This window comes from Anolis sagrei, chromosome X, assembly GCF_037176765.1.
Source record: "Anolis sagrei isolate rAnoSag1 chromosome X, rAnoSag1.mat, whole genome shotgun sequence".
Taxonomy (NCBI): Eukaryota; Metazoa; Chordata; class Lepidosauria; order Squamata; family Dactyloidae; genus Anolis; species Anolis sagrei.
The window spans coordinates 78,797,370-78,931,246 of record NC_090034.1 but is presented as its reverse complement, the minus strand read 5'-3'; the positions used below and the strand labels follow the sequence as shown (position 1 = coordinate 78,931,246).

At 43.3% G+C, this 133,877-nt stretch overlaps 2 protein-coding genes across 4 annotated transcripts; both read right to left on the bottom strand.

Annotated features, from left to right (window-relative positions):
- Nucleotides 1-3,095: 3,095 nt before the first annotated feature.
- Nucleotides 3,096-8,968, bottom strand: MED18 (mediator complex subunit 18). Of its 2 annotated transcripts, none has more exons than XM_060784291.2 (3): nt 8,907-8,968; nt 5,710-5,795; nt 3,096-4,005 (listed from the first exon to the last, which is right to left on the bottom strand). In XM_060784291.2, exons 1-3 carry the CDS (start codon nt 8,945-8,947, stop codon nt 3,452-3,454), a joined length of 681 nt encoding a protein of 226 aa, XP_060640274.2. In that variant the 5' UTR covers nt 8,948-8,968; the 3' UTR covers nt 3,096-3,451. The 2 variants fall into 2 exon arrangements, with proteins under 2 accessions (XP_060640274.2, XP_060640275.1); XM_060784292.2 differs by lacking the exon at nt 8,907-8,968 and adding an exon at nt 8,709-8,900.
- A 26,732-nt stretch (nt 8,969-35,700) lies between these two features.
- On the bottom strand, nt 35,701-110,931 carry SESN2 (sestrin 2). 2 transcript variants are annotated; one of them, XM_060784315.2, is made up of 10 exons: nt 110,810-110,931; nt 74,760-74,825; nt 62,528-62,725; nt 60,133-60,315; nt 57,531-57,743; nt 54,499-54,658; nt 50,928-51,043; nt 48,400-48,590; nt 43,219-43,363; nt 35,701-41,375 (listed from the first exon to the last, which is right to left on the bottom strand). In XM_060784315.2, the coding sequence occupies exons 1-10, from the start codon at nt 110,882-110,884 to the stop codon at nt 41,289-41,291; spliced, it is 1,434 nt and encodes a 477-aa protein (XP_060640298.2). In that variant the 5' UTR covers nt 110,885-110,931; the 3' UTR covers nt 35,701-41,288. The 2 variants fall into 2 exon arrangements, with proteins under 2 accessions (XP_060640298.2, XP_060640300.2); XM_060784317.2 differs by lacking the exon at nt 110,810-110,931 and adding an exon at nt 85,822-85,970.
- Nucleotides 110,932-133,877: the final 22,946 nt, after the last annotated feature.

Below are 133,877 nucleotides of genomic sequence, written 5' to 3'. Positions count from 1 at the left end.
TTTTTAGAACTGGCCATAACGTTCCACTAAATCCTTTTCATTGTGTTGTGCTTAGCGCTTCTGTTATTGCAAATACATGGACGGTGAGCAGTTAATGAAGTCATAATGGATTTTTTTTTAAAAAAATCTCCTTCTGTTATCAGGTATTCCGGCATATAAGACGACCCCCCCCCCCCTCCAACTTTTCCAGTTAAATTATAGAGTTTGGGATATACTCGCCATATAAGACTACCCCTCTTCCAACACATACCAAATTAAAAAAATTAAAAGCATATTTTATTTCAATATGGTAATTTTCCTATTACTGTACCTCTTTCTCTGCCTCTCAGATCTCGCACATGCGCACCTGCACCACTTCACTGCAGTCTTCAGGAGCGAGATCTGAGAGGCAGAGGAGGAGGTACGGTAATAGGATACAAGGGCGGGCCAAACAGGTAAAAGAGGTGTGTTTTTCTGGGCCCAGAGCCACTCTATCTCTTTTTTCCATACCCCGGGTGCCCTGGACACCGGCAGCTTGCTCCGCCCTTCGCTTACACCTTCCCGGTTAGGCGCCCCTTCACCTCACCATTGAGACCTCATTCAGTCCACAAATCCTGATGAATGGATTTTCTTCTACCATACTTGTACAGCGTTGCCCTTAATGCTTTCATACAGTTGCTGCATATGGCAGGGATGCGGCCACTGCCATTTTTGAGCTCCCCCACCATATGCAACAAGCACAGATTCTCCAATCCAGATTGGAAGTTTCAGCACCTGCTCTATAAGACGACTCCAGGCATATAAGACTACTCCCGCATATAAGACAATTCCCATGCATAAGGCTACTCCAGCGTATAAGACGACACCCATGCGTAAGACTACTCCTGCGTATAAGACGACTCCAGCGTATAAGACGACCCCTGACTTTTGAGAAGATTTTCTTGGGTTAAAAAGTAGTCTTATACGCCAGAATATACTGTATTTCAAAGTTGGATGAAGACCTGATTGTAATGGGGAGATATAAGGGGAGTATTTTCAAAGTGCGACTCCCCTGCATGCACGCACAAGCACATCCTTGATGTTTGTGGATATTATCTTCTGTTAGGTTATATCCTTAATAACAACAATAATAATATCCTTCTGAAGTATAGTTTACAGATAGGCTGTGTAAATGTATCCTCTATGCCCTTCTAAGTCAGCCAGAGCCTTATAGCTGTCAAGATTATTTATTTATTTTACTAATTTATTTATGTCCTTTATCTCTCCATACGGACACTCAATGTGGCTCACAATTAAAAATATTACAATACAATTTAAACTTTACTAATATGCACTAATAAAATGGTATTATCATTATAGATTATTATATTATCAGCAGTATTATATTTATTTAATATATTAGTATTATTATGGGGTTGTGGTGGCGCAGCGGATTAAACCGCTAAACTGCAGAACTTGCTGACCAGAAGGTCAGCAGTTTGAATCCATAGGACTGAGCTCCTGTTGTTAGCTACAGCTTCTGCCAACCGAGCAGTTCAAAAACGGGAGAGAACATAATGGTATTCCATGCAACCATATCAGTGACCAGATTACCTTGGAGGCGTCTACAGACAACGTCGGCTCTTCAGCTTAGAAATGGAGATGAGCACCCCCCCCCCAGAGTCGGACACGACTACACTTAATGTCTACCTTAGTATTATTATATTACAATATTATTATATATTATTAGTATTATACTGTATTACATTATTATATTATACTAGCCGTCCCCTGCCACGTGTTGCTGTGGCCCACTCTGGTGGTCATGGGGGTTCTGTGTGGGAGGTTGGCCTAATTCTATTGTTGGTGGGGTTCAGAATGCTCTGTGATTGTAGGTGAACTATAAATCCCAGGAACTACAACTACCAAATGTCAAGATTCTATTTTCCCCAAACTCCACCAGTGTTCACATTTAGGCATATTGAATATTTGTGTAGAGTTTGGTCCAGATCCATCATGTAGGTGAACTACAATTCCAAAACCAAAGGATACTGCCCACCAAACCCTTCCAGTATTTTCTGTTGGTCATGGGAGAACTGGGAGAACTGTGTGCCAAGTTTGGTTCAATTCCATCATTGGTGGAGTTCAGAATGCTCTTTGATTGTAGGTGAACTATAAATCTCAGCAACTACAACTCACAAATGACAAAATCATAATTTTTTGAGTGATGGTCACTCCTTGTGTTGTGAGACATTTTGTTGCCAAATTTGGTGTGTTTTCGTTCATTGGTTCTTTTGTTATTAAGGTACTCATTATGCACAGAGCATTTATATATATATAGATTATTATTATACCATAATACATAGAACACACTATTAGTATATTATGCTATTAGTATTATATAATACATTGTACCATATCAAAAGTTGCAGTATATATAATATATAATGTATTATATCACATTATTAATTTTATATATTAGTATTATTATATTACAATGTTATTATTTATATTATTATATAGAAATATATAATAAATACATAATAAACACTCATCACTTACATTACTCATTTATATGATTCATCTATATATTATTATATAAAATATATACTAGATAAATATATAATAGGTATACACTCATCACTTATAATTCAGTGATTTTGCAGATCTTGCTATATCTGCATTTGAATGTTGATTCTCTGGTTTGGACATTTGATATGTGTATCTCATAGTGTGGACTGTATGCTAATCAATGCTGATGTGGTCCTCATTAATATCAAAGCAACTGGCTTTGTTTACTTTCATGTTTCTTTTCCTTTTTTTTCTAACTCTAAGGACTTTATCACACACAGAGAAGAAAATGCCTGTTAAGTAGGGATCCATAAAGAAGGCTAGATGAGGAATGAATGCATACCCACCCCATCTCACCTGGTTCTCTCCTTTCCATATCTAATACAATTATTGTGCCTTTGACTTTATCCACAAGGCCAAGGGATGACTCCTCCCAATCCATCCAGGTGCCCCCCCCCCCCCCCGTCACTGAGAGTGCTTTTGTTTTATTAGATCTTGTGTAACTCCATTCTTTTTTCCCAACAGAAACGTTCAACCATTTTTTTTGTTACAACAAAATGATGCAGTTTTGAAATTTTAATTATTATTTTATGTTTAAAAAACGAAACAATTGAGGGATAGCAGGAAACATGTATGGCTTTCTTTCTTTGGCTGCCACCGAAAGTGTACTACCAGAGATTTCAGCAAAGGAGAACCAAACAGGATGACAAAACCGCCTCTAAAAAACACCCTGAAAGATAGATCACTAGTTAAAAGGATCTAGACCAGGCATAGGCCAACTTTGGACCTCCCTCCAGTTGTTTTGGACTTCATCTCCCAATTTGGACTTCAACTCCCAATTGTGGGAGTTGAAGTCCAAAACAACTGGAAGGAAGGACAAAGTAGGCCTACACCTGATCTAGATCTAGGTACAGCCAAACACTCACATCAGCCTTTTAGGATCGATTTTTTCTAAGTGAACTAAAGGCTTGAGCTGCTCAGCAAAACTCCTCATGTCATCTGAAACCATGTCTTGTCCTGCTGGTGCCACAATGCTGAGCTCCACAAGGTAGGAAAGAGACAAGGGCTCAATGTTGTCAGTATTTCCTGGGATCAAAATGCGGAAGATCTTATACACCACAATCTTCATTATGCCCTTGCGAAACATGTGTCCCTTGGCAACGAATTCGTGGTCCATGCGGAACCCCATTTCCACCAGGAAGTCTGTCAAATTCTCAGAAGTGGCAATGTCAACACAGTTGCGTACCAAGGCGTGGCGGTTCTTGTCTCCCATTTCTGGCTGGCCAAGGTACCGCAGGTGCCAAGGAGCACCGGGCTTGTCCATGGAGCGCCGTGTGCGGAGGACAAAGGGGCTGGCCTGTTGGCCCTTCAGGAGGAAGACCATTTCGTGATCCAAAAAAGTCTCGGGCTCCATGTTGTCGCAAAGGCCACGGAGCCGATGGAGGAGGCTCTCCAAGCTCTGGTCCAAAACACTCCCTTGAAAAGGCAGGAGGGACAAGTCACACAAACTGAATAAATAATCATCCCACCAGCAAAAACAGATCATTAGGATTCCTGTCCTAACAGACTCGCTAGGTTACTGAAGCATTCTCTCCTAACATTTTGCCTGCATCTGTGGAAGGCACCATCAGAAGTTGTGAGGTCAGCTGGTAACTAGGCAAGTGGGGTTTATATATCTGTGTAATGTCCAGGATGGGAGAAAGAACTCTGGTCTGCTTCAAACAAACAAACAAACAAACAAACAAACAAACAAACATTCCAGAGATACATAAACCCCACTTGCCTAGTTTCCAACAGCTCTCACAACCTCTGAGGATGCCTACCATAGATGCGGGTAAATCGTCAGGAGAGAATTCTTCTGGAACATGGCCATACAGCCTCAAAAACTCACAGCAACCAAGTGATTCTGACCATGAAAGCCTTCGACAATACATAGACCCACTAGGGTTTTAAAGATGCAAAGCTAAAAATACCGTATTTACTCAAATGTAATGCCTATCTTTTTTTGGCTTAATTGCTTAGCCAAATGTTGAGGAGGATGAATAATATCACAATATTATGGAGAAAAGGATGAATAATATTACTGACTCATCTTGGTGGACAAAGTTGACAATGATCATTTAATTTATCGAAGAGTTATATTTTTAAACAGTTTTAAACTATTTAATTGTACTATATATGATGCCTGAGTGTTCAATTGTCATTTAATTTGTTTTAACTGTATGTGGAAGGCGCTGAACAGACTGCGCTCGGGCACCACGAGATGCAGAGCCAACCTTCAGAAATGGGGCTACAAAGTGGAATCCTCGACATGTGAGTGTGGAGAAGAGTAAACCACTGACCACTTGCTGCAATGCAACCTGAGCCCTGCCACATGCACAATGGAGGACCTTCTTGCGGCAACACCAGAAGCACTCCAAGTGGCCAGATACTGGTCAAAGGACATTTAATCAACTACCAAACTCACAAATTTTGTATTTTGCCTGTTTGTTTGTTTTTGTTAAAATGTAATACAAATGTCTAGTTGCTGATGACACAATAAATAAATAAAATTAATAAAAATTAATAAAATAACTGTATGTGTAAATGTTTAATTTTATGATTGTACCCAGTATTGAGTGTTTACCTTTTTGTTTTTGGAAGCTGCCCTGAGTCCCTTTGGAGAGAGAGGGCAGGTTAAAAATAAAGATTATTATTATTATTATTATTATTATTATTATTATTATTATTATTATTATTATTACAAGGCTAACATTTAAGGCAGCAAAATGTATGTTGGTCAGCAATAATTAAAGTAGGATCAGCTGGCCAATGTTTAAGAAAAAATGGATTAAAAAGATTCTTCTCATTTATAAAGAAGGGGCCAAATGAATTTCCGATTCCAGGAGTATGAGGCCACTAACAAAATGAGATTCTCTGTTTTGCTTGCCAACTTGACAGTTCTTGGTGGTGGGCAGGAGAAAGGCCTCTGTGGGTAAGCTCACATACTCAGTAACAGACCTAGATTTTCCATTTTGCAATGTGTGAAACAGCTTGCAATAAAGGTATCTCTCTTTTTCACAATCCTGCTGCTATAAAAAGAATACAGCTGCCCAACTAAAGGCAACTGCATTCTTGTAAACAAGTGTGACACAGCATGAATGAGACAGAGCATCATAACAATCCTTACTGGTGACTTACCTTGAAGTAAATATTCCATCATGTTTATGGTCCCGCCAGTGACTGGCATCATGGTGACCGGAGGAGCCTCCATGGTGCAATCTTCCCTACAAGGAAAACAGGACCAATTAGAATGAGCTACGGATTTACACGCTGGGGAATAAAGGTCTCCCACGAAGCTATCTAGATAAAGATGGTCCAGGTTCCTGGACCATCTTAACAGCATCCACCCAAACATTCAGTTCACCATGGAAAAAGAAAACGAAGGAAGAATGCCTTTTCTAGATGTCCTAGTCATCCGCAAACCAGATCAACAATTGGGTCACACCGTTTACAGAAAACCCTCACACACAGATAGATATCTACATAAAAACTCCAACCATCACCCAAGTAAAAAAAGAAGCACCATTAAAGCCTTGGCAGACCGTGCAAAAAGAATCTGCGAACCCCTCCTCCTCCAAGATGAACTGAACCACCTCAACTGGGCTCTCCAGGCCAATGGAGACTCCACCTCAGACATCAGAAGAGCTGCAAGACCAAGAACAAGCCACGAGAGTAAAGATGAAGATCCACCCAGAGGAAAAGTGTTCGTGCCATACATCAAGGGAACCACTGACCGCATAGGGAAGCTGATGAGGAAACACAACATACAAACCACCTACAGACCCACCAAGAAAATCCAACAAATGCTACGTTCAGCAAAGGACAAGAGGGGTCCTCTCCTTCTGCAGGAGTCTATGGTATACCATGCAGCTGTGGACAAGTCTACATAGGGACCACCAAACGCAGCAGAATTGCCCAAACACAAATCAAGGAACATGAAAGGCACTGCAGACGACTTCAACCAGAGAAATCAGCCATAGCAGAGCACCTGAGGAACCAACCTGGACACAACATATTATTTGAGAACACAGAAATGCTGGACCACTCTCACAACCACCATGTCAGACTACACAGAGAAGCCATTGAAATCCACAAACATGTGGACAATTTCAACAGAAAGGAAGAAACCATGAAAATGAACAAAATCTGGCTACCAGTATTAAAAAACTCTAAAATTACAACAGCACAAAAACAGAGAGGAAACAAACGAGGACATCTAATCACCTCTCAACAAAAGTTTGCTCTAGGCACTGTCAAGACATTTTATGCTAATCAAGGTGGCCAGTTGAAACATTCACACCTAGCTCCAGCAGACAAGAGTCCTTTGTCCCACCTTGGCCATTCCACAGATATATAAACCCTTCTTCCTAGTTCCAACAGACCTCACTACCTCTGAGGATGCTTGCCATAGATGCAGGCGAAACGTCAGGAGAGAATGCCTCTAGACCATGGCCATATAGCCCGAAAATAACCTACAACAACCCAGTAATTCTGGCCATGAAAGCCTTCGACAATATATCGAGATAAAAATGTATATAATACGGAAAAGTACATAAAACAGTTTTGTTTGAATGGGTTTTAAAAATCATATCAGACAAATCATTTTGTAAGGATGCAGTTTTATATTGGCATAACAAAAAAGTTTTCTGATTTGGTACAGATGCATTTAAACTGAGCGCAAAGCCAATAAGAACGCTCTCAACGTCGTTATCACAGAATGGTTGATTTCTGTCTGGAATTCCTCTGTTTTCTGAATGTTGTTCTTTATTCACTGTTCTAATTTTAGAGTTTTTTTTAATACTGGCAGGCATATTTTGTTCATTTTCATGATTTCTTCTTTTCTGTTGAAATTGTCCACATGCTTCTTGTTTTATTATTTATTTACTTCGCTTATATACCGCAATTCTCAGCCCAGGGGCGACTCACTGCGGTGTACAACATAGAAAAACAGGTGCAAAATACAAGACATGGTGTAAAATAATCCACAATTCTTCATTATCAAAAAACATCCTCATCAAACATCATCATTACTACAAAAACCATTCCGTGTCATCTCATCGTCAAATGATCAAGGGTCTGGAGAACAAGCCCTATGAGGAGCGGCTTGGGGAACTGGGCATGTTTAGCCTGAAGAAGAGAAGGCTGAGAGGAGATATGATAGCCATGTATAAATATGTGAGAGGAAGCCACAGGGAGGAGGGAGCAAGCTTGTTTTCTGCTTCCTTGGAGACTAGGACGCGGAACAATGGCTTCAAACTACAAGAGAGGAGATTCCATCTGAACATGAGGAAGAACTTCCTGACTGTGAGAGCCGTTCAGCAGTGGAACTCTCTGCCCCGGAGTGTGGTGGAGGCTCCCTCTTTGGAAGCTTTTAAGCAGAGGCTGGATGGCCATCTGTCAGGGGTGATTTGAATGCAATATTCCTGCTTCTTGGCAGGGGGTTGGACTGGATGGCCCATGAGGTCTCTTCCAACTCTTTGATTCTATGATTCTATGAAACCCACAATCCAGTATCATTTTCCGATGTTCCATTCCTATGGTCAAATTACCAATCATTGCACTTCTTGTTCAAATGCCTTGTTAAACAGCCAGGTTTCTTGTGGATTTCAGAAAACAGAGGAATTCCAGTCTTGAATCAATCACGGCCAGCTCACAGCTCCCAACAAAGGATTGGAAGTAAACAGCCAGATCTTGAAACTGAAAGGCTAATCAATGCTAATCACACAGTCAATAGTTCTTTCTTTGGGTTGTTGTAGGTTGTAGTTCTTTCTTTCTCCCACCCTGGGAAATATTCCATGGGAATATATATAAACCTCACTTGCCTAGTTTGCAACAGACCTCACAACCTCTGAGGATGCCGGCCATTGATGTGGGTGAAGTGTCAGGAGTGTTTCTGGAACATGGCCAGACAGCCCGTAAAACCCAAAGCCACCATCACCATCACCATCATCATTATGCTATTGAGATTTTTTGGGATTTCTATCCCCAGGCATTTTACCTTCTTTTCTCCCAATTTCACTCTCATAATATTTTGAGCCTTCTTGAGTTTTTCCCAGGTGAGATTTTTATGTACTCAATTCACCAACGATAAATAAACATCAAGACCAAACACAATTCAGGTGAAAAGAAAGGAAAACCTTCTCTGTGGGTTTTGAAGCAGAGGTTGGGTGGCCATCTGTCCGGAGGGCTTGAATGGTGTTTTTCCTGCCTGAATAGGGCTGGGCTGGATGGCCTCTGGGGTCCCTCCCAACTGTAGGAATCTACAAAGCTGTATGCTTTTAAATAGATTCCAATTTTGGAGATAAGCAAACAAGAGACAAGAGAGGGCTGCTTACCTTGGAGTAAAGGGGAATAAAGGGGAAAGGCGACAAGGCATGAGAGACGCATGCGCACTTCTCTCCCCTTCTGTGCGCATGCGTCTCTTTCCCACTGTCCTATCGCAGAGCGGGCCTTGTAAGCAGTTTCGGACTTCAACTCCCAGAATTCCTGTCTGCGCCAGGAAAAGGCCGGGGCACTTGGGAGTTGAAGTCCAAAACTGTTAAAGGCGCTTTCTGTTGTTACCTTGGTTATATATCAGGCATGAGCAAACTTAGGCCCTCCAGATGTTTTGGACTTCAACTCCCACAATTCCTAACAGTGGGAGTTGAAGTCCAAAACACCTGGAGGGCCTAAGTTTGCTCATGCCTCATATGGTGTTGTTGTTGTACTACACTGCCATATAAAATCCAGATGATCTGCTTTAAACTGGATTATATGGCAGTGTAGACTCATATAATCCAGTTCAAAGCAAATAATGTGGATTATTCTGCAGTTTAATGTGGATTGTGGGTTTATATAGCTGTGGAATAATGTCCAGGGTGGGAGAAAGAACTCTTGTCTGTTGGAGGCAAGTGTGAATGTTGCCATTGGCCACCTTGATCAGGGCCAGCTAACACCTCCCAACAAAGAATTCCCCCAGGCAGGAAGCAGCCAGGCTTTGAAGCGGCAAGGCCATTGAATGCTAATCAAGGTAGCCAATTGCAACATTCGCATTTATTACAATAGGAAAGGTAAAAGTTTTCCCCTTGACATTAAGTCTAGTCGTGTCCAACTCTGCAGGGTGGTGCTCATCTCAATTTCTAAGCCGAAGAGCTGGCGTTGTCCGTAGACACCTCCACGGTCATGTGGTGTGACGATGTGTAAGTTTTATTTCTTTGGTTATGTGTAGTTTGGACAGTGGTTTAGGGATGGTAAGTATGGGAGATTATATTTTGTTAGAGATGGTGGCTAGTGGCTTGGTGTTAGCTGAGTTGCCATAGCAACGGGGGCGGAGCCAACTATCACTTCACGGCGCAGCTTTTTGAAAGTGGCAGTCTGTGGCCGGTGAGCTACAGGAAGGGACTGATTTCTCTAGTGGGAGAAACAGGGAATTAGTCAGTACGCCAGCGAGATACTGAGTGAACTGAATCTTTTGGTGGAGATTCAGGGAATGTGTCTATAGCCAGTGTGCTATAGGGAAAGACTGAATCTCTTAGTGGAGATTCAGGGGATCAATTGGTGACCAAGTGGTTGCAGAGAAGGACCTGGTACAGGAGGTTGTTGATTCTGAATTAAGAATCAAGGTTTGGCTGGGTTTAAGCCTGTTGTGCCAGCTGTGAAACCTTATGAAGTGTTTGCCTGAGTTTACTCATGAAACCTTTCCAATGTATCCATCAAGATTTGTGCCTCTTTTGAAGAAACAGTTAAACTTATTATACTGCTGTTAAAATAAACTTGTTACTTTTTCTTCATGCCTTGCCTGATACAGTTTCTCCTAAGTTGAACAGCCTGCAATAATAAAGTCAAGCCAAGAAAGTAAACGCTACGCTATCAAGTGAACAAAGCCTTCTGTAATTAACAGTTCCTTTATAAAATAATTCCTAGGCTGATATTGATCGTTGCCCGGCTTCCCTCATAGATTAGGTGGCAGTGGGTGTTTTACCACTCGCACCTTCACATTTGGTGGCATTTGGTGGCATTAATACGGTCATCGTTACAATTGGTGGCAGCAGTTTAATGACCTCTTTACATGTGGCCATAGGCATGACTGCATGGTGCGGTGTTCCTTCCCTATTGGTCTACTCACATTTGCCTGTTTTCAAACTGCTAGGTTGGCAGAAGCTGGGTCTAACAGCGGGTGCTCACACAGCTCCCTGGATTCGAACCGCCAACCTTTCAGTCAGCAAGTTCAGCAGCTCAGCGGTTTAACCCACTGCGCCACAGGGGGCCTGTTTAATATATTATATTACAACAGGTAAGTTGGGTTCTGGCCCAACTTACCTGTCCGAACGCATCTCCCCTTATGAACCATTTAGGACTTTCAGATCGTCTGGGGAGGCCCTGATCTCGGTCCCGCCTTTGTCACAAGTACGTCTGGCGGGGACGAGAGACAGGGCCTTCTTGGTGGTGGCCCCTTGGCTATGGAACACCCTCCCTAGGGATATTAGATCGGCTTCTTCCCTGTTAGCATTTTGGAAAAAGCTCAAGACATGGTTTTTTGAGCAAGCTTTTGCAAATACAGAGTAGCGGATATAGGACAACGGAACAACCATATGATGAGACTGGACAATATTTTAATATGGATTTCTTAATGACTTATGTTTGATTGCTGTTGTTATGATTTTATGTATGTTAATGTTTTTAAATTGTACTTGTGCTTTGTGGCATTGAATTTTGCCTTGTAAACCACCTCCAGTCACCTGAGGGCTGAGAGGGGCGGTATACAAATACAGTAAATAAATAAATAATATAATATAATATAATATTAAATTACAATGTTAATATTTCTATAATAAAAAACTTTGCCACTCTCTAAATGATCGATGAATCCCTATCCTCTAAAGCAGTGTTTCTCAGCCTGGGGGTTGGGACCCGTGGGGGGTGTCAGAGGGATCACCAAAGACCACAGAAATCACAGAATTTTCATGGAGAAGTTTGGCCCAATTTTCTCATTGTTGGCATTCAAAATGCTATTTGATTGTAGAGGAACTATAAATCCCAGCAACTACAACTCCCAAATGTCAAAGTCTATTTTCCCCAAACTCCATCAGTGTTCGCATTTGGGCATATCAGGTATTCGGTTCAAATTTGGTCTAGATTCATCAGTGTGTCCAAGTGCTCTCTGGTTGTAGGTGAACTACAACACCCAAACTCAAGGTCAATGCCCACCAAACCCTTCCAGTTTTTTCTGTTGGTCATGGGAGTCCTTTGTGCCAGGTTTGGTTTGATTCCATCATTGATGGAGTGCAGAATGCTCTTTGAGTGTAGGTGAACTATAAATCCCAGCAACTACAGCTCCCAAATGACAAAATCAATCCCCCGTCAACCCCACCAGTATTTGAATTTGAGCATATCAGGTATTTGTTCCAAATTTGGTCCAGTGAATGGGAATACATCCTAGGTAATGGTTTTCCCCTGACATTTGCATGTTTTCGAACTGCTAGGTTGGCAGAAGCTGGGGCTGACAGCGGAAGCTCACACTACTCTCCGGATTCGAACTTGCGACTTTCAGTAAACAGTGCTTTAACCCAGCGCGACACCGGGGGCTTCACATCCTGCATATCAGATATTTACATTATGATTCATAACAGTAGCAAAATTACAGTTATGAAGCAGCAACCAAAATAATTTTATGGTTGGGGGTCACCACAACCTGAGGAACTGTATTAAGGGGTCGCGACATTAGGAAGGTTGGGAAACACTTGTGCCGTCACACCCAGACACTATAAAGTTAAAACTAAGATGTGCTTCTCTCTTTATTCAGGTGAACCGCGGATGCCTTACTTAGAAGCTCAAGATTCCCAGCAACTGAGGCCAGTCCAGATTTGAACATCAAACAGAACATTTATTTCTCAAAGTCCTTGACAAACTTGGCACAGCTTGAAGTTACAAACACAAACAGTCAACTTGTGAAACCATATAGATCAGTGATTCTCAACCTCCCTAATGCTGTGACCCCTTAATACAGTTCCTCATGTTGTGGCGACCCCCAGCCATAAAATTATTTTCGTTGTTACTTCATAACTGTAATTTTGCTACTGTTATTAATCGTAATGTAAATATCAGATACCCAGGATGTATTTTCATTCACTGGACCAAATTTGGCACAAATACCTGATATGCCCAAATTGGAATACTGGTGGGGTTGCGGGGGGGGGGGGGGGGTGGGTGATTTTGTCATTTGGGAGTTGTAGTTGCTGGGATTTATAGTTCACCTACAATCAAAGAACTTTCTGAACACCAATGATGGAATTGAACTATACTTTGCACACAGAACTCCCATGACCAACAGAAAATACTGGAAGGGTTTGGTGGGCATTGACCTTACATTTGGGAGTTGTAGTTCACCTACATCCAGAGAGCACTGTGGACTCACACAATTACGGATCAGGACAAAACTTAGCACAAATACTCAATATGCCCAAATGCGAACACTGGTAGAGTTTGGGGAAAATAGACTTTGACATTTGGGAGTTGTAGCTGCTGGGATTTATAGTTCACCTACAATCAAAGAACTTTCTGAACTCCATTAACGATGGAATTGAACTATACTTGGCACACAGAACTCCCACGACCAACAGAAAATACTGGAAGGGTTTGGTGGGCATTGACCTTACGTTTGGGAGTTGTAGTTCACCTACATCCAGAGAGCACTGTGGACTCACACAATGACAGATCAGGACCAAACTTGGCACAAATACTCAATATGCCCAAATGTGAACACTGGTGGAGTTTGGGGAAAATAGACTTTGACATTTGGGAGTTGTAGCTGTTGGGATTTATAGTCCACGTACAATCAAAGAGCATTCTGAATCCTACCAATGATAGAATTGAGCCAAACTTCCCACACAGATCCCCCATGATCAACAGAAAATACTATATTTTCTGATGGTCTTTGGAGACCCCTCTGACACCCCCTTGTGACCCCTACAGGGGTCCCGACCCCCAGGTTGAGAAACACATATAGATGTTCTTTCCTTCCCTTTTCCTTCAGCTGCTGAGTTAACTTTCCCCCAACGGTAGAAAAATCCTGGGATCTTTTACCCTAACCCTGAGCTGCTATCTTTTAGAAAGAGCAGGTCTTCCCCTATCCAAGCTCAAGGTTAGTTTGGGGATGAAGTAATGGAGCCTCTCTCAATGGCAGAGAAATCCGGAGATATTCCCTGCCCCAGTGCTGAGCTGCTATCCTTTAGAAAGAGCAGGTCTTTCTCTATCTGAGCTCAGCACCAGTTTCAAAGGCAAGAGCGTAACCGTACTCACGATGGCCTGTCCGAGCTGCCTAGCTTGGCCACCAGCACATCTGAGGCTTTTTCTATACTGAAGAAGGAAGGAGAGCTTCTCCAAAATGGAGATCTCATCCTCAGGAAAAAGGGCGGTCTATGGACCAAAGAGATATGACATTGTGAAAGGACATCATGCCTGGCAGTTTCCACTCTCTCCATACTCCATACTGCTTGGACAAACGTGCTCATGGTAGGAGATACCTGTCAGTTTCTGTACTGATTCAAGGAGATGACGAGGTGTGGGCTTTTGAATCATCACATTCCCAAAAGACTGCAAAAGCAATTGCAAATAGCTGACTCAGAACAGCTGCTTATTTCCTTGTGATGTAACTTGCGCGATTTCACCGAAAAGCTCATTTTGCACATACCCATATTGACTCGCCATCAAATCTAATGTGCACCTCAATGTTCAAAACCCTAAAACCAAAAACAGTATTTGCTGGTGAATGGAGTGGGCAGCAGCACAAGGTGTGCTCTTTGTAATATTTGTTGTTTGTTGTGTTGCTGAAGGTTTTCATGGCTACGTCTCAAAAGGTTGTATACCTTGCATGATAAGAAAACCCGCAACCCCCAAAGGATAGGAGAGTTGCTATAAGTTTTCCGGGCGGTATGGCCATGTGCCAGAAGCATTCTCTCCTGACGTTTCGCCCACATCTATGGCAGGCATCCTCAGAGGTTGGGGGATCTGTTGGAAACTAGGCAAGTGAGGTTTATATATCTGTGGAATGATGTCCAGGGTGGGAGCAGGGGTGGCTCAACCCATTACGCAAAGTAAGCATTTGCAGTATAGTTGATTTTGCCCATATGCGAGTTGTAGTTACTGGGATGTATAGTTCACCTACAATCAAAGAGCATTCTGAACTCCACCAATGATGGAATTGAACCAAATATGGCACACAGAACTCCCACGACGAACAGAAAGTATATATCAGTGATTGGGGGGGGGGGGGGGGCAAAATACTGTTTGCTTACCATTGAAAATTACCTAGGGCCGCCTCTGGGTGGGAGAAAGAACTCTTCTCTGTTTGACGCAAGTGTGAATGTTGCAATTGGCCACCTTGATCAGGGCCAACTAACACCTCCCAACAAAGGATTCTCCCAGGCAGGAAGCAGCCAAGCTTAGCAGCAAGGCCATTCAATGCTAAACAAGATATCCAATTGCAACATTCACACTTGCTGCAAACAGACAAGAATTCTGTTTATTCCACAGATATATGAACCCAACTTGCCCAGAAACAATGAGGAAATGACATTTCTCTATCATGCCATTTTGGAACTGTTTATTTTATTTTGTTATATTATGCATTTATTTTGATTGTATTTTTGCTTTTTGTATTTTATTTTGCTGTACTTGTATTGTATTTTGTTGTAATTTTGGGCTTGGCCTCATGTTAGCTGCCCCGAGTCCCCTTCGGGGAGATAGTGGTAGGGTATAAATAAAAATTATTATTGTTGTTATTATTATTATTTATAACCCAGGAACAACACTAGTGTTACATAGTGTTACATAGTGTTACAGGTCTTTCCTGTATCATGCACTGGGTGGCAACATCTCCTATCCTTTGGGGGTTGCGGGTTTCCTTATCATGCTGAGCATACAATCTTTTGAGACTGACCTTGTTGGAGAGCAATATAGATGCCATCAATACACAAATAGCAGAAGTAGAGGTTGGTGATATTCCAATTAACACTGGGCCACAGCAACGCGTGGCAGGGGACGGCTAGTAGTAAATAAATAAATAAATAAATAAGAGCAAGGTATCAATATTACTCTATAAACACCAACATTTTTTTTTCCATGTCAGGAGCAACTTGAGAAACTGCAAGTCGCTTCTCGTGTGAGAGAATTAGCCATCTACAAGGACGTTGCCCAGGGAGCACCCAGATGTTTTGATGCTTTACCATCCTTGTGGGAGGCTTCTCTCATGTCCCCAAATGGGAAGCTGGAGCTGACAGAGGGAGTCAACTGCTCCCCTCCCCCCATTCGAACCTCTGACCTGTCAGTATTCAATGTTTAACCCACTGTGTCACTGGGGCTCCAACACCAATGTATGTACTGTATATACTCAAGTATAAGCCTCGTTTTTCAGCCCTTTTTTAGGCTTAAAAAGTCCCCCTCGGCTTATACTCGAGTCAAGGTTATTTATTATTTTACTCTGTTATTATTATTATTTTAATTTCATGTATTATTTTTATTATTGTTGTTATTACATTTATTATGTTTCTCTCTTTATTATTATTGGAAGGCTACGTAAGCACATTTATATTGAAGAAGGTAAATAATCATTTAATCAGAGTTGGACAGTGTTATCTTAAATTACCATTTTTGTAAATGTTCAAAAATATATAACCTACTGATTCCTCAATTAATGTAATTTAATTGGTATCTATTTTTATTTTGCAATTTACCTGTAGCGGCTGCATTTCCCACCCTCGGCTTATACTCGAGTTAATATATACTCGAGTTCGCAGTCTGAGTGTGATCCTGGACTCATCGCTGAGCCTGGAACCCCAGGTCTCGGCGGTGAGCAGGGGAGCATTCGCACAATTAAAGCTTGTGTGCCAGCTGCGCCCATACCTTGGGAAGTCTGACTTGGCCACGGTAGTCCACGCTCTCGTTACATCCCGTATAGACTACTGCAACGCTCTCTACGTGGGGTTGCCTCTGAAGACTGTCCGGAAGCTTCAACTGGTCCAACAGACAGCAGCCAGATTGCTAACTGGAGCGGCTCTCAGGGAGCATACAACCCCCCTGTTGTGCCAACTCCACTGGTTGCCAGTTTGCTACCGGGCACAATTCAAAGTGCTGGTTTTAACCTATAAAGCCCTAAACGGTTCTGGCCCAACTTACCTGTCTGAACGTATCTCCCCTTATGAACCATCTAGAACCCTGAGATCGTCCGGAGAGGCTCTGCCATCACAGGTACGCATGGTGGGGACGAGAGATAGGGCCTTCTCAGCGGTGGCCCCCCAGCTGTGGAATGCCCTCCCTGGAGAGATTAGATCTGCTCCCTCCCTCTTAACGTTTCGGAAGCAAGTCAAAACGTGGCTGTTTGAGCAAGCGTTCACAAACACAGAGTAACAGATATGGATAAATGACATAGGAAATTGACGATGGACGATGGAATTGGACAATGCTTGACAATAAGGAGACGCCAATGACGTTTTTATTGTTGTTGTGGTTTATGTAATTGTAATGTTTTAAATTATGTTATGATACTATGTATACTGTTTTGTTGGAAACCGCTTTGAGTTGCCGATAGGCTGAGAAAGGTGGTATACAAATACAGTAAATAAATAAATAAATCCGTTTTCTCAGTTATTTGTGGTAAAATTAGGTGCCTCGGCTTATATTCGGGTTGGCTTATACTCGAGTATATACGGTATGTTTGTTTTGTTGACTAAACCTTTGTTGACCAAGCCTACACACAAATAAACTTACAAACACCAAAGTATGTATGTCAACAAAGGGTCTTACATGGTTTGCTGAATCTGGAGCAAATTTGGTAAACAAACCCTTCATGATCCAACTTGAATTACCGACAGGGTTTGCGAAAGAATGATAGAGGATGATGGGGTCTGGAGTCCAGCCACACCCAGACAGCTGTATTAATTATTTCTGTTATTCCGATATAGGACACTAGCAGCACTGTTTCATGTGATGTTCCTTGCTTTCATGATCATGATCATGCAGAATCTATATATATATAAGTGCTCAGTGCATAATGAGTACCTTAAAAACAAAAGTACCAATGAACGAAATCACACCAAACTTGGCAACAAAATGTCTCACAACACAAGGAGTGACCATCACTCACAAAATTATGATTTTGTCATTTGGGAGTTGTAGTTGCTGGGATTTACAGTTCACCTATAATCAATGAGCATTCTGAACTCCACCAACAATGGAATTGAACCAAACATGGCACACAGGACTCCCATGACCAACAGAAAAACTAGAAGGGCTTGGTGGACATTGACCTTGAGTTTTGGAGTTGTAGTTCACCTACATCTAGAGTGCACTATGGACTCAAACAGTGATGGATCTGGACCAAATTTGGCACGAATACTCAATATGCCCAAATATGAACACAGATGGAGTAGGGGGGGGGGGGACAGACCTTGACATTTGGGAGTTGTAGTTACTGGGATTTATAGTTCTCCTACAATCAGAGCATTCTGAAATACACCAACGACAGAATCGGGGAAAACTTCCCACACAGAACCCCATGACCCTCAGAAAATACTTAAGGCCATCCAGTCCAACTCCCTTTACCAGGACAAGAAACCATAATCAAAGCCCTCCTGACAAAAAGCAATCCAGTCATAGATATAGATAGATAGATAGATAGATAGATAGATAGGAAGGAAGGATTCACACACACACAGATATAGTATCATAGATTTGAAAGGGAACCCTAAAGAAGGACAATTATGTGTTGCGTGTTCCAGAGTAGGAAAGTCAGACAATCTCCACATCAACACTGACAAAGAAACAACAAGAAATACATTTCCCAAAACGGGCTGGACTGGATGGCCCTTGGAGGTCTCTTTCTACCCTCTTTCTATTATTCTTATCAACCAGAGGCTGCTTGGCCATCTGTCAGAAGTGCTTTGATTGTGCTTTTCCACCATGACGGTAGAAGGGGGTTGCCACAGAGTATGCCACAGCAACGCATGGCCGGGTAAGGCTAGTAATGTATTAAAATGTTTTGTAAATTAGTTCAATATAAGGCAGCTTCTTATATACATCATGCGTGGGCCATCTGTTACCTGCGATGCTCTTTATCGCATTTATGGTAAGATAGGAGTATGCTGTAAATTGTTTTACTGCTGGTGATCTTTACCCGTCTGGAAAACAAGGCAGACTTTTAGAATGTGGAATCACTTCACACTTGAACTTCAGGTAGCTCACCTCATCACCTCAGGTAACCTGGGTAACTATTTTTGATAAGTGCAAAAAATGACTCCAGTTTATCTAAGGCAAAGGGAAAAAAACACCCTTTTTCTTGCAATGTCCAACACAGAAAGGGCAACCAAACATATCATGGGATTGCAGAAATTCCTCAACAAAGAAAGGTGAAACTATGAGTTTTCCTTCGTTTGTGAAACCTCGTTGACCTAGCAAAGACATTCGACACAGTAAATTGTAGTGCTCTCTGGACCATCCTCCAAAAAAATCAGGTGCCTTAACAGATTTGTGAACATTTTGCAGCTCCTCTGTGATGACATGATGGCAACAGTCTTGGACAGCAATGCCTCCCAAAGTGACCAATTTAAGGTGGAATCAGGTGTCCAACAGGGTTGATATGTTATTGCCCCAACCTTATTCTTTATCTTCATCGTTATGATACTTCATCTTGTTGATGGGAAGTTTCCCACCAGATTGGAAATCATCTATCGGACCGATGAAAAGCTATTTAACCTCAGCAACTGAAAGCCAAAACCAAGATCACGACAACAGCTGTTATAGAATTCCAGTATGCTGATGTTGACAACATAGTATGTGCGCATTTAGAAGAAGACCTACAAGCCACCCTAAATGCCTTTGCAGAAGCATACGAGAAGCTTGGCCTCTCATTGAACATCGAGAAAACCAAAGTGCTCTTCCAGCAGTCACCAGTCAATCCCTCTGCAATGCCAGAAATACAGCTTAATGGTGTAACATTAGAAAATGTTGACGATTTCCATTCCCTTGGCAGCCACCTCTTCACAAAAGTAAACACTGACACTGAAATACGACACTGAGCCCTGCAAGTGCAGCATTCTTCCAAATGAAGCAGAGAGTGTCTGAGGACTGGAGCATCAATAGGGATGCCAAAGTCCTTGTTGATAATAATAATAATAATAATAATAATAATAATAATAATGCACTGGCAGATTATGTGAAAAGCAGTCAAGAACCAACATTGAGGGAAGTCAATAGTAGTAAACTGCTTCAAGTGCAAAAGTCAAAGAATGAATACCATTAAAACACAATCCAGAGCAGAAGAGAAAACTGGGGAAAGAAGGCTCTCCGTGGACAGTTCCTGGTAAAAATAGAGCCAAATTGACAAAGAAAAAACATGGCTGTGGCTCACAAATGGAACTCTGAAAAAGGAGACGGAGGGCCTGATTCTGGCAGCCCAAGAACAAGCCATTCGAACCAATGCCATCAAAGCCAGAACTGAAAATTTGTCAGCAGATCCCAAATGTACACTCTGCAAGGAAGCAGATGAAACAATAGATCACATCCTCAGCTGCTGCAAGAAGATCGCGCAGACAGACTACAAGCAGAGGTATAACACTGTTGCTCAGATCAATCATTGGAACTTGTGCCACAAATACCATCTCCCTCCGGCAAAGAACTGGTGGGATCACAAGCTGGAAAAAGTTATAGAGAATGAACACGTCAAGCTACTCTAGGACTTACGAATTCAGACAGACAGAGTTTTGGAGTACAATACTCCTGACCTCACAATCGTGTTAAAAAACAAAGTATGGATCATCGATGTCGCAATCCCAGGTGACAGCAGGATTGAAGAGAAACAACTGGAAAAGCTGACACGATATGAGGATTTAAAGGTAGAACTGCAAAGACTCCGGCACAAGCCAGTCAAGGTGGTTCCAGTGGTGACTGGTACACTGGGTGCAGTGCCTAAAGACCTTGGCCTGCACTTAAATACAATCAGCGCTGACAAAATTACCATCTGCCAGCTGCAGAAGGCCACCTTACTGGGATCTGCACGCATTATTTGCCGATACATCACACAGTCCTAAACACTTGGGAAGTGTCTGACATGTGATCCAATACAACAGACGGCAGAGTTTCTGCTGTTGAATAATCTTGTTGTGTTTCAAATAATAATAATAATAATAATAATAATAATAATAATAATAATCTTTATTTGTATCCTGCCACCATCTCCCCAAAGGGGACTCAGGAAGGCTAACATGAGGCCAAGCCCAGAATTACAGTGAAACCAAATAAAATAAAATACAAACAGCAAATAATAACATCAAAATAAAATACATAAAATAACACAAAATGAAATAAACAGATGCAAAATAACATGATGAAGAAATAAATTAAAAGCACGGTGGGCAGGCCAAATGCACAGAATAAGATTGATAAAACCCTGGGTGAGATACGTAAATGGAGAGGTATGTGTCTGTGGGGGAGCTCAGAAGGGGCGAACAATGAGATTGAGCCTTCATTAAAGACAAGGGAAAGTGCGTCATGAGGACAGAACTATAGTTGGGACGGACATGATATGGGGATATGTGTTCAATCGTCAAAGGCACACTGGAAGAGCCAAGTTTTTAGGTTTTCTTAAAGGCTGCCAGGGTGGGGACTTGCCTAATCTCACTAGGTAGTGAGTTCCAAAGCTGAGGGGCCACAACGGAGAAGGCTCTCTCCCATGTCCCCACAAGTAGCACTTATGACGGAGGTGGGAGCAAGAGGAGGGCAACCCCGAGAATTGAAGAGATTGTGCAGGATTGTAAAAGGAAATGCGGTCACGAAGGTAAGTAGGTCCCAAACCATTCAGGGCTTTGTGGGTGATAACATGCAACTGGGACTGGAAAATGATTGGCAACCAATGGAGCTCCTTAAACAGGAGATAGACCACTCCCTGCAAAGTCATTGTCCTCCCAACCCTGTTATAAGCCTGCAGAACGTGGACAGTCTACAGACGTCACACTAAACTCTTGGAACGATTCCATCAGCGTTGCCTCCAAAAATCCCTGCAAATCTCTTGGGAAGACAGGCGGACAAAGGTCAGCGTGCTGGAAGAAGCAAAAACCACCAGCATTGAAGCAATGCTCCTATGCCATCAACTCCACTGGATGCCCAAATATCACTGTCTCTCAAAACAGTTACTGTATACACTCGAGTATAAGCCTAGTTTTTCTGTCCTTTTTATAGGCTGAAAAAGTGCCCCTCGGCTTATACTCAAGTCAAGGTTATTTATTATTTTACTCTATTATTATTATTATTATTATTATTATTTTCATTTCATTTATTATTTTTTTCAATTTATTATTATTACATTTATCATTTTACTCTATTATTATACATTTATTATTTTACAGGATAATTGTTGTTATTGCTACATTCATTATTTTACTCTTTTTATTATTATTGTTGTTATTACATTTGTTATGTTGCTCTCTTTATTATTATTGGAAGGATACGTAAGCACATTTACATTGAAGAAAGTAAATAATCATTTAATCAGAGTTGGACAGTCTTATCTTAAATTACCATTTTTGTAAATATTCAAAAATATATAACCTACTGATTCCTCAATTAATGTAATTTAACTGGTATCTATTTTTATTTTGCAATTTACCAATAGCTGCTGCATTTCCCACCCTCGGCTTAGACTCGAGTCAATCCGTTTTCTCAGTTTTTTGTGGTAAAATTAGGTGCCTCGGCTTATATTCGGGTCGGCTTATACTCAAGTATATACGGTACTCTACTCCCAACTCAAGAAAGGAAAACGGAGCGTTGGTGGACAGGAAAAGAGATGGAAAAATGTACTTAAAGCCAACCTTAAAAACTATAGTATAGATACTATAGTTCAACAGTGACAAATGCAAGATACTCCACTTTGGCAGGAAAAACGAAATGCAAAGATACAGAATGGGGGACGCCTGGCTTGAGAGCAGTACGTGTGAAAAAGATCTTGGAGTCCTCGTGGACAACAAGTTAAACATGAGCCAACAATGTGATGTGGCGGCAAAAAAAGCCAATGGGATTTTGGCCTGCATCAATAGGAGCATAGTGTCTAGATCTAAGGAAGTAATGCTACCCCTCTATTCTGCTTTGGTTAGACCACATCTGGAATATTGTGTCCAATTCTGGGCACCACAATTCAAAAGAGATATTGACAAGCTGGAATATGTCCAGAGGAGGGCGACTAAAATGATCAAGGGTCTGGGAACAAGCCCTATGAGGAGCGGCTTAGGGAACTGGGCATGTTTAGCCCGAAGAAGAGAAGGCTGAGAGGAGATATGATAGCCATGTATAAATATGTGAGAGGAAGCCACAGGGAGGAGGGAGCAAGCTTGTTTTCTGCTTCCTTGGAGACTAGGACGCGGAACAATGGCTTCAAACTACAAGAGAGGAGATTCCATGTGAACATGAGGAAGAACTTCCTGACTGTGAGAGCCGTTCAGCAGTGGAACTCTCTGCCCCGGAGTGTGGTGGAGGCTCCTTCTTTGGAAGCTTTTAAGCAGAGGCTGGATGGCCATCTGTTAGGGGTGATTTGAATGCAATATTCCTGCTTCTTGGCAGGGGGTTGGACTGGATGGCCCATGAGGTCTCTTCCAACTCTTTGATTCTATGATTCTATGATTCTATACCAAGAACTGGAAAGCCCTGGCCCTCGAGCACTCTAACTGGAGGTCAGCTGTGACTAGCAGTGCTGCGGAATTCAAAGAGGCACAAATGAAGGACAAAAGGGAGAAACATGCCAAGATGAAGAAGGCATGTCAAGCCAACCCTAACCGGGACCGCCTTCCACCTGGAAACCGGTGTCCTCACTTGGAAGAACATGTGGGTCAAGAATAGGGCTCTACAGTCACCTACACATCCACCGCTAAGACACTACACTTGGAGGGCCATCAGACTCAGACAACGAGGGATCGCCTAAAGAAGAAAAGAAAGCAAGAATAGAAAAAGTGACCAAAAGCCACAATGATAGAGATGTGCAAAATTAGGTTAAGAGATGTTGAAAATGGATAAGAGAGGTGCCTCGCCATTTCATAGGCCACAAGAATCACCTGCTGAAGCCGAAGGGCAGGCGAGAGAAGTAAACACACAGTCTGATCTAGCAAGGTTCTTTGCCAGGTCTTATGGATACAGGGCTGATTCCACTCCACACCAATCCACATGAAAGGCTTCCTTGATAAAGAGGAGGAGGAAAAGAATAGCAAAAGAAGGATGAAATCATGATGTTCCAGACTTTGTCCTTGGGAAGAGCAGTCTGCCCTTCTTTGACCCAGAAGGAGAAAAACACTCCCCAGCAGCACTTTGGAGGCTGCAATCTATTAATGGAGGAGTGTGCATTATTCTTATCAGCTTTGCAGACTGCCAAAGGCCTCCTGTCTGCAGAAATGTTTCCCAAGAGCTTGGGGGGTGGCGGGGGGGGGGGGGGGGAGGAAAAAAAGAATGGTGAATTGTGCAATTTTGGTCTGATCTCATCAAATACCTTTTTAATATGTCTTTTCCTGTTACATTTACCTTTTGCGCCCTGTGTGCAGCTTCTGGAACATGGGCCAGCTTGGGTCCTTCATAGAATCATAGAATCAAAGAGTTGGAAGAGACCTCATGGGCCATCCAGTCCAACCCCATTCTGCCAAGAAGCAGGAATATTGCATTCAAAGCACCCCTGACAGATGGCCATCCAGTCTCTGTTTAAAAGCTTCCAAAGAATGAGCCTCCACCACACTCCGGGGCAGAGAGTTCCACTGCTGAACAGCTCTCACCGTCAGGAAGTTCTTCCTCATGTTCAGATGGAATCTCCTTTCTTGTAGTTTGAAGCCATTGTTCTGCGTCCTAATCTCCATGGAAGCAGTAAACAAGCTTGCTCCCTCCTCCCTGTGGCTACCTCTCACATATTTATACGTGGCTATCATATCTCCTCTCATCCTTCTCTTCTTCAGGCTAAACATGCCCAGCTCCTTAAGCCGCTCCTCATAGGGCTTGTTCTCCAGACCCTTGATCATTTTAGTCACCCTCCTCTGGACACATTCCAGCTTGCCAATATCTCTCTTGAATTATGGTGCCCAGAATTGGACACAATATTCCAGGTGTGGTCTAACCAAAGCAGAATAGAGGGGTAGCATTACTTCCTTAGATCTAGAGCAGGGGTCCTCAAACTAAGGCCTGGGGGCCGAATACGGCCCTCCAAGGTCATTTACCCGGCCCTCGCTCAGGGTCAACCTAAGTCTGAAATGCCCTCCTCTGGACACATTCCAGCTTGTCAATATCTCTCTTGAATTGTGGTGCCCAGAATTGGACACAATATTGTTGACCTTCACGTGTTTTGGACTACAACTCCAATAATTCCTAACAGCTGGTAGGCCCAAGTTAGTCCATACCCGAACTAGAACTAGTTGACCCATGCCTGCACTAGAACTAATACAATCCAGAAGTACTCCCAAACTGTGAACCTGTGTTTTCAGGGGGAGTGTGACCCCATCTAACACAGGCTAAATCCCTGTTCCCAGATCAGTCTTACAACTGACCAAGAGCACCTCTGTCTTGTCTGGATTCAGCTTCAATGTGGTTACCCTCATCTAGTCCATTACAGCTGCCAGGCACCAGTTTAGCACAGGAACTGCTGCCTTGGAATTAGGTGGCATTAGGTATATACATGTCACCGCACTCCAAAACTTGGATGACTTCTCCCAGAGGTTTCATGTAGATGTTGAACAGCATGGGGGACAGCACAGAGACCCGAGGCACCCCACTGTTCTTCAGTGACTCCAGTCCTTCCTGGAGGGCTGTTCCCAGGTGGTGGTGCTGGGACACTCCTGTTCAACCCCTTGAAGGACAGTGGGCAAGGGGTCAAACAGGAGTGTCCCAGCACCACCACCTGGGAACAGCCCTCCAGGAAAGACTGGAGCCACTGAAGAACAGTCCCTCCAAGCCCCATCCCGAAGGAGACCATAATCGATGGTATCGAAAGTCACTGAGACAAATTCCCCCTGTCCAGGTCTCTGCATAGGTCATCCATCAAGACAACCAAAGCTATCTCTGTCCTATAAATAGGCCTGAAACCAGACTGAAATGGGTCTAGATCAGTGTTTCACCACCTTCCTAATGCCGTGACCCCTTAATGCAGTTCCTCCTATTGTGGTGACTCCCAACCATAAAATTATTTTCGTTGCTACTTCATAACTGTAAGTTTGCAACTGTTATGAATTGTAATGTAAATATATGATATGCAGGATGTATTTTCATTCACTGGACTAAATTTAGCACAAATACCTGATAATGCCCACACTTGAATACTGGTGGGGATGAGGAAGGGATTGATTTTGTCATTTGGGAGTTGTAGTTGCTGGGAATTATAGTTAACCTACAATCAAAGAGCATTCCAAACTGCACCAGTGATGGAATTGAAGCAAACTTGGCACTCCCATGACCAACAGAAAAAACTGGAAGGGTTTAGTGGGCATTGACCGTGAGTTGAAGTTCTAGTTCACCTACATCCAGAGAGCACTGTGGACTCAAGCAATGATGGATCTGGACCAAACTTGACACGAATACTCAATATGCCCAAATGTGGAGTTTGGGGAAAACAGACCTTGACATTTGGGAGCTAAAGTTGCTTGGATTTATAGTTTACTTACAATCAAAGAGCATTCTGAACCCCACTAATGATAGAATTGGGCCAAACGTCCCACACAGAACCCCCATCACCAACAGAAAATACTGTGTTTTCTGATGGTCTTTGGCAACCCCTCTGACACCCCCTTGCAATTTCCCCAGGGGTCCCAACCCCCAGGTTGAGAAATATTGATCTAGATATTTTGCTTCACCCGGGAACCCTTGGAGTTGTGAAGCCACCAATAAACCCCACACTTTAGCCAGTCCCTGAGAGACTGTTTCCTAACACTACCTTTAGAATTGCCAGAATTGAAAAGTCGACAACAGGATCCAAGTATAGACTCTGCTAGGAAGCAGATGAAATGATGGATCACATCCTCAGCTTCTGCAAGAAGATTGAGCAGATGGACTACAAGCAGAAGCATAATAACGTTGCTCAGATGATCCATTGGAATTTGTGCCACAGATACCATCTGCCTGTAACAAAGAACTGGTGGGATCACAAGCTGGAAAAGGTTACAGGAAATGAAAATATCAGATTACTCTGGGACTTCCGAATCCAGACTGACAGAGTTTTGGAGCACAAGACTCCCTGACCCCACGATCATGGGGAAAAATCCAAGTATGGATTGTCAATGTTACAATCCCAGGCGACATAAAACTTCATGAGAAGCAACTGGCAAAACTGACACAATATGAGGATTTAAAGATCGAACTGCAAAGACTCTGGCACAAGGGGGTCCTAGTGGTGTTTGGCACACTGAGTACAGTGCCTAAAGGCCTTGGCCTGCACTTAAAAACAATCAGTGCTGACAAAATTACCAGCTGACAGCTGCAAAAGGCCACCCTACTCAGATCTGCATGCATGATTTGCCGATACATCACACAGGCCTAGACACTTGGGAAGTGTCCAATGTGTGATCAAATACAAAAGCCAGCATAGTGATCTTGTTGCTGTGTACTGATCTTGGTTTTTTGTTTTTGTCGTGTCAGGAGTGACTTGAGAAACTGCAAGTCGCTTCTGGTGTGAGAGAATTGGCCATCTGCAAGGACGTTGCCCAGGGGACGCCCGGATGATTTGATGTTTTTATCATCCTTGTGGGAGGCTTCTCTCGTTTCCCCGTATTAGGAGCTGGAGCTGATAGAGGGAGCTCATCCGCCTCTCTCCGGATTCGAACCTGCGACCTGTAGGTCTTCAGTCCTGCCGGCACAGGGGTTTAACCCACTGCGCCACTGGGGGTGCAACTGATTTATTTAATACACAACTGATCTTGTTATGTATCTAATAATAATAATAATAATAATAATAATAATAATAATAATAATGTATTTATAACCCACCCTATCTACTTGAGGGGACTCAGGGTAGTTTCCAGCAAAAATAACACAGTGGCAAACATCCAATGCCAAAAATAACAAATAACAAATCAATACACTGGATAAAACGTATGTATGGTACTTTTCCATTCCCTATCCTTTACATAGAGCCCCCGGTGGCGCAGTGGGTTAAAGCACTGAGCTGCTGAGTTTGTTGATCGAAAGGTCGCAGGTTCGATTCCGGGGAGCGGCGTGAGCTTCCGCTGTCAGCCCTAGCTTCTGCCAACCTAGCAGTTCAAAAACATGCAAATGTGAGTAGATCAATAGGTACCGCTCCAGCGGGAAGGTAACGGCGCTCCATGCAGTCGTGCCGGCCACATAACCTTGGAGGTGTCTACGGACAACGCTGGCTCTTCGGCTTAGAAATGGAGATGAGCACCACACCCCAGAGTCAGACATGACTGGACTTAATGTCAGGGGACTACCTTTACCTTTACCTTTATCCTTTACATTGTCCACAAAATTCAATTGGTGATCACGTATGCATATATTTAAGCAAATCTGGGAAGCTTCCTTCTCCAAGTTAAATATCATCAGGGCTAGCTCTATCATTGAGCAGGCCAATGGCGTCTCTTTCAGGCCACAGATGCTTGGAGGATAGCAATAGCAGACCCTTGGCCCGATCATCCTGAGCCCTTTGTCTCTTCTGTTTGGAGGATAAGCCTGCATTTTCTGCATAGTCTGTCCTATTTCTGTAGACAGAGCAAAGTCCAAGTGGGAAGGAAAGGCCCCCTTAGACTCCATATTTGCTCAGACCATAAGCCGCCACTGCTTAATCCACCAAACTGGCCTCTTGTCCTCAGAAGTGGTGGAGGATGTGATTCCATTGCTGGGATCCAACTGACATTCCGGATGCAGAACAGGAAAAAGCATTATCTTGTCCTTCATCTCCGGCCGAAAAATGCTTTTTGCTGGTCGGAGGATTACCTTTGTTGTGAAATATCGGCACTTAGATGTATGTGAAGGTATCTGCCTGCAAAGCATATGCTCTGCTATATGGTTTCTATATGCCTGCGTTGGGAAATCATCCGTTCAATTTCCTAATGGGGTGTTTTGCAAATCTTGAGGGAAAAACAACCATCCCCAATGATTTATTTATTGTGTGGGATAAAGTCCTAGACTCAGAGCAATGGGCTCAAATGACAGGAAATGACACCTGAACATTAGGAAGAACTAATCAAGGGAACCACTGACCACATAGGGAAGCTGATGAAACACAACATGCAAACTATCTACAGACCCACCAAGAAAATCCAGCAAATGCTACGTTCAGCAAAGGACAAGAGGGATCCTCTCACCTCTGCAGGAGTCTACCGTGTACCATGCAGCTGTGGACAAGTCTACATAGGGACCACCAAACGCAGCATCGCCCAAACACAAATCAAGGAACATGAAAGGCACTGCAGACTACTTCAACCAGAGAAGTCAGCCATAGCAGAGCACCTGATGAACCAACCTGGACACAGCATATTATTTGACAACACAGAAATGCTGGACCACTCTCACAACCACCATGGCTACACAAAGAAGCCATTGAAATCCACAAGCATGTGGACAATTTCAACAGAAAGGAGGAAACCATGAAAATGAACAAAATCTGGCTACCAGTATTAAAAAAACTCAAAAATTACAACAGCAAAACAGCAGAGGGAAAACAGTCAGGGACATCTAATCACCTCTTAAAAAAGGATTGCTCCAGGCACTGCCAGGCTATCAAATGATAATCGAGGTGGTCAGTTGAAACATTCACACCTAGCTCCAGCAGATAAGAGTTCCTTGTCCCACCCTGGTCATTCCACAGATATATAAACCCATTTTCCTCGTTCCAACAGACCTCACTACCTCTGAGGATGCTTGCCATAGATGCAGGCGAAACGTCAGGAGAGAATGACTCTAGAACATGGCCGTATAGCCCGAAAAAACCTACAACAACCCATTAGGAAGAACTTCCTGACAGTAAGAGCAATTCAACAATGAGACTCTCTGCCTCAAAGTGCGGTGGAAGCTTCTTAATATTATATTTATTTATACCCTGCTTCATTTCTCCAAAGGGGACTCAAACCTCCTTCCTTGGAGACCTATAAGCAGAGGCTGGATGGTCATCTGTTGAACGTGCTTTGATAGTGCTTTTCCTGCATGACAGAAGGGGGTTGGACTGAATGGCCCATGCCATCTCTTCCAACTCTTATGATTATATGATTCTACTACACACTTATTGTTGTAGTTCACCTACATCCAGAGAGGACTGTGGACTCAAACAATTATGGATCTGGAGCAAACTTGACATGAATACTGGTCTATGTGCTGGTCCATGACCGAAATAAATGATTTGGTTGGTTGACACAAATACTCATTATGCCCAAATGCGAATACTGGTGGAGTTTGGGGAAAATAGGCCTTGATATTTGGGAGTTGTAGTTGCTGGGGTTTGTAGTTCACCTACAATCAAAGAGCATTATGAACCCCACCAATGATAGAATTGGGCCAAACTTCCCACAAAGAACCCCCATGTCTTCAAGGCGCAAGCCTCCCTTCAGCTTCACACGCTCTCCCTCGCCCATACATGTGCAACACGCTGATTTGTTCATTTTCATGGTTTCTTCTTTTCAGTTGAAATTGTCCACATGCTTGTGGATTTCAATGGCTTCTCTGTGTAGTCTGACATGGTGGTTGTGAGAGTGGTCCAGCATTTCTGTGTTCTCAAATAATATGCTGTGTCCAGGCTGGTTCATCAGGTGCTCTGCTATGGCTGACTTCTCTGGTTGAAGTAGTCTGCAGTGCCTTTCATGTTCCTTGATTCATGTTTGGGCAATGCTGCGTTTGGTGGTCCCTATGTAGACTTGTCCACAGCTGCATGGTACACGGTAGACTCCTGCAGAGGTGAGAGGATCCCTCTTGTCCTTTACTGAATGTAGCATTTGTTGGATTTTCTTGGTGGGTCTGTAGAAAATCTGGCTACCAGTATTAAAAAAACTCAAAAATTACAACAGCACAACAACAGAGAGGAAACAAACAAGGACATCTAATCACCTCTCAACAAAAGTTTGCTCTAGGCACTGTCAGGCCATTATATGCTAATCAAGGTGGTCAGTTGAAACATTCACACGTAGCTCCAGCAGACAACCCTTTGTCTCACCCTGGTCATTCCACAGATATATAAACCCATTTTCCTAGTTCCAACAGACCTCATTACCTCTGAGGATGCTTGCCATAGGTGCAGGCGAAATGTCAGGAGAAAATGCCTCTAGAACATGGACATATAGCCCGAAAAAAAACCTACAACAACCCAGTGATTCCGGCCATGAAATCCTTCGACAATACATTGAACTTAATTGTGTTTGAGACTTGCAGCACGTACTGGTTTTGTCAGCAGTAGACTTTTAATACATGCAAACAGGAGTTGTTGGCAGAAGACAAGCCTGTCCTTGTTGAACTAATCAGTGATCACTGCTGGAACGGAGATCTGGTGACTCTTATCTCACACATTCAGAACTGGATAGAGGCAGTTGTTTTATCTAAGACCATCTACATACACTTCAGGACTGATTGCAGCTACTCCTCCGCCCCACTTTCAAATGCCGGATACTACATCCATTGCAGATCTTGAAAAGGTATTTTTACAAAGCCACTCACGGCTCATAAAGGCTGTAAATAATTGCAATGACCAATTGATTGTAGCGTTTCCAAAGCTCGGTCACGTACTGCTTTCCCCCCACAGCTTTCTGTTCCTTAAAAAAGATCTTAGAATTGATCAGAGAAATGTGTAAAACCTGGAAAATCTCCATTAAAATCCTTTTAAAAGCAACAGGAGCCATCATGCAAAAAGCACTCTGCCTTGGGCTGGCTATCTCATAAATGATTGTTTTAAACTTTGAATATGTTTTAACATTTGTTTTTGTTCACTGGGAATTTTTTAATACTATTGTCGAAGGCTTTCATGGCCGGAATCACTGGGTTGTTGTAGGTTTTTTCGGGCTATATGGCCATGTTCTAGAGGCATTCTAGAACATGGCCATATAGCCCGAAAAAACCTACAACAACCCATTTTTAATACTGTTGATATTTAATCCTGCTTTTATTTATTTATCACTAGCTGTCCCCTGCCACGCGTTGCTGTGGCCCAGTCTGGTGATCTGGAAAATAAAGTAATGACAAAGTGTTGGTTTCTAATATATGTAATGTCTTTATGCTTGTGGGTAAACAGTATTTCTTGCTGTTTCTTTGTCAGCGTTGATGTGGAGATTGTCTGGTTTGCCTACTCTGGAATATGCAACATATCATAGTCCTTCTTTAAGGGTCTCTTTCAAATCTATGATATTATATCTCTGTGTGTGAGAGAGAATCATATCTATTTATATTTATGACTGGATGGCTCTTTGTCAGGAGGGCTCTGATTACATTTTCTTGCCTTGGTGAAGAGAGTTGGACTGGATGGCCGTAAGTATTTTCTGTTGGTCATGGGGGTTCTGTGTGGGAAGTTTGCCCCATTTCTGTCGTTTGTGGGTTTCAGAATGCTCTTTAATTGTAGTGAACTATAAATCCCAGTAACTACAAATCCCAAATGTCAAGGTCTATTTCCTCCAAACTCCATCTGTGTTCATATTTAGGCATATGGCATTTTTGTGTCAAGTTTGGTCCAGATCCATCATTGTTTGAGTCCACAGTGCTCTCTGGATGTAGGTGAACTACAACTCCCACACTCAAGGTCAATGCCCACCAAACCCTTCCAGTGTGTTCTGTTGGTCATGGAAGTCCTGTATGCCATGTTTGGTTGAATTCCATCATTGGTGGAGTTCAGAAGGCTCTTTGATTGTAGGTGAACTATAAATCCCAGCAACTACAACTCCCAAATGTCAAGGTATATTTCCCTTAAACTCCATCTGTGTTCATATTTGGGCATATGGAATATTCGTGCCAAGTTTGGTCCAGATCCATCATTGTTTAAGTCCACAGTGCTCTCTGGATGTGGGTGAACTACAATGCCCAAACTCAAGCTCAATGTCCACCAAACCCTTCCAGTTTTTTCTGTTGGTCATGGGAGCCCTGTGTGCTAAGTTTGGCCCAATTCCATCATTGGTGGAGTTCAGAATGCTCTTTGATTGTAGGTAAACTATAAATCCCAGCAACAACAATTCCCAAATGACAAAATCAATTTTTTTTAGTGGAGGACATAAATTGGACTGTTAGGTGTCTTGTGTCCAAATTTGGTGTCAATTCCCCCAGTGGTTTTCGAGTTCTGATGGTAGCACAAACGAACATTACATTATTTATTTAGATAGATAGATGTCAGAAGCGAGTGGATGGTACAGTTAAAATGCATTTAAAAACACAACCAAAGTTTTTTTGTTTTTGTTTTTAAAAGAACTTGGCATTCTGCTAAATGTCCTTTGACCAGAAGCTGGCCACTTGGGGTGCCTCTGGTGTTGCTGTGAGAAGGTCCTCCACTGTGCTCAGGCTGCATAGTAGTCAGTGGTGGGTGGTTTGCTCTTCTCCGCACTCACATCTCGTGGAATCCACTTTGTGGCCCCATTTCTTAAGATTGGCTCTGCATCTCATGGTGCCCGAACGCAGCCTGTTCACAGATTAGAGAGATGATGGGCCAAAACCAACTAAACAGTTCTGGCCCAGACTACCTGTCCGAACGTATCTCCTGTTACGAACCATCACGAAATTTAAGATCATCTGGAGAGGCCCTGCTCTTTATCCCACCGCATGCATGTGTACAGAATTTTAAACTATTAATAAATTTAACAGTCAGGAAGTTCTTCCTCATGTTCAGATGGAATCTCCTTTCTTGTAGTTTGAAGCCATTGTTCCGCGTCCTAGTCTCCAGGGAAGCAGAAAACAAGCTTGCTCCCTCCTCCCTGTAAACTGAATGTGTAGCAAATGTGAAGTTCCCTTTTCTATGGTTTGTATTGTATTTTATACCTCTTTGCTATGTATATGCCAATAAAAGCTTGTTGGATTGGATCCCACCGCCATCGCAAACGCGACTGGTGGGGACAAGGGACAGGGCCTTCTCTGCAGTGGCCCCCCATCTGTGGAACTCCCTCCCCAGGGACATCAGATTGGCCACCTCCATCCTGTCTTTCAGAAGGAAACTTAAGACCTGGCTATGGGACCAAGCGTTTGACCAGTAATAACAGCAAGTAAAAGAAGTTTTTAAAACAATGAATTGACCGGGATTGGACCTTGGATTGGATTTTGGATTCTGATTTTAATAGGTGTGTTGTTTATGTTTAATTACTGTTTTTTAATATTTCAATGCATTGCTGATTGTTGTTTTTATGATGTTAGGCATCCTATGATGCTTTTGTGAGGCTGTCCTGAGTCCCCCTCGGGGGTGAGAAGGGTGGGGTAGAAATATAGGAAATAAATAATAAAATAGTAAATGAAGTTCAATAGGAACAAATGCAAGACTCCACTTAGGCAGAAAAAAGGAAATGCAAAGAGACAGAATGGGAGACGATGCCTGGCTGGACAGCAGGACATGTGGAAAAGATCTTGGAGCCCTTGTGGGGAGGAAGGGGAACAGGAGCATGGAATGTCATGCGGCGGCAAAAAAAGCCAATGGGCCTTTGGCCTGCATCAAGAGGAGCCTAGTGCCTAGATCCAGGGAGGTCACGCTCTTAGGTATTCTATTCTGCCTTGGTCAGACCACTTTACCTGGAATCACACTATGTCCAATTCTAGGCACTGCAACTGAAGGGAGATGTTGACTCTAAGCTGGAATGTGTCCAGAGGAGGGTGACTAACATGATTAAGGGTCTGGAGAACAAGCCATATGAGGAGCAGCTTAAAGAGCTGGGCATGTTTGGCCTGAAGAAGAGAAGGCTGAGAGGAGACATGATGAGGGCCAAGGATCAAGAGGTGAGGGGAGGTCATACAGAGGATGGAGTAGGCTTGTTTTCCACTGCCCTGGATACTAGGACGCAATGGAGCAATGGCTTCAAACTACAAGAAAGAAGATTCTACCTGAACATGAGAAAGAACTTCCGAACTGTTAGAGAGCTGTTCAGCAGTGGAACTCTCTGCCCCAGAGTGTGGTGGAGGCTTCTAAGAAGAGGCTGGAGGCAATCTCTCGGGGGTGCTTTGAAGGCATTTTCCTGTTTCTTGGCAGAATGGGGTTGGACTGGATGCAGGCCTGTAGCGAGGGGGTGGTTTTAGGGGTTCAACCCCCCCCGAAATGTTTCAGATTTTTTTAAAAAACCTGGTTTACTCATGAATTTTAACTGGTTAACCAAATCCCCCTGCTAAGTCTATGAAATGCAAAAAGGTAAGCGTCCCTCCAGAACTGTAAGCACTATCTCAAGCAAATATTGACAATTTATTCACACTGTCATTACTTGCAGCAATAGCCGATGTAGCGAAGCAACCAAGTTGGGGGCCAGACTTGGTGGAGGTGGTTGACAGGGGTGGAGCTGCAGGCTATTGAAGGTTGCTCTGCCCCCTGCAGGTGTGCTCTTGGCTTCAGTGTGAGCTAGGAGGCAGGTTTCAACCCCACCCACCCCCAAAATTTTCAACCCCCCCCCCCAATTTTAACCTCCCCCCAATTTTCAACCCTCCCCGAAATTTTCACACACCCCCCCCAAAATTGTCAACCCTCCCCGAAATGTTTTTCTGGCTTCGGCCCTGACTGGATGGCCCTCAAAGTGTCTTCCAACTCTAGGATTTTTGATTCAAAGTTTCTTCCAAGGAGGGGATTAGAGAGATGATTGGCCAAAACTAACAACATGAAGTTCATGAAGGACAAATGCAAGATACTCCACTTAGGTAGAAAAAAATGAAATGCAAAGAGACAGAATGAGGGACGATGCCTGGCTTGACATCAGGCCGTGTGGAAAATATCTTGGAAGTCCTCGTGGTAAGGATGGGGAACATGAGCCAGGATTTTGGCCTGCATCACGAGGAGCCTAGTGTTCAGATCCCTTTGAATTCTGCTCCTCTCTTCTGGGGTATTAGCTGTCCCTCCCAATTTGGTCCTGTCTGCATACTTGATGATCATGGCTTCTAACCCTTCATCTAAGTCATTAATAAAGATGTTGGGCCCAGTCCTATCCCTCCCAATTTGGTGTCGTCTTTGGTTCTTTTTTAAGTTGACACAGCCCAGAATGAAGTTCAAAACAACTCTTTGGAAAACAAAAAAGACAACTTTATTTCTCAAAAAAACAAAACAAAACAAACCACCAACCAAACAAGAACTGGTAGCAAAGTCACATTGGAACAGTTGGGAGTAAATACATTTTTTTTTTTTAAAAAAAACAACAACACACATTTGAACCTATTTGACACATTTTAACCTGTTTGAAGATATGGAGACCACAGTCAAGATTGCAGAGGTTGCCTGGTTTAACATTTGACACTGAAGAGAAGCTTGTGGCAGCAAAAAGGCCACCAATGGCAGAGATCTGGGTTACCCTTCTACATCATTCAAAGAAAAGAATGACCATATTTTTCTCACTTGCAAAATCAAACCGATGAGGAAATAAAGGATATTTCTAAAAAAAACAGCTTGTAAGAAAGAGTTGAGGCCAGCTCAGCTCACTTCAATGAGACAAGCTAGCATTTATTTGTATTGCACGGTATATTTCCCATCTGAATGCGTGATATGGCCACGGGCAACGATGCAGCAGAGGTTTGTCAAGTTCCCTTTTGGATCCCCCAGTGTCCTAAATCCACGCACACTGCAAATTCTGGCACTGGTGGTGCAAAACATAACATTTAATGCTCGAGGAAAATTAGCAGAAGATAAGCAACCTTGTAGAATGGGCACAAAAATTAACTAGACGGGTACTGCGTGTTGTTTTTCGGCAGAGTAAAGCAAGAAAGCAAACAGTGTGCGTACCTTGCATGTGATAATATATGCACATGTATGTTCCAAGTAGCAAATAAGACATTTCACAGTTCTACAAAAAAACACATCTTTTGCATTTTCTCAAGAAACAATTAGAGAAAGAACTGAGCAGGTTCCAGGGAACGTGTCAGTTTACAACAGGCACGGGCCAACTTGGGCTCTCCCTCCAGGTGTTTTGGACTTCAACTCCCACCATTCTTAACAGCCTCAGGCCCTTTCGTTTTCCCCCTCTGTTGCTTAAACCTGAGGCTGTTAGGAATGGTGGGAGCTGAAGTCCAAAACAACTGAAGGGAGAGCCCAAGATGGTCCATGCCTGGTTTACAAGTAAACAAAAAATTCAAGCAAATAAGGAAATAATTCAAAATCTCTATACTTTGCAAGGATTTTTGAAAAGGAAAACAAAAGTTCAATAACAAAAGTTACCAAAGCACCTTTTCTTCTAACAAACTAGTGGATGAAAGCTTCAAAGAAACCAACTGAATTAATCCCAAGTGAAAGATGGTGGACTATCCTTCATCGACGTTGGATGGACAGTCATCTCTCAGGAGTGTTTTAGTTGCATATGTGTGCATGGCAGGCACGCTGGACTAGATGGCCTCTGTAGTCCCTTCCGACTTGATGGCGCCACGTTGCACTTCTCTGGATACAGCTTCGGTTTCGGTGGGTACAGCTGATCCAAGGTTAGCTTTACTTTTCCATCTCCGCTGACATTAAGCAAATCCTGGCCGTTGTTGTCAAAGGGAACTCATTGAACACTCTGAGTGTCTGGTTTAGGATGTAATGCCAGCCTTTTCTGACCTGACCACACTTCGCAAAGGGAGGCAGTGCTGGCTTGAAGTTAATAAGACACAAGCGCCCCTGAACGGCTCAACTTCAACAAACTGCTATTTGTGGTTAAATTTAGCCCTTGTAATCAGAGTTGATTACTTCAAAAATGAGTCTTTTCATAGAATTCAGAAATGTCTGGAAGGATTTGCATTTTCACAGGGGGCCACAGGTCCCATCCTAAGATAGTCACGACCGACTAGCAGTTACAAAAGGATTGGGTTGTTGTGTGTTTTCCAGGCTGTATGGCCATGTTCCAGAAGCATTCTCTCCTGATGTGTTGCCTGCATGTATGGCAGGCATTCTCAGAGGTTGTGAAGTCTGTTGGAAACTAGGAAAATTGCATTTATATATCTGTGGTATGTCCAGAGTGGGAGAAAGAACTCTTGTCTGTTTCATGGTTTCTTCCACTAAACACAGCGCCCAAACACACACACACACACACACACACACACACACACACAAAACAGGAAAGGCACTGCACTACTTCAACCAGAGAAGTCATCCACAGCAAGGCACCTGATGAACCAACCTGGACACAGCATATTATTTGAGAACACAGAAATGCTGGACCACTCTCACAACCACCATGTCAGACTACACAGAGAAGCCATTGAAATCCACAAGCATGTGGACAATTTCAACAGAAAGGAGGAAACCGTGAAAATGAACAAAATCTGGCTACCAGTATTTAAAAATCAGGACAGCAAATAACGAACAACACTCAGAAAACAGAGAAATTCCAGACAAGATACAATCAGGGCCAGTTAACACCTCCCAACAAAGGATTCCCCCAGGCAGGAAGTAGTCAGACTTTGAAGCTGCAAGGCCATTCAATGATATGCAAGGCGGCCAATTTAAACATTCACGCCTACCTCAAAAAACAGATAAGAGCTCTTTCTCCCATCCTGGACATTATTCCACAAATATATAAACCTAGTTTTCCTAGTTTCCAACAGACCTCACAACTACTGAGGATGCCTGTCATAGATGCAGATGAAACATCAAGAGAGAATGCTTCTGGAACATGGCCATACAGCCTGGAAAACACACAACCACCTAGTGATTCTGGTCATGAAAGCCTTCGACAACACATACAAACTAATTGCTTGCTTGGTTTTCTCTAGAACTCTAAGAATGAGGTTTAAATTCTTGAAGACATATGCAAAAAGGAGCCAAGACACAGAGATGCAGACATACTCCAAGTATTTAGAACTTTCACACATATTTTTTTCCAATTTAAAGGGGAAATGCTGAGATTCCTTAATGTAAAAGGAGGGATGGCCACAAAGTGTCATCTTCAGACAGAGACGGGCAATAGGTCTCCTTCCAGATCAGTGGTCCCCAACCTTTGGCCCTTCTGGTGTTTTGAAATTCGACTTCCAGAAATCCCAGCAGTTTAGCATATGTTAGGACAGTGTTTCTCAACCTGTGGGTCCTCAGGTGTTTTGGCCTTCAACTCCCAGAAATCCTAAAAGCTGGTAAACTGGCTGGGATTTCTGGGAGTTGTAGGCTAAAACACCTGGGGACCCACAGGTTGAGAACCACTGGTATAGATGATCTTACATACAATACCATCTCAGCCCCAGCCCTTTCCATATCCACAATATGTCAATACTGATCTTGACCTTTGCAGGGTTGTTGTAACCATTTGCTGGGAGAAATTTGATCCTTCATAGATCTCTAACAGCAATTACTCTAAAGATTTGCCATTGGGTCATGTTCACTTCCGTTTCAAGGAGCCCAAGTCTAAAACATCTGGACAACCACAGATACCTTATTCCTTAACTAGGGTATCATTGAAATTCTAAGTACAAACTAATCACTTAGTTTTATTTAAATATATCTGAATGTTACCCAAGATATTCAAGATCTTGAAGAAGGTATGAAGTAATGTATTATTTAACTGGCAAAAGCAGCAGCAGCTCACTACCGAAATGGAACCCTTCTTGTCAATTCCCTATTTTCAGTGATACACTGAAGCCCAAAGAGGCTGAAATACACCTAAGTGTGGTAAACCCTCATTTCTTTTGCAGCATCATGATTTTATGAGACCCTATGGCAGTGGTTCTCGACTCTTGGGTCCCCAGATGTTTTGGCCTTCAACTCCCAGGAATTCAAACAGCTGGTAAACTGGGTGGGATTTCTGGGAGTTGTAGGCCAAAACATCTGGGGACCCACAAGTTGAGAACCACTGCGTTAGGAATTGTGGGAGCTGAAGTCCAAGACACCTGGAGGACCTAATGTTCACCAGATGTTCAACAGTCCTAGTCAACTGGGCAAAGGTCAGGGAACAATGTCAGGTGGAAAGCCCACCAAAACACGGAGAGCCACCAACTCCCCTTGCTGCTGCCTGATGGAGGTAACACTTTGAAATAATGGACACAAGAGTCTTCCTTCAAGTGCAAGGAAGAATAGCTGGATGGGGTTTAGAAGCCACCTCAACATTTCTTTTCACAGTTTAATGATCTACTCCAGGCATGGGTGAACTTCAGCCCTCCAGGTGTGTTGGACTTCAACTCCCACCATTTCTAAGAGCCTCAGGCCTGAGGCTCTTAGGAATGGTGGGAGTCGAAGTCCAAAACACCTAGAGGGCCAACATTTGCCCATACCTGATCTTCTTTCTTCTTATCTAGACCAGCAAAACTCTCAAGTGAGACCAGTTATGGTAGATCAAGCTTGGGGCATGCATGTGTATATATCCCCAGCCAGCCAGAATTACATTGGGACAGCACCAATTTCTTACAATACAAAGAAACATATGATCTGTGTAATACTGAGACATGGGGTTTTTTTTAAAGTCCTTGGGAAAAGGACAGCAGGCACAGACCCACAACCTGCTGCACCTACACTTTCACAAATTGCACTCTCTTCCTACCCCAGAGACATGTGCATTCTATGCTTTGGCTCAGAAATTGGTTTCCTGTAGTAAAATTGTCATCGGGACCTTTTCACGTAACCTTCTGTTCTATCAGTGGGGAGTGTATTGCCATCCAGATATAGCCAGAATGCAACTCCAGTGTTATCTCACCCTTGACTCTGTGAGCTAAGGCTGGTGGGAGTGGCGGCCCAAAAAAACACTGTAAGGAGTGTTCCCCAATCCTGTTCTATTCCTAGGCCAGTGGCAAAGAGATGTGCCTGTCTTCCTGTGCAAAATAAGGCAAGTTGGAGTGCAATCCTCAATTGAGCTGAGAAATGAGCAATGTAGTGTAGTTGCCAACTGCAGCGGCATACGGCTCGTTTCAGGTTCACATATGTGTCTCCTCCATATAAATGTGTATAAACCACCCAAACAGCTTCCCAAGCAAGAAAAGAGAGATGAGGAATCTGCTTGAACATTCAGAGTCATACATTCAAGAGTCCTACAGTCAGTAGAGGCCACATGAAGAGAAAAGGGGGAAGGGGGGAAGGAGCAGTGCCATTTCACAGCAGAGAGATCTCTTTGGTTGATTGTGTCTTTGTTTCAGCAGCACCTTTGTCAGAAAGGACACAGCCATGAGATCCAACATTCATTGCACTAAACACCAGTTATGGAGGGAAGAGGGTGGGAAAGGCAGCCAAAGGACGGTGAGGCTGGAAATTTGGGCACGTACCGGACCCATATAGGGACACCAAGTTTTCAAGTGTCCCGGCAAGAATGGGCAGTCCTTGAAACCATTTGCCCACTTGGTAGCAGGGCTTAAACAACTCAAGAGAAAGCACAGGACAAGTCCAGAGTCTTAGAGGAAGAGGGCAAAGGTTGGGCAACATCATCTGCATTCATCACATGTGTGACTGAACAGTTTGGTCTCTCCTCCTGCTACCACCTCAACCCACAAAACAATCTGCCCCCCTTAGCTTGCTGTTTCTTGGAGGGAGGTGATCGAGACCCCCTTGAAACAGAAAACATGCCTCTCCAGAAAGCGACAGGTTAAGGGTGAGGCAAGACAGGTATCCCTACCCTACATTGTATTCCAGAAAAAAACAAGTCTTTTGAGAAAAGTAATCTCCAGTCCGTCCGGTTCATCGCCACTCTGAGGGTGAGGGGAGCAGCGCCCAGTCAGGTCATGTAGCGGGTGATGGCACGCAGCGCATACAGCAGGGCAGCTTGCATGCGCGCCTCCAACAGAAGAAGGTTGATGTGCACCTAGAAGACAAGGAGCAATGGGTCAAAGGGGAACAAAAGCATGGAGCATGAATGGGAGGGAGTGAGAAGGAAGGAAGGAAGTAAGGAAGGAGTGAGGGAGCTGTGGAGGACACTGCAGGGCCTCAGACAGACACGGATTCAACTGAAGATACAGTAGCCTGCAAGTCAGATAAGAGCAGACTTTTGGATCTTGGCTTCCATAATCGGACTCTTGCAGCAAAGACAACTAGCACAATACTCCTGACCTCACAATCGTGTTAAAAAACAAAGTATGGATCGTCGATGTTGAGATCTCAGGCAACAGCAGGATTGAAGAGAAACAACCTTAAAAGTTGACATGATATGAGGATTTAAAGATTGAACTGCATAGACTCTGGCACAAGCCAGTCAAGGTGTTCCCAGTGGTGATTGGCACACTGGGTGAAGTGCCTAAAGACCTTGGCCTGCACTTAAACACAACCAGCACTGACAAAATTACCATTTGCCAGCTGCAAAAAGCTACCTTACTGGAATGTGCATGCATTATTCGCCGATGCATCACACCGTCCTAGACACTTGGGAAGTGTCCGATGTGTGATCCAATACAACAGCCAGCAGAGTGACCTTGTTTGCTATGGACTCATCTTGTTGTGTTTCAAATAATAATAATAATAATAATAATAATAATAATCCAGTTCTTGTGGGTTTTTTCGGGCTATATGGCCATGTTCTAGAGGCATTTCTCCTATGCCTCTAGAACAGTGGTTCTCAACCTTCCTAATGCCGTGACCCCTTAATACAGTCCCTCATGTGGTGGTGACCCCAACCATAATATTGTTTTCATTGCTACTTCATAACAGTCATTTTACTACTGTTATAAATCATAATGTAAATATCTGATATGCAGGATGCATTTTCATTCACTGGACCAAACTGGGCACAAATACCCAATATACCCAAATGTGAATGCTAGTGGGGTTGGGGGAGGACTGATTTTGTAATTTGGGAGTTGTAGTTGCTGGGATTTATAGTTCACTTCTAATCAAAGAGCATTCTGAACTCCACCAGCGATGGATTTGAACCAAACTTGGCTCCCATGACCAGTGGAAAACACTGGAAGGGTTTGATGGGTATTGACCTTGAGTTTGGGAGTTGTAGTTCACCTATATCCAGAGAGCACTGTGGACTCATGCAATGGTGGATCTGGACCAAACTTGGCACGAATACTCAATATGCCCAAATGTGAACACTGGTGGAGTCCGGGGAAAATAGATCTTGACATTTGGGAGTTGTAGTTGCTGGGATTTATAGTTCATTACAATCAAAGAATATTCTGAACTCCACCAACGATATAATTGGCTCAAACTTCCCACACAGAATCCCCGTGACCATAAGAAAATACTGTGTTTTCTTATGGTCTTTGGTGACCCCTCTGACACCCCCTCGCGACCCCCTCGGGGGTCCCGACCCCCAGGTTGAGAAACACTGCTCTAGAACATGGCCATATAGCCCGAAAAAACCCACAAGAACTGAGTGATTCCAGCCATGAAAGCCTTCGACAATACAATAATAATAATAATAATAATAATAATAATAATTATTATTATTATTCAATGGCACATTAGATTCAAATAAATATGGTAATTTTCCTTAACCCACTAGCTAAGAATTACTGCCATGGTGAAGCTGTTCACATTTGGGCACAACAAGTGTCTAGTCCACACCTTCTCTGTGATCTTGGGCCAGTTCCTATTTTTTACTCATCGGAAAAAGTCTCTTGTCCTTGCTGTGTGTTAAGTCTCAAGCCCAGACTAGTCTTTAAGGTCCCAGAAGAAAGAGGAGGTGGACACAGGCTTTCTCTCACCTTCTCAGAATGTTTGAAGTGCCTCCAGAAGTGAGTGTACATTCTCTTGGTGGTCTTCTCTGGATAGCAGGCTACCGTTTTGATGTAGATTTTCAAACTACGCTCCAAAAGCTGGTTCACCTCCCTGTAATCATAGTCGTCGTATCTGGAGAGGGGTGAAGACAGAAACAAAAGGCTTTACACAAGGTCAGATCATTGGTCAAACAAGCCCATCAAACATTTAAGGCTTGTATTTTAAAATAACAATGTTAACAATGATAAAAGTTAAGATAAAACAATAAAACCCTTTGAGACCGCACTGGCAAGATATTGCTGATGAACAAACAATGCTTGCAACAGGAGATTTTTTTTCTTATGCAGACACGTAACAAAAAAAAATGGGGGGGGGGGGGGGGTTTACAGAGGGCTGGAATTGATTAATAGCATTTCAATGGGAAAATTAACTCCGATTGACCGACAATGGAAGCAACCAGCAGTGATCAATGATTGGTTGAGAATGGACACAACCAGCAGCGATCACTGATTGGCTGAGAATGGACACAACCAGCAGCAATCTCTGATTGGCTGAGAATGGAAACAACCATCAACGTTCTCCGATTGGTTGAGTATAAACACAACCAGCAGTAATCACTGATTGGCTGAGAATAGACACAACCAACAGTGATCTCTGATTGGCTAAGAATGGACACAACCAGCAGCTGAGAATGGACACAACCAGCAGCAATCTCTGATTGGCTGAGAATGGACACAATCAGCAGTGATCTCTGATCGGCTGAGAATGGACACAACCAGCAGCAATCTCCGATAGGTTGAGTACAGACACAACCAGCAGCAATCTCTGATTGGCTGAGAATGAAAACAACCATCAGCGATCTCCGATTGGTTGAGTATAGACACAACCAGCAGTGATCACTGATTGGCTGAAAACATACACAACCAGCAGCGATATCTGATTGGTTGAGAATGGACACAACCAGTAGCGATCGCCGATTGGTTGAGAATGGACACAACCAGCAGCGATCTCTGATTGGCTGAGAATGTACGCAACCAGCAGTGATCTCTGATTGGCTGAGAATGTAAACAACCAGCAGCGATTTCTGATTGGCTGAGAATGGAACCAACCTGCAGCGATCTTTGATTGGCTGAGAATGGGCACAACTAGCAGTGATCTCTGATTGGCTAACAATGGACGCAACCAGCAGCTACTACAATTCCCAGAACCCTCTTGTGGTTGTGGTAAAAACTTTTTTTAAGTTCCCCAAAATTAGTGGATTGGTGAAACGTTCTGAAAGTTGGCAGGTACTTTCCAGTCATACATGTGGCCTACAAGAGTGAAGAGTTTGTCGAACTTTTAAAATATACTAACCTATCCTGAAGATAAAATGCTGGGTTACTTTAAGTATTGTAAGTGCTGAGTCACAGATACAGTGATGACACATGAGGATAATGAAACCCTGAAGTTAGGTTTGCATCAGGTGTAATGAAAGCATGAATGGAACATTACATCATTAAAGTATCTATAAGAATACCAACAGAATAAGTTGGGGTTGGATGTGGTGATGATGTATGGTGAATTGGAAGATTCTGGAGAGAGCTGTGAATACTGTAAATAGCTGCAACAAAAGACCAAGTCTTCCTGTGGAAAGATGCTCCTGCCTCTGCTCTTTATAGCAAGTACTGCTCATACTATAAACCAGTGGTTCTCAACCTTGGGTCCCCAGATGTTTTTGGCCTACAACTCCCAGAAATCCCAGCCAGTTTACCAGCTGTTAGGATTTCTGGGAGTTGAAGGCCAAAAACATCTGGGGACCCCAGGTTGAGAACCACTGCAGTATAAACAGTCCTTTAATACTACTTGGAGGTAGTTGAGAAACTCTGCTTCAGGTCCTCAGAAGCACTTTAACCACCCGTTGGGTTGGTCTCCCTACATTATCTTTTAAAACTCTCCTGCTTAGATACATCCTACCTCTGTTCACGGCCAGTGTTTATTTTAAATAATTTAATTTATTACATCTGGCCCAGCCATAAGGTTTTAAATTTTGTGTGTTATTGCTTATATGTGAGTTATATTAATTGTATTATTTTATTTGCTGACTGCTTTGTTGTTTTACTGATGTGTTGTTGGGCTTGGCCTCATGTAAGTTGCCCCGAGTCCCCTTGGGGAGATGGTGGCGGGGTATAAATAAAGCATTATTATTATTATTATTATTATTATTATTATTATTATTATTACTAGCCGTCCCCCACTCTCGTGGTCATGGCTGTTCTGTGTGGGAGGTTTGGCCCAATTCTATCGTTGATGAGGTTCAGAATGCTCTGTGATTGTAGGTGAACTACAAATCCCAGCAACTACAACTCCCAAGGTTCTATCTTCCCCAAACTCCACCAGTGTTCACATTTGGGCATATTGAGTATTTGTGTAGAGTTTGGTCCAGATTCATCCTTGTTTGACTCCACAGTACTCTCTGGATGTAGGTGAACTACAACTCCACAACCAAAGGACACTGCCCACCAAACCCTTCCAGTATTTTCTGTTGGTCATGGGAGAACTGTGTGCCAAGTTTGGTTCAATTCCATCGTTGGTGGGGTTCAGAATGCTCTTTGATTGCAGGTGAACTATAAATCCCAGCAACTACAACTCCCAAATGACAAAATCAATTTTTTGAGTGAAGTACATACATTGGGTTGGTAGGTGTATTGTGTCTAAATTTGGTGTCAATTCGTCCAGTGGTTTTTGAGTTCTATTAATCCCACAAATGAACATTACATTTTTATTTATATAGATGATGATGATGATGATGATTATTATTATTCAGGTTGAAAAAAGTGCCCTCCTGATAGGCCTAAAAATGACTGAGAAACAAGCCTCTAAAGTTTCCCCATTCTCTTCAATAGGCCAAATCTTTCCAGAATGAAAACAGAACACCCCTCCCTATTTTGGCAACAGCTCAGAAAACACAATGGGGGGCCAGCTGAAAACAGATCCAAAAACAGTAAGGTTTGGGGGAGTTTTGCACACCCCTATTGAAAAGTACATGTATTTATCGCCTGTCCCAAGAAGAAAAATTCCTTTAATTCCACCAAGTTAGCAGGACAAAAGATTTCTCCACCTTGTGTGACCGTGGAGCAGAACAAACAACTCTGCATCTGTATGCTCGTCCACTATGCCCTGCCTCATGCACAGAAGAAGAATTGTTGGAGGCTACAGATGGTTACTGTTGTGCTCCTTCTATTTTTATCAGTTTTATACTAATCCATGCAATGTTTTTGATACAAAATAAAAAATAAAATTAAAAAAGCAAGACAATTATGCCAGCCTTCTTGGTTTAAAGCCTGTTGTGCACGTGGCACACCCAGCAGAGACACTAATGGGACAAGTCCTCCCACATTGTTCAAGTGTGCCTAACCTCCCACCTCTCAGGCCAACGGGGTGGCTCAGTTTCTGATTCATACCAGTTGGACAAGACCGACCCAAGGCCATCCACGTGGCAGAGTGATTCAGCCCAATGTAACTTGCAAAACCCACACAAGAGATGTTCTGCACAGGACCAAGCCACTGGACAATAGTTTCCCATAACTGTTTCCACACATAACACCAAATCATAATTGGCACCACGCGACTGAGGTCTGAGAGCATACCTTCCCTCGCCTCCTTGCCTATGGGACTGTCATAGTTTGAAGCAAACTATGGTCCACTGCTGCTTGGCAACTCGCATGTATCAGCAAACCACAATTAACCCATGATTACTAAACTAAGTTTGGGAACAGCTAGGGAAAAAAAAAACTGATGCAAGAGGTGCGGAGATGTATGTAAATCAGTATTTCTCAACCTTCCTAATGCTGTGACCCCTTAATACAGTTCCTCATGTTGTGGTGACCCCCAACTATAAAATTTATCTTCATTGCTACTTCATAACTGTAATTTTGCTACTGTTGTGAATCGTAATATCTGATACACAGGATTTATTTTCATTGACTGGACCAAATTTGGCACAAATACCCGATATGTCCAAATTTGAATACTGGTGGGGTTGGGGGGGGGGGGGGGGAGGGATTGAGTTTGTCATTTCGGAGTTGTAGTTGCTGGGATTTATAGTTCACCTACAATTTATTTATTTATTTATTTACTGCATTTGTATACCGCCTTTCTCAGCCAATTGGTTTCCAACAAATCAGTATACATACATCATAATATAGATAAAAACATTAAACAGTATAACACATCACAAAAGCAATAAAAACAACATCATCAGCATCTCATTATTCTCAAGCACTGTCCAATTCAATTGTCAGGTCATTCAATTTCCTATATTAGCTACTCTGTATTTGTAAACGCTTGCTCGAATAGCCACGTTTTAACTTGCCTCCGAAACGTCAAGAGGGAGGGAGCAGATCTGATCTCCCTAGGGAGGGCGTTCCATAACTAACTGTGGAATGGCTGGGGTGGGGCAAGGAGCTCTTCTCTGCTGGAGCTAGGTGTGAATGTTTCAACTGACCACCTTCAGGCTCAGCCAGGCCTTCAAATGCTAATGAAGGTGGTCAGTTGAAACATTCACACCTAGCTCTAGCAGAGAAGAGCTCTTTGCCCCACCCCAGCCATTCCACCCATTGTCCTAATTCCAACAGACCTCACTACATCTGAGGATGCTTGCCATAGATGCAGGCGAAACATCAGGAGAAATGCCTCTAGAACATGGCCCTATAGCCCGAAAAAACCCACAAGAACCTAAATAAATAAATGGTTCTTCAGTTTAACAGCTGAGTTACCTGTGTGCCATTACAGGAATGCTTATGAATATCACATGTTCAAAAGGTTGACTTCCAACAAGGCCATGCTTTCCTTGACTAGTGGTTTTCAAAAGGTGGTCTCCACATGTTCATGGAGAGTCACATTTGCCAAACGGATGTGACATCATTTTTACCTTTTCAATAAGGTTATGGTGCACTTATTTCCAATAGGTTATGGAATTAACAATACAAATTTTGATAGGGCAACAAACACTGAACAAACACTGAAAGCACCTTTTATGTTAAAGTGCTTTGAGTCCCCGTTGGGGAAGATAAAGTGAGGTATAAATAATAATAATAATAATAATAATAATAACAATAATAAAGTATATTCCAATGTCCAAGCTAACAAACGGTATAAGAGGAGGAAATAATGAAGTATTTGTAACATACCGGATTCCAAAGACGCAGTGAACGTAATTCCAGATAGCTCTCCTGAGCATGGATGTGTCCACCCCACTGTGCATGGCTATGGTGTTATAGGTTAAGTTGTAGACCACCTGGTATTTCTCATCGAGCAACTGACCCACATCAGGATATAGGCGGTTGATGAGTGAATAGCCATGATCTTCCCAAGTATAGTCCTGAATGGAGAACAAGATAATGTCTATATCTGTGTGCCTCACAGGGTTGTAGTCCTCCAGATATTGTTGAGGCCCGCATCATCACAGTTAAGAGTGAAGGAGTATGGCAGACGTTATCCAAAAACATATTGAAGCAGGCATGGGCAAACTTTGGCCATCCAGATGTTTTGGACTCCAACTCCCAAAATTCCTAACAGCCTCAGGCCCTTTCCTTTTCCCCCTCAGCCGCTTAAAGGGCCCGAGGCTGTTAGGAATTGTGGGAGTTGGAGTCCAAAACATCCGGACGACCAAAGTTTGCCCATACTGATGTAAATAATGCCTTTAAAAATATTTTTATATTATTGTGCATCCTCTAATTACCTGTAATGGATCGTGATTGTACTTTTGCAATGTACTTTTGACATGCAAGGGAAATTACGACACTCCTGCAGGTATCCAAAATACTCCAAAATTATCTACATAGGTGAACTTCGCTTTCTTATGGTTCCATGTACACAAAACAAAATTTGCACCAAATTATAAAAATATTTTGGAGATATTTCAATAAGGTGTATATTAAATATAAATGAATTGGATGTGTAGACTTGTGTCCCATCTCCAAGACAATACAGGCAGCCTCCAGGTTATGAACAAGAGAGGTTCTGTAATTTTGTTCTCAAGTTGAACCTGTATGTAAGTTGAGACAGGGACATTTTAAAAGTGTAACTTCAGGAATATACAGATTTAGGCAGCACGAGGAAGGTTTAACACTCCTGTAATGTTTGCTTTGCTGTCTGTGCCCCTGTTCAGAAGATTTCACCACATTTTCTGTCCATGTGATAATTGGATTTTGAAAAGTTTAGGATGTCCTGGAAACAAGGATTGGTGAGAAAGCTTCAGTGGAGAACCCTTTCCCCCATGATAATAACTCTTTTGGGAGTGGATTTCCCTTCCTAGCTGTAGATTTCCCTCACTTGTCTCACCCCTGTTCTTAACTATGAGTCATTCGTAAGTCAGATGTTTGTAACTCGGGGACGGCCTGCTCATGAAAATACAGGTGTTACAAATCCCCCCCCCCAAAAAAAAACCCCACCCAAAATCCAAAACACTTCTGATCCCAACCATTTTGGATAAGGGATAACTCAACCATGGACTCAAAGCCATGGTATTCCCTGTAGTAACCTACGGATGTGAGAGCTGGACCTTAGGGAAGGCTGAGCGAAGGAAGATAGATGCTTTTGAGCTGTGGTGCTGGAGGAAAGTTCTGAGAGTGCCTTGGACTACCAGAAGATCCAACCAGTCCATCCTCCAGGAAATAAAGCCCGACTGCTCATTGGAGGGAAGGATACTAGAGACAAAGTTGAAGTACTTTAGCCACATCATGAGGAGACAGCAAAGCCTAGAGAAGACAATTATGCTGGGGAAAGTGGAAGGCAAAAGGAAGAGGGGCAGACCAAGGGCAAGATGGATGGATGGCATCCTTGAAGTGACTGGACTGACCTTGAATGAGTTGGGGGTGGTGACGGCCGACAGGGAGCTCTGGCGTGGGCTGGTCCATGAGGTCACGAAGAGTCGAAGACGACTGAACGAATGAACAACAACAAACCTGGACTTGACAGATCTAAGTATTATTATATTGCATCTCACATTTAAATCTAAGATTGCTAAAGTTCTGAACCTAGAGCCTTGATGTTGTATCACATCTTGCCAAAAAACTTGCAAATTGCCCCGTTGCCTCTCCAATTCAGATTGCAAGGTAGCCACAAACAAGCAAAAGGGTTGAGAGCTTTTTGAAGGACACCATGAAAAGCAAATGTAGCTTTCTGGCAAAGAAATTACCTCACGAACAAAGTAGGAAGGCTTTATTTCTAAAAGCAAACAAAAATCCAACTGACAGTTTCCCTCATGCCTCCTATCCCTCACCTTGGCCCCTTCCGCTTCATTGCTCCCACTTCCATGGAAACCCTCTCCTTGTTTCAAATATACACAGGCCAGGTCTAAGGCATGGTCTAATTTCCTTGCTTCACACAAAACCAGAAAATAAGGTCATGACAACAAGTATGCAATGCAAGCAAACTATGCAAAGGCTCCGAGTCTGCAGGAATTACACAAATGCAACAATGACGAACTGCATTGTTGAATGACACAATTTTTATACCTACTGTGAACTGGAAGCAACAATAAATGGCCACAAAAATAGGCATTGGAGGCTACATGGGCCCTGTGGGTTACACTTTCCCAATCCTGGACCCAAGGGAAGAATTGAAACAGAGTTTGAGAGACTTTGGAAAGGGAAAAGGCCGGAGACTACGGACATGCATGCAAAATGCCGATCTTGAATACACAGAGATGGGATACCTGAGCTCGGAAAGTTGGAGGTGTTTGTTCTCCTCTTCTAGTAAAATCCTTGTATCCAAACTCGGGATCTTCCACAAAGCACGATATATTGGGAGGCGGGGAGTGTTCAGCAATATCTGATGGGTTAAAAAAAGACGTTTTAATGCTTTCATATTGTCAGTAAGGACCCTCCTTCTATTGCAGTGGTTCTCAACCTTCCTCATGCTGCGACCCCTTAATACAATTCTGCATGTTGTGGTGACCCCCAACCATAACATTATTTTCCTTCCTACTTGATAACTGTCATTTTGCTACTGTTATCAATCGTAATGTAACTATCTGATATGCAGGATGTATTTTCATTCACTGGACCAAATTTAGCACAAATATCCAATATGCCTAAAATTGAATACTGGTGGGGTTGGAGGGGGTTGATTTTGACATTTGGGAGTTGTCGTTGCTGGGATTTATAGTTCACCTGTAATCAAAGAGCATTCTGAACTCTACCAACAATGGAATTGGGCCAAACTTGGCACACAGAACTCCCATGACCAACAGAAAATACTGGAGGGGTGGGTGGACATTGACCTTGAGGTTTGGAGTTGTAGTTCGCCTACATCCAGAGACCACTGTGGACTCAAACAATGATGGACCTGGACTAAACTTGGCATGAATACTCAATATGCCCAAATGTGAACACTGGTGGAGTTTGGGGAAAATAGACCTTTATATTTTGGGAGTTGTAGTTGCTGGGATTTATAGTTCACCTAAAATCAAAGAGCATTCTGAACCCCACCAACGATAGAATTGGGACAAACTTCCCACATAGAACTCACATGACCAACAGAGAATAATGTGCTTTCTGATGGTCTTTAGTGACCCCTCTGACACTCCCTCGTGACCCCTTCAGGGGTCCCGACCCCCAGGTTGAGAACCACTGTTCTATTGCCTGGCCCTCTTGAACATCTACATAGACCATAAATGGAATGTCATATAAGACAGCTTTATTATTCTTCACAAGGAGATGCATTTTGCCAAGAGATGACCAATATACAGGCCCTACATCTATCCTTCTGCGTTAATACCTTGCTTCTCTTTAAGCTTCCAAGGCTAAACTATGCAAGTTACCAAGAATGATTCATAGAATCACACATACAGCCTTTTAAGTGGCATACAACAACAAAATGGCATGCACAACAAAAGGAAGTCACAGAGAAAAAGGAAAACATACTTAAAAGTCACTAATCTAAAGAATAATACAATTTGCAACAGTCTCACAAAAGAATGCATCGGAGTTGTTCAAAAGATAAGGAAGTTTATAATACCCTTGTGATAGAGAACACTGAAAAAAATGGAATTCCCGTATTTCATCCATATATTATCTTATTCAGGGCAAACAAACAAAGGATGATGAAGTGTTTCAACAGAGACCAAGTTACAAGAACAAACCCTTTTGGAACGCTCCACGTTATATCATCCAAAAGAGCGGATGCCAACACATTACATCTTGAAGTTGCCAAAGCTCTCACCTGGATGAGATGAATCAAAATAGGCAAAGCTATGCTTCCATAACTCTATGATTGCATGGATTTAATGACGTGGTAGGGGAACAAGTTGCCTTTGTTGCAAGAGCCAGATTAAATTCAGATTGTGGCGCAGCTGGCTGAGTGTCAGCTGCATTAAGATCACTCTGACCAAAAGGTCATGAGTTCAAAGCCATCCTGGGTTGGAGTGGGTTTCCAACCCATTGTGTAGCCTGTTGTCGACCTTTGCAACCCGAAAGACAGTTGCATCTGTCAAGTAGGAAAATTAGATACCACCTTAAAGTGTTAAAGGTTAAAGGTTGTCCCCTGACTTTAAGTCCAGTCATGTCTGACTCTGGGGTGTGGTGCTCATCTCCATTTCTAAGCAGAAGAGCCGGCGTTGTCCGTAGACACCTCCAAGGTCATGTGGCCAGCATGACAGCATGGAGCGCTGTTACCTTCCCACCTGAGCAGTACCTATTGATCTACTCACATTTGCATGTTTTCGAACTGCTAGGTTGGCAGAAGCTAGGGCTGACAGCGGAAGCTCACGCCGCTCCCCGGAATCGAACCTGCGACCTTTCGATCAACAAGCTCAGCAGCTCAGTGCTTTAACCCACTGCGCCACCGGGGGCTCCTTAAAGTGTGGGGAGGCTAAATTAACTAATTTATGAGACCATAAAAAAGACTCCAGCAAGCACTCCAGAAAAAGCATGTGGAAGTACTTCATCAGTGTCGCAGATGGACGATGAAAGTGACAGCTCCCCTGGCGGCCAGAAAAAGTTAAATAGCCTCTGTCTATGTCTGTATATGTTGTATGTCAAAATTGGCATTGAATGTTTGCCATATATGTGTACACTGTGATCCGCCCTGAGTCCCCTGCGGGGTGAGAAGGGCGGAATACAAAAGCTGTAAATAGATAAATACCAATCGCAATGTTATCTCTTCCTTAGGAGGCTTTCTTTCTACCAAAATAATATGGTTTATTTATTATTATTTATTTCATATATTTATACCCCGCTCTTCTCACCCTAACGAGGGGACTCAGGGCGGCCTCACAACGAACACAATATCATCACCATCATAAACAATCAACAAATATATTAAAACAGTTCATTAAAACAATTGATTAAACACGCCAGTTAAAAACCAAATCCAAGTCTGGGTTAATTCATTGCCACAAGCTGCCTAAGTCTTCTTTCCACTTGCTGCTATTCGCTAGTCAAATACCTGGTCCCATAGCCAAGTTTTCAGTTTTCTTCTAAAAGACAGGAGGGGAGAAAGTTCCACAGATGGGGGGCCACTGCTAAGAAGGCCCTGTCTCTTGTCACCACCAATCGTGTTTGCGATGGCGGTGGGATCGAGAGCAGGGCCTCCTCTGATGATCTTAAACTCCGTGATGGTTTGTAACAGTAGATACGTTCGGACAGGCAGTCTGGGCCAGAACCGTTTAGGGCTTTAAAGGTTAAAACCAGCACTTTAAATTGTGCTTGGAAGCTGATCGGGAGTCAGTGGAGCTGGCGGAACAGAGGGGTTGTGTGCTCCCTGTACTCCACTCCAGTGAGCAACCTGGCTGCCGACCGTTGGACTAGTTGGAGCTTCCGGACAGTCTTCAAAGGCAGCCCCACATAGAGTGCATGGCAGTAGTCTATTCGGGATGTAATGGTTGCACTATTTACAACAAAGTTTCCACAACATAAAGTCCTTTATACTTCCATGCTGGGCTTCTTCCTCATGCAGTTAAACAGCTTTGCTCTCACAGAGCCTCCTCTCACACCAAAATTACACAAAAGCTTCATATAGTAGTTTTACACACAACTTTACACACAAGGCCTTTAACCTTTAACCTTTCTTTCACTGAAGCTTCTCACGCTTGGTCTTCTCATAGACTAAGGCCAACTTCACAGAGAAGCCTCCTCACACAGACAGAGGCATTCCCTCACTGAGGCAAACTAACACTAACAGGCTTCGGTCTACTCACACTTTCAGTGCTTGACTCATATTTTTGCAGTCAAAAATACCCAGTTAATTTTTAATTTTTCTGACATTAACTTCTTATCTCATCTTACCTGAGGGAGTGACAAGGAGGCTCTCTCTCTTTTCCCTCTCAAAGCAGATTTCCATTTCCTCCGGGGTGACTTCTTCTTCATCCAACTGGCATTCCTGCAAGAGCTTCATCCTTTCCATCAGCACTTCTACTTCCTCCATAGCATCTGTGCCCTGGGAAAACTGGAAGCAGACAGGGTTGGGTTAGCAACGATTGCAGGAGACAAGATGCATCACACAGACCCTCCTCTCACCTTTGGAGGGTTTTGAACTACACCCCCCTCCCATAATCTCTAGGTCAGCTGAGATTGCTGGGACCCAGAAGCCAAGCATATCTTAAATGCCACAAGTGGTCATCTTGCTCAACATGATACATATTTTAAAAGATTCAAAACAGATGAATTAAATTGAATAGAAATAACACCTTTAACTTTGCTAGCTAGATTTACACCAGGAGACCATCCAAAGTTGATTCTACAAAGCAAACCAAAGCAAGCAAAGCATACAAGATTATCTAAATACAATTTACCGTATATACTCGAGTATAAGCTGACCCGAATATAAGCCGAGGTACCTAATTTTACCACAAAAAACTGGGAAATCTTATTGACTCGAGTATAAGCTGAGGGTGAGAAATGCAGCTGCTACTGGTCAATTTGACAGATGGCCACCCAGTCTTTCTGTCATTCCCTCCCCCCCCTCCTCACGGAGCACGAGCTTTCCTCAGCGGTGCCAGAGGAGGAGGAAGACCTGCGGTAGGCTTTTCCGCAGGCTTGCTCTCCTTCTTCCTTGTTCCATGCGCAGCAGCAGTGGCGGGGACAGCGACGGGAGGAAGCAGAAAAGGTGCGCAAGGGGCGAGGGGAAAGTGCGCGCCACTCCCCTTCCTCTCTTGCCGTGCGCGTACCTTCTTCGGCGGCAGAGGCACGAAAGACACGCGAGGGAGAAGAGAAAGGTGTGCGCCTTTCTCTCCTCCCATGCCCTGTGCGTGCCTTCACCGCCGCTGCCGAAAAGGCGCACACGGGACATGGGAGGAGAGAAAAGCGCGCACCTTTCCCTTTTCCCTCGCGCGTCTTTCCTGCCGCCGAAGAAGGTGCGCGCGCGGCAAGAGAGGAAGGGGAGCGGAGCGCACTTTCCCCTCGCCCCATGTGTGGCTTTTCTGCTTCCTCCCGCCGCTGGCCACACATGGGACAAGGAAGAAGGAGAGCAAGCCTGCGGAAAAGCTTGCCGCAGGGGCTTCCTGCTCTGCCGCCACTGAAGCTGCCGAGGAAGGCTTGCCTTTCCCTCCTCCCTCGTTCCGTGCGAGGTTTCCTCGGCGGAGGAGGGAGCTGTGGGGCTTGTCTACTGCCTTGCTCTCTTGCAGGCTTGGAGGAGGGAAAGGCACGCAGGGAGCGAGGGAGGAGGAGAGGTAAGGATCCTGGTGGGAAGACATGGGGAAAGGGCTCTTCCTTCAGCCCCACACACTCCCGCCAGGACCCTGACCCGAATATAAGCCGAGGGGAGGTTTTTCAGCCTGAAAAAAGGCTGAAAAACCCGGCTTATAGTCGAGTATATACGGTAGGAAGAATTTTGAAATTCTTACATGTAGGATGGAGCCCTCTTCACATACTTAGAATAGAAGAGAATACCTTTGTTTGTCATTGTGCTCTTGCATAATGAAATTACATGCCTTCCCCTGCACACCACAAAACAACACCCCCATCCTCCACACCCGCAATGCCACCACACAGCTTCCAATGCCTCTTCAATGCAAAACCTCAGAATTCAACATAACCACAGCTATAGGATAAAAGTTATCTTTCAGTCTGTTTGTCCATGTCTTTGTCACCCGCTCTCAAGACACAAGAAATAAGTAGACTCCTTTAAAAGTAATATCGTTGGTTTACTCACAAACTTCATTAAACAGGTACTTTGCATATCAATCCAATTGCAAATAGATTTGAAGTAGTTTATCTGTGCAGATAACACAGGGCATCTTTCTTAGAACCAACAGTCTAAAGTTCAAAGCATCTATCTCAGTGGTTCTCAACCTTCCTAATGCTGCGACCCCTTAATACAGTTTCTCATGTTGTGGTGACCCCCAACCATAACCCTAACATTATGAATCGCCATGTAAATAATGATCTGCAGGATGTATTTTCATTCACTGGAGCAAATTTGGCACAAATACCTGGTATGCCCAAATTTGAATACTGGTGGGGTTGGCGGGGGGATTGATTTTGCCATTTGGGAGTTGTAGTTGCTGGGATTTATAGTTAACCTGTAAACAAAGAGCATTCCGATCTCCACCAACAATGGAACTGAACCAAAGTTGGCACACAGAACTCCCATGACCAACAGAAAATACTGGAAGGGTTTGGAGGGTGTTGACCTTGAGATTTGGGAGTTGTACTTGCTGGGATTTATAGTTCACCTACAATCAAGGAGCGTTCTGAACCCCAACAATTATAGAATTGGGCCAAACTTCCCACATAGAGACCCCCATGACCAACAGAAAATACTGTGTTTTCTGATGGTCTTTGGCAACCCCTCTGACACCCCTTCACGACCCCTCCAGTGGTCCCGACCCCCAGGTTGAGAAACTCTGATCTATTCGGTCTGAGAGTGTAATAAGAGTCTCTAAAGCATAAACTGTACTGTTTCTAACATGGAGTCTGAGTCCTGAACAATCCCAGATGTGATCCCATGGTCTGCAGCCCCTCCCACAACATAGAGCTAAGGAAAACTGCATACCAATACACACATATACAGTACAGTAAGCAATCTAATTATATACATAACAAATAACTAGTGGAGGCTTGAAAAAGGTTGCTATTTCATACAGTCATAAATATTTTGTATATGATTTGCATTAGATACCTGTACAACGTATTGTAAATATTTTCTTTTCTGTTTTAAGTACGTTTTTCTTTCTGTTTTTTTCCTTTTCTTCTTTTTTGTTTTTTCATTTACACAACAAAAAAACCATTTATCTCAAATAAAGTAAACAAAAGCCCCAAATGCATTCTGATTTTCAGAATGCATCTAAGAGAGGTTTTTTTTCTCTCTGCCAACTCACGCTGGAAGTGTTCATCCCCTCGTCGGAGCCTGGGCTGCTGTCACAGCTGTGTGGGGAAGGGGGCTGGAAGGTGTGGGTTGCTTCCTGGTCGCTCTCCAGGTTGATGCCGCAGCCAAACACAAAGGAAGTCAACGAGTGGTAATGGGTGAGCAGCACCAGCGCCTGGATGAGTTCTGCCAACGACCAACTGTTCTCCCCTGTTTTCAGGAGCGCCTGTGGGGGGGAAAACAACAGCCTGAGTCCCTCTAATCTATACATATCAAAGAGCTGCATATCTACAAGCAGCAAATGGGGAAGGGGAGGGCGGGGCGGCAGGAATTAATGGACATTGGGTGCAACAAAACATAAAGATAGCCCAGGCATTGGCAAACTTGGGCCCTCCAGGTATTTTGGACTTCAATTCCCACAATTCGTAACAGTCAGTACTGGGATTGACTGGCTTCAAGGGAGCAGCCTCCAGGCTTCGTGCCCTTGTCTGCTTTGCTGTCTGCTTTGCTCTTGCCCACTTTGAGAAACTTTGGGTTAGTTGATTTTTTTGTGGTTTTTATTTCTGGTCTGTTTGACTTCATGAAGAGAGATAGAGAGAAAGAGGCTGGAAAGAGGAGAAGAGGAAGAAGAAAAGGATGCTTCTGCCTCTTTTTCACTTTGTGCTTCCTTGCCACAACTTGGTGCTTCTACCATTTTAAAGTCAATCTTTTTTATTGGTCCATGTGAATGTGCATTTAGACATTCTTTGTTATTTATTACATAGTTTTTCTTATTTAAAAGCACGTAAGAAATAAATTGGGGGGAGGAGTTCAGGGGGTCGGAAAATTTGCTTTGAGACAAGAGAGATTTGAGTTAAGAGCTCAGCCACAGAACCAATTAAACTCTTAACTCAAGGTATCACTGTATCAGGTTCCAGGTTTCTTTTGTCTACTTGAGATCAGAACTATAGTAAAGTCTTGCTTATCCGACCTTCACTTATCCGACATTCCATCTTATCCAATGCTCTTATCCGACGTCCTCTTTCCCTCTAGCATTTTCCCATCAATTAAAGGAGCGCTCTCCAACTTTCTGACATTCCCAATAAGTGAAAAAAGCGAGAGGAGGAGGAGAGAGGAAGGAATCCAGGTGTCCCCTGGACAACGTCACTGCAGACAGCCAATACTCTCACACCAGAAGCGACTTGCAGTTTCTCAAGTCGCTCCTGACAAAATATTTTAGGTGTCTAGCACTGCATCGGATGGGTAACAGTAGGAGACTCCATATTGTCCGACATTTTCGCTTATCTGACACTCTGCTGGCCCATTTATGTCGGATAAGCGAGACTCTACTGTATTCTAGGGGCCCAGGAATTAAGTGCAGTGCTCTAGCAGGTTCTATGGCTATTCATTCCTGGGGCCTATTAGAGGAAGTGACCTGGGTAAATTGGAAGGAAGAATAAGGCCATATTCCAAAATGTCTAGGGCTGATCTAGAACTAGTCATTCTCAAAGGCTTGTTGAAACTACCAGGTCTTCAAGGGGAGGGATGGGGCCTGTCTAATTTCCCTGGGAAGGGCGTTCCAGAGGCGAGGGGGGGGGGGGGAGAGGCACCACTGAGAAGGCCCTCTCTCTCATCCCCACCAACCGTACTTGTGACAGTGGTGGGAGTGAAAGGAGGGCCTCCCTGGAAGATCTTAAAGTTCACGCCGGTTCATAGAAGAAGATGCGATCGCGGAGATAGGCGATAGTCCAGTCTGGACGTAACCAAGGCGTGGACCACCCTGGCTAAGTCAGACTTCATGAGGTATGGTCGCAGCTGGCACACAAGTTTGAGTTGTGCAAAGGACCTCCCGGCCACCACCGACACCTGAGCATCAAGCGACAGCGTTTAGTCCAGGAGGACCCCCAAGCTACAAACCTGCGCCTTTAGGGGGAGTGCAACCCTGTCAAGCACAGGTTGCCACCCAATACAGACCAGGAGGACCTCTGTCTTGTCTGGATTAAGCTTCAACCTGTTAGCCCTCATCCAGTCCATCACAGCTGTCAGACACTGGTTCAAGGTCCGGGAGGCTTCCTTGGAATTAGGTGGGAATGAGTAGTAGAGTTGGGTGTCATCTGCGTAGAGATGGCACCCAACTCCAAAACTCTGGATAACCTCACCCAGTGGTTTCATGTCGATATTGAAAAGCATGGGGGATGGAATGGAACCTTGCAGGACCCCACAAGTCAAAGGCCATGGGTCTGAGCAGGTATCCCCCAGCTTCACCAACTGGGAGCGACCCTCCAGGAAGCAGCGGAGCCACTGCAGAGCAATGCCCTCAAGAAACATTCTGGAGAGCCGCCCCAGAAGTATACCATAGTCGATACACAGCAGTTCCTTATAGCACTCATCCTTCCCTAACATGGGGTCCGTCAGGTGTTCAACTTCCAGCAGTTCTTGTCAATATAAAAAACAAAGAGGACTCAAGAATGCTAGAAACTGTATAAAATATTCAGAGGGTGCCATGTTTGGGACAATGTGTGAATCTAACCATTCTCCCACATTGTTGAGAAGGTTTTTCCAAACTTGTTGAACACGAACGGCCACAGAATTGTTAGCAATTTTAGGGTTCCCAGTTCCAATCTCCCTTTACTCACCTTGATGTGTTCCTTAGTAATCAGCCAAGGTCGGTGGGCCAGGATCTTGTTGATTTCGTTGAGATTCCTCAGTTTCTGCGGGGCGTATTGTAAGCCGCGCAGCCAAACTGGATCCCCACCCATCTGCAGAAACTCCCCCATGTGGAAGCCAACCAGATAGGAACACTGATGCCTCGCAGCAGCCTGAGAAAGCAAGCAAGATGGATGTGTGAAGCTCAGCTACCATTTATAGACAGATAGCAAAATATCCTCAGACAAGAAGGAGATCCCATAGATGTTCCTGGATTGCAACCCACATCAGATCCAAGTCAACACTATCAACAATCATGAATGCTGGAAGCTGAAGTTCAACAGCATCTGGAGGCCTATATAGAAGGTCTCTTCTGAATTTGCAACTGCCCAATGGCTTCCGCTTAGCAGGTCACCTGGCTCCTACTATTCTGCATTCAGACTGTGAAGCAAATGAGATTTTGATGGGACGGAAATACCAGGCAAAAGGCTAAGCCAAGCAGGTGGGGAAATGAGATGATTAATAATAATAATCACCACCATTATAGTATTTTATTTCTTACCCCCCTCTCGTCATGGTGGGTTACTGTGTAATTAGAATAATAATAATAATAATAATAATAATAACAACAATAATAATATTGCATTGGTTCATGCATATATACATGTATATAGATTTGTTTCACTGTTTTTATGAATATGTGAATTGAAAATAAAAAACATATTAATCCTATTATTATTATTATTATTATTATATTTATTTATACCCCACTTTATCTCCCCAAAGGGGACTCAAAGCAGCTTGACATAAAAACATTAGTATACCATTTAAAACTTACAAGTATACAAACATTAAAACAGAATTAAACACAAACAGCACTAACAAATTCAGTTAAAATCCATTCAAAACATTCAAAGTTAAAAACCACAGCACCGCCTGACTAGATCTTAACTTATACCGCACTTTACCTCTCCCAGAGAAGACTCAAAGCGGCTTAACCTAAAAGCATTAGCATACTATTTAAATATACAAATATGCAAACACTGAAACAGAATTACCATATATACTTGAGTATAAGCTGTGTTTTTCAGCCCTTTTTTTAAGGCTGGAAAAGCCTCCTTCGGCTTATATGCGAGCCAAACTTATTTATTATTTTACTCTGTTATTATTATTACATTTCTTATTTTACACTATTTTATTGTCATTACTACACTTACATTATTTTACCCTATTGTTATTTTATTACATTTATTATTTTTCTCTCATTATTATTATTACATTTATTATTTTCCTCTCATTATTATTATTATTATTATTATGTATTTTTACTCTATTATTACATTTTCATTATTTAACTTTATTATTATTATTACATTTATTATTGTACTCTATTATTATTGGAAGGCTACCTCAGCACATTTACATTGAAGGTTAGAATAATGGTTTCATCAGAATTGGACAGTCTTACATTAAATTACAGTTTTATGTAAATCTTCAAAAACTTTTAATCTACAGATGCCTCAATTCATATAATTTTATTGACATCTATTTTGATTTTAAAATTGACCATTTCCCACCCATGGCTTATGCTAAAATCAATAGATTTTCCCAGTATTTTGTAGCAAAATTAGGTGCCTCGGCTTATATTTGGATCAGCTTATAATGAAGTATGTACGTAAATATAAACAGTATTAAAATTTCACAGGTAAAAATGATTAAAACATATTTGAAGTTAAAGTTAAAATATATATACATTGTAAAAATTCTATAAATATACATATTTCTATACATATTAAAATGAAGGATGAAACCACAAGCAGTCTTTCTGTTTCATGCTGCTATATACTGCTGTGGATGTAAATAAGCATATATATATATATATATATACACACACACACACACACACACACACACACACACTGCAATCTGAGTGAAGTATATAGGCATCCTGGTGTAATGCTAAAGGCTGAAAGGAATTGAACGTTCAATGTTTAATGATGTTCAATACTGTTTTAATACTTGTATATTTGAATATTTGAAGATGTATAGCACTTGTGAGCTGCTTTGAGTCTCCGTATGGAGAGAAAAAAGATATAAACATAAACATAATAATAATAATAATAATAATGGAATCAAATATTTTTTGGTATAAACCGGCGTTGAAGTTGTGCAGTTCCAGAAGCTGGACTGTTAACTCTCAGCAATCTTCACCTGTCAAATCGTAGTATTTTGCTCTGCTGCCTGAAGCTGATGGGAACTGTTGCCAGACCATATGGAGATCCTTATGATTGATGTATGTGCACATATTCATTCAAACACAATAAGGCTCCTTTGGAGTCTACACCTGCCAGTGCACCCCTCTTTTCTACGCACATACGCACTCACCATGATGGCAATGTAGTGGCGTTTGTGATACGGTAGAGGCCCGTCCATCCGCAGCAGGAGGTACTGTGTCTTCCAAAAGCTGGTTAGGTACTCAGGATGAAGCCCCATCACCATGGTAATGTTATCCACCCTGCCTGTTGAAACAAAGGCCTCGATGAAGAGGTTACGCTGGGCTCTCTCTGCTCCTTCCTGTAGGATCTGTTAGGGCATGTAAAAAATCAGTCAGTGAGTTTGTTAACTGAAAATTCAAAGCACGAAGCTTACTGGTTGGGCTATGCCCAAGAAGCTAGCTGAGCCTGGGAGTTTTGGCAACAGTTACATATTTAGGCATTAGCTGTGCATAAGCTTGCAGAGAGTTTGGATTTTTGCTCCTGGTCTGCTGGAAGAAAGGCTTCTACATGGACACCCGAAGACCATTTGAATCTCTCTCACATGACTGTATATATGTTGCCCTGCATTACAAAGAGTAAACTTCTTGTTCATCTGTGTGGCATATTTTCTTTCACTGGCAAGACAGTGTGTGGACTGGTAAAATGTGAACTATGTGTGATTTTCATTCTGCCACAGAATCTACAAGTAGACAACGGCATAACCTTGTGGGAAAAACATACTACTTTTTGAACAGTCCTACCAGCTGTTAGGAATTGTGGGAGTTGAAGTCCAAAACCCCTAGAGGAGAGTCAAATTTGGCCCATGCCTGGTTAGTGAGTAGTAACTATTTTATTTTTACTTTTTGGGCCTGTTTATTTGTCTTCTTTGGTGTGCCATTGTATCAACAGAACTCTCCTCCACGGTCATGTTTCAGCTGAGCCGATTCCACCACAATCCCACGCCAACTTTCTTTAGTTTGGGATTGTGAAGGGCTAGCTCCTTTGTTTCCCACTGTAATCATATCCCTCTGCAATGTGTTGCGGTCAACACTGTGAGATTATTAGCACTGTGGCACTTTGGAAAAAGAGCAGCCGCTGGCAATAACAACAACCGTCCCAGATAGGCTGGTAAAAACTCTTGTAGAGCCAGTTTTGCAGTGAGGAAACCTGGGTTAAAAATAGCCCTTAAGCGCTGGTGCACCTTTCCCCACTTTTTCTAACAAGTCAACACAGGGTGGGATGAGCCTGCGCTGAGCTGCCAGACCACAAACTTCCTCTTCTTCCCAGCCCCCCAAACTTTGTTGGCATTCTTGGCCAGACCGGCTGGACACTCTAGTCATTCGATTTTAGATGGGGTTTTAATCTATTGTTGTTTAACTATGTATTGTCGAAGGTTTTCATGGCCGGAATCACTGGGTTGTTGTAGGTTTTTTCGGGTTATATGGCCATGGTCTAGAGGCATTCTCTCCTGACGTTTTGCTGCATCTATGGCAAGCATCCTCAGAGGTAGTGAGGTCTGTTGGAACTAGGAAAAAGGGGTTTATATATCTGTGGAATGACCAGGGTGAAACAAAGGACTCTTGTCTGCTGGAGCTAGGTGTGAATGTTTCAACTCAACACCTTGATTAGCATATAATGGCCTGACAGTGCCTAGAGCAAACTTTTGTTGAGAGGTGATTAGATGTCCTTGTTTGTTTCCTCTCTGTTGTGCTGTTGTAATTTTAGAGTTTTTTAAACATAGCTGTTTAACTATGTTTGTGCTAATAGTCTATTATATTGATGTTGGGTTTTGTATAATTTATTCCTTTTATAAGATATGATTATGATGGTGTGGTTCGTTTTTATTGTATGTTACGGTTTTTTACTTTTTACATGTTGTTCACCGCTTTGAGTCCTGACTTGAGATAAAGACAGGATAGAAATAAACAAATATATAATAACAACCCCAGCTCCACCAAGCACTTCATATGTGACTGCCCGGTGTGCTCATTGGCTGCTGCAGAAAGTGTCCTAAAAGCAAGGTGCAAAGGGAGTTTCCAAATGCAAGCAGAAGAAGGCAGCTATTGGTGGGTAAGAGAGAGAGAGAGAGAGAGAGAGAGAGAGAGAGACCTAGGATATTTGCAGCAGCAGCTATTTCTGTTTTCTGGATTTTGCTGCATGGAACTTGGCAAATTACACCTGAGAACTTACAGCAGTGTTTCTCAACCTGGGGGTCAGGACCCCTTGGAGGGGTTGCGAGGGGGTGTCAGAGGGGTCACCAAAGACCACCAGAAAACACAGTATTTTCTGTTGGTCATGGAGGTTCTGTGTGGGAAGTTTGGCCCAATTCAATCGTTGGTAGGGTTCAGAATGCTCCTTGATTGTAGGTGAACTATAAATCCCAGCAACTACAACTCCCAAATGTGAAGGTCTATTTTCCAAAACTCCACCAGTGTTTACATTTGGGCATATTGAGAATTCATGCCGAGTTTGGTCCAGATCCATCATTGTTTTGAGTCCACAGTGCTCTCTGGATGTAGGTGAACTACAACTCCCAAAACTCAAGGTCAATGCCCACCAAATCCTTCCAGTATTTTCTGTTGGTCATGGCAGTTCTGTGTGCCAAGTTTGATTCAATTCCATCGTTGGTGGAGTTCAGAATGCTCTTTGTAGGTGAACTATAAATCCCAGCAATTACAACTCGCACAGGACAAAATCAATATCCTTCCCCAATCCCACCAGTATTCAAATTTAGGTGTATTGGGTATCTGTGCCAAATTTGGTCCAGTGTATGAAAATACATCCTGCATATCAAATATTTACATTACTATTCATAACAGCAGCAAAATTACAGTTATGAAGTAGCAATGAAACTAATTTTATGGTTGGGGGTCACCATAACATGAGGAAGCGTATTAAGGGGTCGCGGCATTGGGAAGGTGGAGAACCACTGACTTACAGCAACACCTGAGGTTGCTCTTTTGGGCCCTCATCCTGAGATAGAGACAGAGAAAGATTAATTTTATTGCAAGGGCTTAGCAGAGCTGAAAATAATTTAGAAAAAAAAATAGCTCCTGCTTTTTTTCAGTTGCCAAAAACAAAAATAAGCTGCAAGCAATGTGGCAAATTAGGCAGCAACATTAATGGCCAACATGCTTACATAATGAACAGTGGTATCACATATTATCTTTTAGGTTAAGAACATGCAGCCTCAACAACAACAACAACAACAACAAAGCCAACAGAGATTCCTCAGAGCAGCCCAAGTGCGCAGCCACCTGACAGGTTGCTTGTTTGGTTTACCCGTCCAATGCACACCCTCCCTGCCCTTTCCTCCGCAGGTCAACAGAGGAGTTCCAAAAACACGCTTCTGGGCTTCTGGGGTCGACATCTCCCCAGTGGCATCTTTGGACTGACGTGGGGACTGTCCGTGCCACCAGCACTACAGAGCTGTCCAGGAACATGTCCAGATCAGGTTCCCACAGCCCCCTTGAGCCACCAAGAGCTCAGCTCTGGAGAGGGAAGGAGGAGAGCAGCCAAATGCGACAAAGCTGTCAACAGATCCAGCAAAACAGCTAAGCGGTGGAGCAACAACGGCAGTCTGATTGGCTGCCCTGTCAAAGTGGGGCCGTCCACAGCTGGGGAGGAACACCACACAATCCAATGGGTGGGTAAAGCAGTTGGATGGTTGCTGACGCCGAGATAAGTTGTTTTGTGCATGCCGGGGAGTCCTTGATAAACGAAGAGATGATGACACCACAAGGCAATGCAACAACATGTGTCACCTCCCATCACCCAAGCAAGCAAGGGGGGGGGGGGGAATAAATGAGTTAAGCAAGGACAAACAGGAGGACACAATAAGCAAACAAAAGCCTCCCCTCCACACCCGTCCAAAAGAGACCTAGCTTCGGTGTGGAATTCCCGCCTCCAAGGTCTTGTAACAGCCGTAGTCTGTTACAACACTATTAGGGGACATGCAGGCAGGAGATAAATACTGCCTTTACTTTTAGGAAAGGACACATCTGCATAGCAGGAAAAGAGTATTCAAAGCAGGGATTGCATATGATTTGGGGGAGAAGAGAGTTCAGAATGGAGAGCTATCCAGAAAGTAAGGTTATATTTTTTTTAAATTCCAAAGAATGAATATATTTTAATAAACTTACATGGATTGTAGCATAGGTATTACATTATTTTTCCACACAATCACCTTCCAGTTCAACACGTTTTGAAATCCGTGGGACGAGTTTTTAATGCCTGTGTCATAGAAGTTTCCCTCCACCTTTTTTAGCCAGTTTGTCACTTTGATTTTCACCTCATCGTTGTGGGAAAAGTGTTTTCCACCCGGGCGTTCCTTCAATTTAGTGAACAGATGGAAGTCACTGGGTGCGTGATCAGGGTTGTGAGAGGGGTGGCTTCAAACATCCCAATCAAATGAAGTCAACAGCTTTTGTGTTGCATGAGCGGTGTGCGGACATGCATTGTCATGAAGGAGACAGACTCTTGCCATCAGCATCCTACGATGTTTGTTTTGGATGGCTCTGTGAAGTTTCTTCATGGTCTTGCAATATATTCCATACCCATTTTGTCACATGCTGTCTTGACATTATGTCCTCTCCATAAACTGAACTGATTTCACACTGAATAACAGCGGCATTCTTGCAGTTAGCATTTCAATAGCATATTACAGCGTGAACTTGGAGGGAAACGGAATGAGGACACTCATCTCTAACCTTCACCACAATGCCAGTCAATGAGCGTCTGACGACTGGCACTGCTCGTTCGCTTCCGATGGCTTCCCGCTACACGGCAGTGAGACCAACTTCCCCTGAGAAAATGCCTTACTTTTCTTTGATATGAATATACTATATTCTTATTGATGGAGCTTAAAGCAGTATTGGCTGTTTTAGCTCCTGTATCACGCTGCTGATTTGTGTTCAGCCTGCGGTCTACTAAGATTCTTGCATCCCTTTTATTTACATGTACTGTTCTCAAGCCAAGTGGCAGCCATACATGTAGTACTTATGTTTATCTCTCATCTTGTTATGTTTGTCCCTGTTCTCCAATCATTTTGAATCCTGCTCCTATCCTATAGGACATCAGCTACACCGCCTAATTTGATGTCATGGCTTCTATTTCATAATCGACATCATTCCTAAAGATGTTAGACAACACTGCAGCTAGGACAGAGATCTGTAGCATCCTATTAGCCCCTTTTCTACAAGACAAAGTATAGCCAAACTCTCTGCATTCAGTTTATCAAAGACTTACAGATCTATATACCTGTAACACTGGGAAGCCCACAGATCGCTACCCTGCTTGTAAGAACATAATGGAGAAACCTTGTCAAAAGCCTGACTGAAATCAAGATATTCTACACCCACAGCACTTCCTTGATCTACTAATCTTGTTGATCCATCAGAAAAGGCATGAGGTTAGCTTGACATCGCTTGCTTTGAGGAATTCACACTTGGAGATCACAATATTCCTTCCCAAGTGTGCATAGGTTGAATGTTTAGTGATCTGTTCTAATAAATTTCCTAACATCAACATCAGACTGACTGGCCAACAGTTTCTCCGGTCTTCTTTTTTTGCCCTTTTTGAAAATGGGAGACAAGGTTTGCTGGCTTCCAATCTTCTGAGACCTCACCTGATCTTCCAAAATTTTTCAAAACTTATTGATAGTTGCTCAAAGATTACATCTGCTGACCACCCTAGAGAGATGCATTCAATTAAAGTAACTAAATATTCCTTTAGAGCAGGCATGGGCCAACTTCGGCCCTCCCTCCAGATGTTTTGGACTTCAACTTTCACAATTCCTAACATCATTACGACTATCATTCTCCTTTCTGGATTTACTTATTTTAGGAAGACATGATTCAACTTTTCAGTATGGCTTTCAGGCTTATAGTAGGCAATGACATCATTGTTATTTGTTTTCTTTCTTTGCTTAACTCAAAGGCTCTCACAAACCATTTTCTATGCGCTAAGTAAAGGATATCAATATTCAGGCAGGCTTTGATAGATGAAGGTTTCTAAGATCAATTCAGGGGCTGTGGTGGTTTTGAACTTTGAATGTGCTTTGATGGTTTTTAACTGGGAATTTTCTGAACACTGTTTATATTCAATCCTGTTTTAATGTTCACATATTTGTATATTCAAAATGTTTTTTTTTATGTCAGTAGTGACTTGAGAAAGTGCAAGTTGCTTCTGGTGTGAGAGAATTGACCATCTGCAAGGACGTTGCCTAGGGATGGCCAGATGTTTTATATTTTCCTGTGGGAGGATTCTCTGATGTCCCCGCATGGGGAGCTGGAGATGACAGACGGGAGCTCAACCCACTCTCCTTGGATTCGAACTGCTGACCTGTCTGTCAGCAGTCCTACTGGCACAAGGTTTTAACCCATTGCGCCATCGGGGCCTCCATTCGAAATGGTTATGCGGATGCTTTTATGTTAAGCTGCTTTGAATCCCCTTCGAGAGAGATCAAGCGGGGTATAAATATTTTATTATTATTATATAATTAATAATTATATAATAGTCATAATCATAACATCACATCATGACCACTATAGTAGCAGGGTTTTGTTTGTTTGTTTTACAATAACTGATCTCCTACAAAGTTAAACTCCAATCAACAGTAGGATAGAAGCTGCTTTGAATCCCCTTCGAGGGAGATCAAGCGGGGTATAAATAATAATAATTTATTATATCATTATTATATAATTAATAATTATATAATGATCATAATCATAATAATATCACATCATGATCACTATAGTAGCAGGTTGTTGTTGTTTTTTTTTTTACAATAACTGATCTCCTACAAAGTTAAACTCCAATCAACAGTAGGATAGAAGAAGATAGAAAATTGATTTGCACTACACTTACTCATCTACACCAACCTGGGGATTACAACCAGACATCAACGAAGACATCTGCTCTTGTGCTTTGCTAAACTGCTGCTGAATATACATACCCAATGTGGAACACATCTCACCACGGTAAAACAGTGGATGTGGCTCTTAATGAGACATGCTGCACTATCAAAGGATGTCTACGCTCCACGCCACTGGAGAAATTATACTGTTTAGCTGGTATTGACCACCTGACACCCACTGAGAAGTAGCAGCCAGCAATGAAAGGACCAAATCAATGACATCTCTGGCACATCCTCTGTTTGGATATCAACCAGCACGTCAACGCTTCAAATCAAGAAATAGTTTTCTAAGATCTACAGAGATACTCGCAGGAAAACCTCAGCAAGCGAGAGTCCAAAAGTGGCAGGCTCAAACCCGGAACCTCAATCAGTGGTTGACACCAGATGAAAAACTCCCTCCTCTGGCACCACGAGATGCAGAGCCAACCTTCAGAAATGGGGCCACAAAGTGGATTCCACGACATGTGAGTGTGGACAAGAGCAAACCACAGGACACCTATTACAATGGAGCCTGAACCCTGCCACATGCACAATGGAGGACCTTCTTATAGCAACACTAAGCACTCTAAGGGGCCAGCTACTGGTCAAAGGACATTTAGTATAATACCAATTTTTTTAAACTTCGTGTTTTTAAATACATTACAGCTGTACCTTGGTTCGCTTCTGACATGATACATAAATAAATCTCCGTCAATGAGGAAATCACAGTAGGTCTCCCTGTGTGGCCAGATATTCATATGTACATCCCTGTGCTCACATATATATGTCAATTCTTAAAATAAAGTATAAGGGAGGGGAGAGGAGAGGCAAAGGAATGCTGAATTTCCACTCCTCCCGTCAAGAAATTCTGCGGCTGTTTTGATATCGTCAGCATTCTCCATTCAGACTACCACCCTAGCAGGGAATGCCAACAGAGAGGGAGAACGCAAACAGGGTCAATGAGAAATAAGCGACAGTAGGTTCAGGCTTACATTGAACTTTGCACAAGAACAAAACATTTATCAAAACCTAGCAGGAGAACAAGAACAATCAAAACAAACCTCCTCCAAGTCCTGTCCAGTAATGACGACAGTTGTTCAGAAACCAAAGGTTTTGTAAACCATTTTATGCTTTTAATGCATTTAGTTTAATTTGCATGAGTGTATCATATTACATTTATTTAAGTTTAATTCTTGGCTATTTTTGGGTTCGTTTTATAAGTCATATTGAGATGGTTTTATCCATTGTTTTTAACTTGATTTGTTGTTCGTCTGTTTTTGGCGTTTAATAGTTGCCATTTTTGCTACTCATTGGAAACCACCCTGAGTCCCTTCGGGGAGAGAGGGAAGTTAAATCCTGACAAGACAGAGGTCCTCCTGGTCAGTCGAAGGCAGAACAGGGTATACAGGGTTATAGCCTGTGCTGGCCAGGATCACACTCCTTCTGAAGGCACAGGTCTGCAGTCTGGGGTGATCCTGGACTCATTACTGACCCTGGAACTTCAGGTCTTGGCGGTGACCAGGAGCACCTTTGCACAGTTAAAACTTGTGTACCAGCTGCGCCTGTACCTTGAGACATCTGATTTGGCTATGGTATCCCATGCCTTGGTCTCATTCCATTTGGACTACTGCAAGACTCACTACTCCAGGGATTTCTGGTAGACACTAGGCCTGTGCGGTTTCGTTTCGTTAATTCGTAATTCGTTAATAATTCGTTAATTTTTCCAATTACAAAACGATAACGAACCATTCTGGAGCAATTATTTAAAAAAACGAATTTTTAAACACGTTTTGTAAATGCTTTGTATTTCGTTATTGTATTCGTTTCGTTATTGTTCGGAGGTCGTTTCGTTATTATTTCCGCATGTCTGGGCCAGTTTTATGGTTTAATTAGTGAAAAAAAATTATAATATCACACCAACAGTCAACAACAGAGAGAGAGGGAAGCTTCAGAAGTTTTTGGAGGTTTTTTAGCGTATTTCGCGGTCACGTCCGCCATTAACGAATCGATTCGTTATTGTTTCGGAAATCGATTCGTTAATTTTTTACCATTTACGAAATTTCGTAAATATCGAACTTTTTAAAAGGAAAATTTTGCAATTATTTTAAATATCGAAAAAAAACAAACCCCCAAATACAAATCGATTTTAGAAACAAATTTTTGCGTTGTTACCCAGGCCTAGTAGACACTGATCATCTAGATCCGGCACAGTCTGGCTTCAGACCGGGACATGGAACAGAAACAGCCTTGGTCGCCTTGGTAGATGATCTTCGCCGGGAGCTGGACAGGAGGAGTGTGTCCCTGTTACGTTCTGCTGGACCTCTCAGCGGCCTTCGATACCGTCGATCACGGTATCCTTCTGGGACGCCTCATGGACATGGGACTTGGGGTTACTGCTCTGCAGTGGCTCCGGTCCTTCCTTGAGGGACGGTCCCAGAAGGTGTTACTGGGTGACACCTGTTCGGCGCCACAGCCCTTGTCGTGTGGAGTCCCACAGGGCTCGATTCTGTCCCCAATGTTGTTTAACATCTACATGAAGCCGCTGGGGGAGATCATTCGGAGTTTCGGATTGAGATGTTATCTCTACGCAGATGATGTCCAGATCTGTCACTCCTTCTCACCTGTCACCAAGGAGGCTGTCCAGACCTTGAATCGGTGTTTAGCTGCTGTGTCGGACTGGATGAGAGCTAACAAATTGAAATTGAATCCAGACAAGACAGAGGTCCTACTGGTCAGTCGTAAGGCCGAACAGGGTATAGGGTTACAGCCTGTGCTGGATGGGGTTACACTCCCCCTGAAGACACAAGTTCGCAGCTTGGGAGTGATCCTGGACTCATCGCTGAGCCTGGAACCCCAGGTCTCGGCGGTGGCCGGGAGAGCTTTTGCACAATTAAAACTTGTGCACCAGTTGTGCCCGTACCTTGGGAAGTCTGATCTGGCCACAGTGGTCCACGCCCTTGTTACATCCCGAATAGACTACTGCAACGCACTCTACGTGGGGTTGCCCTTGAAGACTGTTCGGAAACTTCAACTGGTCCAGCGAGCGGCAGCCAGATTGCTCACCGGAGCGACATACAGGGAGCACACCACCCCCCTGTTGTGCCAGCTCCACTGGCTGCCGGTTCAGTTCCGAGCACAATTCAAGGTGCTGGTTTTGACCTACAAAACCCTGTACGGTTCCGGTCCAGTGTATCTTTCCGAACGTATCTCCCTCTACGTTCCACCCCGGAGTTTGAGATCATCTGGGGAGGCCCTGCTCTCGACCCCACCACTGTCACAAGTGAGGCTGGTGGGGACGAGGAGCAGGGCTTTCTCAGTGGTGGCCCCTCACCTGTGGAACTCACTCCCGGGGGAAATTAGGGCATCATCATCCCTCCTGTCCTTCAGGAGGAAGGTAAAGACGTGGTTGTGGGACCAGGCCTTTGGGCAATCTGACAACTAGATAAGATAATCAGGCGAGTATGACCAGGACTGACAATGTGGAATTGAAAGTGGAACTATGAGATAGCGAACGCTGACTGTTTATGAGGAGGAATTGGGTTTGTATTGGTTTTATTGATTTTATTGGTTTTTATAGTTGTAATGTAGGAATTGTTGTCTAACTGTGAATTGATGCTATTTCTGTTTTTGACTGTTATGTGATGCGGGCATCGAATTGTGCCTTGCTTTTGTAAGCTGCCCTGAGTCCCCTTCGGGGTGAGAAGGGCGGGGTAGAAGAAACCGAAACCGAAATACATGGGGCTGCCTTGGAAAATAGTTTGGAAACTACAGTTAGTTCAGAGGTGGGCAGCCAGGTTACTAACTAGGGAGACATCCACTCCCATGTTATGGCAGCTCCACTGGCTGCCGGTCTGCTTCCGGGTGAAAAACAAAGTGCTGGTCATTACCTATAAAGCCCTAAATGGTTTGGGTCTAGGTTATTTGTCTAATCGCATCTCCCTATATAGACCATCTCGTGCATTGGGATCAGCGGAAGAAGCCCTATTCTCGGTCCCACCCCCGTCACAAGCGCAATTGGTGAGAATGAGAGATCTGTGATCACTCCCCATCTTTCAGCCTAAAAAAGGGACTGAAAAACTAGGCTTATACTCGAGTATATACAGTAAATAAAAATGTAATGTTTGTTTGTGGGATTAACATAACTCAAAAACCACTGGACGAATTGCCGCCAGATTTGGCCACAAGACACCTACTAACCCAAAGAGTGACCATCACTCAAAACAATTGAGTTTGCCATTTGGGAGTTGTAGTTGCTGGGATTTATAGTTCGCCTACAATCAAAGAGCATTCTGAACTCCACCAACGATGGAATTGAACCAAACGTGGCACACAGGACTCTCATCACCAACAGAAAATACTAGAAAGGTTTGGTGGGCATTGACGCTGAGTTTGGGAGTTGTAGTACACCTACATCCAGAGAGTACTGTGGACTCAAACAATGATGAATCTGGAACAAACTTGGCACGAATATTCCATATGTCCAACTAGGAATACAGATGGAGATGGGGGAGATGGAGATGGGAAATAGGCCTTGACATTTGGGAGTTGTAGTTACTGGGATTATAGTTCACCTAAAATCAAAAAACATTCTGAACCCCACGAACGACAGAATTAGGGCAAACTTCCTACACAGAACCCCTATGACCAATAGAAAATACTTAAGGCCATCCAGTCCAACTCCCTTCACCAGGGCAAGAAAACGTAATCTAATACTGTTTACCCACAAGCATAAAGAAATTACATATATTAGAAACCAACACATTCTCATTACTTTATTTTCCAGATCACCAGACTGGGCCACAGCAACACGTGGCAGGGAACAGTTAGTAAAAAATAAAAATGGCCCCTACCCTCCTCTACTTCAAAAAACTTTTGAAAATGCACCTCTGCACTTTGGCATATGGGGGGGGGGGGGGGATACGGACACTCAAAGCATTTCAATGGCATTGGTCTAGAGCAGTGGTTCTCAGCCTGTGTATCCCCAGATGGCAAACTGGCTGGGATTTCCAGGCCAAAACACCTGGGGAGCCACAGGTTGAGAACCACTGCTCTAGACCAATGCCACTGAAATGCTTTGAGTGTCTGTATGGCGAGATCGAGTGGGATATACACATTAAAATAAGACTAATACATTTTAGGTCTTACTTGTCAGTTAAGTCTAAAACACTGGGCACTTTCCCTAAGAAGTGATCTTTCAGGAGATGAAGTTCAAATTATCCTGATGAGAAAACACTTGTTTTTCACATTGGATTCCAAACTGCAAATGACACACAACTCCATCAGTTGCACACCCAGAACCCAAGGCCCTTTCTACACTACCATATAAAGTCCAGTTCTGGGTCATATGCTTTGATAATCTGGATTTTATGGCAGTGTAAAAGGGGCCAGAATCTGGGGCATTTCAAAGAGAACAAATCCTGGCCTGAGAGAGAAGGAGGTAAACAAAGATACAAGCCGCACAGCCTACCTCTTCCACTGGGATGAAAGAACTTGGGCTTCTTCCCAGCGTTCGAGGGATTTTTATTCCTCTGTTCTGGAAAAGAAAAACAGAGAAGGGCACAGACATTATTACACACTCCAATCTTGAACACACCTAACCAGGCTCCAGTTTTTTCTCTGCTTCTGCTGAAGGCTATGCATTATAGGAACAGATGCGAAAAAGGAGGCACAGCTGTGAAAGTGAGCCAGCCTCAATGCAAATGAGCTTTTTTTTTTGTCGTGTCAGGAGCGACTTGAGAAACTGCAAGTCACTTCTGGTGTGAGAGAATTGGCCGTCTGCAAGGGTATTACCCAGGGGACGGCAGGACGTTTTTTGATGTTTTATCATCCTTGTGGGAGGCTTCTCTCATGTCCCCGCATGAGGAGCTGGAGTTGATAGAGGGAGCTCATCCGTGCTCTCCCTAGATTCGAACCTGCTACCTGTTGGTTTTCAGTCCTGTCGGCACAGGGGTTTAACTGACTGCGCCACTGGGGATAAGCTGACCCCTTGCTACATCTGTGTGGACGCCACAGAGTCTGTGCTGCCTGATGAAAACCACAAAGTCAGTTGCAAACGGAGATGTCTTCTCACAGCAAGGTCTAGGTTTACTTCAGCAAGAATATATTGGCATTGCATTTCTCCACTGCTCACAGCAGCCCTTTAACCTAATTTTCCCATTCTCATTCAGTAGGCCAGTGGTGCCAAAGAAAAGAGCCCTAGGTTGCAAGATGACTTAAATCAGGCATGGGCCAAATTTGGCCCTCCGGATGTTTTGGACTTCAACTGGCTTTTAGGAATTCTGGGAGTTGAAATTCAAAACACCCGGAGGGCCGAAGCTGGCCCAGACCTCATCTTGATACCTGATCCATGCTGAATTCCACAGCAAAGTAAGGAAGAAACAGAGTTGGGGGGGAAAAGCATGGACTACATTCATAGAATCATAGAGTAATAGAGTTAGAAGAGACCACATGGGCCATCTAGCCCAACCCCAAACTTTAGAAAAGTTTTATGTTCTGAGTAAAAGCAATATATATAAATGCATCGATTAGATTGGACATTTTTTCACATATTAATCCATGGCACTCATGTCTCTACTCAACCTTTTTTTCTGCGGGCTAAACAAACCCAGTTAAGACACTCCTTATAGGGATTATTCATGGTCTCCAGAACTTTGTCCTTTTCGTTTCCCTCCTCTAGACACCTTCCAGCTTGTCAATATCTCTTTTAAACTGTGGAGTCCAGAACTGGGAACAGTGTTATTCCAGGTAAAGAGGTCTAACCAAAGAAGAATACAATGACACAATGACTTCCCTCGATCTGGACATTACACTACTTTGGATGCAGCCCAAAATCCTATTGGCTTTTTTAACTGCTGAAAAACACTCTTGTCTCATGTTAAACTTGTTTTCTACTGAGACTCCAAGATCTTTCTCACATGGACTGTTGTCGAGCCAGGCATCACTCATTTTGTTTCTGCCTAAGTGTCGTATCTTACATTTGTGCTTGTGGTTTGTTTTGTTCGTTTTGGCCAATCAGCTCTCTAATCTGTTGAGGTCATTTTGAATCCTGATCCTGTCCTCTGGAGTATTAGCTCTCCCTCCCAATTTGGTTCCATCTGCAAACTTGATAAGCATGCCCTCTAAACTTTCATTCAAGTCATTAATAAAGTTAAAGAGTACTGGGCACAGGACAGAACCTTCTTAATGGCACCCAAATAGCCACTTCTTTCCAGGATGAAGAAGAGGAACCTTTGGAGAGAAGCACTCTTTGGTTCGGTCGCTTAACCAATTACAGATCCACCTAATAGTAGCCTTGCTTGCCTAGCCGACATTGGACTAGTTTGCTTGCAAGAAGGACATGGGGGACTTTGTCAGAGGCCTTCCTAAAATCAAGATCTGCTCCATCCACAACATTCCCTGCATCTACCAAGCTTGTAACTCTATATAAGATGATTCTGGCAGGAGATTCCACCTGAACATGAGGAAGAACTTCCTGACTGTGTGAGAGAACTGTTCAGCAGTGGAACTCTCTGGCCGAGGGTGTGGTGGAGGCTTCCTCTTTGGAGGCTTTTGAGAAAAGGCTGGATGGTCATTGTCAGGGGTGCTTTGAATGTGATTTCCCTGCTTCTTGGTAGAATGAGGTTGGACTGGATGGCTCACAAGGTCTCTTCCAACTCTAGGATTCTTTGACTTGTTTCTGTGAAATCAATGCTGACTTTTAGTGATCAAAGCATTCCTTTCTAAGTGATTGCAGAATGCCTCCTTAAGGATCTGCTCCAGAATCTTTCCTGGTATTGGTGTCAGGCTGACTGGACACTGGTCATTGTTTGGGCCCTCTTTTGCCCCTTCTTCAGTCACTGTTTCAACGGTCCTAACACTTATTCTCAGTTCATTTTTGTCTCTCTTACTGTCCATGTGTTTGTGGTGATCAGCATTTAAGTGTGGTTCACCATTTCATATTACCACCAATGGTAATATCCCTTTCTTTCACTGTGGAGAACTGTTTTCTCAAAAAATCATTACATCTAGCCATTCAATGTGAGCCTAAGTACTTAGGACCACGTTTCTCAACCTGAGGGTTGGGACCCCTGAGTGGGTTGCGAGGGGGTGACAGAGGGGTCGTCAAAGACATTCAGAAAACACAAGATTTTCTGTTGGTCATGGGGATTCTGTGTGGGAAGTTTAGCCCAATTCTAACATTGGTAGGGTTGGTTCAGAATGCTCTTTGATTGTAGGGGAACTATAAATCCCAGCAATTACAACTCCCAAAAGTCTGTTTTCCCCAAACTCCAGCACTATTCACATTTGGACATATTGAGTATTCGTGCCAAATTTGGTCCAGATCCATCATTGTTTGAGTCCACAGTGCCCTCACAAGGTCAATGCCCACCAAACGCTTCCAGTATTTTCTGTTAGTCATGGGAGTTCTGTGTGCCAAGTTTGGTTCAATTCCATCGTTGGTGGAGTTCAGAATGCTCTTTAATTGTAGATGAACTATAAATCACAGCAACTACAACTCCCAAATGAGAGGCCTGGACAAGAAGGAGGAGAGCGGCCTGAGAAGCACCTGGTTTGGGGAGTCATCTTAAACAGCGAGTATATCCCCAACTCTCTATTTTGTTTGCTAAAATTGGGGGGGTCATCTTATAGCCCCAGTTGTTTTGTACCCTGGAATAAACTGTAAGTAAATAAAGGTCTCCCCATGTATGAGCACACTACAAGCTGGCTAAGGAAATCTCTGCTCCACAAAATGCAAAACTCTGATTTAAACTCATCCTTCTTGTATTTTGTAAAGACCTCAAAGCTCACACCCAGAGAGGAAAATGAAACGAGACTTTGTGGCAGACTAACCTTTGCCACCCTTTTTCTCCCGACTCAGCAGCACCCTAATCAACAAGTCCAACTCAGCTGGAAAATGCAGCTCTCCAAAGTTGCTGACTCTGCCGGCTTTTCTCCAGAGGGGAGGGAAGGAAAGAAATGCCTGCTGAAAAGTGAGAGGCTTTGCAGAAAGCAGGCTACAAAGTCTGCAACAAGTGGGGCAGGGACTGGAGGGGCTGAAAGTGGAAGGCCAGGCTTTGCGGCTGGAGAGCAAGAGGCAGCTCAGATTGCCAAACAGCTGGTTAAACCATGCACCTTGCTAAATTATATTCCTTTGTCACCAGATATTAAAGCAAGCCAATCACCGCAAGGAACGCAATCAGATCTCCAGCTAGTGTTATTGTGCAATGGCTTGAGCTTCTGGAAAGTCTATTTAAGATCCTGATAATAAAACCATCACAGATGGTTATTACACTTCACATATTGTTATTGCTTTACTACATTATGACACATTAATATGCCACTCATTTGGGGCTTTTCTTGATAACCTCTGCTTTAAACAGCCACTCGCCATCTGTAAACCAACACAAGGCTTTGCCTCATCAGACTATTCTATTTTCTAGGCTGGCATTGCTGACAAGGGATAGAGAACGGCTCTCCAAGGTTTTAGATAAGACTCGTTTCAGCCCAAACTAGAGATGAGTTTACAAAGTGCATGTAACTTAGAATACCTTGATAACCAGAGCTCTCTGGGTGATGTACAATCTATATAAATAAAAATGCAATGTTTGTCTGTGGGATCAACAGAACTCAAAAACCACTGGACAAATTGACACCAAATTTGGACACGACACCTAACAACTCAATGTATGTCCTTCACTCAAAAAATTGATATTGTCATTTGGGAGTTTAAGTTGCTGGGATTTATACTTCACCCACAATCAAAGAGCATTCTGAACCCCACCAACGATTGAATTGAACCAAACTTGGCACACAGAACTCCCATGACCAACAGAAAATACTGGAAGGGTTTGGTGGGCAGTGTCCTTTGGTTTTGGAGTTGTAGTTCACCTACATCCAAAGAGCACTGTGGACTCAAACAATGATAGATCTGGACCAAACTTGACATAGAATCTTGACATTTGGGAGTTGTAGTTGCTGGGATTTATAGTTCACCTACAATCACAGAGTATTCTGAACACCACCAACGATAGGCCAAACCTCCCACACAGAACCCCCATGTGGGCCACAGTAACACATGGCAGGGACGGCTAGTCTATATAAATAAAAATGTAATGTTCGTTTGTGGGATTAACGTAACTCAAAAACCATTGGACGAATTGACACCAAATTTGGACACAATACACCTATCAGGCCAACGAGTGACCATTACTCATAAAAACACTGAAAAACACAGCAGAAGAGACTTAAAAAGAAAGAAAATGCATTACAATGCATGCGCAAAACCACATATATACACAAGCACACATATATACACAAATATATACCCACACACACACAAAACACATATACACGGACTGGGCCACAGCAACGCGTAGCAGGGGATGGCTAGTATAAAATAAAAATGTAATATTCGTTTGTGGGATTAACATAACTCAAAAACCACTGGATGAATTGACATGAAATCTGGACACAATACACCTGTCAGGCCAGTGAGTGACCATCACTCATAAAAACACTGAAACACACAATGGAATGGACTTAAAAAGCCAAAAAAGCAAAAAGATGCTACAGTGCATGCGCAAAAACAACTCCCCCTGGGAAACAGAGCACACAATAGTATATCCACACTCTCTTCCGGACTACAGCTCCCAGCATCCCCTAGACCAGGCCCTTTAGGAGAGGAGGATGATCTAAAAGCACTGCTTCCAAGTTGCAAGCCTTCTACTCCTTGGATTTCTTTGAGAGCATCCCAATCCCTGCATATTTCCAATTTCCTATTCCTGGACTGCAACCCTCAGAAATCCTCCAGATAGATAGATTAGGTAGATAGGTAGATGATAGGTAGATGATAGGCGGATGATCGGCAGATAGATAGATAGATAGATAGATAGATAGATAGATAGATCAGGAGGATTGTAGGGAGTTGCAGTCCAAGAATAGGTATAGAAGGAAGAAATGGGAGAAAGAGCAAGGGAAAGAAAAGAGGAGAAGGAAGGAAGGGGAGAAAGAAAGGAGAGAAAGGAAGAAGAGGACAGGTGTCTCTCAGAGGGAGGGAAGGTTAGCCACAGCAATGTGTGGTGGATACAGCTAGTCTATATAAATAGAAATAGATAGATATGATTCACACACATACACACATATATATATGGCAGATATAGTATCACAGATTTGAAAGGGACCCCTATAGAAGGACAATGATATGTTCCAGAGTAGGCAAACCAGACAATTTCTACATCAACACTGTCAAAGAAATAACAAGAAATACTGTTTACCCACAAGCATAAAGAAATTACATATATGAGAAACCAACACTTCCTTATTACTTTATTTTCCAGATCACCAGACTGGGCCACAGCAACGCCTGACAGGGGACGGCTAGTACTTTATATAGCAATAGTCTCATCAGCCAGAGACAGATCTGAGTGACAGTACAGTATAATCTGGGGATAAGCAGTTTTGGGAATGACAGCCAAACAACATAAAAATGCCAATTGTTCATTTTTATATTGTTTGGGGAAATAGAGCTTTGGGGGAATTGTCCCCCCCCCCCCCGGGCTCTCCTATAGGTTTCATATTTTCTAAAAATATAATAGTGTCTGCTTCGTTGTCCCTGTGTTCATGGATCAAACTTAAATTTTGAGGAAGGATCAAAATTCATCTCCAGTTGTGAAAATATAGACCTTTCCTAAGAAACTCATGATACTCTTCCTAGAAAATAGCACTGGAGCTTCAAACTAGATGAAGATGGGTTTGAATTTTCAAAGGGATTTTATTTTCAACTTTTTGACCTTTTAAAAAGCCAATTTTCTTGCCCTTCTTCCATTGCTTTTCCTGTTCCTAGTGATCTTGGGACTACCAGGGTGCAGAAGGCCTGATAAGCTAATCTGGCGTGCTGCATATGGATCATCCTCCAGGCCATCCCAAAACAACATGCAGATGATGTGACTCCAGCATCGCTACTTCCCCTCCTCCTTCCTTCCCTTGCACACTTTTCAAACACATCTTTGCCTGATGAAGAAACACACATTTCGTAAGTTTGCAGGGAATTTTTTGCCTTTTTCAACACAGCTACCAAACCGACTCAGTTAATGCCTTGCAAAGCTTATGGCTTTCAACACCCTGCATTACTTAGGCGATCCCTCGTTGGACGAGTAAGATGGTCTTCCTTGATGACTATTTTTGTGGGTCCGTATGTAGCTGTGGAGCCCTATTCTTGACCCGCATCTTCTCCCACAGTGAAGGCATTGGTTTCCAGGTGGAAGGCGGTCCCAGTCGGGGTTGGCTTGACGCGCCTTCCTCCTGGCACGTTTCTCTCTTTCACCCTCCACTTGTGCCTCCTCGAATTCTGCAGCACTGCTGGTCACAGCTGACCTCCAGCTGGAGCGCTCAAGGGCCAAGGCTTCCCAGTTCTGTGTCTATGCCAGAGTTTTTAAGGTTGGCTTTGAGGCCATCTTTAAATCTCTTTTCCTGTCCACCAACATTCTGTATTCCGTTCAGAGAACCGCCTGCATTATTTAAATAACAACTCCATTTGGATTCTGGAGAACTCAAGAGTTGCCCTCTCGTTTATGGCATTTTTATTGATTCTAACAAAGCCATCTTCTTAATACGGATTTGAATTTGCTTTCTGGGCCACAAGGTTGCCTTTACATTTAAGTTATGTTTATGTTCTGCTTGGTGGATCGTGAGTTCTAGGGCCCCATCTCCATTGCCACATAATGAAGTTTGAAACTACATTATATGGTCAGTGTAAACCAGGGGTCCTCTAACTAAGGCCCGGGGGCCGGATACGGCCCTTCAAGGTTATTTACCTGGCCCTCGTTCAGGGTCAACCTAAGTCTGAAATGACTTGGAAGCACACAACAACAACAACAACAATCCTATCTCATCAGCCAAAAGCAGGCCCACCCTTCCCATTGAAATATTAATAAGTTTATATTTGTTAAATTTGTTCTATATTTTAATTATATTGTTTTAAAATGTTTTTGCACTACAAATAAGATATGTGAAGCGTCCATAGGAATTAATTCTTTTTTTTTTCCAAATTATAATCTGGCCCTCCAACAGTTTTTTTTAAAATAATTTTTATTGCAATTTTCTTAAATATACAGACAGTAAAATTTGGGGAGAAGAGGGGGGAAGAAGGGGGGAAGGTTATAGAGTGAGGAATAGAGATTTAGAGGCGAGATATGGGGAAGTGGTTGGGGGGGGGGGTGTAGAAGCGGCCCTCCAACAGTTTGAGGGACTGTGACCTGGACCTCTGTTTAAAAAGTTTGAGGACCCCTGGTGTAAACTCATATAAGGCAGTTCAATGAAGTTAAATTGCATAATAAGGCAGTTCAATGAAGTTTCAAACTGCATTATATGTTAACTAGCTGTACCCGCCACACGTTGCTGTGTCCAACCTTCCCTCCCTCTTTCTCTTCTTTTTTTCCCTCCTTCCCTCTTTCCTTCCTTCCCTTTTTTCTTTCTCTCTCTTCTTCCTTCTCTTCTTCTTCCCTTCCTTTGCCCCCTTTTCTTTCCCTTGTTCCTTCTCCCCCCTTTTCTTCCTTCTCTACCTATTATTGGACTACAACTCCCAGCAGTCCTCCTGATCAATCTATCTACCTACCTAGCTATATCAAATCTATCTATCTGGAGGATTGCTGGGAGTTGAAGTCCAGGAACAGGAAATTGAAAATATGCAGGGATTGGGATGCTCTCAAAGAAATCCAAGGAGAAAAAGACTTGCAGCTTGGAAGCAGTGCATTTGGATCATCTTCCTCTCCTAAAGGGCCTGGTCTAGGGAATGCTGGGAGCTGTAGTCCGGAAGAGAGTGTGGATATGCTATTATATGTTTTGTTTGACAGGGGGAGTCATTTTTGCGCATGTGCTGTAGCGTCTTTTTGCTTTTTTTGGCTTTTTAAGTCTCCTCCGCTGTGTTTTTCGGTTTTTTTATGAGTGATGGTCACTTGTTGGCCTGATAGGTGTATTGTGTCCAAATTTGGTGTCAGTTCGTCCAATGGTTTTTGAGTTATGTTAATCCCACAAACGAACATTACATTTTTATTTATATAGATGTAGACGAGGTCTAGGCAGAAATCCAAAGGAGCTCCTTCAAACCATGTGTCTGCCACCCCATCCCTGGTTTTTGTTTATCTGCTTAAGAAATTCTTAACATCAAAACTGTTGACCTTTGATTATTAATGAAGCCCTGTTTTAGACAGTTAATTCTAGATAATAAGCTCTTTTATCAAAGCCATTCAGGAGATGTTCCAGAAGCGGAAAGGGCGCCATCAAAACAGATCCTGGTATATGACAAGGTTTAATGTCTCCTGCACATGGCTATCATTATGTGGCGACACTTAACCAGAATTTAAATACTTTGGGAAATGCATAAAGATATTGCTGTTGGTCCATAAAGAAAAATAGAAGTCGCGATAATACACACGGTGCTGGGGGACTCGTGGCCTGTGGGGTCCCTCCGGACTCAATTCTGTCCCCCATGTTGTTTAACATTTACATGAAACCACTGGAAGAGACCGTCCGGAGTTTTGGAGTCAAATTTATGCCGATGACACCCAGCTCTATTACTCCTTTCCACCTAATGCCAAGGATGCCATCATCAGTGATGGACTGGATGAGGGCCAACAAGTTGAAATTGAATCTAAACAAGACAGGGGCATTCCTGGTCAGTCGGAAGGCAGAACAGGCTATAGGGTTACAGCCTGTGCTGGATGGCGTTACACTCCTCCTGAAGAACCAGGTCCGCAGCCTGGGGGTGATCCTGGACTCATCGCTGAGCCTGGAACCCCAGGAATCGGTGGTGGCCAGGAGTGCTTTTGCACAATGAAAACTTGTGCGCCAGCTGTGCCCGTATATCTTGAGACACCAGATCTGGCCATGGGGGTCCACAACCTGCTTACTTCCCATCTGGACGACTGCAACACTCTCTACGTGGGGCTGCCTTTGAAGATAGTTCGGAAGCTCCAAATTGTCCAAAAATCGGCATCCAGGTTGCTAACTGGAGCACTGTAAAGGGAGAGGACAACCCCCATGTTACGGCAGCTCCATTGGCTGCCGCTCCGCTTCCGAACTAAATACAAAGTGCTGGTCCTTAACCTCTATAAAGTCCTTAACAGTTCGGGTCCAGGATGCTTAACTAACCACATCTCTGCATATAAACCTACATGAACACTGCGGTCCTACCCCCGACTCAAGCACGGCTGGTGGGAACGAGGGGGGAGGGGGGTTCTCCGTGACCGCCCCTCCCTCTGGAAGTAAGAACAGCTTCCTCACTCCTCTCCTTCAAGAAGCAATTAAAAACACACTTCTGTAGGAGAATGATTAGCTTTGATTAACTTCTTATGCTTCTATTCTGCCTGATGAGGCTGACAGAGAACATATTGTCCTCACTCATTGAACAGCCACGTTTTTATTGTTCGATGTTCATGTTGGTCTTATTAATCCACTATGTTATTTATGAAACTTACTACTTGTTTTAACTATTGCTGTGTTATTTGTGCATTTTTAATTGGTTGTTTTAATTGTTTTTTTACTGCAGTTTATCTCTATTTTGTTTTTGTCCTTCGGAGAGAGAGGGCGAGTTACAAATAAAAGTTATAGAATCATAGAAGTTGGAAGAGACCTGGTGGACCATCCAACTCCATTCTGCCAAGAAGCAGGAATCTCATTCAGAGCACCCCCGACAGATGGCCACCCAGCCTCTGTTTAAAAGCCTCCAAAGAAGCAGCCTCCACCATAATGCACCCCCTCCTCCTTCTTATGGAAAAGCTGACCAATACTTGGGAAAGTGTTGGCACACTTGCTTTAATAACTTATTTATTTTGTATCAAAAGCATTGCATAAATTAGTATAAAACTAATAAAAATAAAAGGCGCACAGGAGGCTAAATATCTTTTGACCAAAAACGGGCAACAGCAACGGCATTGTCTGTAGCCTCCAACAATTCCTCCTCTGTACACAAGGCAGGGCACAGTGGACAAGCATACAGATGCAGAGTTGTCTGTCCTGCTCCACAGTCACACAAGGTTTGGGATTCCTTTCGTAACTGAGCGTATGCTTAACCATCATCCACTGTTGAAGGCGAGAGGTGGGGCCACATTCCACCTGCCATTTGGTAATAACATCATTAAGATGGATCACGTTGTGGATGTGGCCACCATTCTTTTCCATTCAAAGTCTGAGAGAGAAAAGAGCAAAGGACAAGAAAGAAAACTGGGAGATAAGAAGCAGACCTACGCAGACAGAAGATAAAGATGTCCTGAGAAGGAATCAAAGTATCTTTCGAGTCTGAAAAGCACTGAAGAGCCAAACATTTCCAATTTCTCCACTCGGTGGGAGGAAATCTTTTGACTCCCAGTTTCATCTTACTCCCAATTCAAGTCAGTGAACCATCTCAGAATAAAGAATTACAACTGCATTGAGACACTTATGGAAAGCAGCTACAACTAAACAGATCTCTTCCTCTCTAACTCACACCTTTCATACAAAGCAGAGGGGCCATGCCTTGTGCTCCCTTGGACTAGGATGTGGCCACACAGACCTACCTTGATTTAGGGCTTCCTCTTTAGAATAAAGCAAGTCCTTCTCTTTTTTCTTCTGTCAATTTTCAACACAGAGAGCTCCCTTCCAGCCACTTCCCATCCTCCGCGGATGTTGTGCCTGCCGCTCTAAGGCTCCCTATCACTTAATGCACCCTGCGCCTGCCCACAGACATGTCACGTCACAGATAATTCAGGATGATGTAACCTCTTTCTACAGAAAGGAAAAAAATGTTGACTCCAGAGAGCAAGCAAAGCAGAAAAACAGGACCGAGAACATACATACATACATACATACATACATATATATATATATATATATATGGGGGAATCGTGTAGGCACTGGAGAGGAATGAGAAATATCGCCCCTCATCTTGTTTTGATAACACAATAACATATTAATCACATCTGTGAATGAACAAATTTGCCAATGTGTAGAATTAACTGTGTATACATTGTGTGTGTGTACGTGTATCTCTGCAATTTTGTGTAATCGTTACAGCTTCTTATTACTTCCATTCACAGCCTTTCAGGGTTGTAATTTTGGAGTCTAGGGACCTCTGTCAGTGTGAAATGTCTTTTTAAATTTGATTATACAAATGTCTCTTAATGCTTTGACATAAGCAAATTAATCATCTTTAACAATCTAACACCAATGCTTTTGCGAAAAGAGCTCTGTAACAATGTGAACAGAGATGGGAAAGGATGCAGGTAACAAGCAAGCCATGATCCCCGGATGTATTCCCTGACACGGCTGGAGCTCTCCTCTCATCCATCAGTGAATACCAGGACAGAAGGACAAATAGTGGCCAAAGGAATCATCCTATGCAAGGAGCATCTCTGTCTCTCTAACTCAGTGGTTCTCAACCTGGGGTCCCCAGATGTTTTTGGCCGACAACTCCCAGAAATCCCAGCCAGTTTACCAGCTGTTAGGATTTCTGGGAGTTGAAGGCCAAAACATCTGGGGACCCCAGGTTGAGAACCACTGCTCTAACTGCAGAAAGAGGTGACAACCCCCTTGACCAAAAGAAGGAGAACCAGGACGGAGAGACAAATTTTGCCAGCTCATTGCTTATATGATGATCTGCTATCACTTCAAATACATGCAGGACGGAGCACCAACCAGTTGTCTCTGCAGCTCTCCAGTTGTGTTGGGTCACCTAACTGGGTCGGGGAAACAAGAGACTGGGACTGCTGCCAAAAGGAAGGGTCAACTTCTTAGGGAAGCAATTGAAGACACTAAAGCAGCAACAACAACAACAACAACGATCCCTCGTAGTCCGAGGATGTTGGCCTTCCAAGTGTAGTGTCTTGGTGGTGGATACGTAGATGGCTCTGGAGCCCTATTGTTGATCCACATGTTCTTCCGTAGTGAGAACATCGATTTCCAGGTGGAAGGCGGTCCCAGTCAGGGTTGGCTTGACGTGTCTTCCTCTTGTCATGTTTCTCCTTTTGCCCTCCATTTGTGCCTCTTCAAATGTCGTTCATCTAAATCCAGAGAGCACTGTGAACTCAAACAATGATGGGTCTGATGGACCAAACTTGGCACGAATACTCAATATGCCCAAATGTGAACCCTGGTGGAGTTTGGGGGAAAACAGACCTTGACATTTGGGAGTTGTCGTTGCTTGGATGCTAGAATGCTCAAACACCAGGGCTTCCCAGTTCTTGGTGCCTATGCCACAGTTTTTAAGGGTGGCTTTAAGCCCATCTTTTAATCTCTTTTTCTGTCCACCAACATTGCATTTTCCATTCATGAGTTGGGAATATAGTAACTGCTTTGGGAGATGGTGATCTTTGGGCATTCAGACAATGTGGCTGATAACAAGAACAACAAAACTCTATTTATATTCTGCCGTATTGTCCTCGAGGGGACTCAGAGCGGTTTTCAGAATATATATTAACACAAACACAGGCAAACATTCAATGCCTTGATACAATGAGACAGAAATCCGTCTTTGATGCTATTTACTATAGTCATGAAACTGCTTAGAAAAGTTTCCAAAGTTCCAAAGCCAAGTGTTGCCAGGATACTGAGGATACCCAATTATATTCCTCCTTTCCACCAGATTACAAAGAAGTGGTGTCCGTGCTAAGCTGGTGTCCAGCAGCAGTAAAGAAGTGTACGAAGGTGAAAATGGGAGTTTCACGTAGACAAGATAGAGGTGCTCCTGGTCAAATGGAAGGCTGATCAAGGAAAGAGACGGGGCACAAATGCAATTGGGCTACACTCCCACTGAAGATGCAGGTACATATCTTGCTTGTTATTGTTGCTTATTCGTTCACTAGCTTCCAACTCTTTGTGACCTCGTGGACCAGCCCACGCCAAAGCTCCCTGTTGGCCATGGCCACCTCCAGCTCCTTCAAGGTCAAGCCAGTGACTTCAAGAATACCACCCACCCACCTTGCCCCTCTGGTCGGTACCTCTTCCTCTTTCTTTCCATTTTCCCCAGCATCATTCTTTTCTCCAAGCTTTCCTGTCTTCTCATTCTGTGGCCTAAGGACTTCATCTTTGCCTCTAATCTCCTTCCCTCCAGTGAGCAGTCAGGCATTATTTCCTGGAGTATGGACTGGTTGGATCTTCTTGTGGTCCAAGGCACTCTCAGAATTTTCCTCCAACACAACGGTTCAAAAGCGTCTCTTTTCCTTCGCTCAGCCTTCCTTATGGTCTAGCTCTCGCATCCATAGGTTACTATGGGGAATACCATTGCTTTAAATATGCGGATCTTTGTGGCCAGTGTGGTGTCTCTACTCTTCACTCTTTTATTGAGATTGGTCATAACTTGGGCGTATTCCTTAATTAAACTCTGAGCCTGAAGTTTTGTATTAGTGAGTGCATTTGCACAAATGAAAGTTAGTGCACCAGCTGTACCTTGGGATGGTCACGCCTTTGTTTGGCTAATTATAATCTATTTCAGTGGTTCTCAACCTGTGGGTCCCCAGATGTTTTGGCCTTCAACTCCCAGAAATCCCAACAGCTGGTAAACTGGCTGGAATTTCTGGGAGTTGTAGGCTAAAACACCTGGGGACCCACAGGTTGAGAACCACTGATCTATTTGATTGAGGAGTTAAAATGGAATTGAACATTTTAGCTGAACTTTATCGCTTAGATCAACTAATTGTGGACCCAGGATGTTTTAATTGTATTTCTTGATATAATTAGTACCTATTTTAATTTATGGCTTATGTTTTATATTTAATATGTTTTGTGATCTATGTTTCTTATTATGTTCTGTTCTATTTATCATTTGTCATACTTTGAAATGCATTATGTGATTATTATTTTGTACTGCTTTGCCTTCTCATAAGCCACTACAAGTCCCCTAGGAGAGAGAGGCGGGATATAAATAAAGTTTATTTATTATTTGTTCCACCCCATTTGGATTACAGAAAAGTATTCTACACGGGTCTTCTTTGGAAAAATGAACAGAAACTTGTAAAATGCTGTAATAATATCAACAACGTTTAACACTGTTTTAATATTTAATCCGCCGGCACAGCGGGTTAAACTGATACCTGCAGGAAATCTGCTGACTGGAAGGTTGGCAGTTTGAAGCCCTGAGTGGTGGTGAGCTCCCAACTATCAGCCCTAACTTCTGCCAACCTAGCAGTTCGAAAGCATAAAATGCAAGTAGATCAATAGGTACCGCCTCAGTGGGGAGGTAAAAGGGAACCCCATGCAGATATGTAGACATGCCGGCAACATAATCAGAGATACCTACAGATAGCAGACTCCTTCGGCATGGAAAAATAGAACAAGAGAACCTCCCCATGGCTGGAGTTGAGCATCATCTTCAGATGCTGAAGATGGAAAAAGGAGAACACACGTTTGTCTGTGATGTATGTCTGTGTGTAAAAGGCATTGAATGTTTGCCTCACATGTGTATTGTAATCTGCTCTGAGTCCTTCCGGGGAGATAAAGTGAAATATAAATAAAGTGTATTATTATTGTTGTTGTATATTTTATGTTGTATTGTAATGCTTTTAATTGGGAGCCACTTTGAGTCTCCATATGGAGAGAATAACATAAGAAACATAATAATAATAATCCTATAAACTGTTACCAATTATTTTACCCCCAACATTTGTCCCCAGATTGCTCAGATGTACTTAAAAACCAGTTGAGACACTCCAATATCCCTTTTTTGAACAATGCAGAAAATGTAATGTCGAAGCCTTTCATGGCTGGAATCACTGGGTTGTTGTAGGTTTTTTCGGGCTATATCGCCATGGTCTAGAGGCATTCTTTCCTGACGTTTCACCTGCATCTACAGACCCACCAAGAAATTCCAACAAATGCTACATTCAGCAAAGGACAAGAGGGATCCTCTCACTTCTGCAGGAGTCTACGGTGTACCATGCAGCTGTGAACAAGTCTACATAGGGACCACCAAACGCAGCAATGCCCAAACACGAATCAAGAAACTTGAAAGGCACTGCAGACTGCTTCAACCAGAGAAATCAGCCATAGCAGAGCACCTGATGAACCAACCTGGACACAGCATTTTATTTGAGAACACAGAAATGCTGGACCACTCTCACAACCACCATGTCAGTCTACACAGAGAAGCCATTGAAATACACAAGAATGTGGAACAATTTCAACAGAAAGGAGGAAACCATGAAAATGAACAAAATCTGGCTACCAGTATTTAAAAACTCAAAAATTACAACAGCACAACAGAGAGGAAACAAACAAGGACATCTAATCACTTCTCAACACAAGTTTGCTCCAGGCACTGTCAGGCCATTATATGCTAATCAAGAGTCCTTTGTCCCACCCTGGTCAGTCCACAGATATATAAACCCTTTTTCCTAGTTCCAACAGACCTCACTACCTCTGAGGATGCTTGCCATAGATCAGGGGCCCTCAAACCTTTTGGACAGTGGGCCAGGTCACAATCCCTCAAACTGTTGGAGGGCCAGATTATAATTTGAAAAAACAACAACATGAATTCCTATGCACACTGCACGTATCTTATTTGTAGTGCATTTAATACTTAAAAACAATACAATAATTAAAATAAACAACAATTTTAACAAATATAAACTTAATAGTATTTCAATGGGAAATGTGGGCCTCCTTTTGGCTAATGAGATAGGATTGTTGTTGTTGTTGTTGTGTGCTTTCAAGTCGTTTCAGACTTACGTTGACCCTGAGCGAGGGCCGGATAAATGACCTTGGAGGGCCGCATCCGGCCCTTGGGCCTTAGTTTGAGGACCCCTGCCATAGATGCAGGCGAAACGTCAGGAGAGAATCCTTCTAGACCAGGGGTCCTCAAACTTTTTAAACAGAGGGCCAGGTCACAGTCCCTCAAAGTGTTCGAGGGCCGGATTATAATTTGAAAAAAAAAACCATGAATGAATTCCTATGCACACTGCACATATCTTATTTGTAGTGCAAAAAACACTTTAAAACAATACAATAATCAAAATGAAGAACTATTTTAACAAATATAAACTTATTAGTATTTCAGTGGGAAGTGTGGGCCTGCTTTTGTCTGATGAGATAGGATTGTTGTTGTTGTGTGCTTTCAAGTCATTTCAGACTTAGGTTGACCCTGAGCGAGGGCCGGGTAAATGACCTTGGAGGGCCGTATCCGGCCCTCGGGCCGTAGTTTAAGGACCCCTGCTCTAGACCATGGCCATATAGCCCGAAAAAACCTACAGCAACCCAATGCGGAAAATGTCTGGCAAAGAGCCTTGAGGTGGTAGTTAGGTTTATGAAAATATGGGCAGAGCAATAATTGAGCCTTATTAAAACTAATTAATCTCCACAACATCCTCTGGCTACAATGTCTCCATCAAATTATTGTTCCAGTTAGTCTAATTCCACAGGATTTGCTCCCATCATCCAATTGAAAGTCTAACCCAGTGCGCTTTCACATGGGAAGACTAGCTCCGTCCTCCTTCCACAAAAGCCAGCGCCATATTGGGTTGCCAGGTTAGCAAACAAGAGCCAATGTGCTGACTCGGTAAGGTGACGATGCCGGAGAGTGTGCGACTCATGCTTAGTCAGGAATTGACAAAAACATACTTGATAAGCAAGTCAGAGGAGGTTAAACAAATTACAAGCTGTGCTACAAAACAAGGTTATCCCAGTGTCACAAACTCTAGAAGGCCAGCCTGTAGAAGCCGAGCAAATTAATCGTGCCAGCTCTTTTACGTCAAATGGAGTATCTTTTTTCTAGATTATAGCGTTTTTATCCGACTTCCCTGTTAAAAACACAAACACCCTAAAAGTGGCTAGGTTTTACATGAGATACAATGCCCAAAACATTCCAATTTTATGGTAGACTCTTTCCAACCCAACACCATCCAGAATGGTTGGGCAAGAATCCCACTATTGGGTTGCTGTGAGTTTTCCGGGTTGTATGACTATGATCCAAAAGCATCCTCTCTTGATGTTTCACCCACATCTATGGTAGGCATCCTCAGAAGTTGTGAGGACCTCACAACCTCTGAGGATGCCTGCCATCGATGTGGGCAAAATGCTTCTGCAACATAGACATACAACCCGGAAACCTTACAGCAACTCAGTGATTCCAGCCACGAAAGCCTTCAACAACTAATCCCACGATTCCCAGCAATAACACCCACAAACTGATGCAGATGGAAAGTGTTGTCCAAGTCACCTGGATAATGTACTAGACAGGATTATCGTACAGTATAAGCAGTAACTGTGACTCATGGGAACAATTTAATACCCGTATTAATACAGGCATGGAAATTGCTTAATTGGTCCCAACACATGCCAAGAACAAGAATCTTAGCCAGAAACTTGACAGATACAACTGGATTGAAGTCCACTTAGTCCAGCATCCTGTTTCCTAAACAGGCAATCAAATATTTCAAATAATACTCACAAACCCTAGAGATAGTTGATACCTGTCACGACTAGGATTGTTATATGATGCTATGAAAAGACAGCCTTATATTAGGAGATAGTAGAACCTGAATCTCCTTCCATGCAAAGCATGTGTGCTACCACACGGTTGGCGGGGATAAGAGACAGGGCCTTCTCAGCGGTGGCCCACTGCTGTGGAACTCCCTTCAGAGTGACATCAGAACAGTCCCCTCATTCTGAAGCTTCAGGAAAATCATAAGACTTGGTTATGTAAGCAAGCCTTTGGGGATTAATATGACCCATAAATATGACAGAACGTGTAATACGACCCATAAATACGACGGAACGTGTAAGAACAACGGAAGCAATTGGTTTAATGTTTATAAAGTTAAGTTGGTGCTAGACCTTTGATAGGTTTTAATCACCTGAAAGATTACTTATAATTTATATGTATAAATTTCTGCAGTTTTATAATACTACTAGCTGAACCCGCCACGTGTTGCTGTGGCCAACGTTCCCTCCCTCTTTCTCCTTCTTTTCCTCTTTCTTTCCCTATTTCTCTTTTCTTCCATCTCTACCTGTTTCTTTCCTCAATTTCTTTGCTCTTTGTACATCCTTCCTTCTCTCCTTCCTTCCCTATCTTTAGTTCCTCCTCTCCTTTCTTCCCTCTCTTTTTCCTTTCAGTTTTTTATTTCCTTCTCTCCTTCCTTGCTTCTCTACCTTTCTTTCCTTCCTTCTTTCCCTCCCTCCCTCCCTCCTTCTCTCCTTCCTTCCTTCCCTTCTCTCATTACTTCTTAACTGTACCTTCCATGTAATATTGTATTTATATCTTACTTAGGAAGAAGGAAAGGAAGAAGGAAGGAGTGACAGGAAGGAAGGAAAAAGGAAGGGAGGGAGGGAAGGAGGGAAAGAAGGGAAGGAAGGAAAAGAAAGAAGGAGGGACAGGAAGGAAGGGAGGAAAGGAAATGAAGAAAAGGAAAGAAGGAGGAAAGGAAGGGAGGGAGGAAAAGAAGGAAAGGAAGGAGGAAGGAGGAACAGGAAGGAAAAGAAGGAGGGAAAGAAGGACAGGAAGGAGAAGGAAGGAAGAAAGGGAAAGAAAGGGAGGGAGGGAGGGGGAGGAAAGAAGGAAAGGGAGTGAGGGAGAGAAGGTCCTTCACTCAAGCACCTTCGACCTTCCTCGCCTCCTCCTCCCCTTCTTCCTTGCCTGGGGTCAATTCCCCCAGTGGTTTTTTAGTGGTTTTTTCTGTTAATCCCACAAACGAACATTACATTTTTATTTATATAGATGTTATTGTTACTATCTGAATCCGGCATTGAATTATTGCCATAGTTTGTAAGCTACCCTGAGTCTCCCTTCGGGGGCGAGAAACGCAGGGTAAAAGTACAGTAAATAATATGAGGGTTAGGTTCTTGTGGGTTTTTTCGGGCTATAGAGCCATGTTCTAGAGGCATTTCTCCTGACGTTTCGCCTGCATCTATGGCAAGCATCCTCAGAGGTTGTGAGGTCTGTTGGAAGTAGGAAAAATGGGTTTATATATCTGTGGAATGGCTGGGGTGGGGCAAGGAGCTCTTCCCTGCTGCAGTTAGGTGTGAATGTTTAGCTGATCACCTTCATTAGCATTTGAAGGCCTGCCTGAGCCTGGGAAAATCTGTTGCTGGGAGGTGTTAATCTGTGCCTGGTTTTTTCCTCTCTGTTGTTTAGCTGTTATAATTTTAGAGTTTTTTAATACTGGTAGCCAGATTTTGTTCATTTTCATGGTCTCTTCCTTTCTGTTGAAATTGTCCACATGCTTGTGGATTTCAATGGCTTCTCTGTGTAGTCTGACATGGTGGTTGTTGGTGTGGTCCAGCATTTCTGTGTTCTCAAATAATATGCTGTGTCCAGGCTGACACAGCATATTATATCATATATATAATATGAGGGTTATCCAGAAGGTAAGGTTCCAAGGCACATAGCTCTCACAGGGAATTTTCTTAGAGGAAGTTGGGCTCTCTGCTGTGTAGCGGGAAGCCAGCAGAAGCGAATGAGCAGTGCCAGTCATTGGTAGCTCATTGACTGGTGTTGTGGTGAAGGTTAGAAATGTGAGTCCTCATTCAGTTTCCCTACAAGTGCAAAGTTTGCTCTGTAATACACTACCTAAATGCTAAGGGCATGAATGTCACTGTGATTCATTGCAAAATCATTTCAGTTTATGGAGAAGACGTAATGTCAAGACAGTTCGTGACAAAATGGGTAAGGAATATATTGTGAGACCACAAAGAAACTTCACAGAGCCATCCAAAACAAACGTGGTGGGATGCTGACGGCAGGAATGCCTCCACCTTCATAACTCCTCAACAGATGGCAGTACTGGTATGCGGCAGGTACTGGCTTGTTCAGTAGACTCTCTACAGTGCCATTTTGGCAGAAAGCCTTAACATTGAACAGTTGTGTTGTTTAATTGTGAAGTATAGAACCCTGCGCAGATGATCGGTCAATGCGACTTAAGCAACGTGCAGTCATTGAATCCTTGACAGCAGAAGGTGTCACCCCAAAGGAGATTCATCAGAGAATGCAAGCTGTTTATGGTGACTGCCTTGATGTGAGTACTGTGCGTTGTTGGGCGAGTAAGTTTAAAGATGTTGAGGTGGAAACATCAGACTTGCATGACAAACAAAGAGTTGGATGTCCTGTGAAAGCAACCACCAAGTTTCACAAACAAAAGGTTGACAGATTGATTCAGGACGATCGTCATATCACTCAGAGAGAAATTTCAAGCATAATCGGCATTTCACAAGAACGTGTGGGTCACATATTGCTTTGCTTGGCTATTGGAAGATCTGTGCACGATGGGTTGCAGAAACAGAGTGTTGACTTCTTTTATGACGGGTTCAGAAAACTTGTTCATCGTTGGCAGAAATGTATCCAATTGTCTGGTGATTATGAGGAAAAAATAATAATGGTAGTTAAAGAGCACATTCTAAGGATTATTTCTGCGTTTGATTTATTAATTTATTGATTTATTATTGATTTAAGGAGCCCCCGGTGGTGCAGTGGGTTAAACCACTGAGTTGATAAGCTTGTTGACTGAAAGGTCGCAGGTTCAAATCTGGGGAGCGGGGTGAGCTTCCGCTGTCAGCCCCAGCTTCTGCCAACCTAGCAGCTCGAAAACATGCAAATGTGATTAGATCAATAGGTACTGCTCCGGCGGGAAGGTAATGACACTCCATGCAGTCATGCTGGCTACATGACCTTGGAGGTGTCTACATACAACGCCGGCTCTTTAGTTTAGAAATGGAGATGAGCACCACACCCCAGAGTCGGACACGACCGGACTTAATGTCAGGGGAAAACCTTTACCTTTTACTTTGATTTATTAAAATATTCCCATCCAAACCCAAGTGACTGAGGTGGAAGCATTACTTTTCATTCAACCTTCGTCGTTACTACGCTTGTGCATTTTAGCTGAACCTCAGTCCGTTTCTGCTGGCTGGATTCCAGTAGATCCCTGTATCCCTTTTTGCTCGTCTCCCAAAAACAGGTGGGTAGCCGGATAGCTGTTTTTGGTACGCAGTCAGAAAATATAGGCAGATCTGGCCCATTTGTTTATTTATTTATTTGCGATATTTGTATACCACCTCAACACCACATGGTCTTGTAACGGGTGATGACTGGGCCCTTGGTGTTATGGCCATCCGATCCAGCCGAAGACGCTGGATTGGGAGAAGGGAAATGGCTAAAAAGAATTCGCGCACAAGCCTAATAGTTACAAATGGCACTGAGTCAACAGGAAGTAAGAGACATTTGCCCCTTCAGGAGGGAAATCCCCTCCTGGAAGAGTTTTCATGGAGAAAATGTGTCTCTACTGAAGTTTTCTTGCCAATCCTTTGTTGGAGCATGCAAGGTATCAGTGTGTCTGTGTGTGAACTGTAAAATAAGATGCATGAAACTGATTGAGCCTGGGAGACGGCTGAGCCTGGGACTTTTGGTTACCGGTACATTTTTCAGGCTTGAGCTATGCAGAGAGAAGCAAAGAAAGGCAGTGCTTCGGAGCGTACTCTTGCTTCATGAGCTGCTGAAGGTGTTTATTCACATGGACAATGAAAGACCATTTTAAATCTCTCATAAAAGGACATTATATGAGTTGATGAAACTGATCACATAACTGTAAATATGTTGTTCTGAACTAAGAAGAGTAAATACTTGTTCTTTACTGTTCACCCATGTGGCATATTTTCTTTCTCTGGCAAGGCAGTGTGTGGGCTGATCAAACGTGAACTACACGTGGTTTATTTTACATTACGCCATAACCTTGTTTTCACAACAAGCTACATTTTCCAAAGTTAAAAATCCACACTGCTTCTTTTCAGGGACTTTGTTGTTGTGTGACTTCAAGTAATTTCTGACTTATGTCAACCTTATCATTATCATGGTATTTTCTCATTCAATGGGAATATGGTTTCTTCTGAGATTGAGAAAGTGATACTCAAGCCAGTAACACCCTGCTGGACAATTCGGATATAAACCAGTAGAATGGTTCCCAACCATTGAAAGACTTAAGTTTAAGTTGTTTATAATTGTTTATCATTTTAATTATTGCTCTGTTCTTTCATAATTTTTTTGCACTTGAAATAAGATAACTGCCATGTGCATAGGAATTGGTTCATGTGTTTTTATTTATTTACTGTATTTATACCCTGCCTTTCTCACCCTGCAAGGGACACAAAGCAGGACTCAAAACTATAGTCTGCTCCAAATTTTCCTTGGAAGACGCCTGTGCGTGGAGGTCAGTGCTTAGCTGATCAACACACAGTCTTCACAGAGTGAAGTTCCATGGGTGGCACAGAAGAAGACCGTAGCTTCTCAATCTGTTGCAGCCTTCTTCCGCCTTCACAGCCATTGTAAAATGTTATCCTCTGCCTGCTCCACCGTTGAGGTCTTTGGATCTTCAGACTGTGCTTGGTCTTTAACCTCCTCCGCGGACATTCCTGGGAGTGGACAACTCCAATATAGTTGTGGCCGCAGGTTCACTGGAACATGAAAGCCCCCTCACCACAACAAGGTGACAGTCCATCGAGGGGAAAGCCAAAACCAAGGTTAAACATGTTATAGAACTCCAGTATGCTGATGACAACGTTGTCTGTGCACATTCAGAAGAAGACCTACAAGCCACTCTAAAAACCTTCGCAGAAGCATGCAAGAAGCTCGGCCTGTCATTGAACATCGAGACAACCAAAGTGCTCTTCCAGCAGTCACCAGCCAATCCCTCTCCAATGTCAGAGATACAGTTTAATATTGTAACATTAGAAAATGTTGACCATTTCCACTACCTTAGCAGCCACCTCTCCCTCAAAGTCAACATTGACACTGAAATATAACACCACCTGAGCTCTGCGAGTGCAGCATTTTTCCGAATGAAGCAGAGAGTGTTTGAGGACCAGGACATCCGTAGGGATACCAAGGTGCTTGTTCATAAAGCTACTGTCCTCCCAATCCTGCTATACGCCTGCGAAATGTGGACTGTCTACAGACATCACATGCAACTCCGAGAACAATTCCATCAGCGCTACCTCTGGAAAATCCCACAAATCTCTTAGGAAGACAAGCAGACAAATGCCAGCTTGCTGGAAGAAGCAAAGACCACCAGCATTGAAGCGATGGTCCTTCGCCATCAACTCCGCTGGACCAGCCACGTTGTCCGGATGCCCGGCCACCGTCTCCCAAAGCAGTTGCTCTACTACGAACTCAAGAATGGAAAACGGAATGTTGGTGGGCAGGAAAAGAGATTTATAGATGGGCTCAAAACCAACCTTAAAAACTCTGACATAGACATGGAGAACTGGAAAGCCCTGGCTCTTAAGCACTCCAGCTGGAGGTCAGCTGAGACCAGCAGTGCTGTAGAATTTGAAGACGTATGAATGGAAGGCGAAAGAGAGAAATGTGCCAAGAGGAAGGCGCATCAAGTCAACCCCAACCGGGACCATCTTCCACCTGGAAACCAATGCCCTCACTGCGGAAGAAGATGCAGAGCAAGAATAGCTCCAGTAGACTACAACTCTCAGCACTCTTGGCCAGCCATTTCTGGTAAGCTTTGTAGCCCATCAAAAGCGTAGACTGTTGCATCTGTTGGGACTGAATCGACAGCTAAAGCACTCCAGCAAGCAGCTGTACAATTTCCACCTTAAAACCTTTAATGAAAAGGAGACTCCTTGCACCTTTATTCAGACCCATAAGTTCAGGCTGTACCCATAAGAGTGGTGGAAAACAAGCTTGTTCCATTCACCCACATGATGACCCCTCAAGTATTTGAGGATGGCTCTTATATGACCTCTTAGTCTCTCTTATGCACACCAGAGATATATCTGGCTTGCTTAATCATTCGTCACAGGACTAGCTTTCCAGACCTTTTACCACAACATGGTCATCTTCTCTAGGCATGTTCCTTCCTTCTCTCTTACCCTCCCTTTCGTTCTCCCATTGTACATTGATGGTCGAAATGAAGTCGGGGCTCCAAGAGTCAAAGCACTGGGACTTGGATGGGCTACCTTCCCTCATTCCCCCCAAATTTAGCAGTCAGGGTTTTAATAATAATAATAATAATAATAATAATAATAATAATACGAAATCCAGCATATATATCTCATTTGCTGTGTCAGAATAATCATATTTTGTCAGAATAATAATAATCCATATAAATAAAAATGTAATGTTCGTTTGTGGGATTAACATAACTCAAAAACCACTGGATGAACCGACACCAAATTTGGACAAGACACCTATCAGGTCGAGTGACTATCATTCATAAAACCCTCCCAAAGAACAGCAGAAAGGACTTAAAAACCCAAAAAAGCTAAATGATGAAAAGCTAAATGACAATACACAAAATAGGGAAGGAAGGAGGAAGGAAGGAAGGAAGGGGAGAAAGAAAGGAGGGAGGGAGGGAAGGAAGGAAAGAGAAGGAAGCATGGAAGCAAAGAGCAAAGGAAAGGAAGGAAAGAGGTAGAGAAGGAAGAAAGGAGAGAAAGATAAGGAAAAGAAAGAGGGGAAGGAAAGAAAGAGGTAGAGAAGGAAGGAAGGAGAGAAGGAAAGGAAGGAAAGAGGAAGCGAAGGAAGAAGAGGAAGAAAGAGAGAAAGAGGGAGGGAGGGCAGGAAAGAAGGAAAGACAGAAGGAAAGATGGAAGCAAAAAGCGAAGGAAGGAATGAAAGAGGTAGAGAAGGAAGAAAGAAGAGAAAGAGAAGGAAAAGAAAAAGAAAAAGTGGGGAAAGAAAGAGGCAGAGAAGGAAGAAACAAGGGAAGGAAAGAAAAAAGGAAAGGAAGGAAAGAGGGAGCGAAGGGAGGAAAGGCAAGACAGAAGGAAGGATGGAAGCAAAAAAGCAAAGGAAGGAAGGAAAGAAAGAGGAAGAGAAGGAAGAAAGGAGAGAAAGAGGAAGGAAAAGAAAAAAAAGGGGGGGAAGGACAGAGGTAGAGAAGGAAGGAAAGAAGAAAAGGGAAGGAAGGAAGGAAGGAAGGAAGGAAGGAAGGAAGGAGAGAAAGAGGGAGGATAGGTTGGCCACAGCAACGTAATAAGTAATAATAATAAGTAATAATAATAAATTTGTATTCCATCCTATCTCTCCAAAGGGACTCAGGGCGGATTCCATGGACAAAAAGGCAAACATTCAATGCCTGAATACAATAACCAATACAAACATACTAGCAAAAATAACCCAACATATAAGAACAAACTATAACTTAACATCCAAATTCAAATGAAACATAACTTGAGTCGTTGTGAGTTTTCTGGGCTGTATGGCCATGTTCCAGAAGCATTCTCTCCTGACGTTTTCACCTGCATCTATGGCAGGCATCCTCAGATGTTGCGAGGTCTGTTGGAAACTAGGAAAATGGCATTTATATATCTGTGGAATGTCCATCGCAGGAGAAAGGACTCTTGTGTGTTGGAGGTAGGTGTGAATGTTGCAAATGGCCACCTTGATGAGCATTTAATGATTTAGCAGTTTCAAGGTCTTTCACACCTACCTCAAACAGACCTCCTACCCTGGACATTCCAGATAAATAAATCCAATTTTTCTAGTTTCCAACAGACCTCACAATCTCTGAGGATGCCTGCCATAGATGTGGGTGAATGTCAGGAGAGAATGCTTCTCAAACATGGGCAGACAGCCCGGAAAACTCACAACAATCCAGTGATTCTAGTCATGAAAGCCTTTGACAATACATGAAACATAACCTATCAAATAAATTATATCTAACATAAAACAGAACACTAAACAGAAGCACCAATTTCCTAGAAATGACAAGGTTCATTTGGGCAGTAAATCAATAATTGCCAAAGATGTTAACAGGGTTTTAGATGATGTTTTCCCCTTAATAATATATTGTTATAATGCAGAATATTGTGAGGTGGCTTGTTCTGGAGGAAACTTGTAAGGTTCACAAAAGACCCATTCCTGGCAGAGGAGAAAGCTCCTCAAACTGATTAGCTAGCGTGTGTTGACAGAGCTTCTTTCATTCTCCTGGATTATTATTATTATTATATTTATTGATACCCCAAATTAACTCCCCAAAGGGAACCCAAAACAGACAATTTAAAATATACAAAATATGCAACCATTAAAACCGAAAAAGCACTAAAAACAGTTAAAATTCATCTAAACATATTCAAAGTTAAAAACCACAGGTGGTGGTGGGATGTCTCCTGCGGTGAGCGTTTGTACTTCCAAATTCATCATTATCAATTAACTAATGTGTACGAAGAAGGAAAAAGAGAAAATTCAGAAAGTTGGAGCTGGAAGAGATCGCAAGAGCCATCTAGTCCGATTGAATGCCATGCATGAATATATAGGAAGTCCCCAAGTTAAGAACATTTGACTCACAATCGACTCCTAGCTAAGAACGGGGGTGAGACCACAGGAAGTGAGAGGAAACTCCCCCTCGAAAGGAAGTGAAATTCACTCCTGGAAGAAAAGGTGTCTCCATTGAAGCTTTATCACCAGTCCTTGTTTGCACAAGCCAAATTTTGCAAAATCCAATGATCACAGGGATAGAAAAAGAGGTGAAATCTTCTGAACAGAGGCACAGACAGCAAAGGAAACACCACAGGGGTGTGTTAACCCTTCTCTATGCTATCCAAAGAATGCATACATAGGTAAAGGTTTTCCCTTGACATTAAGTCTAGTCGTGTCTGACTCTAGGGAGGTGGTACTCATCTCCATTTCTAAGCCAAAGAGCCAGCATTGTCCATAGACGCCTCCAAGGTCATGTGGCCATTGGCATGACTGCATGGAGTGCTGCTACCTTCCCACAGAAGCGGTACCTATTGATCTACTCACATTTGCACATTTTCAAACTGCTAGGTTGGCAGAAGCTGGGGCTAACAGCGGGAGCTCACCCAACTCCCTGGATTCAAACCACCAACCTTTTGGTCAGCAAGTTCAACAGCGCAGCCATTTAACCTGCTGTACCACCATGTGTGCATGTGCATGTGTGTGTATATGTATGTATGTATGTATCTAGCTGTAGTTACACTTTAAAAAGTACCTGTTCCAACTTACATATAAATTCAACTTAAGAACAAACCTGCAGAACTTATCTTGGTCGTAACTTGGGGACTGCCTATATAGCTTTTTAGAAAAATGATACCATAACCATTGGGGAAATTGCATTCATTACCATTTGGGAAAATTGGGAATCTACCTGAGAAGAGTTAAAAAGCTGCTTGAGTCAACCTTCTCTCTAGTGGTAAATATCCACTAATTTTCATGCAAGGCAATTAGGTTTCTAATTGCCTTGCATGAAAACTAAACTGATATACCGAGATAACTCTTTGAACTGTTAAGAGTTTCAGAAGTGTTCTTTTAATTGCCAAAAAAAAAAAAATCAACTTTCCCTTAAAACATCTTGGTTTAAATCATGTTTCCAAGAGATAAAATAGTATTTGTTAAAATAACATAGTTGGTTTACTCACAAAACTGCATGCATTCAGCATACAGGTACTTTGCATATCAATACATTTACAGATAGGATGTGAAGTACCATATTTTCCGGCATATAAGACTGGATGTATAAGACGACCTCCAACTTTTCCAGTCAAAATATAGAGTTTGGGATATACTCGTCATATAAGACTACCCCTCTTCCAACACAGACCAAATAAATTTTTTAAAAGCATCAGATTTGATTTCAAAATGGTAATTTTCCTATTATTGTACCTCCTTCTCTGCCTCTCAGATCTCGCACCTGCGCACCTGCATGACTTCACTGCAGTCTTCAGGAGCGAGATCTGAGAGGCAGAGGAGGAGGTACGGTAATAGGATACAAGGGCGGGCCAGACAGGTAAAAGAGGTGTGTTTTTCTGGGCCCAGAGCCACTCTATCTCTTTTTTTCAATACCCCGGGTGCTCTGGACGCCTGAAGCTTGCTCTGCCCTTCACTTACACCATCCTGGTGAGGCGCCCCTTGTACAGCGTTGCCCTTAATGCTTTCATACAGTCGCTGCATACGGCAGGGACGCGGCCACTGCCATTTTTGAGCTCCCCCCACAATATGCAGCAACCACAGATTCTCCAATCTGGATTGGAAGTTTCACCACCCGCTCTATAAGACGACTCCTGGCGTATAAGACGACTCCCGCATATAAGACGATTCCCATGCATAAGATGACTTCCACATATAAGACTACTCTCACATATAAGACGACCCCTGACTTTTGAGAAGATTTTCTTGGGTTAAAAAGTAGTCTTATACGCCAGAATATACGATAACACTGGACATCTTTCTTATAATCAACAGCCCAATGTCCAAAGCATCTCTCTGTTCTGAGAGTCTAGTAGTGTCTTCTAAAGCATTCTGTATCGTCAAAGGCTTTCATGGCCAGAATCACTGGGTTGTTGTAAGTTTTTTTGGGCTATATGGCCATGGTCTAGAGGCATTCTCTCCTGACGTTTCACCTGCATCTATGGCAAGCATCCTCAGAGGTAGTGAGGTCTGTTGGAAATAGTAAAAATGGGTTTATATATCTGTGGAATGACCAGGGCGGGACAAAGGACTCTTGTCTGTTGGAGCTAGGTGTGAATATTTCAACTGACCACCTTGATTAGCATATAATGGCCTGACAGTGCCTGGAGCAAACCTGTGTTGAGAGGTGATTAGATGTCCTTGTTTGTTTCCTTTCTGTTTTGCTGTTGTAATTTTAGAGTTTTTTTTTTCATTCTGGTAGCCAGATTTTGTTCATTTTCATGGTTTCCTCATTTCTGTTGAAATTGTCCACATGCTTGTGTATTTCAATGGCTTCTCTGTGTCGTCTGTTTCTACTGGCATCTAAACGGTACTGTTTCTAAAATGGAATCTGAGTCCTGAATAGTCCCAGTTCTGATCACAACGAAGAGTTAAGGAAAAATGTGTACCAATACACACATATACAATACAGTAAGCAATCTCAATCTATATATATATAAATGCTCTGTGCATAATGAGTACCTTAAAAACAAAAGAACCAGTGAACAAAATCACACCAAATTTGGCAACAAAACGTCTCACAACACAAGGAGTGACCATCACTCAAAAAATTATGATTTTGTCATTTGGGAGTTGTAGTTGCTGGGATTTAGAGTTCACCTACAATCAAAGAGCATTCTGAACTCCATCAACGATGGAATTGAACCAAACTTGGCACACAGGACTCCCATGACCAACAGAAAATACTGGAAGGGTTTGGTGGGCATTTGAGTTTGAGTTTGGGAGTTGTAGTTCACCTACATCCAGAGAGCACTGTGGACTCAAAAAATGATGGATCTGGACCAAACTTGGCACAGGCACTTAATACGCCCAAATATGAACACAGATGGAATTTGGGGGAAATAGACCTTGACATTTGGGAGTGGTAGTCACTGGGATTCACAGTTTACCTACAATCAAAGAGCATTCTGAACCCCACGAATGACAGAATCGGGGCAAACTTCCCACACAAAACCCCCATATGACCATCAGAAAATACTTAAGGTCATCCAGTCCAACTCCTTTCATCAGGGCAAGAAAACATAATCAAAGTCCTCCTGACAAAAACCATCCAGCCATAGATAGATAGATAGGTATGATTCACACACACACAGATATAGTATCATAGATTTGAAATGGACCCCTAAAGAAAGACAATTAAATGTTGCATGTTCCAGAGTATGCAAACCAGACACTCTCCACATCAACACTGACAAAGAAACAGCAAGAAATACTGTTTACCCACAAGCACAAAGACATTACATATATTAAAAACCAACACTTTCTCATTACTTTATTTTCCAGATCAACAGACTGGGCCACAGCAACGCGTGGCAGGGGACAGCTAGTTATATACATAATAAGCAATTAGTATAGGAGGGTTGAAGAAGGTTGCTTTTTCCAACAACTCAAAGATGGAGAGTCCACCACCCTCCAAGACAGTCCGTTGAATAGCTCTTATGGAAAACTGAATCTTCATAATATTGGGGTAAAATCCCTTTTCGTGTCATGTGAATCCACTAGTTTGTGTTCTAATCACTAGAGGTGTAGAAAACAAGCCCATCTTCTACACGACAACCCTTCCGATATTTAAAGACAGCTATCGTGTTACCTCTCCGTCTTCCCCAAGCTAAACATATCCAACGCCCTAAATCATCTCTCACGAGGCTTGGTTTCCAGAGCTTTGTCCATCTGAGTTGCCTTTCCTACTATGGACATGTTCCTGCCTATTGATTTCCTTCCAGAAGGAAACACAGTATTCTAGGTGTGATCTGATCAAAACAGAATAAAGTAGGGCCACAACTTCTCTGGATCAGGAGACTATATTCCTGGTGATGCAGAAAGAAATGCATTGACTTCTTGGGTTGCCACATTACACTATTTTTTCTCAAGGGCTTCCATTGGCCAGGTGTTGTTCTATTGACCAGCCCAGAGCAGCTTGAATGAGACACAACTACATGTAATGTTTGACTCCAGAGAGGATCAGGGACTAATAATAATCTTTTATATATATGTGTGTATGTGTGTATGTATATATATATGTATGTGTGTGTGTGTGTATATATATATATGCTCTGTGCATAATGAGTACCTTAAAAACAAAAGAACCAATGAACGAAATGACACCAAATTTGGCAACAAAACATCCCACTACACAAAGAGTGACCGTCACTCAAAAAATTATGATTTTGTCATTTGGGTGTTGTAGTTGCTGGGATTTATAGTTCACCTATTATCAAAGAGCATTCTGAACAATGGAATTGAACCAAACTTGGCACACAGGCCCTCCCATGACCAACAAAAATACTAGCAGCATTTGGTGGGCACTGACCTTGCGTTTGGGAGTTGTAGTTCACCTACATCCAGAGAGCACTGTGGACTAAAACAATGATGGAACTGGACCTTGGCACAAATATTCTATATGCCCAAATATGAACACAGATGGAGTTTGGGGGAAATAGATCTTGACACTTGGGAGTTGTAGTTACTAGGATTTATAGTTCACCTACAATCAAAGAGCATTCTGAACCCCACCAATGACAGAATTGGGGCAAACTTCTAACACAGAACCCCCATGACCAACAGAAAATACTTAAGGCCATCCAGTCCTACTCCATTCACCAGGGCAAGAAAATCAAAGCCCTCCTGACAAAGAGCCATCCAGTCATATAGATATATATAATTCACACACACAAAGAGATATAGTATCATAGATTTGAAAGGGACCCCAAAAGAAGGACAATGATATGTTGCATGTTCCAGAGCAGGCAAACCAGACAATCTCCACATCAACACTGACAAAGGAACAACAAGAAATACTGTTTACCCACAAGCAGAAAGAAATTACATATATCATTACTTTATTTTCCAGATGACCAGACTGGGCCACAGCAACGCGTAGCAGGGGACGGCTAGTAAAAAATAAAACTATGGTGCTCCCACCTCGAGTCATAAAGAGAGGCGGGTAATAAATCAATCAATAAATATTATAATAATTATTAATTCCTCTGGATCAACACTAGTGGGCCTCTGGAGTGCCATGTGGTTTTGCAGAAATACATACGAATTTTCCATTTTTTTTCAGTGTCCCCAAGGATAAGGGTGTTATAAAATTTCATTTCTGAACAACTCTGATTCAAATATTTTATGAGACAGTTGAAATTTTATTATTCTTGTGATTAGTCATTTTTCAGTATGTTCTTGTGGGTTTTTTCGGGCTATAGGGCCATGTTCTAGAGGCATTTCTCCTGACGTTTCGCCTGCATCTATGGCAAGCATCCTCACTACCTCTGAGGATGCTTGCCATAGATGCAGGCAAAATGTCAGGAGAAATGCCTCTAGAACATGGCCCTATAGCCCGAAAAAACCCACAAGAACCTAATGATTCCAGCCATGAAAGCCTTCGACAATACATTTTTCAGTATGTTTTCCTTTTTACCATCTAGAGCAGGCATGGGCAAACTTCAGCCCTCCAGGTGTTTTAGACTTCAACACCCACAATTCCTAACAGCCTCAGCCCCCTTCCTTTTCTGAGGCTGTTAGGAATTGTGGGTGTTGAAGTCCAAACCTCAGGAATTGGCCAATGTGTGGCACGACTTCACCCCTTAAGAAATGAAGGCTCACAACAGCTGGAGGGTCATGCCCGGACTTGTCCGCCTCTGCTCGAGCAACTCTTTTGAAAGCCACTTGAAGCACAAGCTGCCTTTGCTAGAGGAAGCCCCCATGCTAGCACACAAGTCCACTCGTGGATGGTTTTTCCCCCCCATGTGTACTAGGCTCTGGACAATGACACCCTTTATACTGGGGGAACCTGCACTCAAACTCCCATCAGGAGTGCCTGGACTGTGCAGGCACTCTTCAAGGACCTCATCACACTAGAACAGTCCCCCAAAATGAAGGGTAGTGGGCCAGATGCGGCCTTCCAAGGCCATCGACCCGGCCCTCGCCCTAATCATTATACTTAAGAGTCGCCCTAAGACTGAAATGACTTGAAGGCACACAACAACTCTCATTAATTTCATTCTTTCACTGCCTGGGGCCACATCACACTATAGCAGGCGGGGGCCAACTCGGGCCCTCCTCTCTGGGTATTTTGAACTCTAACTCCCACCATCCTGGATCTGGAAGGGATACCCAAAGGCCATCCAGTCCAGCCCCATTTTAACTAGGAGTCATTTGCAAGTTGGGTGTGTAACTTGGGGACTGTCTGTATATGTGTGTATACATATATATAAAAGCTGTACCCGCCACATGTTGCTGTGGCCGACCTACCCTCCCTCTTTCTCTCCTTTTTTCTCTCCTTCCTTCCCTCTTCTTCTTTCTTCCTTCTCTACCTGTTTCTTTTCTCACTTCCTTTGCTCTTTGGTTCCATCCTTCCTTGTCTCTTTCCTTCCTTCCCTCCTTCCTTCCCTCTTTCACTTTTTTCCCTTCTCTCCCTCCTTCTCTCCTCCCTTCCTTACCCTTCTTTCTTTCCTTCTTTCTCTCCTTCCTTCCTTCTCTACCCTTCTTTCTTTCCCTCTTTCCTTCCTTCTCTAACTTTCTTTCCTTCCCTCCTTCTTTCCCACTTTCTCTCCCTCCTTCCTTCTCTACTATTTTATCTCCTTCTCTCCTTCCTTCTCTATCCTTCTTTCCTTCCTCCTCTCCTTCTCTCTTTCTCTCTCTCCTTCTTTCTCTACCTTTCTTTCTTTCCTTCCCTCCATCCTTCTCCCCTTCCTTCTTTACCCTTCTTTCTTTCCTTCCTTCTCTCTTTCCCTCCTTCTCTCCTTCCTTCCTCCTTTCTGTGTATGTGTTTTGTGTGTGTAAATGCATATATGTGTATATATGTGTGTTTTTGCGTGTGCGTTGTAATGTATTTTTTTTACGTTTAAAGTTTCTTCTGCTGTGTTTTTCAGTGTTTTTATGAATGATGGTCACTCCTTGGGTTAGTAGGTGTGTTGTGTCCAAATTTGGTGTCAATTCCTCCTGTGGTTTCCGAGTTCCGTTAATCCCACAAACGAACATTACATTTTTATTTATATAGATTAGTTGGCATTATATTACAGTAATATTAGTTATATATTACAGTTATATTAGTATTATATTATAGTATTATAATACAAATACAGTAATTATAATACAAACATAGATATAGAGTAAGGTAAAGTTTTTCCCCTGACATCAAGTCCAGTTGTGTCCAACTCCGGGGATTGGTCCTCATCTCTATATCTAAGCCAAAGAGCTGGCTTTGTCCGTAGACACCTCCAAGGTCATGTGGCCAGCATAATAGCATGGAGCTCCATTATATATACATACACACAAAATATTATATATATACGCACACAAACGAATAAAATAATACTAATGCTAAGATTCATCTTGCTCCCAATTCTTAACTACAAGTTTGGGAGTCATGGGCCTGTAACGCAGGGTCTCTCTCTCTCTCTGTATACATATACATACATAAATATATATCTCAGAGATAGATATATTATCCTAGGTCTGGAAGGGACTCCCAAAGGCCATCCAGTCCAGCCCCATTCTTAACTAGGAGTCATTTGCAAGTCAGGTGTTTGTAACTTGGGGACTGTTTGTATATATTATTACATTATTAGTTTGTATTATATTACAGTTTGTATTATATTGGAGCCCCCAGAGGTGCAGTAGGTTAAACCCCTGTGCCAGCAGGCCTGAAGCCCGACAGGTCGCAGGTTTGAATCCGGGTAGAGCGTGGATGAGCTTCCTCTATCAGCTCCAGCTCCCTATGTGTGGATATGAGAGAAGCCTCCCACAAGAATGATAAAACATCAAACACATCCGGGCGTCCCCTGGGCAACGTCCTTGCAGACGGCCAATTCTCTCACACCAGAAGCAACTTGCAGTTTCTCAAGTCGCTCCTGACACGACAAAAAAATGTAATATAATAAAAACTAATAATATAATTATATATATATATATAAACTAATATACACACACACACAAATAATATAATACATGTATACACATACACAACCTAATAATATAGTAATACTAATGCTAAGATCTGTCTTGCCCCCAGTCTTAACTCTCTCTGAGATAGTGATAGTATCCTAGATCTGGAAGGGACTCCCAAAGGCCATCCAGTCCGGCCCCATTCTTAACTACGAGTCATTTGCAAAAAAAAAGTGCTTGAGTGCATTGTGGTCCACTCTGTAACTATTGACAACTATACACCATCCTGGACTGAAAATAATGAACATACAATTGACACCAAATTTGGACACAAGACAGCTAACAACTCAATGTATGTCCTTCACTAAAAAAAAATTGATTTTGTCATTTGGGAGTTGTGATTGCTGGGATTTATAGTTCACCTACAATCAAAGAGCATTCTGAACTCCACCAATGATGGAATCGAACCAAACTTGCCACACAGTTCTCCCATGACCAACAGAAAATACTGGAAGGGTTTGGTGGGCAGTGTCCTTTGGTTTTGGAGTTGTAGTTCACCTACATCTAGAGAACACTGTGGACTCAAACAATGATGGATCTGGACCAAACTCTACACAAATACTCAATATGCCCAAATGTGAACACTGGTGGAGTTTGAGGAAAACAGAATCTTGACATTTGGGAGTTGTAGTTGCTGGGGTTTATAGTTCACCTACAAATACAGAGCATTCTGAACCCCACCAACGATAGAATTGGGCCAAACCTCCCACACAGAACCAGCATGACCACTAGAGTGGGCCACAGCAATGCGTGGCAGGGGGTGGCTAGTATAATATATATGTATATACACAAATAATATAATAATACTAATGCTAAGATCCGTCTTGACCCCAATATTATTTGTGAATCAGGTGCCTGTAACTCTGTAACTCTCTTTCTAAGATAGAGATCTGGAAGGGACCCCCAAAGGCCATCCAGTCCAGCCCTCTTCTTAACTAGGCGTCATTTGCAAGTCGGGTACTTGTTAACTTGTCAATAACTAGATGTAAACAAACCCCAACATTTCCTGAGCCTAAAACCAGCGTTTGCCAAGGCTTGCCAAAAAGGTGGAACGGCACGCCCCGCCAAGACCGAGAAAGGGGGCTTCTCTCCGCCTAGACACGCGTCTCCAGTTCGGCGTCACGTCGGAACGCGCCCTGGAGCCTTTCCCCGGGTCTGATGCAACCAGCCCCAACTTGAAAGCGATTATGAAATGGTGGACTGACCTTCCGGCTCCTCGTAGCTGCTCGGCAGCCCTCCAGCCCCGAAGGGCCTCCGCTCTCAGGTTCGGCCCCTCGCATGGCAACACCACACACGGAACACTAACTGGAACGCGCCTTCCCTGCAGGCGCCTTATATACGCGACTCAATAGCAACGTGCGGGGATGGCCCCGCCCCCTGACCACTGATTGGCCGCGCCGGAAGGGGGCGGGGCCTTCCCAGCACAGCCACTCTCAATTGAAGCTTTCTCATCGGTAAGCTCAACCTGGGGATCACAACCAGACACAGTGAAGACATCTGCCCTTGCGCTGTGCTACTCTGCTGCTGAGTGCGCATGCCCAGTGTGGAACAGTAGATGTGGCTCTTAATGAGACATGTGCTTTCACCTTAAGAACAGACAAGCATCCCGAGCTCTGAGGATCACCTGGGGAGGAATCCCACTGGAGCATTGCAGCGCACCCAAATACCTGGGAATTACTCTGGACCGTGCGCTGACCTACAAGAAGCACTGCTTGAACATCAAGCAAAAAGTGAGTGCTAGACACAGTATCATATAAAAGCTGACTGGCACAACCTGGGGATCACAACCAGACACAGTGAAGACGTCTGCCCTTGTGCTGTGCTACTCTGCTGCTGAGTATGCATGCCCAGTGTGGAACACATCTCACCACACTAAAACAGTGGATGTGGCTCTTAATGAGACATGCCGCATTATCACGGGGTGTCTGCGCCCCACACCACTGGAGAAATTACACTGCTTAGCCGGTATTGCACCACCTGACATCCGCCGGGAAGTAGCAGCCAATAGTGAAAGGACCAAGGCAGAGACATCTGCAGCTCATCCCCTGTTTGGGTATCAGCCAGCACGTCAACGACTTAAATCAAGACATAGTTTTCTTAGATCTACAGAGACACTCGCTGGAACACCCCAGCAAGCGAGAGTCCAAAAGTGGCAGGCCCAAACCCAGCACCTCAATTCATGGGTGATACCAGATGAGAGACTCCCCCCTGGGCACTCAGAAGACTGGGCGACTTGGAAGGCGCTGAACAGATTGCGCTCTGGCACCACAAGATGCAGAGCCAATCTTAAGAAATGTGGCTACAGGGTGGAATCCTCGGCATGCGAGTGCGGAGAAGAACAAACCACTGACCACCTGCTGAATGCACCCTGAGCCCTGCCACATGCACAATGGAGGACCTTCTTGCGGCAACCCCAGAGGCACTCCAAGTGGCCAGATACTGGTCAAAGGACATTTAACCAAATACCAAATTTGCAAAATCTGTGGGGTTTTTTGCCTTTTTCTTTTTTATCTGTGTGTTTGTTTTGCTCTGTTAGAATTGTAATACAATGGTTGCTGATGACACGATAAATAAAATACCGGTAAGCTGCTAGGGATGGTGGGAGTTGCAATCCAAAACACCTGGGGGGGGGGCAAGTTGGGCCAAGCCTGATGTCAACTCACGTGATGCAGTTTGAGATTGCGTTGAACTGCATTCATAGAATACTAGCCGTCCCCTGCCACACGTTGCTGTGGCCCTCATGGGGGTTCTGTGTGGGAAGTTTGGCCCAATTCTATCGTTGGTGGGGTTCAGAATGCTCTGTGATTATACGTGAACTATAAATCCCAGCAACTACAACTCCCAAATGTCAAGATATATTACTAGCAATCCCCTGCCACGCATTACTGTGGCCCAGTCTGGTGATCTGGAAAATGAAGTAATGAGAAAGTGTTGGTTTCTAATCTATGTAATTTCTTTCTGCTTGTGGGTAAACAGTATTTCTTGCTGTTTCTTTGCCAGTGTTGATGTGGAGAGTGTCTGGTTTGCTTACTCTGAAACATGCAACATATCATTATCCTTCTTTAGGGGTCCCTTTCAAATCTTTGATACTGCATCTGTTGGACTGGATGGCATTAAGGCAGCATTTCTCAACCTGGGAAGTCTAGAAGCCGGGGGGGGGGGGGGTGTCACCAGGGAGGTGGTACTATATCTATCATATCTGTCGTGTGTGTGTGTGAATTATATATATTTATCTATATCTATGGCTGGATGGCTCTTTGTCAGGAGGGCTTTATGTTTTCTTGCTATGGTTTGTGTGTGTGTGTGTGTGTGTGTGTGTGTGTGTGTCAGGAGCATCCTCTTGTGAGAGAATTGGCCATCTGTAAGGACGTTGCCCAGGGGACGCCCGGATGATTTTGATGTTTTATCATCCTTGTGGGAGGCTTCTCTCATGTTCCCGCATGAGGAGCTAGAGCTGATAGAGGGAGCTCATCTGCCTCTCCCCGGATTCGAACCTGTGACCTGTCGGTCTTCAGTCCTGCCAGCACAGGGCTTTAACCCACTGCGCCACCAGGGGCTCTGCTTCTTGCTATGGTGAAGGGAGTTGGACTGGGTGGCCTTAAGGCAGCATTTCTCAACCTGGGGTTTGGGACCCCCGGGGGGGGGGGTTCCGAGGACGGCATGAGAAGGGTCACTAAAGACCACCAGAAAACATAGTATTTTCTGTTGGTCATGAGGGTTCTGTGTGGAAAGTTTGCCCCAATTCTGTTGATAGTGGGGTTCGGAATGCTCTTTGGTTGTAGGTAAACTATAAATCCCAGTAACTACAACTCCCAAATGTCAAGGTCTATTTTCCCCAACTATTTGGGGATATTGAGTATTCATGCCAAGTTTGGTCCAGATCCACCATTGTTTGAGATCACAGTGCTCTCTAGATGTAGGTGAACTACAACTCCTAAACCCAAGGTCAATGCCCACCAAACCCTTCTAGTGTTTTCTGTTGGTCAGGGGAGTCCTGTGTGGCAAGTTTGGTTCAATTCCATCGTTGGTGGAGTTCAGAATGGTCTTTGATTGTAGGTTAACTATAAATCCTGGCAACTACAATTCCCAAATGACAAAATCATAATTTTTTAAGTGATGGTCACTCCTTGTGTTGTGAGACATTTTGTTGCCAAATTTGGTGTGATTTCGTTCATTGGTTCTTTTGTTTTTAAGGTACTCATTATGCACAGAGCATTTTTATGTATATAGATAAGATTATTATTAGTCCCGATCCTCTCTGGAATCAAACATTACATGTAGTTGTGTCCCATTCAAGCTGCTCTGGGCTGGTCAATAGAACAACACTAGGCCAATGGAAGCCCTTGAGAAAAGAGGGATTGGCATTAAAGCTTCAATTGGAACCCCTTTTCCCCATGGTAATAACTCTTTCAGAAGTGAATTTCCCTTCCTAGATGTAGATTTCTCGCACTTCCTGTTGTCTCAGCCCTGTTCTTACCTACGTGTTGTTTGTAAGTTTGTAACTCATGGACGGCCTGTACAAGAAAGGCTGCTTGAAACAATCAGAGTTAATAGCATTGTCTTCCCATATCTAACTGGCGTGATTAAAAAAATCACAGAGGGACCCAACCAGATAGGCGCCTATTGTTCCACTCCTTTTCTGAAATAAGAAAAGAACAAGGGTCCCAAATGAGGAGGAGAGCAAATACTCCAGAGGACAGGATCAGAACTCAAAAGGACCTCGACAGATTAGAGAACTGATTGATCAAAGCTAACAAAACGAATCACAACAAGGACAAATGTGAGATACGACACTTAGGCAGAAACAATGAAATGCAAAGATACAAAGCAGGTAGCGCCTGGCTCGACAACAGACCATGTGAGAAAGATCTTGGAGTCTCAATGGAGAACAAGTTGAACATGAGCCAAGAGTGTGATGCAGGAGCTCGAAAAGCTAATGGGATTTTGGGCTGCAGTCTAGTGTCCAGATTGAGGAAAGAAGTCATGGGCCCCTCTATTCTGCTTTGGTCAGACCTCTTCGCCTGGAATACTGTGTCCAATTCTGTGTACCACATTTCAAAAGAGGTATTGACTCTAAGCTGGAAGGTGTCCATTTGCGGGCGACTAAAATGATCAAAGGTTTGGAGACCATGAATAATCCTTCTGAGGAGTGCCTTAAAGATCTGGGTCCGTTTAGCCTCCAGAAGAGAAGGCTGAGGAAAAACTTGAGATCCATGTATACATACGTGAAAGATTGTCGTAAGAAAGAGGGAGCAGACCTGTTTTCTGCTGCCCTGGAAACTAGGACTTGGAGCAATGGGTTTAAATTACAGGAGAGGAGATTCCACCTGAACATTAAGAAAAACCTCCTGATTGCTGTTCAGCAGTGGAACTCTCTGCCTCGGAGTCTGGTGGAAGATCTTTCCTTGGAGGCTTTTAAACAGAGGCTGGACGTGTTGTCAATGGCTTTCATGGCCAGAATCACTGGGTGCTGTGAGTTTTTTGGGCTGTATGACTGGGACCGTGGTGCAGCTGGTTGGGAGTCAGTTGCATTAAGATCACGACTGACCGAAAGGTCATGAGTTCGAAGCCAGCCCGGGTAGGAGTGAGCGTCCAACCAGTTTGTGTAGCTTGCTGTCGACCTTTGCAGCCCAAAAGACAGTTGTATCTGTCAAGTAGGAAATTTAGGTACCGCTTATGCCGGGAGGAAAATTTAATAATATTTATTTATTGTGTCAAGGGCAACCAGACCATTGTATTACATTTCTAACAGAACAAAACAAACAAACAGATATAAAAAACACAAAGTTTGCAAGTTTGGTAGTTGATTAAATGTCCTTTGACCAGTAGCTGGCCACTTGGAGTGCCTCTGGTGTTGCCGCAAGAAGGTCCTCCATTGTGCATGTAGCAGGGCTCAGGTTGCATTGCAGCAGGTGGTCAGTGGTTTGCTCTTCTCCACACTCGCATGTTGTGGATTCTACTTTGTAGCCCCATTTCTTAAGGTTGGCTCTGCATCTCGTGGTGCCAGAGCTCAGTCTGTTCAGCACCTTCCAAGTCGCCCAGTTTTCTGTGTGCCCGGGGGAGTCTCTCATTTGGTATCAGCCATTGGTTGAGGTTCTGGGTTTGAGCCTGCCACTTTTGGACTCTCGCTTGCTGAGGCGTTCCAGCGAGTGTCTCTGTAGATCTTAGAAAACAATTTCTTGATTTTAGTCGTTGAGGTGCTGGCTGATACCCAAACAAGGGATGAGATGGAGATGTCACTGCCTTGGTCCTTTCACTATTGGCTGCGACTTCCCGGCGGATGTCAGGTGGTGCAATACCGGCTAAACGGTGTAATTTCTCCAGTAGTGTAGGGCGCAGACACCCCGTGATAATGCTGCATGTCTCATTAAGAGCCACATCCACTGTTTCAGTGTGGTGAGATGTATTCCACACTGGGCATGCGTACTCAGCAGCAGAGTAGCACAGCGCAAGGGCAGATGTCTTCACTGTGTCTGGTTGTGATCCCCAGGTTGTGACAGTCAGCTTTTATATGATATTGTTTCTAGCATCCACTTTATGCTTGATGTTCAGGCAGTGCTTCTTGTAGGTAAGAGCACGGTCCAGAGTGACTCCCAGGTATTTGGGTGCGCTGCAATGCTCCAGTGGGATTCCTTCCCAGGTAATCCTCAGAGCTCGGGATGCTTGTCTGTTCTTAATGTGAAAGCACATGTCTATGTTTTAGATGGGTTAGGGATCAGCTGGTTTTCCCTGTAATAGGTAGTAAGAGCACCTAGAGCTTCGGAGAGCTTCTGTTCTATCATCTCAAAGCTCCCTGCTTGAGCAGTAATGGCACGATCATCAGCATAGATGAAGCTCTCTGTCCCTTCTGGCAGTGGCTGGTCATTTGTGTAAATGTTGAACATGGATGGAGCAAGCACGCTCCCCTGAGGCAGGCCGTTCTTCTGTTTCCGCCATCTGCTTCTCTGGCCCTGGAAGTCAACAAAAAAGCTCCTGTTTTGTAGCAGGTTTCCTATGCAGCGGGTGAGAAGGTAGTCCTTTGTGATATTATACATTTTTCTCAGGAGGAGGCGGTGGTTCACAGTATCATAAGCTGCTAACAGGTCTATGAAGACAGCTCCTGTGATCTGCTGCCTTTCAAAGCCATCTTCTATGAGCTGAGTCAGGTTTAGCACTTCAGCTTTTGCCTTTCCAATTTAATAATGATAATAATTAACTTTATTTCTACCCCTCCACCATCTCGCCGATGGGGACTCAGAGCGGCTTACATGGGGCCAAGCCCGGACAATATAATACAGCAATAAAATCAAAATATATACAGCATACAACAACAACATTATCAAAATGACATGAAAGAAAAATAAGTAAAATAAAATAAAATAAAATAAACTTTCCAATAAACAAAATCATTATAGTGATGACAATGGGCGGGCCACATATTCTGGATAAAAAACAGTAAATAAACTATGATGAGATATCGGGAACAGAACTTGCCTTAATTTACTAATTTACCAGGCCATAAAAATCTCCAGCAAGCATGCAAAGAATGAGAAAGTACTTCATCAGTGTCACAAATGGTCGGTGAAGGGACAGCTCCCCTGGTGTCCAAAATACCCTCAGGAAAAGCTGGAATGTTAATTGCCTCTGTGTGTCTGTCTATATACGTTGTGTGTCTATGGCATTGAATGTTTGCCATGTACATTGTAATCCGCCCTGAGTCCCCTGCGGGGTGAGAAGGGTGGAATATAAATACTGTAAATAAATAAATAAATAAGTAAATAAATGTACCAGAAGCATTCTTTCCTGACGTTTCGCCCACATCTATGGCAGAGGGTGTGAGGGAGAAGGAACTCTTGTCTGCTTGAGGCAAGTGTGAATGTTGCAAATGGCCACCTTGATTAGCCTTGAATGGCCTTGCAGCTTCAAAGCCTGGCTGCATCCTGCATGGGGGAATCCTTTGTTGGGAGGTGTTAGCTGGCCCCAAAGGATTTTTGTCTGGAATTCCCCTGTTTTGGGGTGTTGTTCTTTATTTACTACACAGACTACACAGAGAAGCCAATGAAATCCACAAGCATGTGGACAATTCTACGTTTCTATGATTCTAAGAGCAGTGGGATGATGAAAGAAGAATGGTGAGATAACATTGTGTGATCAATTGCGATTGAAGTTGCCTATCAGTTCATGGCGGCCCCATGGAGTTCACAGGGTTTTCTTGGGAAGAGAATAATCAGAGATGGCTCTGGCAGCTCCTCCTTCTCAACTATAGCCTATCTAGTACCTGTTATTCATTGACAGTCTCCCATCCGGGAACTACTCAGGGCTGATCATGCTTGGCTTCCAAGACCATGTGTGGTCTAAGTGCCTTTAAGGTATTTCGTGGCAACATTAACTCTCTTTAATTCTTATTGATATTTTCCACAATATACATGGGAGGAAGGAGTAAAATTTAATTTAATTAGTAGTTCAATAAGTTTTAGCACATGTCAAATGAATAATTACGGAAAGGGAAGTTGTTGTAAAGGGCAGGTATACACCACTATTTTCTAAATCTATTTGTTAGTATATTAGTATTAGACTTAATCAACCAAATCTTAACAAATCTATATAAATAAAAATGTAATGTTCGTTTGTGGGATTTACAGAACTCAAAAACCACTGCGGGAATTGACACCAAATTTGGACACAATACATCTAACAACCCAATGTATGTTCTTCACTCAAAAAATTGATTTTTGTCATTTGGGAGTTATAGTTGCTGGGATTTATAGTTAACCTACAATCAAAGAACATTCTGAGCCCCATCAACGATGGAATGGAACCAAACATGGCACACAGTTCTTCCATGACCAACATAAAATAGTGGAAGGGTTTGGTGGGTGGTGTCCTTTGATTTTGGAGTTGTAGTTCACCTACATCCAGAGATCACTGTGGACTCAAACAATGATGGATCTGGACCAATCTCTACACAAATACTCAATATGCCCAAATGTGAACACTGGTGGAGTTTCGAGAAAATAGAATCTTGACATTTGGGAGTTGTAGTTGCTGGGATTTATAGTTCACCTACAATCAAAGAGCATTCTGAAACCCATCAACGATGGAATTGGGCCAAACCTCCCACACAGAATCCCCATGTGAGCCTGGGCAACATGTGGCAGGGGACGGCTAGTATCTAATAAATCATCAAGAGAGAGGAGAGTGATATGGAGGGCAAGAGAAAAGCATTACATAACATTTTACTATATTACATCCAATTTTTAATCTCTATTACCCTTTACTTTATTTAGGGGCTGTGGTGGTGTAGTGGGTTAAACTGCTAAGCTGCTGAACTTGCTGACCAAAAGGTCGGTGGTTTAATCCATGGGACGGGGTGAGGTTTTGCTGTTTTACACTGCGCCACATAGTTTACATGGGACAATATAATAATATATAATACTAATATTGTGCTATGCTAATGATATATTGTGGAGCTCCCGGTGGCGCATTGGGTTAAACCGCTGAGTTGCTGAACTTGCTGATCTAAAGGTCGCAGGTTTGAATTTGGGGAGTGGCGTGAGCTCCCGCTGTTAGCCCCAGCTTCTGCCAACCTAGCAGTTTGAAAACATGCAAATGTGAGTAGATCAATAGGTACTGCTTCTGCGGGAAAGTAACGGCAATGTGAGATGTGAGATGGCCTCCATGGGACTCCATTTTGCCAGAGATGACTGTGTTGGATAAGGTCCTTAAAGATTTAAAAAGGACAGGATTTCCCTCCAGCTCTAATAGAAGACTCCAAGAATAAAAACTGTGACCTTCAGAGAGAGCTGTATCAAAATGCAGAGTTCCAGTTAGCTCTCGAGCTTTCAAGGACAGGGCATCATTATACCAAGCAAGCACTGAGCGAATAATTGGCCTCATGATGGCACAGACGCCATATGTTTATTAATATGTTTAGGTAATCATTCACATATCTGGGGAACAGGGTGAGCTCCCGCTGTTAGCCCCAGCTTCTGCCAACCTATCAGTTCAAAAACATGCAAATGTGAATATATCAATAAATACCGCTCTGACGGGAAGGTAATGGTGCCCCATGCAGTCATGCCAGCCACATGATCTTGGAGGAGTCTACGGACAATGCCGGCTCTTCAGCTTAGAAATGGAGATGAACACCACCACCCAGAGTCGGACACAACTAGACTTAATATCAAGGAGAAACCTTTACCTTTTACCCTTTACTTTGCTTACTTAAGCTAGCTCTCATTGTCAGAGTATGATGACCTTCCAAGTGTAGTGTCTTCGCGGTAGATACGTAGGTGACTGTGGAGACCTATTCTTGATCTGCATGTTCTTCCACCATGAGAGGATCGGTTTCCAGGTGAAAGGCGGTCCTGGTTAGGTTAGCTTGACACGCCTTCCTTTTGGCACATTTTTCCCTTTCACCCTCCATTCGTGCCTCGTGGAATTCTGCAGCACTGCTGGCCACAGTTGACTTCCAGTTAGAGCGTTCAAGGGCCAGGGCTTCCCAATTCTCAGTGTCTATGCCACCGTTTTCAAGGTTGGCTTTAAGCCCATTTTTAAATCTCTTTTCCTGTCCACCAACATTCTGTTTTCTGTTCTTGAGCTGGGAATAGAGTAACTGCTTTAGGAGACGGTGATCAGGCATTCAGACAATGTGGCATTCAGTCCAGCCTAGTTGATGGCATAGGAGCATTGCTTCAGTGCTGGTGGACTTTGCTTCATCCATCATGCTGACATTTGTCTGACTGTCTTCCCAAGAGATTTGCAGGATTTTGCGGCGGCAACGCTGATGGAATTGTTCCATTAGATGAGTGTGACATCTGTAAGACAGTCCATGTTTCGCAGACATATAACAGGGTTGGGAGAACAATAGCTTTATAAACAAGCCCCTTGGTCTCCCTACGGATGTCCCGGTCCTTAAACACTCTCTGTTTCATTCGGAAGAATGCTGCACTCATGATGAGACTCTGATTTCTGAAGTCACAATATGGCTTTTGGAGCAATCTGTTGACTTTGTTAAGCGAGGTGTTTACAGTTGCTTAAAAAGATGGGAGAATTGTGTGTCCCAAGGTGGCACCGATGGAGAGAAGGACTCAGAACTGGGCCAAGTTTCATTGCTCCCAGTCCACAGGAAGTGGGTCAGGGGAAATCTTTAATGAACGTCCCTCATAAATCTGTTTGTTAGTTAGTGTTATATGTACAAGATTTACTATATATTATAAGTTGTTGGATCGACACCTGGACAGGTAGATCTGCGTACAAATCACATGCTCTGGGGAAGGGTTTAAATAATAAAGACTTCCTCATATCTTTCCTTTCCTGGATGGTTTAGTCACTACTAGTTCTGTTCTAAAGTTGTTTGATAATGATTAAGAAGGTTTTGGTCATGCGAGGAGAGACCTGAGAAACTGCAAGTCACTTCAGGTGTGAGAGAATTGGCTGTCTGCAAGGACGTTGCCCAGGGAATGCCTGGATGATTTTGATGTTTTTATCATTTTTGTGGGAGGCTTCTCTCATGTCCCCGCATGAAGAGCTGGAGCTAATAGAGGGAGCTCATCCGCCTCTCCCCGGATTCGAACCTGCGACCTGGTGGTCTTCAGTCCTACCGGCACAGGGGTTTCACCCACTGCGCCACCGGGAGCTCCATTAAGAAGGTAAAACTATGTAACAACATTTGAAACACTTTCTGTTCCTGGTTTGAAAGTGTTATTTCCTATTTAATTGTGCGGTCCTTACTTTGAAAGTAGTTGTTCTACTCCAGAAACTTCGTTTTTGTGCCATAAACCATGTTGAAATGGGTTGAGACGCAGTGAGATCTTAATTGAAATATTACAGCAAAATGGGCGATAGCAGGATGTCTCTCTCACCAAGTTTTTGCAGTTTAATACACCTTTACCATGTTTTTAAGATTAAAGCCAATTAGGAAATGACATTGAGAACCCAGAAACAAATATCATGTTGTTGTTACTGTCATGTATTCCTAGATTCTTAAAGAAGGGTTGGTTGAAATAAGATCCTTCATTTTGTTGCCAGCTAGTGACTCACAAACTATAAACCGCAAAGGAGGAAATATTTGTTGGGATATAGAATAGTTGTTTACAAGTTGATTATGAGCTGTTAATATGGTGAGATTCCAAAGAGACCAAACTATGCTGTTTTGATGTGTGAAGGGAGACATTTCTAACAGGTTTTAGCAAAACGAGAGCTACGCTTAGGACACTCCATAGTATGCGGTAACCCTCATATCCAAGGGGGGGTTTATGCCCAGACTTCGTATAGATATGTGAAATCATGGAAAATCACAAATAATCTCAATTTTCAAAGGGACAAATGATGGAGGTATCTTGTCCAGGAAGCCCTAAGTGACTCAGTGAAAGAGTGATACTGGGGTCAAAAAGCAATGCCTCCATAGCTCTAACTTTTCTTTCTTTCACAGATATTGGACTATCTATGCATGATATGATAGAGGTGACCTTACTCTACTGATATTATCTTTTCTTTTTCCGATTGACTGATTAGACCCATGGATCTCAAGCTACAACAAAGAGTCATCATTGAATTTCAGGAAATCCATAATCGCTTGAAGGATGTTTACGGGGACACTGTGATGGACATCAGCAATGTGCAGCATGGGTGAAGAAGTTGGAAAACAGAGAAATGGAAACCAAGAAGCAGCCAGCTGACAACATCAGTCACAGATGCAAATCAAGAACATTCTGATGAATTGATTCGAGGAGACAGACACGTTGCGGTTCAGAAAGTTGCTGATGCATTGACTGTCTTGTTTGGCTCTGCCCAAGGAATCATTGCTGATTTGAAATATCACAAAGTGTGTGCTAAGTAGTCTTGTGCATTTCTATAGGATCACTATCTGTTTCTGTTTGTTTCTTTTTATTATTTCTGCCTTTATTTTAATGTAGTCAGTCAGCCCATTGTATGCTAATCAAGGTGGTCAGTTGAAGCATTCACACCTAGCTCCAGCAGACAAGAGTCCTTTGTCTCACCCTGGTCATTCCACAGATATATAAACCCTTATTCCTAGTTCCAACAGACCTCACTACCTCTGAGGATGCTTGCCATAGTTGCAGGCGAAATGTCAGGAGAGAATGCCTCTAGACCATGGCCATACAGCCCGAAAAAACCTACAACAACCCTGCCTTTATTTTCCCTCTGACCTGCAAATATGTGTGTGATGTACTGAAATTGTGGATTACACTTTACGTCTTGGATGAAGTGAGTTCCAAAGAGCTCATGGTATAATAAATGGGCTGTTTTTCCCAGGCAACTTGCATCACTCCCTTTATCCTCCTCTCTTTTATCTTTACAAATAAACTCTGCCAAGTTGATTTGGCTGAGAGTATGGATCAGCCCAATAATAACCATAATTTTATTTCTTACTTGCCTCTTTTCACAGCTCAAGGCAGGTTACAACATTGCTAAAACACACAATCAAAACACATAATCATTGAAAAACAATCCATAGAAGACACATATCTGGGAGGGCTTTCGCACAACTAAGACTCGTGCGCCAACTGCGACCGTACCTCGCGAAGGCTGATCTAGCCGGGGTGGTCCATGCCTTGGTCACCTCTAGGTTGGATTACTGTAATGCGCTCTACGTGGGGCTGCCCTTGAAAACGGCTCGGAAATTCCAACTTGTCCAACGAGCAGCGGCTAGGATGTTAACTGGCGCTCCCTACAGAGAGAGGTCAACCCTCCTGTTCAAGGAGCTCCACTGGCTTCCGTTTATCTTCCGAGCCCAATTTAAGGTGCAGGTGCTTACCTACAAAGCCCTGAACAGTTTGGGACGAGCCTACCTGTGTGACCGCATCTCCGTCTACGAACCCACGCGTTCACTACGTTCATCTGGAGAGGCCTTGCTCGTGATCTCGCCTGCGTCGCAAGCGCGTTTGGTGGGGACACGAGACAGGGCCTTTTCCGTGGTGGCCCCCGTCTCGGGAACACCCTCCCCAAAGATCTTAGACAGGCCCCTACATTGGCAGTCTTCAGAAAGAACTTGAAGACCTGGCTGTTCCGATGTGCCTTCCCCAATTAGGAAATCTCCAATACCAAGTCCCAGAAGCACTTTATTAGAATTAAGATCGCTGCACACTGCACTTGCCCTATAATCCTTACATATCACCTGTCACATCAGCACTTTTAATCCTGTACCCTTTACTCTGGCCCGGCCCAGTTTTATCGTGTTTCGATGTATTGTTTATTGCTTGTTGTTTTGTTGTTTTAATACTGCTTTAATTGTTTTATTTTGCTTTAGGTGTATTGTTATGTTGTGTATTGAGGCCTTGGCCTTTGTAAGCCGCATCGAGTCCTTCGGGAGATGCTAGTAAAGGTAAAGGTAAAGGTAGTCCCCTGACATTAAGTCCAGTCATGTCTGACTCTAGGGTGTGGTACTCATCTCCATTTTTAAGCCGAAGAGCCAGCGTTGTCCGTTGACACCTCCAAGGTCATGTGGCCGGCATGACTGCATGGAGCGCCGTTACCTTCCCGCTGGAGCGGTACCTATTGATCTACTCACATTTGCATGTTTTCGAATTGCTAGGTTGGCAGAAGCTAGGGCTGACAGCGGAAGCTCACGCTGCTCCCCGGAATCGAACCTGCGACCTTTCGATCAACAAGCTCAGCAGCTCAGTGCTTTAACCCACTGCGCCACCGGGGACTCCTTCGGGAGATGCTAGCGGGGTACAAATAAAGTGTAGTAGTAGTAGTAGTAATAATAATAATAATAATAACAATAATAAAAAAACATATTTCCATACAATATGTATAAAAATACATAAAACAAAAATCAGACATAGAATTGAAGTTTCAAATTCAGCATTTCATGGCTCACTGTGGACTTGAAAGTGAACCTTCCCTGTCTCATTTCAGGAATGTATCAATTGAAGAAGCTCAAGCACTAAATTGGGAGGTTGATTCCACGCTTTGGGGGAAATAACAGTTGGAGCATATAAAAATCAGTTGGTGAGTGTGTTCACTGAAAAATACAAAGCACAAAGCGAATTGGTTGGGCTATGCCCAAGAAGCTAGCTGAGCCTGAAAGTTTTGGCAACAGTTACATTTTTAGGTTTTCTGTGCAGGAGCTTACTAAGACAGTTTGCATTTTTTTGCTTCTGGGCTGCTGGAAGATCTTTCACATGGACACCTAAGGACTGTTTGAATCTCTCTCAAAGGGCAACGTGAAAGTCAATGCAACTTTTTACATGACTGCATATATGTTGCTCTACATAACCAACCTGTAGACTCATAAATGTGCAATCCTCCCCACTGGCATGGCATTTGAAAATGGAGGCCCCTTGTTTCTCTGGTTTATTTGTGTTAGGAAATAAAGTGTTGTTTCTTTTAAGTGCTTTGGATACAAAGGAGAAGTTCTGGATCCACCAACCTAATATCTTACCATTGCGTGTTCTTAACCTAAAGAATAATATATGACACCACCATTCATTATTTAAGCTCTGTGGCCATTGATGTTGCCGCCTAATTTGCCACATTGCTTGCAGCTGTGTGAGACATGTTTTGGAGTTTGGGTGGTTTTGGTTAGTTCATTCTTTGTTTAATATTATATGGCACTAGCAGTGCGCTGCCACACGTTGCTGTGGCCCAGTGTTGGTGATCTGGAAAATAAAGTAAGGAGAAAGTGTTGGTTTCTAATACATGAAATTTCTTTATGCTTGTGGGTAAACAGTATTTCTTGCTGTTTCTTTGTTGGTGTTGATGTGGAGAGTGTCTGGTTTGCCTCCTCTGGAACATGCAACATATCATTGTCCTTCTTTAGGGGTCCCTATCAAATCTATGGTACTATATCTATCATGAACGTGTGTGTGTATGAATCATATATATTTATCTGTATCTATGGCTGGATGGCCCTATGTCAGGAGGGCTTTGATTATGTTTTCTTGCCCAGGTGAAGGGAGTTGGACTGGATGGCCTTAAGGCAGCATTTCTCAACCTGGGGTTTGGGACTCCTGGGGGGGGGTTTGCGAGGGGGTGTCAGAAGGCTCACCAAAGACCACCAGAAAACAGTATTTTATGTTGGTCATGAGGGTGCTGTGTGGGAAGTTTGCCCCAATTCTGTCGTTGGTGGGGTTCAGAATGTTCCTTGATTGTAGGTGAACTATAAATCCCAGTAACTACAACTCCCAAATGTCAAGGTCTATTTCCCTCAAACTCCATCTGTGTTTATATTTGGGCATATTGAGGATTCGTGCCAAGTTTGGTCCAGATCCATCATTGTTTGAGTCCACAGTGCTCTCTGGATGTAGGTGAACTACAACTCCCAAACTCAAGGTCAATGCCCACCAAATGCTGCTAGTATTTTCTGTTGGTCATGGGAGGCCTGTGTGCCAAGTTTGGTTCAATTCCATCGTTGGTGGAGTTCAGAGTGCTCTTTGATTATAGGTGAACTATAAATCCCAGCAACTACAACTCCCAAGTGACAAAATCACAATTTTTTGAGTGATGGTCACTCCTTGTGTTGTGAGACCTTTTGTTGGCAAATTTGGTGTGATTTCGTTCATTGGTTCTTTTGTTTTTAAGGTACTCATTACGCACAGAGCATTTATAGATAGATAGATAGATAGATAGATAGATAGATAGATATAGATAGATAGAATGTTTGCTGCATCTTGTTGTAAACCGCACTGAATCCCCATGGGGAGAGAGGGCAGGATAAAAATAAAGTTTTGTTGTTGTTTTCAGCAACTGAAAAAAGCAAAATCTGATTTTTTTTCCAAAATTATTTTTAGCTCTGCTAAGCCCTTGCAATAAAATTAATCTCTCTGTGTCTCTATCTCAGGATGAAGGCCCTAAAGAGCAATCTCAGGTGTAATTTCCTAAGTTCCATGCAGCAAAGTCCAGAAACCAAAAATAGCTGCTGCTGCAAACATCCTAGGTCTCTCTCTCTCTCTCTCTCTCTCTCTCTTGCCCAGCAACAGCTGCCTTCTTCTGCTTGCATTAGGAAAGTCTGCCAATAAGAGCAAATGCTCTTTGCACCTTGCTTTTAGGACGCATTCTGCAGCAGCCAATGAGCACATCGGGGAGCCACATAAGAAGTGCTTGGTGGAGCTAGGGTTGGCTGGAGTGTCCAGCCAATCTGGGCCAAGAACGCCACCAAAGTTTGGGGGGCCGGGGAGAAGAGGAAGTTTGTGGCCTGACAGCTTAACGCAGGGTCATCCCACCCCCGTATTGACTTGTTAGCAGCCGGGGTGGGAAAAGGGCTATTTTTACACCAGGTTTCATCACTGCAAAACTGGCTCCGCAAGAGTTTTGACCAGCCTGTCTAGGAAGGTTGTTGTTATTGCCAGAGGTTGCTGTTTTTCAAAAGCACCACAGTCCTAATAATCTCGCTGTGTTGACGACACATTGCAGAGGGACACTGTTACAATGGGAAACAAGAGAACTATTATTATTTATTATTTTATTAACTTTATTTGTACCCCGCTAGCATCTCCCGAAGGACTCGATGCGGCTTACACAGGCCGAAGCCTCAAAACACAATACAGTAAAACATAACACGACGATAGTAAACAAAGCAAATCAAATAATTAGGCAAACAACAACGACAATAACAATACATCATAACACTTTAAAACTGGGCCGGCCAGCGCAATGGGGTACAGGGTTAAAAGTGCTGGAGTGGCAGGAGGAGCATAGGGTTGAAATAGTGTGGTGTGCAGTAATGTTTATTGTACTAAAGTGCTTCTAGGACTTGGGTGGGGATTCCTAATCTGAAAAGGCACATCAGAACAGCCAAGTTTTTAGGTTCTTTCTGAAAGCTGCTAAAGTAGGGGCCTGGCGAAGATCTTTTGGAAGGGCATTCCAAAGTCGGGGGGCGGCCACAGAAAAGGCCCTGTCCCGTGTCCCCACCAAGCGCGCTTGCGACGTAGGTGGGATCACAAGCAGGGCCTCCCCAGATGACCGGAGCGAGCGTGTGAGTTCGTAGATGGAGATGCGGTCACGCAGGTAGGGTGGTCCCAAACCGTTCAGGGCTTTGTAGGTGAGCACCTGCACCTTGAATTGGGCTCGGAAAATAAATGGCAGCCAGTGGAGCTCCTTAAACAGAGGGGTAGACCGCTCTTGATAATGAGCCCCAGTTAGCATCCTGGCTGCTGCCCGCTGGACCAGTTGAAGTTTCTAGCTCTTCACAGTCCCAAACTAAAGAAAGTTGACGTGGGATTATGGTGGAATCGACTCAGCTGAAATGTGACCGTGGAGGAGGGTTCTGTGGATACAATGGCATGCCGAAGAAAACAAATAAATGGACCTAAGAAGTCAACATAAAATAGTTGTTGATATTGTCGAAGGCTTTCATGGCTGGAATCACTGGGTTGATATCATCATTCTCCCAGCAGACAAGGGAAATGCCACAGTAATCATGGATACAGAACAATACAAGGAGAAGATCAGAAAACTCCTGGAGCCTACTATATACAGAAAACTTAAACAAGACCCAACTTCCAAAATAACCAGGAAAACCAACACTCTGATTAAGAACTCCTCAATCAACTTCGACATACGACAACAGCTATGTAAATTGGAAGCCCTTCCACCCAGGCTTTATGGACTCCCAAAAATCCATAAGGACTCCACCCCACTCAGACCCATCGTGAGTGCCATTCGATCCCCCACATACGACCTAGCAAAATTTCTTGCTGCACAGTTACAAAGCCATATTGGGCTCACTACACACTACATCAAGGACTCAGCCCACTTCATAGAAAAAAATCAGCAATCTCAAGCTAAATACCAATGACAAACCGATCAGCTTCGATGTGGTGTCTCTATTTACCATGGTCCCGGTAGCAGACACCATTGCACTAATCAACCAGAGGTTCCCAGAAGACATCACAGCTCTGTTTCACCGTTGCCTCACCACCAGCTACTTTCAGTGGGACAATGAATTCTACGAACAGAAAAATGGAGTAGCTATGGGGAGCTCTATCAGCCCAGTCATAGGTAATTTCTACATGGAACACTTTGAAAAACAAGCCCTGGAAACAGCAACAAAACCAACCTGGACACAGCATATTATTTGAGAACACAGAAATGGTGGACCACTCCAACAACCACCATGTCAGACTACACAGAGAAGCCATTGAAATCCACAAGCATGTGGGCAATTTCAACAGAAAGGAGGAAACCATGAAAATGAACAAAATCAGGCACATCTAATCACCTCTCAACAAAAGATTGCCCCAGGCACTGCCAGGCCATCAAATGCTAATCAAGGTGGTCAGTTGAAACATTCACACATAGCTCCAACAGACAAGAGTTCTTTGTCCCACCCTGGTCATTCCACAGATATATAAACCCACTTTCCTAGTTCTAATAGACCTCACTACCTCTGGGGATGCTTGCCATAGATGCAGGCGAAACGTCAGGAGAAAATGCCTCTAGATCATGGCCATATAGCCCGAAAAAACCTCAACCCATTGTTGATATTGTTCATTCAGTTGCTTCTGACTCTTCAAGACCTCCTGGACCAGCCCACGCCAGAGCTCCCTGTCGGCTGTCACCACCACCAGCTCCTTCAGGGTCAAGCCAGTCACTTCAAGGATACCATCCATTCATCTTGCCCTTGGTCGGCCCCTCTTCCTTTTTCCTTCCATTTTCCCCAGCATCATTGTTTTCTCTAAGCTTTCCTGTCTTCTCATGATGTGGCCAAAATACTTCATCTTTGCCTTTAATATCCTTCCCTCCAATGAACAGTCAGGCTTTGTTTCCTGAAGGATGGACTGGTTGGATCTTCTCGCACTCTCAGAACTTTCCTCCAACACCACAATTCAAAAGCATCTCTCTTCTTTCGCTCAGCCTTCCCTGTGGTCCAGCTCTCACATCCTTAGGTTGCTACAGGGAATACCATTTCTTTTACTATGTGGATCTTCGTTGCCACTGTAATGTCTCTACTCATCACTATTTTATCGAGATTGGCCATTGCTCTCCTCCCAAGAATGAAACGTCTTCTGATTTCCTGACTGATATTATGTCAAGCATCTCAGGAAGGTTTTGTACCTTCAGTGGTATCAGTTGGGGCATTCATGCAGACAGCAGGAATGATCAGGCTTGTTGTGTTATGAAATCTGTAGGATTGCCCCAGTCTTCCATCTTGATGTTACTATAGAACAGGACTCCTCGAACCTTTTAAGCTGAGGACCAGTTCACGGTCCCTCTGACTGTTAGGGGGCTGGATGACAATTTGAAAAAAGGACGAATTCCTCTACACAATGCAGATGTCTTATACTGCATAAAAACCATAAAAGAACAATGTAATATTTAAAATGAAGAACAATTTTCACCATAAAAACTTACCAGTATTTCAATAGGAAATGTGAGCCTGCATTTGGCTGATGAGAGAGTCAAGGATTGTTGTTGGGGCCGGGCTTTAGCACAGCTGGTAAATCACCAGCAATGATAAGATCTTCCAACTGAAATGTTGCCAGTTCAAAGCCCTGGGTCGGCATGTGCACCTAACTGTCAGCCCAGCTCACTGTTTACCTTAGAGCTGTAAGTAGAGAAAGCTTAGAGCTGTAAGTAGAGAAATTAGGAACCGCTAAAAAATGCGGGGAGGTATTTTACGACACCATAAAGAAAAATATCAGAAAATGTCCTGTGACTGAAAGGAAGGAGGAATTCCTCATGGCTCTTCATAATAGAGAATGGAGTGACATCACCCCCTGTGGCTGGATTCAAGCACAACCTCCAAGGTGCCAAAAAGCTGGATGTCGACACAACATACCTCCTTTCTGTCTGTTTCTACCCTGTCTGTCCAAACGGCATTGAATGTTTGCCGTGTATGTGTACTGTAATCTGCCCTGAGCCCCTTTAGGAAGATGAGAATATAAATAAAGTGTTGTTGTTGCTGTTGTTGTTGTTGTTGTTAGGGTGTGCCTTCAGGTTGTTTCATACTTAGGGCGACCCTCAATCTAAAGTTCAGGGTGAGTGACGAATAAATGACCTTGGAGGGCCACATCCAGACCGCAAGGCTTTAGTTTGGGGATCCCTGCGATAGAGGCAAGCTCAGCAGCAGATATTGCTATCTTTTCCAACACACCCAGCAATTTGATATATGCACATATTCCTCCCCCGGTGTCTCAGTCCACCAATCCTGCCTTGGCTCAGCAGGAAGTCCCAAATAAACATCTCTGGCTGGCTGATGCAATTTACTGTTGCCTTTGGTAAGAACAGATGCAGAGCTGCAAGCCGTGACAGGTAAAGGGCATCGAGGGCATGCATTCTGGGAGATGCAGTTTTCTCCGTGTGGGTAGCAGCAACAAGGAAACCCAACCCAAATTTTGTCCACTACTTGCATGTAGTTGTGTTACACTGTGGAAGCAAACAAGCGAGTGCGTATATGGACACAGAGACAAGACTGATTCATGACCCCTTGAGGGCTAATATATGTACTACAACACAATAAACATGCTATACCAGGCATGGGCAAACTTGGCCCCTCCAGGTATTTTGGACTTCAACTTCCACAATTCCTAACAGCCGGCAGGTTGCTAGGAATTGTAGGAGTTAAAGTCCAAAACACCTGGAGGGCCCAATTTTGCCCATGCCTGATTTACACCAATATAATAAACACTGCCATTCACACACAACATCCTTGAGAAGCCTGGATGAACCAACCAACCGCTTAAGCGTCAAAATAAAGATGTATGCAACTCTCAATACGCATTAGCTTATCTCAGTAATTTCAGCTGTTGAAAAAGGTTTGACTAGGATCGTCAACACTGACATTTCAATTTGTTGTAATGTGTATAGTAATCTTACTAGCCGACTTAACATGGCTGAGATGATACACTCTGAACACTGATGGTGAATCAACTATTCTATATAACGTAAGGAAAAAGGCACCACCATCTAGTTGTATCTATTCCTATATCTATGATATGATTGATAATGACATGACTGATCTTACACACAGTTGTGTGAATTGCCTGAACTCAGGAAAATATTCTAAGTGGGTTAGTAGGAGGAAAGGCACATCTGGAAAAATTATAAGCAGAGTACTGTATATTCCGGCATATAAGACGACTGGGCGTATAAGACGACCCCTAACTTTTCCAGTTAAAATATAGCAGTGTTTCTCAACTTGGGGGTCGGGACAGCCTCCTTGGTGACAAATTATTATCCTTATATATTTTTTCTCCTTCAACATGATTATATCCCAAATAGGTTTTTGTACATGTTAATCTTCTCAACAACTCTCTGTGATAGATCAAGCTGAATGTGATTGGCCTGAGGACACTTTAGTGAATTGCATCTCTGCTGGGCTTAGAATCTGCACCTCCTAAATCTCAGTCCAACTCTCTAACCAATACATTATACGAATGTTCAGTTTGTGAAGCATTCTTACATCTCAAAAGAAAGAGGTATGAAAGGACTATCGCTTCTGATACTCGTAAGCTTCTTTTCATCTGAAGACTAGACTAGAATGGTTTTAAGAAATAGAACAAAAACCTGCAAGAAATTCCATTTGAACACACATATATCTATCTATACACATAATAAAAATGAAAATATGTATATGTGTATGTGGCTGAGGTGCCCACTTCCACAGACAGACTCCTACTTCCACAAACAGCTTTAACCCACAGTGCTGAAGATCCACCAAAAGCTCTCCCACTAATGACATTTCAGGTTACAGCGAGTGCCAGGAACATGCAGCCCAACCCCTGCCTATGTCCTCCCCAAACAACGTACTGCCCAACACCCAAGGAATGCTTTAATTCAGGGACCATTTCATCCTAGATGTTACATGTTTTCTCCACCACTGTGTTTCTAACTCTCTCAATTGGTATGGAATTTGCATACTGCCTCTACCGTAACACTTTCCTACTCTTTTCAACTCTGTCTGCACGAGAGCAGAACTGATAGCAACTAAACATACTGGAGGAGTTTGGGGATTGACTCCACATGATGGAACTTGCACGAGTTTATTCTGCATTGAGACAGAACGCTGTGACCCCCTCTGACAATAGACTTGGACCACATTTGGCACACAGAACCCCAATGACTAATGAAAAAGACTGGAGAAGTTTGGGTGGAATTGACCTTGATTTGTAGGAGTTGTGGTTCACCTAAATCCAGAGAGCACTGTGAACCCAAAGAAAGATGGATCTGGACCAAACTTGGCACACATGCCTGATATGCCCAAATATGAATACTGGTGGGTTTGGCGGGAAATTGCCCTTGACATTTGGATGTTGTTGGAATTTAAAGTTCACCTGAAATCAAAGAGCACTTTGACCCCCACCAATGATGAACCTGGACCAAACTTGGCACACAGAGCCCCCATGATCAACAAAAATTAAGAGAGGGCTTTGTGGGGAGGGGGGGGGGGTTCACCAGGATTTGTGGGAATTGTAGTTCACCTACTTCCAGAGAGCTTTGTGATCCCAAATGATGATGCATACATGTCTGATACGCCCAAATTTGAATACTGGAAGGGTTTGGGAGGGACTTACCTTGATTTTTGGAGTTGTAGTTCACCTACAACCAGAGAAACTGTGAACCCCACCGACAATGGAGCTGAATCAAACTTGGCACACAGAACCACCATGACCAAGTGAACATACTTGAGGGGTTTGGAGGTAACTGACCTTCATTTCTGGGAGTTGGAGTTCAATTGCATCCAGAGACACTGTGACCACCACTAATGATGTATCTGGACCAAACTTGGCACACAGAACCACCCCCATGACTGACCCACCATGGTGGGAGATGTAGTTCATCCTGCAGACAGAGTTCACACTGAACCCCAACAATGATGCATCTAGAGCAGACAAGGACAACTTTCTAACTTGGGGGCCACGTGGTGGGTCGGAGTGAGGTGGATGGGCTGGGAGGGAGGGGTTCTCCCCAAGCTCTCTCCTTGCCCTTTCCTTCCTCTTCTCTTTCAGAGGCAGAAAGTGAAGGAATGACGGGAAACGTTTGGATCCCAAAAGGGTTAGCTTTGGTCACGATGAGATGGTGGGCGGGAGAGAACAAGTGTATCAATTATCCCCATACCAAAAAAGGGAAATGCGAAAGACTGCTCAAACTTCCGTACAGTGGCCCTTATTTCTCATGCCAGTAAGGTAATGCTCAAGATCCTGCAAGGAAGACTCCAGCAATACATGGAGCAAGAGTTGCCAGATGTTCAAGCTGGGTTTAGAAAAGGCAGAGGAACAAGAGACCAGATTGCCAATATCTGCTGGATAATGAAGAAAGGCAGGGAGTTTCAGAAAAACATCTATTTCTGCTTCATTGACTATTCTAAAGCCTTTGACTGTGTGG

Coding starts and splice junctions, on each gene's coding strand:
- SESN2 (XM_060784315.2), bottom strand. CDS start 110,884: ATGCGAGGGGCCGAACCTGAGAGCGGAGGCCCTTCGGGGCTGGAGGGC. Junction 51,044..54,498: donor CCTCCTTGTCACTCCCTCAG/GTAAGATGAGAT, acceptor TTAACCCATCAG/ATATTGCTGAACACTCCCCG. Junction 41,376..43,218: donor ACTTCAAACATTCTGAGAAG/GTGAGAGAAAGC, acceptor CTTGTCTTCTAG/GTGCACATCAACCTTCTTCT.
- MED18 (XM_060784291.2), bottom strand. CDS start 8,947: ATGCCTTGTCGCCTTTCCCCTTTATTCCCCTTTACTCCAAG. Junction 5,796..8,906: donor TTATTCCCCTTTACTCCAAG/GTAAGCAGCCCT, acceptor TTTTCCTTGTAG/GGAAGATTGCACCATGGAGG. Junction 4,006..5,709: donor GATGGAATATTTACTTCAAG/GTAAGTCACCAG, acceptor TGCCTTTTCAAG/GGAGTGTTTTGGACCAGAGC.